The sequence below is a fragment of the Xyrauchen texanus genome, chromosome 14, assembly GCF_025860055.1.
Source record: "Xyrauchen texanus isolate HMW12.3.18 chromosome 14, RBS_HiC_50CHRs, whole genome shotgun sequence".
In the NCBI taxonomy this organism is placed as follows: domain Eukaryota; kingdom Metazoa; phylum Chordata; class Actinopteri; order Cypriniformes; family Catostomidae; genus Xyrauchen; species Xyrauchen texanus.
Genome location: NC_068289.1, coordinates 21,136,617 through 21,253,210, shown reverse-complemented (window position 1 = coordinate 21,253,210; position 116,594 = coordinate 21,136,617). Strand labels below are relative to the sequence as shown.

The window sequence follows — 116,594 nt, the reverse complement described above, 5'->3', positions numbered from 1 at the left end:
GTGAATTCCGTGGTAGATAAAAAGGTCTGCATCTAACAGTCACAAGCTCCAACAGCGATGAACAGTAACTAGAGACTAGCATAGAGTTCTTGCACCATTCCGTGTTGATGTAAACACACAAGCCACCACCGCGAGTCTTACCGCAGAGAGCTGTATTTCTGTCGGCACGAAACGAGGTGAGCCCGCCTAGCTGAATGGCGGCATCCGGAACTCTGTCGCTGAGCCACGTCTCCGTGAAAACAAAGACGCAGCAATCTCTAAACTAATGCTGCGTAGCCTGCTGGAGTCGGATATAGTCCAGTTTATTGTCCAGGGAGCAAACATTTGAGAGCAGGATAGACGGGAGAGCCGGCCGGCTAGGGTTTGTTTTTAGCCTAGCATGAACCCCCGCCCTCTTGCCGCGCTTCCGCTTTCTCGCTCACCGCTTACGACGTCCTCTCCCCCGGCCACCGGCATCAGGCGACGCCGAGGACTGGAGGCCTGGTCTCCGCAGCAAGCCGAGTACGCGTAGCGCCTCCTGCAGGTCATCATGCAGCTTGGTTTTTGCATGAGTCTTATATTTTAGTAGTGTCTGGCGATGGTAGACATGAACACCGGTTGCTCCGATGTCCATGTGCTGCAAAAGTCGGGCTTTTTTAACAAAAATAGCACCATTGTGGATCCGGAGTGGCCGCTGCGTGCTACCGCACCGCCATCTTGGATCATGTTCGATGGAATGAAAAACAAGTGAACATCAGGTACAGAAATGTGAACATTTATAAATAAAATTTAATAATTTAAATAGGGCTTTTATATTCAGTGGCAAGAAATAGTATGTGAACCCTTTGGAATTTGCTGGTTTTCTGCATTAGTTGGACATAAAATATGATTTCCTCTTCATCAAAGTCACAAGCAGTGTCGATTTCTCAGGGGCCAGCAAAGCCTTCTCTTCATCTCTGCCTAATAAATAAATGTTTTCATCCTTTCATTCCATTGACTTTTTTGCTTGTGTATTTTCAAACGCTTTCCACTCCTAATTCATCTACAAACGAATAGCAAAAAACAAAAAGATTATCCAATCAGAATTTATTCCTCGATGCTTACAAGCAATGTGTGACAACTTTTTTCACAAATTGCATGCCGAAGCCACGCTCCTTAGCCAAATCAGCACGTGAGTCTGAGCTCCATCCCATCAAGCCTTCAGAATTTCCACAGAATCCCTCAACACTGCAGTGAATAGGCATCTAAAGTCAGATTGTCAGATTCATCAGCTAATCAGATTGATTGATTTGTTCTTGTGGGTGTGTTCTTTAGGATATGTCCCAGTCCAGGCCTACTAGCTGGCCTTGTGTGACGCAATCACGTTTTAAGTGATGTCCATCCATCCATCCATCTTCAACCGCTTATCCGAAGTCGGGTCGCGGGGGCAGCTGCTCCAGCAGGGGGCTCCAAACTTCCCTATCCCGAGCCACATTAACCAACTCTGACTGGGGGACCCAGAGGCGTTCCCAGGCCAGTGTGGAGATGTAATCTCTCCACCTAGTCCTGGGTCTTCCCCGAGGCCTCCTCCCAGCTGGACGTGCCTGAAACACCTCCCTAGGGAGGCGGCCAGGGGGCATCCTTACCAGATGCCCAAACCACCTCAACTGACTCCTTTCAACGCAAAGGAGCAGCGGCTCTACTCCGAGCTCCTCACGGATGACTGAGCTCCTCACCCTGTCTCTAAGGGAGAAGCCCGCCACCCTTCTGAGGAAGCCCATTTCGGCCGCTTGTACTCGCGACCTAGTTCTTTCGGTGATGACCCAACCTTCATGACCATAGGTGAGGGTAGGAACAAAATTAACCGGTAGATCGAGAGCTTTGCCTTTCGGCTCAGCTCTCTTTTCAGTGACAACGGTGCGATAGAGCGAGTGCAATACCGCCCCGCTGCCCGATTCTCCGGCCAACCTCCCGCTCCATTGTCCCCTCACTCGTGAACAAGACCCCGAGGTACTTGAACTCCTTCACTTGGGGCAAAACCTCATTCCCTACCTGGAGTACGCACTCCATCGGTTTCCTGCTGAGAACCATGGCCTCAGATTTAGAGGTGCTAATCCTCATCCCAGCTGCTTCACACTCGACTGCCAAGCGATCCAGTGAGAGCTGAAGGTCACGGACCGATGATGACATGAAGACAACATCATCTGCAAAAAGCAGCGATGAGATCCCCAGCCCACCGAACCGCACACCTTCCCCACCCCGACTACGCCTCGATATCCTGTCCATGAATATTACAAACAGGATTGGTGACAAAGCGCAGCCTTGGCGGAGACCAACCCCCACATGGAATGAACTTCGACTTCGTGCGAGGACCCGGACACAGCTCTCGCTTTGGGCGTACAGGGATTGGATCAGCCCTAAGAAGGATCCCCCACCCCGTACTCCGCAGCACCTCCCACAGTATCTCCCGGGGGACCCGGTCATACGCCATCTCCAGATCCACAAAACACATGTAGACCGGATGGGCATACTCCCAGGCCCCCTCCAGGATCCTTGCGAGAGTAAAGATCTGGTTGGTCGTTCCACGGCCAGGACGAAAACCGCATTGTTCCTCTTCAATCCGAGGTTCGACAATCGGCCGAACCCTCCTCTCCAGCACCTTGGAGTAAACTTTACCAGGGAGGCTGAGAAGTGTGATACCCCTGTAGTTGGCACACACTCTCTGATCCCCTTTTTGAAGAGGGGAACCACCACCCCGTTCTGCCACTCCTTAGGCACTGTCCCAGATTTCCACGCAATGTTGAAGAGGCGTGTCATCCATGACACCCCCTCCACATCCAAAGCTTTCAGCATTTCTGGTCGGATCTCATCAATCCCCAGGGCTTTGCCACTGCGGAGTTGTTTGACTACCTCAATGACCTCCCCCAGGGAAATAGAATCTGATCCCCCATCATCCTCCGGCTCTGCCTCTACCATAGAGGGCGTGTTGGGATTTAGGAGTTCTTCAAAGTGTTCCTTCCACCGCCCAATAACCTCCTCAGTTGAGGTCAACAGCGTCCCATCTTTGCTGTATACAGCTTGAATGGTTCCCCGTTTCCCCCTCCTAAGGTGGTGGACGGTTTTCCAGAAGCACTTTGGTGCGGACCGAAAGTCCTTCTCCATGGCTTCTCCGAACTTTTCCCACACCCACTGCTTTGCCTCCCTCACGGCCGAGGCCGCAGCCCTTCGGGCCTGTCGGTACCTTGCAACTGCCTCCGGAGACCTCCGAGACAACAAATCCCGGAAGGCCTCTTTCTTCAGTCAGACGGCTTCCCTGACCACCAGTGTCCACCACGGTGTTCGAGGGTTACCACCCCTTGCGGCACCTAAAACCTTGAGGCCGCAGCTTTCCACCGCGGCTTCGGCAATGGAAGCTTTGAACATTGCCCACTCCGGTTCAATGTCCCCAACCTCCGCAGGGATGCCTGAAAAGCTCTGCCGGAGGTGTGAGTTGAAGATCTCGCGGACAGGGACCTCCTCCAAACGTTCTCAGTTCACCCGCACTACTCGCTTGGGCTTCCCAGGTCTGTCCAGAGTCTTTCCCCACCCCCTGACCCAACTCACCACCAGATGGTGATCGGTTGACAGCTCTGCCCCTCTCTTTACCCGAGTGTCCAAAACATATGTCCTCAGATCCGACGACACGATTACAAAATCGATCATCGACCTTCGGCCTAGGGTGCTCTGGTACCACGTACACTTATGAGTATCCTTATGTTCGAACATGGTGTTTGTTATAGATAATCCATGACTAGCACAGAAGTCTAATAACAAACATCCACTTGAGTTCAGATCAGGGAGGCCGTTCCTCCCAATCACGCCTTTCCAGGTGTCCCTGTCATTTCCCACGTGTATGTGATGTACATAATTTAAATGCAAAGAGCGCAAGATATTTCTGACGAGTCGGCTGTCATCACTGCTGTTATTGCTGTTGAGAAAGAGATCCTTATGGATTTAAAAACTTGAGAATTGATTTTTCCCTCGAGGATGGCATGCGGTCCAGGCCCCGATGTAGCAAAGTAGTCCCAAATCATGATGCTCCCTCCACCATACTTCGCCATTGGGATGATTGACAAGTGACAAGGGGTCCCATCTTAAAACGCCACGCACTGACCGTGTAATGTGAACTGTCAAGACCGGTGCAAGCAGGCTACTGCTGCACGTAGCCCTCCCCAACGCCCCCAAAGAGATGTCACATACAGACCTTAGGTTCCCCGCACCTCTGAGGGGGGAACAGGCGCTACATGACTAGCATGGGTTCAAGCCTGGCAGCCACGCCTTTTCTCTCACTATGTCTCTCACATAGGACGTGAAGCGGCTGGGGCTATATTAAAGCTATGAAACGCATCAGGGAAGGCGGTCTTTCCCAGTCCTATTCTTTCAGAAGGAAAAGACCCTGCGTAGACAACATCCTGCCCAGTCTAGGGGGAGGTAACGTGGCAAATACACCACGAGGGTTGTGAAGCCGTACATGGGAAATGGCGTGGTGGTAGGTCCAGCAAAATGAGGGGGGACTCTACAAGCACGGCGACTGGGGCAGCGGGGCTGCCCAAGGGAAACGTGGGTCCGCCGACAGGGGGACCATACCGCGGGAAATACATCACGGGGAGTTTTCTTGAAAAAGGAACTAAGCCCATGGAGCCCGACCCCAGTACAGAGCACCTGTAACTCGTAGTGGGTGAAGGCTAGGGAGGAGAACATCTAGGGAGCGGCACTTAGTGGTTAACCTGGGATAGAATGTGCACTGGATCTACTTGGTGAAGGGTGCTGTGTGCAAGCGGAACACCCAGTCTGTTGTGCCGCGTTACCGAGTTCTACCGGCTTGGACCTGACAAAACACGGGATGAGACCGACTCAACCCTGAGATTGTAAAATCTGGCAAAGGTATTGGGTGTTGCTCAGCCCTCTGCTCTGCAGATGTCTGCTATGGAGGTGCCAAGGGCCAGTGCCCACGAGGATGCCAAACTTCTCGTAGAGTGTGCTCGATCCCGCAAGGTTGAAGCTAAAGAAATAGCTTCAACGACCCAGTGAGCTAACCCCTGTTCCCTTTCCGCCGAAGCAGACAAAGAGCTGCTCAGAACATCTAGAGCTCTGCGTGTGGTCCAAATAGATACGCAAAGCATGTACCGGACACAGCAACGAGAAGGCTGGGTCTGCCTCCTCCCGGGGCAGCTTGCTTGCAGGCTCATGACCTGGTCCCTGAAGGGGGTTGTAGGAACCTTGGGCACGTAGCCCAGTCGCAGCCTCAGGATAACGTGAGAATGTGTCGGACCGAACTCCGTGTCGCTGACAGAGAACGCATGCAGGTCCCTAACCCATTGAGCATTGCTCAAGATGGCGTCGAGTATGGCTGCTGCGTCGCGGGCTCCGTCAAAACTGCAGTTTATTGTTTGTTTTGTTTACAGTTTTATGTTTTTTTGTCTTGGATGTTGTCTGCCTTATTGTGTACGACAGACAAACACTTTTGGACATTGGTTCGGCAATTACACACAGAAAACCGTACTTCAAATTCCTCAATGCCAACCCGCTGTTTACAAACACGCCACCAGAACCCTTTGTCTGGGCTGCCTGACCGCGGAAACGCAGAAGGAAAAGGGGGAAAAGAGCCAGCGTTCTCATCAGAGTAAGACGTTGCGCGAATCGACCCCCGCTACCCAGTATTCTACTTGCAAATGTTCAGTCTCTGGACAACAAACTCTGCGAGCTGAGAGCGCGGATCTCTTTCCAACGAGAGACGAGGGACTGCTACGTTATATGCCTTACAGAAACCTGGCTGGCTGCGGAGATTCCAGACTCGGCTGTCGAACCCGTGGGGTTCTCCGTGCACCGAGCGGACCGAGCGAAAGACCTCTCAGGTAAAAGCAGAGGTGGTGGTGTATGATTTATGAACAACTAATCATGGTGTGATCAGAGGAACATACATTTTATCAAGTCTTTCTGCTCTCCTGATCTGGAATATCTCATGCTACTGTGTCGACCATTCTGTCTACCGAGGGAATTCACAGCGGGCATCATCACAGCTGTGTACATCCCCCCACAAGCCGACACAGACCTGGCACTCAGGGATCTGTATGGGAGTATAAGTGAGCAGGAAACCGCGCACCCTGAGGCTGCGTTCATTGTTGCCGGGGACTTCAACAAAGCAAATTTTAAATCAGACTTTTGAACACTTGATCTATCAGGATCAATAATTAGCACATCACTTTATTCATCTATAATCTCACACTGGACTGTCAAATATATTCTACCCAATTCAACTACTGTATATATATTTTATATTCCCTCACCCTTATTTTTTATTTTTATTGTATGTGTATTCTATATTGTGTGTATTGTTTACTGTACATTGTATATTGTGTTGTGTAAGTATATGTACATTTGTTATGTAAATTGTGTTGTGTAAATATGTTGTTTATTGTAAATGGTACTGCTATGTTATTCGGAACTGCACACAAGACTTTCATCTACTGTTGCACTTGTGTACACAGTAGTGTGACAATATAGTGATTTGATTTGATTTGATTTGATTGAGCGGCACGAAGGGGGGTCTCTGAATGCCTGAAAGGACCACAGAGAGACCCCAGGAGAGGAACAGACTAGGCTGGGGAGGGTTCAGTCTCCGGACGCCTTTCAGGAACCTGATAATTAAGTCGTGCTTACCTAGGGACTTGCTATCTACTGCGTTGTGGTGGGCTGCGATAGCAGACACATACACCATCAAGGTGGAGGGGGGACAGCCTCCCCTCCAGCTTCTCGAGCAGGAATGAAAGCACTGACCAAACTGCGCACCTCTGCATGTCTTCGGCTTGAGAAGAACAAACAAATTTGCGAACATGTGCCACTTTAGGGCATAAAGTTGCCTGGTGGAGGGAGCGCTGGCTTGGTTGATTGTGTCTATGACTGCAGATGGTAGATCACTCAGATCTTCCGCATCCCATCCGGGGGACAGACGTGGAGAGGAGCTCCTGTCAGGGAGTACCAGAGTGGGCAGTGGGAGTTGTCTTGGGAGGCAAAGAGATCTATCTGTGCCTTGCCGAATTAGTCCATATCAGCTGGACCACCTGGGGGCAGAGCCTCCAATCTCCACTGGCAAAACCTGCCACGACAGCGCGTCTGCTGTCATGTTGTGGTTGCAAGGGATGTGAGTCACGGCTGACTCCAAAGGAGGAGATGGCGGCCGAGTTGTGACATATGATGTAAGTGCACGCCGCCTTACCAATTTATGTACTCTACCGTCGTGGTGCTGTCTGAACGGATCAAGACGTGCTTGCCCCGGATTAGTGGGAGAAACCTCCATAGGGCAAGAGATACAATCAACAACTCTAGGCAGTTGATGTGCCAACTCAGCCGGGGTCCTGTCTAGAGGCCAGTGGCAGCGTGCCCATTGCACACAGTGCACAACCTAGTCAAGAGGTGTCTGTGGTCACCACAACATGTCTGGACACCTGCTGCAAGGGGACTCTGGTCCGCAGAAAGCAGAGGTATGTCCAAGGGTTGAAAGTATGATGGCAAGAAGGGGTGATTGTCACACAGTGTGTGCCTTGGCGCCATGCCCATCTCGGGACTCAAGTCTGTAGCCAGTGCTGAAGCGGACTCATATGCATCAACCCGAGAGGTGCGGCTGTGGGTGAGGATGCCATATGCCCCAGGAGCCTCTGGATTTGTTTTAGAGGAACCACTGTGCAGAGCCTGTAGCATGACGTCATCACTGACCTTGAAAGTCTACAGCGCCACCGGACAGGCCGCCTTCGCCCTGCATGCCATGGATCTCCTGCAAGTTCACCAAGCCAAGGCACTCAAAGATCTGCACCTGGGTAATTCCGACCCTGATGTGCTGCAGGGACTGCGCTCTGCTACTGACCTCGCTCTCAGAGCCACGAAGGTCACAGCGCAGGCACTCGGGCAGGTGATGGCCACCCTCGTGGTCCAGGAGCGTCACCTCTAGCTGAACATGGTCGAGATGCGCAACGTTGACGAAGCACGCTTTCTAAACGCCCCTGTCTCCCAGCTTGGCCTCTTCGGCGACAACGTCGATGACTTCGCCCAGCAGTTTTCGGCTTTGAAGAAGCAGATGGCCCATCTTGCAGCGGTGCTGACAAACAAGCGTTCCGCCTGCTCGCCGAGGGCATCCCCCTGCGGCTAAACAACCGGTAGCTCCGCCTCAACCCGGGCCCAGCTCTCAGCCCCAGCGTCGAGCACCTCGCAGGCGGCTTATGGCCCCCATCTCCAGGACCCCTTCCAGGACTAGGAAAGCTCCGAAGTGCTCCTGAGACGGCGACCCGGGCAGTCCAAGACCATTCTGTCCCCCAGTGGAATGCCGGGAGGAGAATCCTTGTTTCATTTGCCGCACCGCCTTTGGGCTGCAGCACCCACATTCTCAAAAAAGAGCAATTTCCTCACTCCCTGGGTCATCCAGCTGGTGTGCGCCATTCTCATGGCACCCCGGCCCCAAAACTCTACAGTCCTGGCTTCCCGGCAGGCCAGCGCTGATGAGTTCTGAAGACGCCTCTCTAGGACCTCTTCCTCAGTCTCTAACCCACCCCCTGCAGGGTGTGCAGAGGGAGATAAGTGCTTTGAGTCTTTTCTCAGCACCCAAGCCTCGGGTCGCTCTTCTGCCTCCCGACGCACTATTACCTGCTCCCCCCACTGCGAAGCCCCGCAAAAAGCGATCGTCCCGTTAGTGCTTGGATGCGTGGCTTCCCAATCCGTTTCAGCGGAAAAAAAAACAACTTCTCGTTGTTCGCTCCACTTACGTGCGTGGCGAGAAAGCCAGCACCTTACGAGCAGAGATCACGTCCCTGCTCCTCAAGGATGCGATAGAGCCCGTCCCTCCAGCCGAGATGGAGAAGGGTTTCTACTGCCCTTACTTAATCGTACCCAAAAAAAGTGGCGGGTTGCGACCAATCTTGGACCTGCGAGTTCTCAACCGGGCCTTACACAGACTCCCGTTCAAAATGCTCACGCAGAAACAGATTCTTACCTGCGTTCAACAGCTAGAGACGTTCGTGGCAGTAGACCTGAAGGACATGTACATCTATGCCTCCATTCTGCCTCGACACCAACCCTTCTTACGGTTTTCGTTCGACGGCCAGGCGTATCAGCACAAGTTCCTCCCCTTTGGCCTGTCCCTGTCCCCTCGCTTCTTCATGAAAATCGCAGAGGCAGCTCTTGCCCCGCTAAGGGAAGTGGGCATCCACATACTCAACTACCTCGATGACTGGCTCATCCTGGCTCACTCTCGAGAGTTACTGTGCGCTCACAGGGACCAGGTGCTCAGGCACCTCAGCCCTTCTAGGGCTTCAGGTCAACTGGGAAAAGAGCAAGCTTGTCCCAGTTCAGAGTATCTATTTTCTCGGCATGGAGTTAGACTCAGTCTCAATGACAGCGCGTCTCACCAACGAGCGCGCTCAGTCACTGCTCGGGTGCCTCGCTCTCTTTGAGCCCGGCACAGTGGTTCCTCTAAAACAAATCCAGAGGCTCCTGGGGCATATGGCATCCTCACCCGCAGCCGCGCCTCTCGGGTTGATGCATATGAGTCCGCTTCAGCACTGGCTACAGACTTGAGTCCCGAGATGGGCATGGCGCCAAGGCACATACTGTGTGACAATCACCCCTTCTTGCCATCATACTTTCAACCCACTGCAAGATGGGCCATCTGCTTCTTCAAAGCCGAAAACTGCTGGGCGAAGTCGTCGACGTTGTCGCCGAAGAGGCCAAGCTGGGAGACAGGGGCGTTTAGAAAGTGTGCTTCGTCAACGTCGCGCATCTCGACCATGTTCAGCTAGAGGTGATGCTCCTGGACCACGAGGGTGGCCATCACCTGCCCGAGTGCCTGCGCTGTGACCTTCGTGGCTCTGAGAGCGAGGTCGGTAGCAGAGCACATTCCCTGCAGCACATCAGGGTCGGAATTACCCAGGTGCAGATCTTTGAGTGCCTTGGCTTGGTGAACTTGCAGGAGATCCATGGCATGCAGGGCGAAGGCGGCCTGTCCGGTGGCGCTGTAGACTTTCAAGGTCAGTGATGACGTCATGCTACAGGCTCTGGAGGGGAGTACCAGGCAGTCCTGCCAGGTGGCGGCGCCCGTGGGCCGCCCCACCATCCAGGGTAGTGAGACCGGACGAGTGGAGGGGTTGGTTCCGGGCAGTAAAAGGTGCCATGACCGCGTCAGCTCGTCATGTACTTTGGGGAAGAATGGAACTGGGGGGGTTGGCGTGGCTATGAGCGGCACCCTGACCCGAGTAACCGATTGAGTAGCCGTGAGGGGAGGACAGAGGTTTCCAGTCCAGCCTTGCGCTTACGGCGGACTGGGAAAGCATAGCGGACATCTGCTCGTGCAGACCTGAAGTTGGCAGAGCAGACGAGTTATCAGCATCAGACGCCGCTGTGACACTCTCCAATGCATTAGTGATGTCGTCATTCAATTCCGAGGGCTCAAGGGAGAATGCCGGCTGGCCGCGAGGCAAGCCGCACTCATCCCGAGCTAGGATGGAAACAAGCAAGAGTGCCGGGGGGCGGGTGGTTCGTGGGGATCTACCCAGCGAAACCGAGCCCGTCGTTATCCCCAAGTCTCCTTCATCGCCAGCTGGGTTGTCCTCAATACCATGGGAAGAAGGAACGATGCGGGGGAGGCTGAAGTGGCTTTCTCTCGTGAGAAAAGAAAGACGTAACTGCAATGTTGCCATGGCTATGTTCTCGCACTGAGAACATGAACCCTTCATAAAATGCTGCCTATGTGTGATCGCAGCCCAAGCATGCGAGGCAGCTTTTATGACTGTCAGAAGTGGAGAGAAATCAACTGCATCCAGGAACCACACAGAGGCGGAAAGACATCTTTAAAAAGACACGTCCTGAAAAGGACGTTCAATGCCTCCTGTGTATTGCTCTTTTATGAGTGGGAACTCAAACTCTTTTAGAGAAAATAAACTCTTTTTTAGGAGGAGACAGCTCTTTCAGGCAATGAAAGTGCTGTCGACGCTCCAAGGGCGTCATTTGACACAACATCGAGTTAGTGACAGAAGGGTAACTCTAGACAGCAGTCATTGAAAATTATATGTGATCTAGGAGATTTCATGATAGCTTTATATAGCGAATGTTGTTCATGAGACTGTAAGTCTAACCTTCAAAGACTCGTTTTCTGTCCCATCAAAAATCAAAGATGGTGCTAATGTGAATAAGGTCTATGTTAAATAATTGCTCATATTTTGATTTTTTCACATCTTCATGTCAGCAGTGTTTACATTTATTTCCCTAAATTATTCTTGAGAAAACTTGACAAGCCCTATGCTTTGAAAAGCTCTATCAAAAACTGTTAAACACAGTAAGCCTCAAATACTTAATTAGTCACAAAGTAATCTTTTCAGTGACTTACCTTCAACATTTCATCTCGAGTTACCAGCCATACAATGTGGCATAAATATATTCTGCAGATTACTGTGATGTTATTTGTTTACTGTATTTCAATACTGTTTATGCTGCAGTTGTTGTATTTGTTGTCATTTTCGGTTATTTGTCATGTGGTGATTATTGAGAGTGCATCTCACATTTAGCATATTACTTGTGCTTATCACCGTTAATGTAGTTTGTGTGTTAAATGATGAGGTCTATGCGCATCTGTTAATTTTATAAGAACTGAGTTGGGTTGAGATGCGTCTTAGAGAGCGGAGACCCATATTTGTAAGAATCAGACTGAAAGTAGTACTTCTTGTAGTACTGCTCGCTGAAGAACACAAAGTTTGAACCCTCATTGAAAGTAACAGTTTGCTTATTGATTGTGCATCTCTTCAAGACAGGATAGGCCGTTGGGAATTCTCCCAGTGCTCCTGATGGATAATCCAGGCCAACCTACGGACGAATCACAACTGCTCTGATATAACTTCTCTAAAACTTTAATCAGAATACTGACTTTGCTGATTACTTAATTGAAAAAAGAAATCACATTACTAATAACATTTAAGATATTTTCTAAAACTCTTTTCACAATTGTTTTTTTCCAGTCAACCTAAATGTCTATGTTTCCTCCCTGTTCATTGTCACAAGTCTGACAAGAATGACTTGTGATGGAGCACACACCCTTCAGAACCATACATAAGACAAACATATATTCTATATAAATTATATTTTTTAAGAAATATTTGTAATCCAAGTAATGTACTTAAAAGTAATTAAATGAAAGTCAGTAGCCATAATCTGATTACAAGAATTTAAAATGTAAAGCATTACATTTGGTACTAAAAAGTATTTAGATTACAGGTAATTACTTTACTTTGGACACTCCTCAGGGGGCGTATTCAACAAGCTGTTTAAAAACAATATACATTTTCACAATTCTGTTCAGTGGAGCAAGAGGTGTAGAAATAACACACTTCCACGTTAATACTACTGGTTTCCTCAGTTTGCACTATTGTTACTTTATTTTACACTTTTTACAATACACAATTTTTGTCATGCCAATAAAACACATTAAATTTAAAAATTTTAATTGAGAGAGAGAGAGAGATAGAGAGCTTCCAAAACATTTTGGCACTACAGAAAAAAAATGCTTTGTTTGATCAGCATTAAAGAAACATGATTTAATGTTATGCATGTCAGTCATCAAAGGATTACTCCATAAACTGGCATAATGGAGGAAGGCGTGTGTGTGGTGAGCATATGTGTGTACATGGATTATTATACAGTGGTCTCCTTGTATCAGTTTCCTCAGCCATAATTAGTAAGAGATTCCGCTGCGGTTCCAGAAGATTTGAGCCATCCGGATCTGAGCCCTCCAAAGCTACAGATCAAACACACACTGTCTCTCTCTCCATCTCGTTCTCTTCTGGTACAACCAGCTATAGTTACCCCAACCCCAAACCAGACATCACTCACCTCCTGCAATGTAGCCGCGAGTGAAGAAATGTTCAGACTCCACAGCTTGGAGCCAGACTGGCTGAGAGAGGTCATGGGGGTGTTGGAGAGAGAGTGAGTATGAACTGAGCTTCATAAAACTCTAGTCGATCAGATCCGGTGTGGACAGAGGACTTTTAAGTGTCCAGGACAGTTTGGAGGATGTGGACTGTGCTACAGGCGCTTGGATGATTCTGACAGGGGGTGTCTGTATAACGTCTGAAGAACCACAAATGACCAGCTTCTGGTATACAATAACCTGACTCCTCTGAGCTGGCAAACTTTATGTACTGTTGAGTTATGAATAGAGGGAACTAAGAGCTTGGTCACTGAAAAATAATTCACCCAAAAATAAAAATTCTGGCATCATTTACTACCTGTGTAGGGGTTTTATTGCTTTATATGCTTTATATTTTAACAGTATAGTTTATACGACTTGTGTGCTATTTTCCATAACTGTACTATAGCATTGTACGAGAAACAGATTGAAATTTGTCTTGCACACATTCAAACCTAGCACATTCACTATACATTAGAACTGTTTGTTTCTTTGACATGCTCCATGCTTGAATATGCACAGCTGTGAATGAGATTTGCGAGTTTCGGTACAGAACATAGATCTTGGTCCTTGATTACTGATTGGTCAGAGAGTATCGTCACTACCAGCGTCACTGGATTTGTGATACGGGACATCAACCTGCTAGTTTTAAAGTTAACTACAGCGATAGCAGTATCATTTGTTCATGCGACTTTTGAATTGTAAAAAGAAATGGCTGTGCATAAAACCACACCGTGGTCAATAAACAAGGTGCAGACGTTCCTCTTGTTAGCGATGAACAAAACGACGTGAAACGAAAAAGTCTTTCAGGAAGAGCTGTTGGACACACACGGCTACCATTGGATCTACCAACAGTGCAGGGAAAAGTAAAAAATAAATTAATTAAAAGTGGAAATGGTTCCACCAAATGGATGCTATGTAGACCAGAGAACAATGGGAGGGAGAGTGCCCTGGACTCAGCCATGGCTGGAGTCCACGATGGAGGATGGTACGTTAACTCTATACTCTGCTTGAAAGCTTCATTTTATTTTGTTTACCAGCTACTGGAAAGCTTGCTTATAAAACAACCAGGACAATTTAACTGATACACTTGTGTAAAATCACCATGCAACAACTGCTTTATGAAGCACAATAAGCTAGTAGCTAACAGCTAGCGGTCATGTTATTGTTTATTGTTTTGTGTTGCGTTTAAGATGATGTCTCTGTGTTGGGGACTCAATCTACTTTGTAACTGTAGCTTTCCAAGCTACAAGCTACTCATGACTTATAAAAGTGTCTTAAAGCTGCACTTTAAAAAATTTAGCTAGCTACACTACAAGCTAATAATGAAAAGTACCTAACTACATTAAGGCTATTTAAAGAAAATATTTTTGATAACAATTTATACTAGTTCTGATAGCAGAATTTTATAATATCACATTATATTTTTAATTAAAGTGACATTCCTTGCAAAAAATTAACCATGGTTCTACTATTGTAACCATAGTTTAATCATGGCATTTGTAGTAAAACCATAGGAAACACAAAATTAATCATGGTTACTACAGTCATGGTCACTAATATATAGAAAGACCATGGATACTATATAGACTATACTATATGGTTACTATAAAACCATGGTAAATTGTATCAAAACAATTGTTCCCTTTCAAATCAGTAATTTCGACACTGCGACAGTAGCTAAAGCTATGGGAACTCATGACAATGACAATCTCTGATGCCCTTTAAAATCACTCCAGTTTATTGGAAGATAGCGCTTGATGCTCCATCTCTGATATGCCCATCATCGTGAGCATAACTTGAGCACAGCGGCATTTCATTAGTATTTTACTTTCACAATAACATATCTCATGCTGTGGCCATTTCGTTGTTGTATCTGCACACTTTAACAGCAAGTGGATTACCTCTATCTCTATCTCCCTGATTGTGCTCCAACAAACAACTTATCCTTTATCACCTCCGCATTTGAAACACTATAGATATTGTGATTGTTGTGGTTTGTTTTATTGCAGTGTTAAGCACATATAAGAGCCTTTTGCTTAATAGTATCTTGTAACAAACTTAAGGCCAGGAGGGTAAGGAGAACACAGGAAACTGGTTTCTTCGTTTCACAGGTACAGCCTTTAATTAATCATCTCCAGTACTTTACAACTTCACAATAACACAATAGTTTTATATGAATAGACTCTCTCATATCATGCCAACACTAGACTGGCGTGTGTTTCTCTTCTCCCTAACTGGAGGTTCTGTGGCCAACTTTATGCCGCTCTCCCCATGCTCACTGAAATTAGAGACAGGTGTTAGACATAATTTAGCTCAGGTGCAATCGCCCTTACCGCATTCTCTCCTGGACGGGCGCTTGACCACGCCCCCGCTGCCACACATCATTTTGCAAATGTTTTTTCACCTTATGAGCATTATATCTCTCTGTCTGACGGGCATGATTGCTGCGTTATATGCCTGGGTCAAGCCCACGTGCCATCTGTGAGACTCATTAAGAACACATAAAACTCATGATGCTGTGCTCATGGCTCGCCTTTTTTCTGAAGGATGATGCCGGTCCCCCTCCCTTCCAGCACACTCCATACCACCATAGGTGCATGAGGCAAGGATGTCGAGTGCAGAGGATTTGTCAATGGCGCAAACCTCGCGTGCCTCACCGCCTCCACTACAAATGTCTTTTCTTGTTGAATTCACCAGTGATGATTTATGGCCATAAATTGGCACACATGGTGTGATCACGTTTGGCAGTTGTGATGAAGATGGAGACACTGATCTCACTTTATGTCGAAGGTGTAGTATTATACATGCAGAAGAATTGAAACAACATGATTTGAATCTAGGAAAAACCCACTCTTTTTAATCCTGGAATTCCTCAACATCATAGATTAACGGACCAAGCATCAACATCCTACTGAAGGCCTGTCTTTGGACAATAAAATGGTCAAGGCACTCAGACACGATAATTCAAAGCAAAACGGGTCATTGGTCAGCAAAGCCCCCTCAGCAAGACCTTTTGAACTTCCACACAGCGTTAAAGCAGACTTTTCCTTGAAATGTTTCCAAAAGACCATCAGATTTGCAAGATTCTAATACTAACACATTTCATCTTAATCCAGGAACATTTTACACAAAGTCACAGTACTTTACCGATTTAACCTTCTAAAATGTACAGAATGCATTTAAATCCACTATTTACACAATACCTAGTCTTGCTAGATAATTCTGACAATTGCTTTGAACTGTGGTTACTTGTATAATTGACAAATGAATGATTATAGCCTGATGTACAATACCTCATTAAAATGTGTGTAATGTTTTATCCATATTGTATAACCAAGGAATTAACCAGTATGATTTGTAAACAGGGATTTTCATGTTTTGTTTCCTACATGTATAATATTTGTGAAAGAATGTAAAATTTTGTATGCAAGCGCTTGCTTGGTCACATAGAGGAAGCTGATGACAACGAATATCATGTCTCTTGTACCATTCTCAAGATACTGTATAAAAGTTCATGATTAAATATGCACTATTTTTGAGCAGGATATGTGTAAGACTCTGAAACAAAGGACCATAAAATGAACTGTTGGAAAGGACAGCCCAGTCGACCATTTGACCCTGAAAAGTCAATTCTGATTTGTGCATGACACCTTTGGGATGCGACCAATTTCAGTTCAAATGTTTCCAGACAGGACGAACTCTCTTCTCTCTTCGCTTCTCTTCTCTTGTCTCATCCCTTATGCACTCTCTGCTCTTGCTCTTCCCTCGTGGTCTTCTCTGGATCTCTTCGGAACAGATCCATGCCATGTGAGCTCCAAGGAAGCTCGGGACTCGAAGTCCCGAGGAAGCCTCTCACTCTCTACAGTCCACACATCCAATGGGAGTCACAGAGCCTCCATGAGAAGAAGGCCTTGCTTCAAATCCAACCTCATCATTCATCTAGACAATTAGTATCCGATCATACAGAGGACCAAAACATAGACGGAACAAAATTTCAACCAAGAGCAAAGAACCAAGCAACACAAAGAACGCAAGGAAACACCACTTCATCTTAAGGCATTGTCAACAGACTCCATAAAGTTCATTTTCACTGTATAGATCATTTATTTCACATTCTGTAACTCTTCTCACCAACCTGTCTCATGTATATATGTGTTAGATTAGATTTATGTTTAGAATAGCAATAAAGTTTGTCTGTATTCAAAGATGATTTGACTGTGGTATATTTTGATAAATAATCTCATCCCTGTTTCTTAAAGATTTCGCTTCAACGCTGTATCAAATACATGTGATATTATTTTCAATAAGCCATGAGAATAATATCACTCCAATAAGTGAATTAATCATAATTCACTTATTAAAGTTAACTCCTTACAGTAGAAATTGTGCGCGGATACGAGATGTTGTATTACAATTTTAATTTTTTTTTTTTATTGTTCAGACAAATAATCTTGTTATTTGTCATATATCTAATTTATAATGGTTTCAAACACAACTAATTCCATTATATATTTCATTACATAATAATGTAGAATAAGGACAGTTTAATTTAGTTCATAGATCACATATTTCAAGACCCTAAATTCCCTTACATATAATGGTTTGGGAATGAGGGCACCTTAACGGTTCCCTTCTAAATTTAGCATACCAAATACCCTTACATTTAATGGTGTGAAAATGAGGGCACTTTAATGGTTCCCGTATAAATTCATCATTACCAAATATCCTACAAAGGTGAGAGCTGGTTTCACTCAGCCGATGAATTTGTTGGTATTTTCCCCCTCAGGGAGAAAATCCTCTGTCTCACTTACGTTCTTTCTCGGGGCAGCACCCTGTTATGCTCAGTGCCCCTGCCTCGTCAGTTCCCCAGAAAGTGGAGACTGAGCCAGCAATTTGGCCCCAGCAATCCTCCATGTCCCCACAGAGTTTTCCTCTCTCTCCCCACCTTTGACTTCCGGCATCTAGGGGATGTTGACAACACTGTTTGTACTGTTGTTGGCTCCGTGCCAAGTGTTTGTCATGTTACAATAAAGATGCCAGGCCTAGTTGCGGTTGCTCAAGGTTCAAACATAAACACGAAAATTAGCTCTTTCCTAGTTACCATTGTGAACTCCGTTGTATTGCAATACTGATCCATGGGTGTTCGTGGCATTCAAACCCCTCCTCTGGCCCACTGCATGAATGCATGGCACGGTCTTCCAGACATTGCACGTTGGGTGCTGCGCACAGTCGAACGCGCCCCTGTGCTTTAGTTTGTGAGGTGGCCACCTCACTTCTATGCCGTTCTTTCCTCCACTGTGACGATGCAGGATGTGACATTTTTGCACTCCGAGATATAAAGTCTCCTCACCAAGAGTGCTGCATGCTGCGCACAGAAATGCTTTTACAGCCATTATTTTCTGGTCATCAAAAAGGATGGTGAGCGGCAGACCATTCTGTACTTGAGACTTCTCGCAAAGTCTCCGTAAAAGATGGTCACTCAGAGGCAGATCTTGTGTCATATCCATTCTCAATACTTGTTTGTGCTGATCAACTTGATATACGCACAATTTCACATGCAAATTGCCCCTCGTCACAGGCCATTCTTTAGATTCGCAGGCTTGTTACGCACATTCATGAAATATGTCAATGATGTGTTCACTCCACTGAAACTGACCAATGATGTTTTGAATTTCCTTGATGACTGTTTGCTTTTAGCACAGTTAGAGGTGATAGTGTGGGAACATCTGGTCCTCAAATTCAATTGGGTGAAGAGTTTGTTGGTGTCCAGTAGGCAAGTTTCCTTCTTGGAGATGGAACTCGACACAGTGACCATGTTGGCACGTCTGATCGACAACCACACATATTCAATTGTCAAGTGATTGACGAGTTTCAAGCTATGGAGTGCTTTGCCACTGAAACAGTTTCAGCAGGCCCTGGGATTAATGGCTGCAGTGGCTGAAGTCACCCCATTGGACTTGTTGCATATGAGGCCTCTTCAGTGCTGGGTCAACTTGAGAGTTCTTCATCATTCATGGCGACACAGTCACTTACGTCTTGTAGTGATGCACCGCTGTCTAGATGCGCTAGTTATTTGGAAAAGCAGGCATTCTATCAGAAGAGTGTTGCACTCTGCTAGGTGGCCAGACACAAAGTTGTCACAAAGGACACATCCAACATCGGCTGAGAAGCCCTGGAACTATCTGCAGTCTTTCAAGCTAGCAGAGCTTTTCGGTCAAGCTCTCAGGGCTTTCACATACTGACCAATGCTGTTGGTTGACCCAGAGTGGCACAACTGTCCTTTCTTTGACTCTTCTGAATATGATAAGTAATGCTTTTAATGTTTGCTACCCTCTTTGTTAATGGCATTACATTAGTCTGTCAGTCACTGACTGTTCTGAACTTTTTCTCTGCCATGGTGAGGCACTGTGCACTGTAAGTCGCTTTGGATAAAAGCGTCTGCCAAATGCATAAATGTAAAATGTTAATGTACTTCCTTCACCAGTTGAGGAAGTTCAACCCACCACAGGCGCTGCTGATACAGTTCTACTCAACAGTCATTGAGTCTGTCCTTTGCACTTCTATAACTATCTGGTTTGGTTCAGCTACCAAGTCAGACATCAGAAGACTTCAAAGGATAGCTCGGAGTGCTGAGAGGATTATTGGCACTCCCCTACCCTGCTAGAACTGAACACATACAGAGTGACAAAAAGGGCTGATAAAATCGCTCTTGACCCCATTTATCTAGCACACTCCTCTTCGAACTGTTGCCCTTTGGCCAGCACTACAGAGCACTGAGCACCAGAACAGCAAGGGGCAGGAACAGTTTTTTCCCTCAGGTCATCCACCTCACAAACAGTTAAAAATGTCCCCAAATTCTTTCCTTTGGTCAAGACAACCATGTGTAACATTTAATCCATCCATTCCTACTTATATCCATATTTCATTTATATTCTTTAACATATCTTACCTCTTCTTCAATACATTACCTACACATTACTGTATATCTGTATATAAAATATTCTAACAACATTATCGCGCTATATTTCTCTTTTTCTATCTGTTAAATCTTATTTCTCTATATGTATATATGTTTAAATGTATATGTTTGTATGTATGTACTGTATATATTTTGCAGTCTCTTGCACTGTAAGCCTCTTTCACCATGACAAATTCCTTGAGCGTGTAAGCATACTTGGTAATAAAGCTCATTCTGATTCTAAATAGGGCCACTATGTCAATGCCTTTCAACTATCCTATTGGTGAGTAGGTGTTGCCTTGTGCTTGTGAGTCAGTAGCTGGCACATTGTTATTATCACGATTATCTCAGAGAAGAAGGACCCAGTTGCAGAGATGAAAAAGAAAAAGTACAAACAAAAACTCTCAATGGAGAAAAAGGTGAACTGAAAACAGAATTACTAAAATACTAGAACTGACCAGAGACTCTATAGAAAACTGACCAGCACTCACAAACACACCAAACGATTCAGCACACGACTCAACAAGAAGGGAGCTGATATGAGGAGATGTAATTGGGAGAGCAGGTGCCACGGATGATCAGCTGATTGGAGTAATGTATGTTGCCAAGGCAACTGGAGCTAGCAAACTCAACGTGGCACCTGCAAGACACAAGAAGGCATGAAAGACAAAGCAAAAAACAGGAAAAACACTCAAGACGAGACAAACAGATAGTCAGGGAGGCACAGTAAGTCCAGACTGTGACAGTACCCCTGCCCTGATGGATGCCTCGTGGACCAGCAGAGACCAGACAGACTAACATAAAAGGAACTGACCAGGGAGGGAGGGAGGAAAGAAAGACAGGATGTGGAGCATAAGGGTCAGGATCCCGACACCAGAACCAAAACCAAACCATAGAGGAGAGCCAGGATCCAGACACATGCTCCAAACATGAAACACAACACTGACAGAAGAGCGCATGGCAGGGAAAGTCCTATCAGAGGAGTGTTGCACTTGGCCAGGTGGCCAGACACAAATTTGTCACAAAGGACACATCCAACTTGGGCTGGGAAGCCCTGGAACTATCTGCTGTCTTTCAAGTTTTTAGAGGGAGGAAAGAAAGACAGGATGTGGAGCATAAGTGTCAGGATCCTGACACCAGGACTGAAACCGAACCAAAGAGGAGAGCCAGGATCCAGGCACCATGCTCCTAACATGAAACACAAAACCAACCGAAGAGCGCATGGCAGGGAACCACAAACTTAATCTGTTGATACGCACCCCGTTTTTGAGCACAAACCATGAAAATTACATACCTGAACTTATATGGTCAGTGTACTTTTTAAGAATCAGACTGAACCTGGCTTGTGTCATGGTTGGAAAAAGCTTTCCATTCTTTACTGATTCCATATAAACTTCTAACAAAAGTGGAGCCAATTCTGTAGCATAAGATCTAAAACATTCAGTGGCAAAACCATCTGGCCCTGCAGCCTTGCCTGTTGGCAAGGCCTTCATTACCTCGCCAAGCTCCTCCAATGTTATCTCAGTATCAAGAGTATTTTTTTGCTCAATCATCAATTTAGTGAGTTCTAATGGTTCCACAAAGTTACTAATGTTTTCATCAGTAGATGAAGATGTGGAACTATAGAGATCAAGATATAACTCTTTAAAAGCATTATTAATATCAATGGTAAATATTTTACCACCAGCAGATGAGGTAAAATATTCTCTTTCTTTTTTATATATCTAGCCAGAAGCTTCCCTGCATTGTCCCACGACTCAAAATATGACTGTCTTGCCCTGAATAGCCATAACTTCACCTTCTGTGACAAAATAGTATTATATCTGTATATCTATCAGGTCAATTCTCTGAGGCCATCAGACAACATTCGGCACTTCAGATCTTCCTCGGCACTTTTAATATTCCCTTCCAACTCCATGAGTTCACATACTTTGGATATTTTGATGAATGAGGCCTACTGTATGATCTGACTCCTAAGAACTGCCTTAAGTGCCTCCCAAGCCATGCCCATAGAGGATAATGAGGTCCAGTTGGTCTCCATAAAGACATTGATTTCAGCCTTTAGCATTTGTTGGAATTCAGGATTTTGCAAAAAGATAATGGCGAGAGATAATCCACTCATATTAACATTTGACATTTTGACACATTAGAAAAAATAGATTGTGTGTCAAAAACAAAAGTAGAAAACCACATTCCAACATTAGAGCAACAAACATAGCCCAAACTTTCCCCAGAACAAAACCACAGAAAAAAGAAAAACGTGTGCATTCACCTATGCACGACAGTGCCAACTGGCATCCATCCCTCTAAACTCAAACAGTCCATGTACGCCTACGAGAGCCCTCGCAACAACTTTGCCATCGGATTGCTCAAGTTCGGTACTTCTATTCAAATTTTGTGAGACAGAATTACACAATAGAAAATATTCTATTAAACAAACTCCAGCCAATATGAGTCATAAGCACAAAGAACGTGTAGATTCAACAACTTAACTTTCACGAATATGTTCCTTCACAAAACAATCCCAAGCTGCTTGCGGAACCAGCACAAAAAAACAAACAAACCAAAAAAAAGGCTATTCAGTGTTCTCAGACAGTCAAACGAATGTTCAGTGAGCCAGCCTGTTCGGCCATTACATGAGTGGAACAGATGCCCTAATCACTCTAATGATTTGCAAGAAATATTCCACAAAACAAACTCTACCCAATAGGAGGCATAAGCACAAAGAATGTGCAGATACATCCACAAATTGTCCCGAAGGAGTGTTATTCCACAAAACAAACTCCAGCCGCTAGTCGGAACCAACACAAAAAGTAATAAAGAAGGCACCCAGTTTCCTCGGAAGATCAAGTGAATGTTCAGTGAGTCAGGTCCACTCGGCTGTATCGAAAGCAGCACACAATAACTTACTCATTCCATTGACTTTATGAAGGACATCGCTTGCTGTGGTCATGTATTTTGCAGCCATCCTTAGAATCTATTCTCAATTTGGCTGGGAACATCAGTGCAAAAGTGACCTTCTGTTGATGTAAGAGTTTTTTGCCTTCCTTGATTCGATCTCTCCCGCCACACAGTCCAAACTGAGTCCCCGGTCTGCGGCCCTGTCAGGGGTGTCAGCTTGAGCATGTAAGTGTCTTTTAATGTCTCTAGAGCCCGAGGATTTTTAATTCTTTGACACATAATCTTCATTGAACAAATATGGAACAGGGTGTATCGAATCACCCTGTTCCATATTTTGGGACACAAAAAGTATTAAAAACTAGCAAAGTGTGCAGAGCTCACTGTTTACACGTTCGGTCCTTGCAGGGCGCCACACAACTCCCTCACATAAAACACACTCAAGCAATATCCATATAAGTGCTTTTGCACAATTTCTCATATACAGTGATTCAACACTCTCTGCAAATGTATCCTATCTAAAGTCCTAGACTACATGTCATTAGCTACATTTTTATGTAGATCTCATATAAATCAGTGTGTCTTCAAACAAAAATGGTGTGCTCAAGGCCTAAAATAAAACTGAGGGTCATATAGTTATTATTTTTCTAATACAATATAAATAAAAAATAAAAAAAACATTTGGCATGTTCTAATGCATCAGGAGTATGTGAATTTTGTCTATTGTACATGTGGTTTCATTTGGTTTTAAATGTTATTATAAATTTAGAATACTTTCAAGTATGAATGTATCTGTCCCTTTAAGATTTTTTTTTCTATAAACCTTTTATTTAAATTTTACTGTTCAGTTTATTTGTGTTAAGGGGACAGGCTGAATATTGACATGTTTAATGTTGAAATGTGAAAATCATTGAGTTCTGTGGAGGAAGGTGAACAGGTTGAAAGGTTTAACCTTCTATTTCCTTTCATTCCAATTCCCTCCATCCTGCAGAAGCCGGGAGAGAGAGCAGATTCACTTTGTGATACTGGGTGGGTGATTATACCTGTGGGATTTACTGAATCTACATGTGTTATAACTGTGTGTTCTACTTCTGAGAGGCATTGGTTCTCTCTCTCTCTCTCTCTCTCTCTCTCTCTCTCTCTCTCTCACAGCTGTTTTTACTGTAGGGCAGAATGCTAACGAGGCTGCACTTTGATCAAAGTCAGTCACTGCAATTACCCACCTAGAGAGGCCTGTGTGTGTGTGTGTGTGTGTGTGTATGTGTGTGTGTTTGTGTGTGTGGGGGGGGCATAAGGCAGCATCACATGTACACTCGCCAATTTAATTGTAAGGATAATCTGACTATTGCTGATGTTTTTGACAAATAAAAATATATTCAGAGACATGCAAATGTCTACTAAATAACACATTTTAAAAGATCTGTAGGCACATACGTATGTGCAACATTCCTCACATTAGGTCACCAAAACAAAAACATGAGAAACAAAATCACGATATATCATCACGGCAATATCACTGAGAGATGGAAACTAAATCGCAACTCATACAGGTGAAACTCGAAAAATTAGAATATCGTGCAAAAGTTCATTAATTTGTGAAACTAATATATTATATAGACTCATTACAAGCAAAGTAAGATATTTCAAGCCTTTATTTGATATAATTTTGATGATTATGGCTTACAGCTTATGAAAACCCCAAATTCAGAATCTCAGAAAATTTGAATATTGTGAAAAGGTTCAGTATTGTAGGCTCAAAGTGTCACACTCCAATCAGCTAAACACCTGCAAAGGGTTCCTGAGCCTTTAAATGGTCTCTCAGTCTGGTTCAGTTGAATTCACAATCATGGGGAAGACTGCTGACCTGACAGTTGTGCAGAAAACCATCATTGACACCCTCCACAAGGAGGGAAAGCCTCAAAAGGTAATTGCAAAAGAAGTTGGATGTTCTCAAAGTGCTGTATCAAAGCACATTAGTAGAAAGTTAAGTGGAAGGGAAAAGCGTGGAAGAAAAAGGTGCACAAGCAGCAGGGATGACCGTAGCCTGGAGAGGATTGTCAGGAAAAGGCCATTCAAATGTGTGGGGGAGCTTCACAAGGAGTGGACTGAGGCTGGATTACTGCATCAAGAGCCACCACACACAGACGGGTCCTGGACATGGGCTTCAAATGTCAAACGTCTTACCTGGGCTAAAGAAAAAAAGAACTGGTCTGTTGCTCAGTGGTCCACAGTCCTCTTTTCTGATGAGAGCAAATTTTGCATCTCATTTGGAAACCAAGGTCCCAGAGTCTGGAGGAAGAATGGAGAGGCACACAATCCAAGATGTTTTAAGTCCAGTGTGAAGTTTCCACAGTCTGTGTTGGTTTGGGGAGCCATGTCATCGGCTGGTGTTGGTCCACTGTGCTTTATTAAGTCCAGAGTCAACGCAGCCGTCTACCGGACATTTTAGAGCACTTCATGCTTCCTTCAGCAGACAAGCTTTATGGAGATGCTGACTTCATTTTCCAGCAGGACTTGGCACCTGCCCACACTGCCAAAAGTACCAAAACCTGGTTCAATGACCATGGTATTACTGTGCTTGATTGGCCAGCAAACTCGCCTGACCTGAACCCCATAAAGAATCTATGGGGCATTGCCAAGAGAAAGATGAGAGACATGAGACCAAACAATGCAGAAGAGCTGAAGGCCGCTATTGAAGCATCTTGGTCTTCCATAACACCTCAGCAGTGCCACAGGCTGATAGCATCCATGCCACGCCGCATTGAGGCAGTAATTAATGCAAAAGGGGCCCAAACCAAGTACTGAGTACATATGCATGATTATACTTTTCAGAGGGCCGACATTTCTGTATTTAAAATCCTTTTTTTTTTATTGATTTCATGTAATATTCAAATTTTCTGAGATTCTGAATTTGGGGTTTTCATAAGCTGTAAGCCATAATCATCAAAATTATATCAAATAAAGGCTTGAAATATCTTACTTTGCTTGTAGTGAGTCTATATAATATATTAGTTTCACCTTTTAAGTTGAATTACTGAAATTAATGAACTTTTGCACGATATTCTAATTTTTCGAGTTTCACCTGTGTATGATGTTGTGACAAAATGACACAATGTTAGACCAGTTAGGTTTCTCAATTTAACTACCATTGGCAGGTGAGGTTTCATTTCTGTTTGGATGGTGCTACCTTCACTATGTAGACAGCAAGGCAGCTCAGCTCAACACAGCAGGTTTTGGAACAGAGTTAAAGTTTCTTCCTTTTCTCTCTCATGAACACTCACATGAAACAGACCTCGCCTGAGGATCGTCACACACAATAAGGCAACAGGAAGACTTGCCCTGATAAAAGCACCTATTAAAGACTCTCAGATGTGTGTGTCTTTGTGTGTGTGTGTGTTTGTGTGTGATATTCATGCAGAGCGAGGGCGACAAGCAACTTATGCAGGAAATTGGGGATATTTTCACTCTTCAATTAGCTTTCGTAATGCTGAATTAGAAAAGAGTGTGTATCCCTGTGCTAATTCTTTTTGCGAGAAAGCCTATGTCATTTTCTCTCTAATAATCAGGTGATTATGGCATTATAGAGGATGATAGAGCCAGGAGATTAAAGCTTCTTTTAAAATCAACAACAGAACAACAGAAGACAAAAAGCTGTTGAAGGACAGAAAAATTACAAACAAGATCTCTTCAACAACTCAGTTGTTTCTCTAAGAGAGCAATGAGATAAAATTGAGAACAAATGGAGACTTTTGCTTAAAGCTACAGTGTGTAATTTTTTTCTTCATCCCAGTTTAATAAGCAGAGACAACTAAAACAAAGCCACTTGTAGGTTTATTTCCCTGAAAATAGTGAACAATATAACTCTGTGGCGCTATCAAAACATTGTTCTGCTTATTTGAGCATCCCGATCAGGGGTGCGTTTCCCACTCACTGCTTAACCACCATAGTATGATGCATTGTTGGAGAAATTAACTAGTTACTAACGACTGTTTCCCAAAACCATAACTATGTTGCACATCCATCATTTGTTGGTTCAACAATATAGAGCTGTCATTAATGACGTTACAGTGGTTGGAGTAATAACGTAAGAGGATATAAAATTATAATATCTTATTTACACGTGAAGAGCTGTAGTTCTTTGTGATGCAGTTTGCCAGTGTTTGTTGGAACTAAGGTTTCAAGAAACACCAAATCGTTGAACTTTGTTTGAAAAGATGGAACTTGCAACCATAATTTTCTAATGATGATTTTGGGAAATGCATCCAAGCACGACACAGCAACATCTGCTCAACCAATGGTGTGATTATCTGTTTGTCTGACCTTTTTCAGATGGATGAATAGTTTAGGAAACACAGGTTTGCAATTCCAAAATAACACACTTCACCTTTAAGTCTCCTGCTTCTCAGATTGTTTTACTAAGAAAAGGACACCAGTAATCTCATCATGTGTCTCATCTAGCTTTTCAAATGTGATCTAAAAAATGTCTTGAACTTTGCTCACATTTGCCAAGATAATCAAAAGTCAAAGATTTAAATATGATCTCAAACATCTTCCCTTAAACGGAAGCTCTGAAATGAACTGGACTGCAATTGTATGGACTACAAAAATGCCATGTTGATGGAATTTCATGTCATTGACGCTAAACACCATTGGTTTTTGAGTGTCTTTGACCCAACATTGTTGACGTCAATGCTGCCAAATTTCACTTGATACACTAAATTGCCAAAAGTTTGTGGACACATTAAAATTAACACTCATTTGTGCTTACTGAACATTTAATTTGGTCACACTTTATATTAGGTGTCTTAAACTACTATGTACTAACATTAAAATGCATACAATACAATGTACTTATTGTGCAACTACAACATATTCTGCAAAATTATCACAAGATTCCCATTTGCTGACACTGAGGTTGGGGTAGGTTTATAGGTAGGGGTTAGGGTTTAGGGTTGAGTAGGGATTAGAGGTTAGGTTAACAGTGTAACTACAGATGAAATTAAATTCAGGTACATTGAATGTAAGTACAATGCAACAACACGTATTTACATACTAAGCACATTGTTTTGTTGTATTGCTTAAGTACATAGTAGTTAAAGACATCTAATATAAATTGGTTCCTTTAATTTTAACACCATACAATTCTTATTCCTACTCTTTGTTACTTCCACTCTTCTGGAAAGGCTTTCCACTTGATGTTGCAATATAGCTGCATGGATTTGCTCCCATTTAGACTTTGTATCTAGCTTCTTTGTTTAACAGAAGGATGCATTCGCTGTAACAGGAATTAAAGACTATGGGTACACTTTATATTTTTGTGTACTGTATAAACGACCGAGCACTCAGCCTGTTAAAATATACACTTTTGAATGCAAGCCCGTTCATCATGGGGGTAAATCTTGTTCCTGAGGAGCTAGCTTTTTTATATCTGCCAGACTGAGAGAAACAAAAAGAGAGAGAGAGCAGTGGTGTTTGAGTGGAAGGCAAGTTTTATCTCTCCCCACTGGGAACCCCAGACTTGCTCTGAGAGACATGAGAACATTTTTTCCACACGCTTTTTACAGTCCTGTATCCTACATTATTGCTGCATTATAATGCATGTTTGCTCACAAAAAAAGTAAACAAGGCTGGACTGGAGTCCATATGCATAAAACACCCCCACTGAGCTCAGGTAACATCTCTCTCTCTCTCTCTTTCTCTCTCTCTCTCTCTCTCTCTCTCTCTCCCTTTTCCCAAATAAATCAACCCCAGCAACTGTTGTTGAAATAAACGAGCAATAATGTTAACTTTATAAGCAATAAATGCAGTCGTAATTTTTTTTTTGTTTTTATGCCCTTTATAAGTTTAATCACAAAGACTGTTCAGGTTGAGCGTGTTTAATATGTAGGATTATGAGGTGCACGTAAAATATTGTTTATGAAATCTGCTGCCCCACTTAACAGTCGTACAGGGTGTTCAGAGACTAAAGCTAAACATTTATAGATATTACACTGGAAAGTTGATAACGGAAAAAATAAACTAACATTATATTTGTAATATTTTAACTTCTTGGCCAAATGGTGGGAATGGTGTGTTATTACTTCTTATTGTTTGACTCTTGCACTGGCACTCATCCTGCTAAACCAGGGCTTGATAGAACTGGAAATGTAACCAAGGGCTTTGTGGGAGGAGATAATACATGAATCCTCTTTTTACAAACAGGGGTAACACTTTACATTAATTTTCCCTTTGTTAATGGTTTATAAATGGGTTTCTTATAACTAATAATTAATTTACTGTACAAATGCATTGTAAATAATTGTTATGCAGTTGTAACAACATAAACAAAAAGGGCAAATTTAATGCAATACTTGTCAAATAGTGAGCATTTGAACTCAAATATCATAAATGCTTAATAACACTTATTCAAAATTAGTAACCACTGAAAATGTATTTTAATGTAAAGTGAACACATGTAAAGCATTTATTAAGGAATTAGAAACAGACATTCATCAAGTTCAGTATGGTTTAATCAAGCTTTATTATAGGATATACTGTATGCTGTAAATGAGCACAAAGAGCTAAAAAGTGTTTTTGCAGAGGACTCTAGGTAACTAGGACTAGTTAAAACCAAAAGTAACAACAGTGTGAGTCAAGACACTACAGTAATGAATCTATACACAAAGTGGACTTTAGCTAACTGAAATAATCACTATTTTAATCTCACTATAATAGTCGATTTCAGCTGCATTTTGACTTAAATTATGAATAAGGGCATTTTGTGATTTTGATTAATATAAGTATGAATAAATACATTAACTAAGCAATTATAACATGTGAGGTCAATTGACTCACTATTTAGAAAGTATTGCATGAAGTTGTCCTTTTTATTCATGTTTTATAAGGAAACATTAATGTAAAGTGTAACCCAAACAGGTCAGTTGCTGCATCATACTTATTACAACCAATTAGGAATTCAGAAGGTTTATAACAGTGTAGTTACAGCCTTGCTGCATACTATTTCACATACTTTAAAAAGAAATCATAAGCAGTATACCATTTTACTATTATATTTAACCAACTTTTTTGTGAAAATTCTCAGTTATTCAGGTCACAGTATAATATTCTAGTCAACAGGACTATATGTTTTATCACTCATCCAGTGGCTTCATAATTTGTGGTAAATTGACGGTGAGTTGATCAGAATAATAAAGGTAACACTTAGAACAGTTGGGTTGAATGGACCCTTTTCTCATTTATCTGTAATGTGGCAGTAATTTAGCTGTGTAAACTTATAGAGACGAATGGAGAACAAAGCAAATGTAATTTTTGCGTTCCCCTTTGCTCTGAAAGCAAAAGGAATTATCTACTATTACATTTACATGACTTTCCACAAGAGGAAAAAACAGAGAGAAAGATGCCAAATGTATCTATTTGAAACCCAGTCACAGGAGTGTTGACTTATTTTTATGTTTGGTTGTATTTTAAAGCTACACTATGTATCCCTCTAGCAGTTGAAGCATAAAAGTGCAGTTTACTTGCGGAGAAACATTGTTTTGGTAATTATGAGTTAGTTGGGCTTCGATCTGCTCTTCTGCTCGGATGAATCTGATGGTTTGAGGAGTACCGGTGTAACCATGGTTACAGTTGATCTTCTTATCGGAGCGAATGTCACTCACGACAACAAAACTCGCCCTCTCCCATCAAAAAATAAATAAATTATTCGCAAAAAGAATAAAAAGGCAGGTATACAAAAAAAATGTTTTATGAGTAGGTAAGTAGGTCTGGATATCGTTCAAAAAATTTCGATACCGATATCTACCCGGATCCTAAACGATAGTTTTTCCGATAGCAATTTTATGAAATCCGTTTTAACAAGTAGGTAATTACAAAATTACCTCAAAAAAACTTTGGTTTTATTTTTTCAGTTTGTTGACTTTTTTTACAGACTCAAATACTCATCTCCTGAGTATTCTCTTTCTGGTCTCCTCATGCCAGGGTCGGCAGGGGCAGAGGCTGTAACATTAATGTGAAGAGGAAAAAAAAACAAAAAAGCTAAACTGTTAATTCAGCCAACCTTAAGGATAAGTACGGTTTAAAAAAAGAACTAGTTTAATGTGAGTTAAACTTGATCAGTTACTGTCAACCTTAAAGCACTTTAGCATCTATTTAGCTATCTATCTATAGCCATACATCCAAACAATATCGTCTAGGTTACTGATGTAACCTCCGTTCCCTGATGGAGGGAACGAGACGTTGTGTCGGAGAAGCGACACTAGGGGTCTCTCTTGAGCACCGAATATACCTCTGATCTATGAAAAAAGGACAATGAGAAGTTGGCAGCCAGTATTTGCATACCCCACCCCCGGACATATGGTATAAAGGCGAGGAAATACTAGAGTTCATTCAGGATTTTTTGGAGGAGCCGGAAATGGTTCTGGCTACTACAGCGGTTCGGCTCAGCGACATGGCCGGGAAGACACAACGTCTCGTTCCCTCCATCAGGGAACGGAGGTTACATCCGTAACCTAGACGTTCCCCGTCTGTCGCTCTCTTCGACGTTGTGTCGGAGAAGCGACACTAGGGGTCCAATTTAAATCCGCCATGCGCTGAGCCGTGTACGTGTTCTGCTGACACAGGAGCGGGCAGGTAATTCTCACGTGCCAAATGACCGGCTGTGTCAGACTGCATGTACCCTTCCCCAATGCCCCAAAAAAGTCATCGGAATCCTTCTGGTTATCCTAGACAGGGGAACAAGGCGACGCTTGCCAACCTGGGAACGGGCCAAGCCTGGCCGGACCTCTTTTCTCTCTATGTTTCTCGCATAGAGCAATAGACAGCTGGGGCCCTTACATGCATTGAGGGAAGGGGGTCTTACCCAATTTCCTATTCTTTCAGGGGGAAAAGACCCTGCGGAGACCACACCTACCCGGCGGGGAGGTAAAGTGGTGAATACATCACATGTGTTTTTAGGCGACACGTGGAAGTGGCGCGGTGGTAGATCCAGCCTCAGCGAGGGGGAGTTACTACAACACGGTGACCAGGGGACAGCCGAAACTTACCCAAGGAAAACGCAGGTCCGCTCGTAAGGGGACCGTATCGTGGAAAGTACACACAGGGGGAGTCCGAGTAGGAGTCCTCACCCTGCGGAGCACCTATTCCAGTACAGAGTAGACTGAGTACCCGCAGTGGATTGGGTCGGCAAGTTCCTCCACTGAACTACTGACCCATGAAGGCTAGGGAGGAATTGACCAGCGATTCAAGATATGGAATCTCCTGGGAAAATTTTTTACCTCAACCGAGGGAAAGAGCGCTATATGCAAGCGATTCAGCCGGCCAGCCCATCAGCGTGTTACCGAGTTCTACTGGCTCGGACCTGAAAAAACACGGGATGAAACTGACTCAACCCTGAGACTGTAATATCTCGTAAAGGTGTTGGGTGTTGCCCAACCCGCTGCTCTACAAATGTCTGCTAGGGAAGTACCCCTGGCCAGTGCCCATGAGGACGCAACACTCTTCGTTGAGTGAGTTCGGACCCGCAAGGGGGGGGGGTGTAATAGGCCAATGAAATGGCGTCTACTACCCAGAGGGAAAGCCTCTGTCCCCCAAAGCATACAAAGAGCTGCTCAGAACGTCTAAAGCTCTGCGTGTGGTCCAGATAGGTACGCAAAGCACGTACCGGACACAGCAACGAAGGGGCTGGGTCTGCCTCCTCCCGGGGCAGCGCTTGCAGGTTCACTACCAGGTCTCTGAAGGGCGTGGTAGGAACCGTGGGCACGTAGCCCGGTCGCGGTCTTAGGATCACATGAGTGTCTGCCAGACCGAACTCCAGGCAAGTGTCGCTGACAGAGAACGCTCGCAGGTCCTCGACCCTCTTGATGGAAGCTAGCGCGATCAGCAGGGCAGTCTTAAGAGAGAGGGCCCTGAGTCCAACTGATTCTAGCAGCTCAAAGGGAGGTCTCTGGAGGCCCGCGAGGACTACCGAGAGATCCCAGGAAGGGAACAGGCTTGGCCAGGAGGGATTTAACCTCCGGACACCTCTTAGGAACCTGATGATTAAGTCATGCTTACCAAGGGACTTGCCGTCTACTGCATTGTTGTGAGCTGCGATAGCAGCAACATACACCTTTAGGGTGGAAGGGGACAGCCTCCCCTCCAGCCTCTCTTGCAGGAATAAGAGCACTGACCTAACTGCGCACCTCTGTGGGTCTTCAGCCCAGGAAGAACACCAATCTGCAAACAAGCGCCACTTCAGGGCGTAGAGCTGCCTGGTAGAAGGGGCTCTGGCTTGGTTGATCGTGTCTACGACGGTAGGTGGTAGACCAGCTAGATCTTCCGCATCCCGTCCAGGGACCAGAAGTGAAGTTTCCAGAGGTCTGGATGCGGATGCCAGAGCATGCCCCATCCCTGAGAAAGGAGGTTCTTCCTCAGGGGAATTTGCTGGTTGGGCCAATAAGGAGCCACTAGTGTGGCTTGTTCCTCGTCCTCCCTGACCTTGCACAGCACCTGTGCAAGAAGGCTCACTGGGGGAAATGCATACTTGCGTAGCCCCGTGGGCCAGCTGTGTGCCAGTGTGTCTGCCCCAAGGGGAGCCTCTGTTCAGTCATACCAGAGCGGGCAACGGGAGGTCTCTCAGGAGGCAAGCAGGTCTACCTGGGCTCTGCCGAATCATTCCCAAATCAGCTGGACCGACTGGGGGTGAAGCCTCCACTCTCCGCTGGGCAAGCGTTGTTGTGACAGTGCATCCGCTATCACATTGAGTTTGCCGGGGATGTGAGTGGCACGCAGTGACCTGAGTCGCTGCTGGGTCCAAAGGAGGAGATGACTGGCGAGTCTTGACATGTGGCAGGAGCGTACGCCGCCTTGGCAATTTATGTACGCTACCGCAGTGGTGCTGTCTGACCTGATTAGGACATGTTTGTCTCAAATTAACGGGATACACTTCCGCAGGGCAAAGAAGACAGTCAACAACTCTAGGCAATTGATATGCCAGCACAGCGGGGCCCCTCTCCAAAGGCCCTTTGCACGCAGCTGCCCCAACCCAATCTGGAGGCGTCAGTAGTGACCAGGATGCGTCGGGACACCTGCTGCAGGGGCACACCTGCCCATAGAAAGCAGAGGTCTGTCCAGGGTTTTAGTGTTTTTCGGCAGGTGGGGGTGATTGTCACGCGGAGCGTGCCATGGCACCATGCTCGTCTCGGGACTCGAGTCTGAAGCCAGTGCTGAAGCGGTCTCATATGCATCAACCCCATCGGCGTGGTTGCGGCGGAGGATGCTATATGCCCAGGAGCCTCTGGAAGAGTTTTAGAGGGACCGTTGTGCCCGGCCTGAATTTGGCGAGGCATCTCAGCACCAACTGCGCACGCTCGTTGGTGAGACGTGCGGACATTGAGACTGAGTCTAACTCCATGCCGAGAAAGGAAATGCTCTGAACCGGGGTGAGCTTGCTCTTTGCTCGGTTGACCTGAAGCCCCAAGCCTGAGCACCTGGTCTCTGTGAGCGCATAGTAACTCTCGGGAGTGGGTCAGTATGAGCCAGTCTTCGAGGTAATTGAGTATGCGGATGACGGCTTCTCGGAGCGGGGCAAGAGCTGCCTCTGCGACTTTTGTGAAGACGCGAGGGGACAGAGACATGCCCAAGGGGAGGACTTTGTACTGGAACGCCTGGCCGTCGAACGCGAACCGTAGGAAGGGTCGGTGTCGCGGCAGAATTGAGACGTGGAAGTACGCGTCCTTTGGGTCTTCCGCTGCGAACCAATCTAGGTGCTGGACGCATGTCAAGATACACTTGTGCGTGAGCATTTTGAACGGGAGTTTGAGCGCTCGATTGAAAACTCGCAGGTCCAAGATTGGTCGTAAGACGCCGCCTTTCTTGGGTGCAATGAAGTAAGGGCTGTAGAAACCCTTCTTCATTTCGGTTGGAGGGACAGGCTCTATCGCGTCTTTGAGTAGAAGAGTAGCGATCTCCGCGCGCAGGAGTTTGGCATGTTGGCCGTGCACTGCGGTAAAGCGGACGCCCGCGAAGGCAGGCAGGGGTCTGGCAAACTTAATTGCGTAACCGAGTCGGATGGTCTGGGCCAGCCAGCGAGACGGGTTGGGAAATGAGAGCCATGCATCCAAACACCCGGTAGGGGGCGGGTTAGTGACTGAGGAGGAGGTCTTGTAATGGCGTCCTCTGGACTCGTCAGAACTGGCCAGCCGGGGAACAGCCGTGGGGCTGAAGGCAGATATGGAACCGCGTCCAGCGTGCCGGGACTGTTGAGATCTGGTGGCAGAGTGCCGTGAGAACGGCATTTGCAGGCCAGATGACCCAGAGACAAAGGAAATAGCTCTTTTATTGAGAATTTGGGTACCGCTGCCCCGGTTAAGGGGAGCGGCAAATGAAAAGTATTGTGTGTATGCGGGGGCCGCATACACACAACACCAATGTTGTTTCGTGTTTTATTCTCGGTCACTTTCTCATTTTGCTTGCAGACTCTTCTCGGTTCAAGGTTTCTTTATTTTGAAAAATGACTTTTTTAATGATCCCTGGTCAATGTTGCTAATTTTTTGCTATAAGCTTTCAGCTTCAAACTACTACCACACCTATCAACACACATATACATGCACTGTAGTAGCTGGCTCTTATTTTCTTTATTTACGGACATGATGTAAACATGCACGAACGAATGACAGAAGTATGCAATTTCCTGTCAAATTCGTCCTGACAGCTCTAAAATATAAATCATTTTTATTGGCTTACCATAGTGAGTCGGGGTAAGGCAAAAACATGTCCTTTGGACATTAATATATGTTAACACACACTGTAGTGTTTTGATTGCACATTAAATAATTTTTTTTTTTAAATAAAATAACATTTATTAGATTTAGCTTGAATAAGGCCGGAAATGCGTCATCACAGTCTGTGAAAAGGGTCCATTGTTATTAGTTAATTACATTACTACATTAATTAACATGAAAAAACAATGAACTACATTTTTTACAGCATTTATTAATGTTGGTTAATGTTTATTTATGAAAATATAAATTTTCTTTGTTTATAATCCATTGTCTAATGTTAACACAATTATTAATATATGTTGAAATATACATTAATCAAGATTTATAAAGGCTTTAAATGAATTGCTCATTGTAAGCTCATGTTAAATAATGTAGTTAAATTATGTTAATAAATACAACCTATTGTAAAGTGTAACCAACAATTTTGTCTTTTGTTTTATTTCAGACATATCAAACTTTTTTTTGTGACTTTTTTTTTGTTGCTTGAAAAGTGTCCTTGTGTTAACTTTCTTCAAAATAAACTACTTCAAAATATTTGGTAATATTTTGTCATCTATTGCAATGACAGTCCTACATTCTTAAGTGTGGCTTAAGAGTACAAATACTTTTCCAGGCCACTGTTTATCCTATAAAAAACTCACAATGTTTAGTTTACAAACTCAAAGGGATAAAATATGAATGTTTAAAACATTATGTCAGTATGAGTCACACAGTTCTTCTGTTAAGGGGATCACAGATGTGAGGATCTTGACTGACAGTTGTAGGAAGCTCTGTGTGTGTGTGTGTGTGTGTGTGTGTGTGTGTGTGTGTGTGTGTGTGTGAGCGTGTATTTATCACTTTGTGGGGACCAAATGTCCCCATAAGGATAGTAAAACCCGAAATTTTTGACCTTGTGGGGACATTTTGTCGGTCCCCATGAGGAAAACAGCTTATAAATCATACTAAATTATGTTTTTTGAAAATGTAAAAATGCAGAAAGTTTTCTGTGAGGGTTAGGTTTAGGGGTAGGGTTAGGTTTAGGGGATAGAATATAAAGTTTGTACAGTATAAAAACCATTATGTCTATGGAAAGTCCCCATAAAACATGGAAACACAACATGTGTGTGTGTGTGTGTGTGTGTGTCTGTCTGTCTGTGTGTGTGTCTGTGTGTGTGTGTGTTCTGTGAGTCTGTATTTCAATATGTGTGTTTAATAAAAACCACATCAGGTGTAGCCTGATCCTGAGCTCTGGGCCCCAGAGAGAAGGCAGGTGCTTCCGGAGAGCTGGACTATGATTCAGGCGGACTGCCTCACAATCAGCCACACCAGCTGCGGGAGATGGGGGTGGGGATGAGGTCCACTGCTGGAGTCAGTGATGCTGTCAGAACTCATCAGATACTACGAGTGCAGTGCCTCTTATCTCCACAACTCAACGTTTCAGTCACTGCAGCCAGCTCTGCTTACAAAAAACACTCTGTGTGGACAAATCCAGAGACCCTCGGACAGATACCACAGTTCTCTCATGGGATGATTTTAGAACACCTAAAGGAATATTTCACCCAAAATGAAAATTCTGTCATCATTTATTCATGCTAATGTCGCTCCAAACCTGTCTGACATTTTTTTTATTTTGTGTTAATGGGGTTTATTTGCCATATAATAAAATGTAATAGTGACTTTGGTCTGTCAAGCTCAAAAAATGGACCAATGAAGGACACAGTGGTGAGAAGTCAATCTCTTTGCCTTGTGGGAATTGAACCAGCAACTTTTTGTTTTTTATCCCAGTTGCTTAACCACAACACCAACCACCCCTATCTCAATATCTATAATGCTTGACTTGTAAGGCAATACATTTTTATGTTTGCTTTACATAACCAATTACATTTACAAGCTTGTTCAAGTGCAATCAAATAGCCCAGTAGCTCAACAGATAGAGCATTACACTTGCAGTGCAAAGAACCAGAGTACGAGTCCTGAAGACAACACTTTAGCCAAAAGTTTTATAGAAGCACCACAAAATGATGTGGTTGCTTCGGCAATTGTGTTTTTGATCTCACATTTGCTTTTTCTAACACTATCGGTTATGTTTAGGTTTAGGTTTAAGGTTTAGGGTAGGGAGGTCGGTTTTGTTGATTTAATCTCGATAGAGCATTTACCTTAAAAACCTAATATGATTGGAAGAACATTTAACTCACTTTTAGTGGCACAACTTGATATTTCATGACGTAACATCATTTTGCAAAAATTTTGCCACAGTTGCGTAATAATGAGATCTGGCGAAGACAAAGCTCTTAAGGCCGATTTAAACCTCTACGTAGCCTGACATGCACCTCTTCAAAAACTACACATCGCATTTATGAAGATCACATTGATTGGTCCACTTTGTACCAGAGACTATCTCCCAGGATGATTAAAAAAAACACCCAGTCTCATGTAAATTCATACATATTTTGCAAGTTGGCTACTTTGTATGATTTCGTACGAGTTCATTCCTATAAGTTTGTACGATATCATTGCATACAAACGCCCGGATGTGTAATGTGGAAGTAAGCGCAAGTTTTGCGCATGATGCCCTTACCCAAACTCCTTATCTAAACTTAGATGAGAACAATGTCCAGGATCGTCATTGGCTGTAGTGAAAGTCATACTAATTCAAATGAGTGCAGACCTCCGATATCATACGAATTAGCCAAATTTAGAAAAGTCATATGAATCCTTACAATTTTGTAGTGAGTCGCTAAGATTATCTCAAGATTTACAGTTCAATGTGAAAAAAAGGCCACATCTCCATTTTTTCTCAATACAATAGCATTTTGGCTGTGTACTTGTCGAATGACGCAGAATTCAGAGTTTTCTAATTGTCCAGACAAATGTGGATTGTCAAATAGTCTAACTCTCTTTTCTCAACCCATTCTCACTCCTGAGGTGTCAAATACTGCTGCTTGTGCAAGAGCCCAATGTGTCAACAGGCGGATGGCAAAAGCAGCTTTTGGCGTTATTTTCCAACACCAAGTGACGCCGAAATGTGAAGGGCATCAGATTTTTATCATTGTGAAATTATATGTTGAAATTATATACACGCCATTGGCTCTCGTGTGTCTTGAACTTGAGCTCATCGTAATTAGCCACAAGACATGCGAGAGCCAAAGGCATTTTACATCGCTGACGCCTCGTCGTTGTGGCCATTTTTGAAGGTTGTAGAACAATTCGAGGGTGTGATGTGTTACGGCAGACGCCAGGGGACCACGATTGTGAAATAAAAGCTTAAATTTTTGTGTTCTTCGCAAAACATTATTGGAAGACATGGAATACACGCAGAATGGAACAGATTGCTTCAGCAGGGCAGAATGTGTACAGAAAATAACAGATTAAATATTAACCACTCCGAACTAATACATTTTACTGCTTAAACTTTGTGAAAAAATTTGACTGATTTCAAACATAATGAAAAGCATACTCCAACATATGTCAGAATGACAAAATTTTAAAATCGAATGCCCTTTGTGTCAGTCTTTGATGCCGAATGTTACTTATTGAAAGCAAAGCGATTGCCAGATGTGTCAGAAACTGACGGCAAATGCTGCTTTTGACACCAACTGTTGACGCACTGGGCTCTCTCACAAGCAGCAGTATTTGATGCCTCTGGAGTGAGAACGGGTTGAGGATCTGAGCATAGTTTAGCCAAACCCATCTGTCACAGGACAGATTGTAGTCTTAGAGACATAATTTCAGAGAGACATAACTAAATTTTGATAAAGTGTAGTTACTTTGTTTTGCCTTTGCTGTATAGTTTTTAGTCGAAAAGTTCTTCCAAATTCCAAAACAACATGCAAAACAACAACATTTCACTCCAATTACACAGACACATGTCAATACCATAAAACATTTTTTCATTGTTTGGTCTTTCATTATCACAGAAACGCTCATCCCTAAATCACTCCAAAGGCTTTAAAGAGAGCGAAAATCTACAAGTATGTTTCTCTTTGCAAAAAATCATGTCTTTTTCCACTAATAGCAGAAAAGTAATGCTCCACATGGATAAACATTTGTTTGCTTTGTAAACTCTGAGGAAAATCTGATGCAATCACTCCTTTGTATCATTATTCGAAGAGCGATAAGACGTGTGCTTTATTTTCTCTGAGCTAAAGCTGCTTTTAACTGCTTTTATTCTACCTGTGAAAGGATCAAAGTCATTGATTCCGGCTTCTCAACAAATTTAGTACATATTCAGTCTGAATTGGATAGATCATTTTGAACTCTTTTCATAGATTCCATTGATGGATGATGAAAAAATACACAGTACAGTTTGTAAACTCTAAAGTCAGTGTTGTCCTGTCATTCTGGTGAATGGTGCCATTTAATGGCAGCTCCTTATTCTCACCACAGCACTTAAAATTTTTGAATGACTTTAGAATGAAAGGCAAAAAGGTAATTTGTGCTTTAGCACGGGCGTCACTTTGTTTTAAAAAGTGGTGGGGACGGTTGTGGGGGGTGGGGTGCAGTGACGACATGAAGTGGCGAAATAATCTTAACGTCAAATAACCTTAACTATTTTGATTTAGTGTCATTCTTTATTGGGCCTGGGTAGCTCAACGAGTAAAGATGCTGACTACCACACCTGGAGTAGTGAGTTTGAATCCATGTTGTGTTGAGTGACGGGGAGGGTAGAGTCACATGGGGTAACCTCCTCGTGGTCGCTATAATGTCTTTCTCGCTCTCGGTGGGGTGCGTGGTGAGTTGTGCGTGGATGCTGTGGAGAATAGCGTGATGCCTCCACACACGCTACGTCTCCACAGTAACGTGCTCAATAAGCCACGTGATAATATGTGCGGATTGATGGTCTCAGACGCGGAGGCAACTGAGATTCGTCCTCCACCACACGGATTGAGGTGAGTCACTATGCCACCATGAGGACCTAGAGCGCATTGGAGAGAAAAACATTTGGCATTCTTAATAACCAATTCAAGTCTGCGAAGTGCACACTGCGAAACAAAGGATAATGAATGCCGGAGAGAACGAGCCACAACAAGCACTCATGATTAAGTTTAAAATAACAACCTCCAGTGCTGGATCGGCACTTACATTAACACGCAAATGAATTGTAAACTCCTGCTAGAGAACTGGAGATGTTTCTTCTGCAACAGAAACTTACCCGATGATTTTTTAGGGAGAGGTCCCACCCGTCCCACCTTTAAATGACACCTTTGTGCTTTAGTCTTAGCTTGTTAAGGCTAAACATTCCTTGATGCTCTGAGGCAGACACATTTTCACTGCTCTGGAAATCAGCGTGTAGTTTGGACATGATATGTCGAATTATGGACAAGCGGCACCATGCAGTGATTTTTCATGACACGCCCCCGTTGTGCCTTTCTACGTTATATACCTTTAAGATGACGATACATCCTATAAAACTGTGACAGTCCTGATTTTACATCTCATATCACATGTCCCACGCCCTGACAGCGGTATAGTCGGCAGAACTTTTCTCCTGACAATCAGTCTAAGCTTAAATGTTTTATGAAACGGACATCGCTATACTTCATGCCTTTTCTGTCATGAGAAACAGCGACAGGTAATGAGAGAATTGTTCATTTCCACAGTCAGAGTCAGAAGTGCTTTCTCAAAGCAACTCCCAGTAATCAAATGGCAAAATAAAATCCATACTCTTCATGTGACCTAGGTTATAGACTTAGATTCTATAAAATAGCACACATGTACCACACCATTTTTAATTTATTTGAAAACAACTGTACAGAATTACAATTCTATCATGGAGCTGTTACTGGTTTCTACATCGCTCTCCACAAACCGTGCAGTGAAAACGGAAAAAACCCATATATTGTGTGTTCACGCTTGTAAGTTCATTCTGGGGAGCAGTTAAAGTGAATACATTAACTAATTTTAAAGCAGGAATTTTAGCCAGAAACTTATTTTAAATATCAATAGAGCTTGTGAATATATTTACCTGGAGTGAAATGACTATGTATTCTATCAAATAGTATCCTATTGTGTTTTTGCCATGGTCATCTGGTCACCCTACATACATTTTGACCTACTGTAAAAGATACTACATTTTCAAAGAAGTCAAAGAATGCTGTGTTGGTTTAATTTTGAAGCTCCAAAAGCACATATAGGCAGCATAAAAGTAATCCATACAACTCCAGTGGTTAAATCAATGTCTCCAGAAGCGATATGATAGGTGTGTGTGAGAAACAGAACAATATTTAAGTCCTCATTCACCACTTTCACTTTCGTTTTTGCATTCTTCAAGTCACAACCTTTATGCATATCATCACCTACTCAGCAGGGAGAGATTATAGTAAATTTATAGGGAGTATTAAAATATAAAATAAACGTTTTTCAAATGCCTTCCCAAATAAAAATGTGATATATGGGCATTAATATACTGTATTTATAAAACTATATTTAATATATTTGGACATATATGTAGGCTATATATTCAGATTACTCTATTATTTGGGAAAATATTTGTTCCAAGTATGAAAACAGACATTTTTGTTTTATTTTCAAAATTATGTTGTTGCATACAGCATCTGCAAGTATGCACTGTGAAAACCATACATGAACATACATATAATAGGCCATGTGTTTTACATTTTACAAAGTGAGAGAATGTTGTATACTTAGTCCAATGCGCACTTCAGTTTTGCATTCTAGATGAGACCATACAAATAGTAATTACATGTAGTTGTGTTTGCTAAGGAAAGCATCACATGCCCAAGCACCAGGTTGACTGCACGTTTAAGCACTATCACATTTTCTAGTTTCAAGTTTTTCTAGTTTCAAGTTTGGTTTATATTTATTCGGATGTTATTTGTGCTGCAGATGGCTGCTTCAGTGTGTAGCTTTTAGCGTTTTTGTTACTTTTGTTTGTTTATTATATTTTGTGTCACTCTTCCCCGATCAGTTTCACCAGGGATGACGTTGTGATGACAGTGCGTTAAATCTGTTGGGCTTTCAGCCATTCTGAGTGGATCACATCGCAGAGTTATCAACGAAATTACGTCACCGAAAGTTGGTGTACAGATGTAACAGCATTGAAGAAGATGTGCTGTCCTAATTTAGTGGTGCTATTCATCAACTGGAAGCCTTTGTACTCGCCGTGGGAGTTTTCCCACATTCATTCTGGTGAGTGTTTATGTCCCGCCACAAGCGTATGTGAACGCAGCATTGCAACAGCTGGCTGATCACATCACAAATGCAGAGCAACAACACCCAGACTCTCTTATCATTATTATGGGAGGTTTTAATAAAACTAACCTCAACCCGTGAACTGCCAAAATACAAACAACACATTACATGCCCCACCAGAGAAAGAAATATACACTGCTACATCACTGTAGAGGATGCATATCGCTCTGTCCCACATGCAGCTTTAGGACTCTCTGATCACTCTCTGGTTCACTTTCTCCCAACCTAAAGCAGAAAGTAAAATGTAAAAAAGAGATGGGCCAATGAAGCAGAGCTGGAACTACAAGCCTGCTTTGACTGCACTGATTGGAGTGTTTTTGAGGCTGCAGCCACAGACCTGGACGAGCTCACAGATACTTTGACATCATATATGTTTCTGTGAGGATATGTGCATACCCACAAAGACATTTGTATCATCATGCCAAAGAGGATGCTTAGTGGGGATAAAACATTATGCAACCAGGCCAGGAACACACTTACTAAGGAAATAAGAGAGACTAAAAGAAGCTACTCTGAAAAGTTGAAAAACCAGCCAACGGTCCTACATCTGAGTGGATAGGCCAAAAAAGCCTTACCAAGTACAAGGTATGGCTGATAAACTGAATGTGTTTTACTGCCGGTTTGAAAAGCAGAGTCTCACACCCCTCCTCTACTCTGATCTTCACTTCACACACACACCAACATCTCATGGAACCCCCTGCCTCACCATCCTGCTACTCAATCTGCACTTATGATCTGTGAGGATGTGAGCCGGGTCTTTCAGAAAGTGCACTGACCAACAGGCCCCCATCTTCACACAGATCTTCAATAGATCCCTGGAGCTGTGTGAAATTCTCTTCTGCTTCAAATGCACCCCCCACCAAAAAAACTAAATCACACAACATAATGACTACAGACCTGTCGCTCTCACGTCTGTGGTCATGAAGCTGTTTGAGAGACTAGTTTTGGCCTACCTGAAGGACATCACTGGACTCCTGCGGGACCCCCTTCAGTTTGCTTGCCAAGCAAACAGGTCTGTGGATGATGCTGTCTATATGGGACTGCATTATATCCTGCAACACCTCGACAGACCTGGGACTTATGCAAGGATCCTATATGTGGACTTCAGTTCAGCCTTCAGTACCATCATGCCTGATCTTCTTTCAACCAAATCAACTCTCTGTGCCCACCCCAATCTGTTGATGGATCACCAGCTTTCTGACAGATAGGCAGCAGCTAGTGAAACTGGGGAAACTCACATCCAGGACCCTTACTATTAGCACCGGTGCTCCTCAGGGATGCGTTCTCTCTCCACAGCTCTTCTCCTCGTCCGCGATGGTGACCAGTCTGCATATAGATGGGAGGTTGATCAGCTGGCTGCCTGGTGTGGTCACAGCATCCAGGCACAAAAACAGCTTTTAACCTCAGGTCATTTTGATCATGAACAATTAAACTGCCTCAGGACTACCCGATAGTGCATTAATGTAAATGCATATCTCATGTACATATGTAAATTCACATATTTATATTCATATGTATTTAATACAAAAAAAAATTTACATTCCCCTAACTTGCACATACATTACCACTTGCACGTTCATATGCCATTCTGTTATATGTCCTATTATTTGTATGTCTATTTATACTCCTACCTTGTTTTATATTCTGTCTCACTGTAATGTTCTGTGTGCACTTGTTTTTCCTTTCACCAAAAAAAATTAATTCCTTGTGTACATGAGAACACTTGGCAATAAAGCTCATTCTGATTCTGATTTGCATCACATATATACCTCATACCTTACATATCTAGATATGGTTTACACTTAATTTACACCTCCAACTCAAATTAATTTCTTAGCCAGATATGAATGCAAATCAAGGACTTTTAATCTTCTGGTGTCCTTTTGCAATCAAGTCACACTTATAGAGGAGACCGTGGCTAGTTGTCTCAAGGCCTATATCTAAGTAACAATAAGATTTAGAGTCAAAGGTCCAATTGGTCAAATGTGTGTTTTCTTAAGCAAAGGTTTTGTATGTTGTATGGCTACTCAGAATACTTATTTTCATATCTGGAGTGAATATCCTTAGAAGATACAGATGAGATTTTCTTTTATATATACAGTAAATATAGTCATTAAATAAGTCTTCAGCACAATAGTTCTGTGAAAGGGAGCACTTGGCATAATATCATAAGGCTCATTATACAAATATTTAATACTTATTCCCCATATACTAATTAAAAATAGATTGAAATGCAGAAATTATATATAAATTATAAAACTTATATATAATCATAGGATTATAGTGGGACCTGGCAACCTTATACTTGGTATACTACCTCGATTACAAAAAATAAATTACTGCAATATATTTTCAAAGATGGAGTGGAAGGAAATATATTATATGGGGAGATCAATAACATATAAGATTAAGAACCTAAAATTTGAACACAGGTGGGAACTGCATAAAGAAGTAGTGATACTATTAAATTATGATAAAACAGTTTAGTTTTTTTGGTAGCCAATGCTTTATGGTATGTGTTTATACATAAATTGATAGCCAAAAAATAAACATACTCTGTGAAATATTCACTGAAGTAAATTATCAGTTCATATTCATGCTGGTTACAAACACCTAGTTCAAAACGGTCTTAAATTAAAATATTAAATAAGAGAACACAATAAAACCAAATTGGAACATATTCACTGACCTTAGATACATATCTCATCTTTTATCACACATTATTTCTTGTTTGTTGCTGTTAGGGTTAGGGTGGGGTTAAGGTTAAGTTAGGTAACCCTAACCCTAAATGCTATAAGTTTTATTCTTGAATTATAATTTCAACAGTTTGATATTTTTGTTTTGTGAATTTCTTGAAATACCAATAAATATAAACCATGATGTAAAATATGGAATTTTTTAAATTTTTTATTTATGATAGTATTACAAAAAAGGATTTCCTCTTAAAACAGTGTCATAAACAGCATATTCCAATTATGACAACTTATGGGTGTGTATATATGTCCCACTATTGTTGTCTCAAAAGGAGAAAGTGTGTTCAAGGAACTGCATCTTTTACCTGGGTCAATAATGTTGGAAAGGTTCAATAGCCTTTTTGTAGTCAAGATTTTAAGGTATTTTCTATGCAGAAATAGACCCTTAAAAATAAACCTTCCTTATAAGAAAGATTCACTGGAGTAAAAAGAAAAGAAATGTGACAAGGTTTGATGTTATGAGATACAAGACAAGGGTTCATATAACATGTATTGCAAACACATATTTCACACCACACATACTCCACATTATGCTTCCAGAGAAAGCATTAATTCCAAACAATTTATTTACAGCTTCACTACATAATTGATCACAAGTTCAGCCCTGGTAAGCCCAAAGTACTTCATCATGAAACCAAGCACGTAGATTTAGCGCCAGGGTGAAATTCAGCTCTCGCTATCAGTGGCTCCTTTACACATTAAAGCAGTCTTAATTTCTGAGAGCTACTTAATTATTTCATGTGACAAGGGGGTATTAAAATCACAACTCCGTCAATTATAGATTTGATCACTTACAGGCGAGGTTAACTATGCAGTGATGTGTGTTGAGAGAGAGGCTTTTAAAATGGAACTGGGTTCAATTGAAAAGCCCCACTGTTGAGAGTAATGAACAGTGACAAGTGCCTTCAATGACTATTGCTGCTGCTAACAGTATAATTCAACAACACTTACTGAATAGTTATTTTCTTTGCTTTTATGAGTTCAGATGCACTTTTAAAAACAAATGTGTCACACCACAGGACTATTTAGGATGAACTAGTGAAAGCAAAAATTGTGTTTAAAAATTGTAAAACTTAAATCAGATTTTCAGCATCAACCATACTGGGACGCTTCAGTCCTGAAGTCTGCATCGCACGGATTGATGGATTTAACCTTATATTGATAAACACTGCCAGACCAGTTGTATGCAATGCACTTGATGTCTATTGCCTCCTGGTGGAAAGTTTCTGTGCTCTTCTGGAAGCAGAAGAACTTGTAATATATTTTCCGAAATGAACTTCGTTTTATGATGCATGTGCATTTTTGTTGTAAATCTTTCCTGATTTTGATCAATTAAAAATAACAATAATGTTTATATTGTTACTGATATTTCAAAGGAGAATTTACTGAAGCGATGCAAGCTGTGCTTGGTTAAAATTCTGTACATTATTTTATAGAAAAATCCTGTTGAAATGCATGTGTAAAATATGATAAAACAGGCTTTTGAGGTTTATCTCTCAATCAATTAATGCCAGCCACAATTAAAACAACAACAACAAACAAACAAAAAAACATAGAGCATTGAAAATACTGAAATATAACTTTTATAAGATTTAAAGTGTGAACTGATATTTGTATGCATTTTAATATATGCAGCCTGCATATATGGCCGTGGCCAAAAGTATTGGCAGTGACATAGATTATGTGGTTTGCAAAGTTTGTCACTAAATTGCTCCTGGATCGTTGGGAGAAGACGTTTTGATACCATTCTTTATTCATGGCAGTGTTTTTGGGCAGAATTGTAAGAGAGCCCACTCCCTTGGATGAAAAGCAACCCCACACATGGATAGTCTAATAAAATGTTAAAAGTATTACATTTCACCCATACCACCCTGAAAAGCACACACCTTCTATCATATTTAGCTTGCACAACTTTCTCCCCAGATGTCTCTAGCGAGTCTTCACCTAAAAATAAGCAAACCTGGAGAAATACAGGCCTTATATAGCCAGGAGACGTTCCATCACACATTTCAAGCTTTATGATGTCACAGGACCAGCTCTAAATTCCATGAGGTCATAATATACCCTTTTTGTTGGAGGGCCTGGTGTATCCCGGCAAGGGACTGGAGGACATCGGCCAACTGAGAGGGCTCCATGGGGCGTACTTGAATTTTTTGTGACCCGGGTTTCGGCACCAGTGTAACAAACTTCAGGCCCGGAGGGGAAGGAGAACACAGGAAACTGGTTTCTTCGTCTCACAGGTACAGCTTTTAATTAATAATCTCCAGCACTTTACAGCTTCAACAACACAATAGTTTTTCCAGCTCAACAACAGATCTCTGACTCTCTCATATCATGCCAACACTAGACTGGCGCGTGTTTCCCTTCTCCCTAACTGGAGGTTCTGTGGCCAACTTTATGCCACTCTCCCCATGCTCACTGAAATTAGAGACAGGCGTTAGACATAATTTAGCTCAGGTGCAAGCGCCCATACCGCTTTCTCTCCCAGACGGGCGCTTGACCACGCCCCCACTGCCACAAATATATATATATATATATTGTGGCATGGGTGGCATGGTCATGCATCGGTCTGCGGGAGAGGGAGAGCAGTAAGGCTCATCACCTGGCTCATAATTGTGTCTTAACACCTGTCTCTCATTATAGTGATGGCGGAGTGTGGACTATTTATTTATTAAAAGGACTTTACCTTGAACTTGCTTTGTTGTCTCCTGACTCCTCCATTGCCCACAGACCAAGATCCTTTTACAGTGGTACCGAAAGCCTGGGTTTGGAGGAGTATGCCGTTATGGAGTTCTCACTGCTGGGTGAAGTTTTCAAGACCCTCACCAGCATTCAGCAAACACAACACCAGGCCCTCATGGAGGTACGCCTGGAGCAGGAACGATGCTTTCAAGTCCTGCTCCAGGCACAAGCTGAGGAACGGCAGGTGCTCCGTAGCCTGATCGCCAGGGAGCGGGCTGGCACTGCGACAGGAGCCTACCCCACCTGTGGCCCTAATGAATGGGGCCAAACAATGATCCAGATGCCTTCCTCGACCTATTCGCAGAGGTTTGGAGGTGGCCTCCCGATCAGTGGGTGGCCCACCTGTTGCCCCTACTCTCCGGGGAGGCACAGCTAGCAGCACAACAACTCTATGCCACCAGCCTCCTGAACTACAGTCACCTGAAGAAAGCCATCCAGCAACGGGTTGGTCAGACCCCGGAGCAGAGTGGGCAGTTTTCCGTAAGTGGATGCTGGTGGGGGGAGGGAAGTTGTCGATCTGGTGGTACTGGAGCAGTTTGTCTCCTAACTTCCCAGAGGCATGTCCGAGTGGTTCCAGTGCCATTGCCCTGTGTCAATGGAGGAAGCCATCCGGCTGGCAGAGGACTACCTGGCGGCATTTCCAGGAGGCAGCAAAGCAGTGTTGTCTACTCTCTCTTCTCTCTCTCCACCCCCTGTCTCTTATGTTCCCTCCCCTTCTCCCCGTTCCCCTCACTCCCGCCCAGTTCTGGCTACTCAGAGATGGAGTGTCCCGCCCAAACCCAGCCACAAACAAGAGGGACCCTTCCCCTTGTCTGTCTCTCCTACCACCCCCCCCCCGTCCCCGTCTCCGTCTCCCTCTGCTATCCCCTCCAGGTTGGTGAGAACACCCCCACAAGTGCAGAAGGAAGACCTGGGCCGGTCTACTGAAGCTGCAGGGAATCCGGACACATCCAGGAGCGTTGTCCAATAATGGTGGGGACACTGGTCTGGATTCCTGACACTCCACAGGCTGTCCCCGATCGGGCAGGGCCAGAGTAAAAGGGGATACACATCAAGCTTTGGTGGATACAGGTTGTTCTCAAACCTCGCTCCACCAACGCTTGGTGCAAGGTGGGACATTTGATTAAAAAATACTGGTGAGGGTGAGGTGTGTGCATAGTGACATTCACAAGTATCCGGTGGTTACATTGAGATACGATTCTGGGAAAAAAAGGCATAGAGTCCAGGCCACGGTTAATTCCCACCTCACTCATCCACTAATTCTGGGAACCAATTGGCCCAGTTTTAAAAATCTACTGAGGATAATATGTGTGGATGGGTCCTGCAAAGTAGTGGCACGGAGAAAGAATTGGCATGGATCTTGTTGGGTCTTTAGAATGGACTGCACATGGCCATCGCTTTGTATTAGTTCATGTGGTTTATACAACGCGATATCCGGAAGCAGTGCCCCTACGTAACATCTCAGCACGTAGTGTTGCGGAGGCACTCCTCAAAATTATCTCCCGAGTGGGGATTCAAAGGAAATCCTCTCTGATCAAGGCACAACATTCATGTCACATACACTTCGCGAACTAAATGAATTATTGGGCATTAAGTCGATTCGCACCAGCGTTTATCACCCGCAAACTGACGGGTTGGTCGAATGATTTTATGAGACCTTAAAAAACATGATTCCTAAGTTTGCACATGAAGATGCAAAAAATTGGGATACGTGGCTTGAACCCCAGCTGTTTGCAGTACCAGAGGTCACGCAAGCCTCCACCGGGTTTTCCCCATTTGAGTTACTGCATGGGCGCCAACCATATGGTGTGCTTATTGTCATATGGGAAGCTTGGGAGGAAGTACCTTCGAATAGTAAAAATCTAATTCAATACGTTCTTGACCTTAGAGCAAAACTCCACACTTTGGGGCAGCTAATACTGGAGAATTTGCTCCAAGCGCAAGAACGTCAGTGCCAGCTGTATGACAGGGGCACTCGACTATGGGAATTCACACAGGGAGATAAAGTGCTTGTATTGCTGCCCATCTCGAGCTCCAAATTACTCGCCAAGTGGCTAGGACCCTTTGAGGTCTCACGACGAGAGGGGCATGTCAAACCTGGTAGTTCCGGAGAGGCCGGAGCTCGGGCCGGAGGTATCTCCTAAATCAATTTAATTCACCCCAGTCCCTTGCGGAGACCACCTCTCACTGTCGCAGCTTACAGACATAGCCCAGTTGCAAGCAGAATTCGCAGACATGTTTTCACACCTACCTGGTCGCACGAACCTCATGGAGCACCATATCGAGACCATCCCGGGTGTGGTGGGTCGTAGCCGCCCCTATCGTCTTCCTGAACACAAGAAAAAGATTGTTCAGGAAGAATTAGAGGCAATGTTCGAAATGGGCATAATACAAGAGTTGCACAGCAATTGGGCCAGCCCAGTAGTCCTGGTAACGAAGAGCGACGGCTCGGTCCGCTTATGTGTTGACTACTGGAAAGTGAAACTTTTGTCCAAATTTGATGCTTATCCAATGCCACGAATTGACGAGTTACTCGATCGGTTGGGCGCGGCTCAATTTTACGCGACGCCGGACTTAACGGAGGGTTATTGGCAGATCCCTTTAACTCCCGAGAAATTACAGATTTTTCCACACCGTTCGGATTACACCAATTTGTGAAACTTACAAATTGTATTTTGTAAGTGTCACAAACTTACACTTATATATATATATATGTATATATATATATATATATATATATATATATATATATATATACACTCACCTAAAGGATTATTAGGAACACCATACTAATACTGTGTTTGACCCCTTTCGCCTTCAGAACTGCCTTAATTCTACGTGGCATTGATTCAACAAGGTGCTGAAAACATTCTTTAGAAATGTTGGCCCATATTGATAGGATAGCATCTTGCAGTTGTTGGAGATTTGTGGGATGCACATCCAGGGCACGAAGCTCCGTTCCACCACATCCCAAAGATGCTCTATTGGGTTGAGATCTGGTGACTGTGGGGGCCATTTTAGTACAGTGAACTCATTGTCATGTTCAAGAAACCAATTTGAAATGATTCGAGCTTCGTGACATGGTGCATTATCCTGCTGGAAGTAGCCATCAGAGGATGGGTACATGGTGGCCATAAAGGGATGGACATGGTCAGAAACAATGCTCAGGTAGGCCGTGGCATTTAAACAATGCCCAATTGGCACTAAGGGGCCTAAAGTGTGCCAAGAAAACATCCCCCACACCATTACACAACCACCACCAGCCTGCGCAGTGGTAACAAGGCATGATGGATCCATGTTCTCATTCTGTTTACGCCAAATTCTGACTCTACCATCTGAATGTCTCAACAGAAATCGAGACTCATCAGACCAGGCAACATTTTTCCAGTCTTCAACTGTCCAATTTTGGTGAGCTCTTGCAAATTGTAGCCTCTTTTTCCTATTTGTAGTGGAGATGAGTGGTATCCGTTGGGGTCTTCTGCTGTTGTAGCCCATCCGCCTCAAGGTTGTGTGTGTTGTGGCTTCACAAATGCTTTGCTGCATACCTCGGTTGTAACGAGTGGTTATTTCAGGCAAAGTTGCTCTTCTATCAGCTTGAATCAGTCGGCCCATTCTCCTCTGACCTCTAGCATCAACAAGGCATTTTCGCCCACAGGACTGCCGCATACTGGATGTTTTTCCCTTTTCACACCATTCTTTGTAAACCCTAGAAATGGTTGTGCGTGAAAATCCCAGTAACTGAGTAGATTGCGAAATACTCAGACCGGCCCGTCTGGCACCAACAACCATGCCACGCTCAAAATTGCTTAAATCACCTTTCTTTCCCATTCTGACATACAGTTTGGAGTTCAGGAGATTGTCTTGACCAGGACCACACCCCTAAATGCATTGAAGCAACTGCCATGTGATTGGTTGATTAGATCATTGCATTAATGAGAAATTGAACAGGTGTTCCTAATAATCCTTTAGGTGAAAGTGTATATATATATATATATATATATATATATATATATATATATATATATATATATATATATATATATATATAAAGTATTTATATCACAAAATGATGGAAACAGTTGTGGGACTTTTGTGTTACTGGTGGTATGACATCACAAAGCTCCATGGCCCAATCTTGTTTGTGTAACATGTTATTTTCTATACAGTAATGGACTTCTTTTTAACGTGTAACAGTTATTTTTTCCAATCATTTATGTAGAATGCTCTTACCCTGGCTAGGAGTATCCGTCCCAGACAACTGATAAAACACCATGACGTGGCAATGAGGATGTTCATGTACAACCAACTCAAGCAAAATGCAAGCACTCCTGTTGTAATGTTCAATTCCAGTGTTAGTGTGTGGAAAAACAAGTACTCAAATGTATTGTCTTTTGTAGTTACATGCATGACAACCTGTTTATTGTAACCAAAAAAATCATACCTTTTAGCCAACAGACTTCTTTAAAACCTATTTACATCAAAATGTCTTGATAGAACTCAATAAAAGATTTGTCAACTAAATGACAACAAATATTTTGTCAAATGAGATGAGTCATCATTTATACTCATTTTCATGTTGTTCCAAATAATGTAAATTATAAGGTGGGACAAATTAGAGATTACCACAATTCACATTCCATTTACCACTCCCCACTATATCAGGAGCAGAAGTGTGGGATTTCCCAGAGATCCACCTCACAGGTCACACATCAGTCAACATGTTTTACTCTTATATGGTTCAGCAGACATGTAAGTGACCAGAGGTCAGAAAAGTGCCTTCAGTAAGCCACTAATCCAGTACTGTTAAGGAATCAACTTGGATATTATGGACACAAGCAGTTTGAGCAGATTGTCCGGCACAGCTCAGAATCACTGTGGCGGGGATAATGACACAGTATTTCCCAGGGTCAGTCTGCACAGCTATTCCCTCCTTCACTCTTTGAGTAAACTGACATAATGGTGCTTCATAAAGGTCCAATTTAGTGTTTGACAAGTCTCTCTCTCTCTCTCTTTCTCTCTCTCAGAGGTATTTTATGATACCAAAATTTTGGTCAGATTAGACAGACTTGCCTGGTTATTTATTGTATTTGAATGTGTCTATTTTCATTTTTAATGTTTGCTGCTTCTTCACTACAATATGCAAAGTTTTTATCTAGTGATTACCTTGTCATCAAAACATTTGTCATCGTCCCTTGTTTATTTAAAGTTGAGCAAAACATGCAGTTACAGTGAGGCACTTACAGTGCAATGGAAGTGAATGGGGCTAGTCCATAAACATTAAAATACTCACTGCTTCAAAAATGTAGCCACCAAAGGTAAACACTCTATGTGTTAACATGATATTTGTGTGATAAAATCACTTACTAAACTTCAATCTTTGGAAAGTTATATCCTATTACAACTTTGCTGTCATAATGGCAAAATAGCTGTAAACCCTGTTACCCATGTGGTAAATGCCATAATGCAGGTAAATCCCTGATTTCATCACACTAACATGATATGTATACTTTTGAAACAGTATTTTAACGTTTATGGATTGGCTCCATTCAACTAACTATACATGCTATATACTAACTAATTATATACAAACGAATTTCAATTAATATATCAATATTAAATAATAATAATAATAATAATAATAATAATAATAATAATAATAATAATAATAATAATAATAATATATATGTATATATAATTATTTTCATCGATTTACCCATATTATTAGGATTATTAGAAATTATGATTATTACATTATTTTACAATACATTATTTTACAAAATCACACTGGCGAGACGGCTGGGATGAGAAAATTTATGCGGATTGTCTTCCAATGGCGTTAGAGAGCGGAAGCACGTGGGTAAACAGGAAGTAGTTTTTGCATTTGGCGGGTTGAGCGGTGAAGACGCGCAGAAATGGCGGGTGAGTGTGAAAACCATCTATTAAAGTGGTCCTGTGTCATTACTGCTACACTCATGATGAATGTGTGTGATGTTAGAGCTGGGAATGTGCTGTGTCTGGAAGTCTGCGAGCAGGTAGTTTAGAGAAACACTTAGTTTTAGCTGCGGCTAAATGCTAATTCATAGATGCATGCAGCTGCACACTTGATTGTTTACATCATTCTGTGTTTATTAGTTATATCGTTGGTACTAACACACATCCACGCACAGTATATCACAATCAGAACATCATATCAGAATAGTCAGACGAGAGGCAGCTGTATACAGTCAGTCATCATTACCTGAGTGTTCAGTTAACTGTCAGTGGAAAACATGAGATTTAGATCTGATACTACACCACATGATGGATCGATAGATGGATTTATGAAAACAAAAATATATATATAGGCCAATAACTATATTTTGGCTTTTATTCAACCTATGCTGTTATTATATCACTATTTTGCAGATAATTTATAAAAAAATTAAAAAGTGCAGAGAGGTACAAATGTTAGGTCTTTTTTATTTTTCTAACAATATATCATTTCAATTGAACATAGATTGGATCTGTCGAAAACATGACAGGCAAGAATTAGCCTATAATTCTGTGCTCAATACAAGTTAAGCTCAGTCAACAGCATTTGTGGCATAATGTTGATTGCCTCAAAAAGTATTTCGACCTGTCCCTACTTCCTTATATATATATATATATATATATATATATATATATATATATATATATATATATATATATATATATATATATATAAGCAAATATCGAGGTTACATTACAATGATGTTACAAAGGAACATACAATGAAATTGAAGGGGGCCACATTTTGGAGGGGTTAAAAGGCAGAAATGTTAAGCTTGTAATTTTATAAAAGCACCTAAATTAATTCTTCTTTTAAAACTCATGTAATATTTGAGCTATAAAGCTGTTTAAATCATTGCTTTTTTACAACCATTTTAGGGTTTTAGTGTGTTTACAATAAGTCATCATGTTAACGAAGATGCAAAATTGGCTAGAATTTTACACAGAAGAGGTTAGTAAGCGATTCTATCACACTTAAATCATGTTCACATACATATTGTTTTGGACTTTTGGCTATAATTTTGAAACCTTGAGCATTTTAATGTTTACAAATTGGCACCATTAACTTCCATTTCAATTCCTTTAATGGAACCAATATTTGTTTTTTCTTTTCTATTTTTTTAAAGAGGGACATGTAAAAATTAGAGCTGTCAGAATTAACACATTAACATGTGTGATTAATTTAAATCATGTTAATCACACAGTATAAACACTTGTGTGAAGGGCGGAACATTTGTAATGTGTCAGTCATTACAGTGATGCACACACAACAGCGCCAGAGTGCTTCTACCAAGCCTAAAGCTTAACATAAAACATCATAATGCTGCGGTCCTATTGACATTCTATGTGCGGAACTGTCTTAACACACTAAAATTGACCATTATGCTCTCTCTCATGATAGAACCAGTGATGTTGTTATCTCAGTAAATTTAAGAATCTCTGACAGCACTTTCCTGTCAGTGATAAAATGAAGGAGAAAGGAGCTCTTAGCTCAGGGGCTCTCTGCAGGATAGAGGCCCTCCAGGACAGGGTTCCCCACCCATGTCTTAGCGCAAAACAAGCCCAGATGGGACTTGTGACAGAAATCAAGTATTTTTCCACCTATGTGAGGCGCATGGTGAGTTCAATGTGGCGCTCAACAGTGGTGTTACTCCCCTGATAAGAATCATGAATGCAGCTTCAAGATCGCTGTAGCAAAGCGAAAAGCCACAGTCTACCTGCAGATTCATTGTGTGGATGATGAGAGTTTAAGAGATTTAATGTCCATTTCAATGAATATGCAACCTATATGGGGACTAGTTCTTTTAATTAGTCAAACTCACACTTAGACTTTGGAAAGTGTTTAATGTTACTTGAATTGGTGATATTTTAGTGCATTTCTGTCTTTTTATTGTGGAAGACTTTGTTTGGAAAATGTTAATAAAGCATTAAATTGCAAAATATTGTTTTGTTTTCTTTCCTAAGATGGAAATAATTCAATTTTGACAAGAAAAGAGTGATATATAATGTCAAATTTCAGCACTTTTAAAATCTGCGATTAATAGCTATTAACTACCATAAAATATGCAATTTAAAATTTGAATTGTCTGACCGCACTAGTCAAAATAAATGTTTGTGTTAATCAACATTGTCACACATGCTGTCAATTGATATTTAGGGCTGCAACTAACTATTATTTTGATTATCGATTAATCTAACGATTATTCGACTGTTCAGCTATTATTGCAGATTATTTATTAAATCTCAACCGATTATTCAGCTTGTGTCCCGACTTAAAATGTTGTATTAAACGTGCTTACTAACAATAAAGATGAAAACAATTATCTTTTAAAAATAGCTCTAAATGACATTCACTGAATTAAAGGGAAAAAATACTTTTTATTAAGTTTAATTCAGTAAAGAAATTCACTGCAAAATATCCATTTGTTATCAAGTGTTTTTGTCTTGTTTTTCTTTTAAAATTGTCTAAAAATCCTTAAAACATATAAGATATTTTGACTTACATTAAGAGAATGTATCTTTATAAGTGTATTTTGTATATAAGTGTATTTTATTTCACTTGGTGAGTGCATTAAAGACAAAATATACTTATATACAAGATCTATTCTCTTAAAGCAAGTCTAAATATCTAATATGCTGCATCTCAGGTGAATTAATCTTTTTTTAAAGGACATTTATATATTTTGAAATGTCTGTGTTTTTTATATTAAATTCAACATTCTCAGACAAAAATGTTTTATCCTGCAGTATACAGTAGCTGCAAAAGACAATGTACATTGTTTTAAAGGAGTTTTAGATATTTATATTGGAAAACAAGCCAAAAATGTATTTTGTTGCAGTGTATAATGGGGCAATGACTACCCTCTCTCACATTTCTCTTCACTTTAATCCATCTTTAACTCACACAAAAACAAACTCTCTCTTATTAATAAAGCTGCGTTTTGCCAATTTTCTTCACGATATGAAATGCACAGTGACATATATTATGATTCAATAAGTCGCGAGCATCATGTTATAATCTAGCTGCATTAAGCGTCCATGCTTGAATGATGAGCATCCCCACGACTGGATGTGCCTTAGCCGTGTGCAGTTTCAATGTCTCCCCCTTAGATCAGGACACTTCGCACAACTCATAGAAAAATGCCAGTTTCGTAGTTTGTAGTTATTTACATGATCTGCTTCCATATTATTTGAATTTTATAAAGATATAACTGCATTTAAGATGTTTCCTTTAAAGAGCTCCATCTCCACTTATTCCACAGCGTGAATGCGTCTGTATGTACTTATTTTTTTTTTTTTTTGCATTATAATTCCCTTGTACTTGCCACCTACATCACCTGAAACTGTTTGTAAAGTTTAGAGTCCATCTGGACTGTGAGTTTTGTAATTCTTCATGACTTCAGCGGAACACAACAAAAATATTTTGAGGGAGATATTATGTGAATGTACACTGGTGGCCAAAAGTTTGGAATAATATACGGATTTTGCTTTTATGGAAAGAAATTGATACTTTTATTCACCAAAGTGGCATTCAACTGATCACAATGTATAGTCAGGACATTAATAATGTGAAAATGTACTATTACAATTAAATTGAAAAAACTTAAACTATTTCAAAGTGTTCTCACCAAAAAATCCTCCATGTGCAGCAGTGACAGCTTTGCAGATCCTTGACATTATAGATGTCAGTTTGTCCAGATACTCAGGTGACATTTCACCCCACACTTCCTGTCTTGTCGGGCACTTCTCACGCACCTTACAGTCTAGCTGATATCAAAAAAGCTCAATGGGTTTAAGATCCATAACACTCTTTTCCAGTTATCTGTTGTCCAATGTCTGTGTTTCTTTGCCCACTCTAACCTTTTCTTTTTGTTTTTCTGTTTCAAAAGTGGCTTTTTCTTAACAATTCTTCCCATAAGTCCTGCACCCCTGAGTCTTCTCTTAACTGTTGTACATGAAACTGGTGTTGAGCGGGTAGACTTAAATGAAGCTGTCAACTGAGGACATGTGAGGCATTTATTTCTCAAACTAGAGAATCTGATGTACTTATCCTCTTGATTAGTTGTACATCTGGCCTTACACATCTCTTTCTGTCCTTGTTAGAGCCAGTTGTCCTTTGTCTTTGAAGACTGTAGTGTACGCCTTTGTATGAGATCTTCAGTTTATTGGCAATTTCAAGCATTGAAGCCTTCATTCCTCAAAACAAATATTGACTGAGTTTCTAGAGAAAGCTGTTTCTTTTTTGCCATATTTGACCTAATATTGTCCTTAAGACATGCCAGTCTATTGCATACTGTGTGCAACTCAAAAACAAACACAAAGACAATGTTAAGCTTCATTTATTGAACGAAATAGCTTTCAGCAGTATTTGATATAATGGAAAGTGATTTTCTAGCACCAAATTAGCAATTTAGCATGATTACTCAAGGATAAGGTGTTGGAGTGATGGCTAATGGAAATGAGGCCTGTCTAAATTTAATCAAAATGACTTTTTTCAAATAGTGATGGTGCTGTTCATTACATCAGTAATGTCCTGACTATCCTTTTGATCAGTTGAATGCCATTTTAGTGAATTAAAGTACCAATTTCCTTCAGAAACAGCAAAATCTGTACATTATTCCACACTTTTAGTCACCAGTGTATCCATACAACCCAAGTCTCCAAAAAGAACAAAAAGGCAGCATAAAAGTAATGAATACAATTTAAGTGGTTTATTCCATGTTTCTGAAGTGATCAGTTTTAGGTGGGAACAGACTTGAGTTGCGCAGGATACCGGTACTAAAGAAATATCGTGATACCAACATTTTCTAAATGGTTCGATATCATTTTGTTGTTAATTTCGGTACCATATTAAAGTATGCTGCCATTATCAAAATGTAGTGTAATGTGAGAGTTTTGAGATGAAATCAAAGACCTGGATGCTAGAAGGATGTAATTTAATGAAATAATATAGTCACATGTGCTGCATGCCACAGTATGAATAAGAGGTGCCTCTCTGTTTTGTCATCTCCTCCACACACACACACACACACACACAACACATAGGCACGCACACAAATGCAACACACACTACTAATGCTTGATTTTCATGCAGTGTCCAATAGGATCCATCTGCAGAGCCACAGATCAGTGTGTTGTGTGTATAAAACGGCTGTGAACTTTCAAATGAACTTTTCTCCATTGCAGCTCGTGAGTCGTGGGAAGTTTGATATAACGAACACTTCACAAACAGGATCTTTCAAAATAAAAGTCCTGCTGATATGAGAGCTCTGTTCAACTGATTGCTTGTAATTGGAGACATTACGACAGAAAAAATATTATGACTATATAAGTGTTATATTCAAAGCAGTCGCAATAATACTCATAGTAACAATAATATAATATTAAATTGTTAGTATTATATCACAAATATCAATATCACAAAAGCAAATGTACTGAATTTCAGCATGTTGTGATTCAGCCATGGCAGCCTTTTCCCTTAGGAAATCAAATTGTTTTCATTTAATATTTTCATTTATACTGTAAAGCACTTTTTTACCAAAAAATAATATACATATAAATTGTTGAAATGTTTTTTATTTTCATTTGATTTAAGCTGTACAGTATGTATTTGATTAAACACAATTTATTATATTTATTATATAAATTATAACATTTAATTAAAATATTTAACATGGAATCCAGAAAAATTAAAACAGAAATGGCATAATTTGTTTCTATAAGACTTTATGCAGTTCTTTTATACAAGTAATTTTCTGTGTAATTTCATAAAAAATGTTAGGTTTTTTATTTGTTATTGCGTTAGTATCGATACTGAGGTACCAGGGCTGGTATCGTACCAAAGACAAAGTTTTGGTTTTGGAGCAACCCTACAAGGGACCAAAATATAGGCCTAATTTAATTTACACTATAAATGTTGTGATCTGCAGTCTCTATTGTGCGATAAGGGTTTGAAGCTGGATTATACTTCCTCATTCTTAACGCATGCACAGAGCGCTGTACCTTTATTAAGGATGCACTGATCTGATACCTGGTCGTTACAACAATCTCGAGAATTGTATAAAAGCACCAAATAAGTAGTCCATATGACTCGTCCATTTTATTTTAAGTCTCTTGAAAACATAAGCTTTGTGAATCTTAAAAGGCTGCATTTAAAAAAATAAATATAAAGTCTTTATGAGCAGCACGCTTCAGTAATAGCAGTGCTCTGTTGTGTCACACACACACACACGTGGCACACATGGGCTGATGATAGATCTCAGAGCGGCACACAATATGTGAACGCTACACATGAACTACACCTCAGATGTAGATGCTTGATAGTTTGGTTTGCTTATTACTTGCATTGAGATCAAAACGATCAATTAATCAGATTTTGAGTGAAAAGTATATTAAACTAGTGTGAACTACACATACACAGACACGTTAAGATCACTGGGTTTTAAAGTTAAGAAATTAGGACTGAAATACATATACATATTAATCTATAATAAAATTAAAATATGTATTATTATTAAAAATATTATTAACAATGACAACAATTATTATGAATTTATATTAAATTACAATAATATTTAACTTGACTGGGTTCCAGAAAAATAACCGTGTGATTAAAAAGTGGACTGATATCTGATTACAACTAAAGTAAACAAAAAGAGATTTGAATCTGTTTAAATTCATATACAAGTTGAAAAATTGTGTAAAGAGAACATTGTTTCTGCGTCTTTTACGGAAATTACTGTTAATTATAATTAGTTAAATATTCTACTAGACTATTTAAAAATAATGTTCTTCTTAATTGGCTACACATTTTTTATATATTTGTTTTTTATTTCTTCTCTCTTTTATAATGAATTAATGTGTAGTTAGATGTTTTTTTTTCTTTAGGTTTCCCCCATTCAGTTCCATGCAGTGAGGTATAGATATTCTTTTGGATTGAATATTCGTTACATTTTATATAAATGCACATTCAAATGTTAAAACTGTGTATTCGAATTTTGGATTTATGCCAAGCGATCGCATTCTTGCGATTTTTACAGAAAGCAGGTGTCTCAAAATGTTTTAAAGACCATTATAATAATACACATCATCTAAAAAACAATACTCCTGCATGAGATGCTGAATAAACAAAAACAAAGGGAAACAATGATGTTCGTGTAGCATGCATTTACACAGAAAAAGAAATGGACGGTTTCAAAAGCGTTCGGTGTGAACAGCCCCTTTCAGTTGGTGGAGGTCTTTGGCCATTGTGTCTTGCTCTCTTAGAAATGTTTCTCAGATTAACCAATGAGTTGTTTAAATGCTTTGTCAGGAAAGATGTTCAACTTGGAAATGTGTGTCTCGAGATTCTTGCGTTTGGTTCCAGTCTGTTGTTTTCCGTTTGAACAGCCAGACAGTTCACATGGTGTTACACTTGCACTGATTCCTACGACTCCAGACACAATATTCATAATAACAGCGAAATACCTCATTGTTTTTTATTCAGTACAGTTGTATGTAGAGTAGCAATATTCACAGATAGCAGTGGTATTCGGTTAAACTCTGTGGTGAAGTTTGCTGTTCAAACGGAACACCACAGACTGGAACAGAACGTGATGTTAAACTCTTTTCCTGACAAAGAATTTAAAAAACGAATTGCTTAATCTGAGAGCTTATAAGAGAGCAAGACACAATGGCCAAGGACCTCCACCTACTGAACGCTTTTGCAACTATCCATTTGTTTTTCGATGTAAATGCTGAGCTGTTGGAAAAAAAAATCTTTAAGCGATGCATCACGATTCATACTCATATGATTCTGAATCGATTCTCAAAAGAATCTGAATCGATTCTGATTTCAGTTTAAATCATGGCAGAGCAGTGGTGCGTGCTAAAGACAGATGTGGAAACACAGACGTGTGTTAAGTGCATACACTAAAGTCAAGTGCACAAACACGATATGTTGCAGACCAGCTGTATCAAACACATGACCGAATGAAACTACGATCCTGAAATTCTTTCACAATCCCACGCAGGAGAGTTTATTTGTGATAAGAAGCCAACAAACAACATGAAAGACGAGCTTGCACCCATCATTTTTGCACTGATTTGCTTACAACGGGGGAAAACAGAAGAAAATAATGACGAGGCAGCGGTTCGGGAGATATTGTTGATGCTTTCATTTAGCATCAAACGATTCTCCCCCAAACGATTCTCTCGATTCTGAGGGAAAAAATGCTAATGTGATTTACAAAACCTGGACATAAGGGTACTAAACAAAGTAACGTAATGTACTAGAGGTTCTGACAAAACGTTCTCTGCTTCAATCTATGCAAAAATGCAAAAAAGTTGCAAATCAAATATATACATTTAAAATGTCTTAAGTCCACAATAGGGTGCAACGAATACATTATAAATCAAACAGCACTTTGTGATTATTGCAATAAATAAATAAAATCCTGTTAAAAAACTGCATAATAAATAATATAAAAAAGATTTAATCTGTAAAAAGTAAAAAGCAAAATGAGCAGGAAAAAGCTTAATTAACAGTTCTATGTCAACTTAGTTTTGCAAATATGCAATAAAACTATTATTTTACAAAAGTTTTTTTTTTTAAATAAATATTAATTATTATAAATATTATTTAAATTAAAACAATGAGGCCTTAAGTGTCTCTTGTAAAAATTGCTTTAAGATTTTAAAGGAATTACTCAATACCCATTAATTAATTAAAGAACAGAGTAAATGGTGCTTTAAGTTTTTCAGCAACAGTAATTAAACATAAAATCTTTTAAGTAATTTAATGAAAAATGAAACTATAACAGACATCATGCAGCTTATATACATTTAGACATCGCACAGATCTAACATTTTGAAGAATTTGTCCCATCTGCTTAATGGCTGTGTTTGCTTTAATATCTCATCAAGACGGTGCAGATTTAATCCTGTTGGTTTACACTGGTATTTCATTAACAGCTGTGTTTACATTAATATCACAAAAGTGGGGTATTTTGATTAAAAACTGCAGCGTTTCGTACAGGAGCGCACAAGCAGACACGCATGTGAGAGTTGGAGAGCAACCCGCTGTAATCAAACAGCACACAGGAAGTGAATTTAGTCAGATTTTGGTAATCCTGTTATTTTTAGCATCGGTGGCTATTAAAATATTGAACTGAGCAGAGATTCTGTCACACTTCGGACTAATTGTGTCTACACCCTGCAGTGTGTAAACCACTGTGCTGGACAAACATCTTTGGCTGCTGCATTTTAGTTTGTTCAGCATCTTCTGCAGGAGCGCTGTGTTTTGTAGATGCCATATAAAATGTATCAAAATATAAAAATTTATCTTGAAGTGAATTTCTAATTTAATTTTGACCGCCTTACAAAGGTACGCCACTGGAACGTTAATATACATTGCAGAATCATTGTGATTTAGAAATGAGATCGCGTGGGTGTATGAATCGAGATTGCAATCTTTTAACGATTAATCGTGCAGCTCTATGTTGACGCTATGAGTAGCATGTTATGACTTAAATACTCTCTTTCTTTTCTTACAGCAATGAATGACATGGAGAAGAAACTTGCTGAGTTTAAATGCGACACTAACGAAGCTATCTGTTTGAAATTAGGTAAATCGATACCCAGCATTATAAATAAAGCAGTAGACATGGCATGTTTGGTATTCACCATACATACAATTTTGTTTTAGTGCTGTCTCTTTATGTAAGTTTAAGTGTTTTGTTTGATGCAGTGCGCTTCCCAGAGGACATAGATGATGAAAGCACAACATTTCACCCTGAGTACAGTCATCAGCTGTATGGAGATGAGTATGTATCATCCAGCATTGCATTTCATGCACATAATAGTTTTATTCTTTTCCCTTTTGATGCTAAGATTTTTTTTTTTGGTATGCTGTGAATTTTGTTAATCAATGCTAGGCTGTCAAATTAAAAATGGAAAATTTTATATTTATCAAATTTAAGTTAAAAATGCACATTCGAATGTTAAAAAGTGCATTTGAATTTTGGATGTGTGCCAAGCACTGATGATGAATAATTCTTGGGCAATAGCAGACACAGTGAATCGAATAAAACAGAACTCGAGTTTCTCGAGACACGATTTAAAGGTTGAATTTCCTTTTAAATTGACACACCGTCTAAAATGCTTCATTACTGCACGAGACGTTGAAGAAACAGCGAGACAAAATGCAACCGTTGAAGATGTCCATCTAGTGTTTGGAGCGAATGGCCCCTTTGGTGGTGGTCTTTGCCGGTTGTGTTTTGACAATGCCTTGCTCTGTTATCAGCGTCTCGCTGCACAAGCATTAGTCACATACATACAACTGTATTTAAGGAAAAACACGGTAGTATTGCGGTATTATGAAGCTTGTGTCTTGGTAGAACTATGGTACCGGTATAGTCTACTTTGCAACATTAAGTTGACATAGAACTCGTTTTACTTTTTTACTTAAGAATATGAACTGGCTAAATCTTTTTACTTTTTCATTTTATGCACATTTGTCAATAGCCAGACATGTTCTTTGCAATAAACAATAGCTGTAACATGGTGCTGATTGGTTTATATTGATTTGTTGTGCCCTCTTGGGGACATAAGAGACATCATCTATTTAAAAATCAGGTAGATTGTAGATTTTTCTCCACATCTGAAATAATGTAATTTTAAAATTTGAAAATGTAATTTGAATATTTGTAATATTTTATTGAAACATTAATTTAGCTTCTCAGCCCTCTTGACAGCCCTACTACAATGTATTCCCTTATTGTTCCTTGGCACCACTACTCTAACACGTTTGTCAAATGCTTGTGTTTTGTACAGTGAAGTTGCGTTTGGCTACAAAGGTCTTCAGATACAGCTGTACTACAGCGCGGGGAACCTGAGCACTCTGTTTAAAGTCAAATACAGCGCAAAGGTCACAGAGAAGTTTGACTGTGTGAAGGTACAGCTTCCCAAACCACTCCTTTGTCATATGCAAGTGGACCTCAATAACTGTCTCCCAGTTTACACCTGATATTAAGATCTGTCTCGGGTGATCCGATCATGTGGTCAGACGAGACACAACATTTGCATCTGTTTACTCAAATGCATCTCCTGTGACCACTTGTGTTCGGATTTATTCAGCGGATGATTGACAGGCGAGTGGGTGTTGTTTAGCTGCTGTTCGGGATGCATCAGGACGGATTAGTATTTACATCTCATGCGATGTGGTCACATGTGTTTTTAATGATCTGATCACAAAATATTTTGGACCCTGTTTACACCTGTATTTAGGGCTGACCACTTGTGATTGCTTTGCTCAAAAATGCGTCTTAATACCTGGTGTAAACGTGGCCTGTTTCATAGAAATTCAATACAGATTCTGAATTTACTGTCTATATGTACCATAACCTCTGCTATCCAAAAGAAGTACTGGTTTACATGTACCTCACCATTACATTAGAGAAAGTGACTGCTGACTAAAGAAGTTAGTAGTCTAACATATCAATAAATGTGCCAAGATAGCTTCCTCACTAAGTCCTTTGTAAATCTTTAAGCCCATTCCTCCTCCAATAACTAGAAAGTTGTCCTGCGCTGATCTATGCATGTACACAAGGTATTTTTGAATCCTATTGCAAAAGATTATCTTGGCAGTTATTCTTTGGTTTAATAGATCTAAACAACCTTTTTCAATCAGAAATGTCAGGTCGAGTCTGTATTCACTGGAAGCATTAAAGCTGCATGTCATCAGTGTGTTTATTAACTGTTAACCAATCAGCTGTGTGCTTGAGGCTACAATTCAGCAACAATAAAATGAAAATAAAATCTGTTGAAAATTAAACTTTATTTTAAGAAATCAGGTATTTACTTATTTAATTTACTTTATATGTTGTTGTTTTAATAGGGAACTTTTCGGCTTAACTTATTTCATATTGCTAAAGGCCGGTTTATACCTCTGCAAGTTGGTGGCCAACACAGTGATTTGCATTTACAGTTTTGCGTTGGTGTGTCTACGTCATTCTGTGAGTACATTGTCAAATTGCCAATGTATTGAAAGAAAGCCCTTTTATTTCAGAGAGAAAATAAATCAGGCATATACTGTATGATTGCTCTTGAGTCGCTTATATAATGAAAAAATATTACTTTGATGCTCCGAGCTGAAATAAAAAAAACCGTCAAATTAATAAATAACTACCCGCTTGACCAACACAAATGGGTGTCTTTTTAAAGCTTTAAAGTTGGACTTTTCAGTGTACATATATAGGCAATATGACCAACTCTTAACAGGTGCTTTTTCATTTGCTTGCGAATTATTAGTTCTGTTTTCATAACTTATGAAATATAATTATTGACTGTACACCATACCATACTGTCCAACACACAGTAAAAGTAGGCCAAGAGTAGAATACATGAAATATTGTTTCACTTACTGACAAAATAGCAAATATGTATCGAGGAAAAGCCCTGAGAAAAAAAGCACAGAGTTGATATGTTGTTTAAAAGTCATTTTGTCACGTTTTAACTTCATGAACAATAATCAGAATATAAAAACAACAGATGCTACCAATTAACAAGCCCAAATACAATGTGATATAATGCATGGATCTTAAAAAACATCTTTGAGAAATGCAACGTTGCCTCAAGTATCCTTTTTATCATCCTGAGGGATGGTCTACAGTCACAAAGCAGACCAAGCACATCTGAAGCGTTGTTATCCTAAAAAATCTGCACGGAAACTTGATGAATCAGGATTGCTGTGTGAAAATGTTTGCACAAGTTTTACGTGTGTGCGTTTGGTTTGTGAATGAGACCCGATGTTTGTATTTCTGCAACTGTGTGTGTGTGTATATATATGTACACCCTAACCGTGCATTCAGACCAGAGGCGTCGAGAGCGTCAAATCGACCGGAAGTCATTCATTTTCTATGACAGCCAGCATCTCTCGGCGGCGAGAAGCAGCGCGGCGAGTCTTGGGCGGTGTAGGCATCAGAGGAAAGTTCAAGTGCAGGGCATAACAAATGCAATGATTTTTCCTCATCTGAATTAAATGGAGGAGGGGAGAAGGCCTGAAGATGAACCACCTGCGCTTTGAAGGGTGTGGTCAGGACCTTGGGTAAATAGCCTTTCCTGGGTTTGACAGTGGCTCTTAAAAGACCAGGCCAAACTCCAGACATGAATTGTCGACTGATAATGCATGTAGGTCAACGACCCGTTTTTCTGAGTCCAGAGCCAGCAGTAGTGTGATCTTAATAGAGAGCATACGCAAATCAACAGAGTCCAAGCATTTAGGACTAAAGTTAAATCCCAAGTCGGGACTGTAGCCTGCCGAGATGGGTTTAATCGTCTTGCTCCTTTAAGGAACTTTATGATTAAATCATACTTGCCTATAGAGGCGCGGTTTCATGTGCGTGATACATGCAGATCTAGTTGCCACATACACTTTGAGCTTTGACGGGGTGAGTCCTGCGTCTAATCGCTCTTGAAGAAATATTACAATTTCATGTATGGGGTAGTTTACCGGGTCCTTGCTGTGTGAGAGACACCAATCAGCGAACACCTTCCATTTTAGTGCATAGAGGCGTCTAGTGGACGGTGCTCTGGCTTGCAAAATGGTGTTTATGACTGAACACGTCAGTTCTGGTGCATTTAGTATGCTCCTTTCAGGAGCCACACATGCAGGTTCCACAGCTGGGGCTGGGGATGCCAAATTGTGTGCCTGAGAGAGGAGATCCCTCCTCAGTGGTATTTCCTATGGTGAGCTGTACAGCATCTCCATCATTTCCAGAAACCATGGCTGGTTGGCCATTTCGGTGCAACTAATAGAACGTTTCCTTGTCCTCTCAGACTTTGCATATGGCAGAGTGGATCAGGTATACTAGAGGAAACGCATATTTGTTTTTCACTGGCGATTTTTGTGCCATTGCATCCCTTCCCAGCAGGGCTTGGGACTTCGAAGAACAGAGGGGATAGTGGGCATTCTCCACTAAGGCAAATAGATTGATTTCTGCTTTGCTGAATATTTCCCAAATCCTCAGTATAGTTTGAGGATGAAGTCTCCATTCGCCCGGTATCGCCCCTTAGCGTAACAGTAGACGTGCACAGTAATTCAGGCAGCCTGGGACATATGTCACTCTCAGGGAGAGATGATGCTCGCTCCATAGGAGGGGGTGACGCGTCATTCTCGACAGTGGCGGTGAATGAATTCCGCCTTGGCTGTTTGTATATACCACAACTGTCATGTTGACTGAGCAAACCAGGACATGACAGCTCACTATTTCAGGCTGAAAGCCTTCAAGGCTAGAATTACAGCCAATAGCTCTAAGCGGTTGATGTGCCACGCCCTACTCACACCTGTCCAGGTGCCAAAAGTTGGGTGTCCATTGCACACCGCCCCCCAACCTGTGTTGGAAGCATCTGTGGTCACCTCTTTTCGCCTGACAACTTGGGACTTCGAGTACCAGAGGGGACAGTGAGTATTCTCCACTGAGGCAAATAGATAGATTTCTGCTTTGCCAGATATTTCCCAAATCCTCAATACAGTTTGAGGGTGAAGTCTCCTGAATTCTGCCTTGGCGGTTTATATATGCCACAACTGTCATGTTGTCTGAGCTAACCAGGACATGACAGTTTGATATTTCTGACTGAAAGCCTTTAAGGCTAGGAATACAGCCGATGGCTTTGGGCACCGCGTGACACTTGCCCCAGCGCGACACCTCGCTGGTAAAATGCAAGAGGATCTGTCTGTGGTGCTGAACAGAGGGTGGATGTAGTGATGCGCATGCGTCATCGGCGCTAAGCACGTCGCGCCACACGGCGCTTCAGCCAGCACTCAAGAGGTCTCATGTGTAAGAGAACTAATGGAATGACGGCGGATGCCGCCACCACAAATCCCAGTGCTTTCTGAAACAAGTTTCAGTGGAAATGTTCTCCCCAGTATTTTCTTTAAGATGGACACTGTAAAATGGCTGAAGCAGTAAAACTGTGCTGGCATAAAAAAACCTCTGATTGTGGCAGTAACAGCCAATTGTCGAGGTAGTTTAGGATGTGCATGCCGCTCAGTCTCAGAGGGGCGACAACGGCATCAATGCACTTTGTGAATGTGCGAGGAGCCAAAGACTGACCGAAGGGCAGCACTATGAATTGATACGCTGTTCCCTCGAACGCGAATCTCAAAAACATCCTGTGATGTCGTACAATTTGGATATGATAGTACGCATCCTTCAGATCTATCAACGCAAACCAATCATGTGGGCGTACATGCGATAAGATCCTTTTCTGAATAATCATTTTGAATAGGCGCTTACAAATGCGCGATTAAAATGTCTCAGATGCAGGATTGGCCGAAGCCCGCCGTCTTTCTTTGGAACAGTAACGGCTGTAAAACCATCTCGATCGCATTTTTCACGATGAGAGGTGTATTTCGGCTCGTAACACTGGCGCGTCATCGGACGAAACCGTGGAAGACAGAACGCCGTTGAAACGGGGTGGCCGGTGTGCAAATAAGGATCGTATATCCTTGTTCGATCGTTTTTGCACCCATTCTGAAATACCCGTTAGGGATCGCCACGCATCCGCATAGTGGGACAGAGGGCAGTTTGGTTTGCTCACTGTATGATATGATGCGACGCTCACTCTAGGGAAGCGGTTGTGCATAATGCTTTGAAGAGGAAAAGGGGGCTCTTTATTGAGAATGTGTGAGCATCTCGTGCATTTGCAACGAATGCTGTATTCTTTTTTGCACTTATTGCATTTTTATTTTTGCATTTATTTGAGTGCAAGACACAGAAACAACATTTTGAATAACAATATCCCTTTCCCGACCAACAGAAGTGGGGAGATGGGTAACAGTGTTTTGTGTCTCTCCAGTCGAGCCTTTTTTGGAGCAGACCCGGAGGGAATCGCGGACTCTGCTTTCCGCTTCAAATGCTATTGCCCGTCAGGAGCGCTTTGCTGCGCGTAATGATACGCAGGTGCCTGTGAGTCTTTTAGTCGCGTGCTGACTCGAAACAGAGCGAGGGCGAACCGGCTGTGATATACTCCATGTGGGCATAAAGTGTCTCATAACCTGTGACTGCTGCTGAATTGCGACATAACGCTCAGCAAACTTATTCATAGAGCCGCCAAAAAGGCCGGCTGGAGACACAAGAGCATCTAAAAGAGTGGCTTTTTCTTTATCACTCATTTCTGCCCTTGAGCGCCGGCATTGTGTGGAGTGCTGATCCAGCTTGTTCTGCTGCTGAGTAAGCTTTTCCCGCCAGTGCGGACGTTTGTCGACACGGTTTGGAAGGATGTACATGTTACTCGCTGGGCAGAGGTGTGCCGCTACCGCCTCCTCCACAGGGGGTAATTGGGCATATAACCGTTTTCTTTCCCATAGAAATTATCCACATTAAAGAGGATGGCGTCACTGCGCGAGCGCGTCATATAAGGTCGCGCGCCAGGACTTGAATAGTTTTCATTATGAACTTCGGGAAAAAATGTGCGGGATGCTGCCGTTTAACGGCGCCCGCACTGCTGGAACCATTCAAAAACCGGTTCCTCTGAGGGAGACCAGTCAGGGTGAAGCTCTTCGACTGCCCTTGTAAGGACGCGGAGCATCTCCCTGTCAGTGGCGCGTGCACGTTCCTCGCCCTCGCTGGGGGAGGGGCGGCAGCATTATCCACTGACCATTTGCCTGATGTGGCGAGAGACATGACATCGTCATCATCCCCAGCGTCAGATCCACCAAATGAGTCGATGCTGCACGCACATCAGAGGGCCGGAGCTCGTCTCGCACATAGCGTATGGGGATATATGCGCTTCGTGGAGATTGAGGGGCTCGTGGGGCGTGTGCCGGCATGAAATCCACCTCAAGTTCGTCCTGCTCGGCCTCGCAGCCACGCCGTGCCTCCTCATGTGAACCCTCGGGAATCACAGAAGAGGCTGGTGGGAGGGCGCGAGAGGCTGAATCGTCCCTCAGAACGAGGGCGATTCGTGAGCGAAGCGACTTGAGACTCATGTCCTCACAGTGAGGACAGTCTGTCTCCATGAGAGCTGACTCTGCGTGGGCGCGGCCCAGACAGAAAACGCAGCTCTCATGCTTGTCTGACGGCGGGATGTGTCTCTCGGAGTGATGTTTGCCGGAGCACTGCAAGGGAGCGGAGAGTCTTCTCGCTGCCGTGAAGATTCCGTCCGCTGACTGTTGTGAATCGACGGCGAAGGTAGAGGGCTTCGAGACAAGAGGTAATCGCTGTCTTGAAGGAAGAAATTCTGAGGAAATGGTGTCTGTGCACCTGTTTTATAGCGGTCAGTTCGCGCCGAAACGAGCGGTCAGTTTCGCGCCAAAACAGGCTGGCTCAAACGCCATAGCCAATATTACAATATTGCCGTTATTGTAGAGAGGTTTCAAATAGGTCGTGTATGAAGGCACTCCCATATGCGTTAGTAATGCAATGTCGAGTGGACTGAAGTCGTAAGGGAACTAGAGATGCACAGATGTATCAGCCAATCATCAGCAAATAAAAGCAATTTTCTGCATATTTGTGAAGCTTTATTAGAAGAGCATGGGTCTAACAACGACATGGTCATGGGTTTGATTCCCAGGGAACACGCATTCTGATAAAACATATTCCTTAGATGCATTGCAAGTTGCTTTGGATGAAATTAATAAATTTATATAAGATTCATTTTAAACCTAAGTAAATACTGTTTGCTGATGTGAAATTATCATAAGACGAACATGTGATGTGCCGTCTCTACCTGCTTTTGTCTCTTTTTTGAGCCTAGCGTGTAATTACAGTCACTAAATGTACTTAAGATGTTTGTTGTTTATTGTAGTGCTGTGTAAAAGAATAGTGTATTATTTCTTCTACAGGACTCAACAGTTGCTCATATTGGGTTCCTTTTTCATCTCTTTTTCCTCGTTGATAAAGATGTCTTTGATTTAGAGGTTTTTTTTTCTCCCAGTATAAGTGGATTTAATGCCGTTGTTGAACCCCATCTTATAAAGATGTATTCTGAAAATGAACCTCAAGTCTCTGAAGAGTCTTGTATCCTTAAGCGCCGTTAGTTAATATGGAAACTCTACAATACCAAGCTTTTATTCATGTGATTGAGCAATTTGCGGGAGAACAATCTAATGTCTGAAACTGTCTATTTTTACAATTTTCTGTCCGTTCCCTTCTTGTCTTCAGCAGGACAATAGTGAGTGTTACTGAGCTGCAGGTGCACCGCTCGCCTTCTGATATTAGCTGATGTCTGAATGAGCAGGAATTAGCAGTGTGTTGCATTAGCCTTTTGTCATGTGTTTTGTGGCTGTCGTGAATGAAGAGTCCCGCGACACAAGCGGAGCCCATCACGTGGCCTGATGCGGCCAAAGGGCCCTGCTTAGCGACTTAATGCAAAGTGTTCTCATGTCAGCCCTGCTGGAAATGGATAGAATGAAAACACGGGTGCGCATTCTGCTGGGTAAAAAAATCCCAGAGTGGGCTGGGGAGGGGGGCGGTGCTATTGTCCAGCCCGGGAGCCCATGAATGGAGAGGGCAAACTCGTTTGATTGAGTTCGCTCGCCAGCCTCAGAACACAGGGGCTTATTATACGTGTCCGGGGCTTTTTTGTTAAGTCGAGATCAATTCATTAAATTTTATTGCCCAGTGAGAAGCTAGGACACATTATTGTTTGGGGAACTTCATCTGATATTCATGGTTTAAGATAAGTAGTTAAAGTATTCAATTAAGGGGTCTTTCAGAGGAGGCACAGAAAAGAGGGGGGGGGAGGGGTGAGGGGGGGCTCCTCAGCTGACATTGCTAATTGCCTAATGGGTCTCCTTTTTGTGCCACAAAAATATGTATGTTTTTCCTTTAATTCCATTTTACGCTGTGTCAATCATGGCTGAAGTATAGCTTAATGACAGAACAATAGGGAATTACACTGTTAGGGCTCTTTTGTGATTATACAGTATGTAAGGCCGAGCTCCAGGGGAATAGATGCATAAATCATAAATGTGCCACTTCAGTTTATATGATTAAATTCAGCTGCTCACACTGTATACTAGACACAGCTGAGTTAACCGTTTGCACACACACACTCTCTCTCACTCTCTCTCTCTCTCTTTCTCTCTCTCTCTATCTCTCTTCGGGAGTTTAGGATATGCTTTAGATTTTGTGAAATGTGTGGTATCACTATGGAAATGCGCAGATTTTGTGCTAGTCTTTACATTTAAAAGGATCGTTCACCCAAAAATTACAATTTGATCATCTACTCGCATTCAACGCTACTAAATTTTTCAGTAGCGTGGCAAAAGCTCAGCTATTTTCACAGGTAACCCCCGCCCTCCCAATAGTTATACCATGATCAATGAAAACATGTAAATGCTTCACATTGCAACTCCCCTTCAAAGTTCAAGCCAAATCTACGCCCTTGATCATGGTGCATCAACTGATCCTGTCCATGTAAATCCTAAACTTAAATACTGCTCATTAGGGTTGCTGCGGTATACCGATTTCACGGTATACCACGTTTGAAAATTGACGGTTATCATACCATGTACATTTGCTTATCTTCGGTATTGAGAATTTTTTATCCGTACGGAGATTCTCACATGCGCATCTCCTTTCCTTCTCTACTGTCTGTCAGACTCGTCAGCTTGCGCCACACACACACAAACATGCAGCAGATGTCAGAGAGAAGCGAGGCGAGGGGGTCTGACTTGAGTGTGTGAGTTAAAGCTGTGTTTCTCAACTGGTCTATTCGGACTGGGTCGTGGACAGCAGGGAAATAACAATGCCATGGTAACTTCTCCCATTGAAGATATTTCGGCGGCTGCCCGAGTGATCGACTATTTAGGACTGCCGAGGCAGATTGAATGATAATCTCGCAAACAGCTAAAGACTTCTCATCTGCACTTTCGCGAGTGTAACGAGCTTGCGCTAATGATCTGCTCTTCTCTCTGGTGCGCACGTTCAACAACTGGGCTTCCCTCAATATTGCCGAGTGCAGACATCAAAATTGATGTGACCAATTTCAATTCTAGTGAGTTTTCTAGTTTAAAGTGTTACGGAGATTGTCAATTCGAACCTCTCAAACAGTAGCATCCCTGACATGCCAAACAGCACTGTGCTATGCGGCAAAAAAAAATTACAAATTACACACCGTCACCTTAACAAATTTACATGAGTAAAAGTAACTGTTATATTTTAACAAAATGTTATAGTTTCATATGAAATAATCTAAAGGTAGAATCTATTAGACCTCATTGTATATGAACAGTGGCAGTTGTAGTTAAAGTTTCAAGATGTTTCAGCTAGTATTTATTTTTCATAAATACATTAATTTATTATTATTACTATTATTTAAGACTTGCACACTGACCTAACCATGGTAACGAGGAGCATTTCCTTCTGTGTAATATGTGTATAAATATGTAATATTAGGGAACAAATGGGATAATAATGGGCTCCTGTAAGTAAATATGTTCTTAAATTTTTAAAAGGGGTTGAGAAAACTTCCTGTAGATTTTGTAGTTGACATCAACAACAAAAATAATGACACTTGATGCATGTCCTTGTACTGGAAAACCATGAACAAAACTATGCAACATAAAAGGAAATGCAACCCAGGATACATTAAATACAGGTTATGTTTAATCTATGGCAGGTCGACACTTGATTTCCAATGTAAAATCTGTATTTTATATTCAAAAGGGAGACTTTTTTTTTTTTTACACATCAATAAAATAAATGGTTTCAAGTTTCAATTATAATAAAGTGTTTGCTCAAAAATAAATAGATAAAATAACCCTTCTGTTTTCACTGATAATACTAATTGTGTAATACCGTATACCTTGATACCGTGAAACCGTGATATTTTCTGAGAGGGTTATCATACCGTGAAAATCTCATACCGTTGCAACCCTACTGCTCATCTTATCGTCGTCTTCGACCTGTGAAACTGAAGGATTTGAATTTGGTGGTCTCCGAAACCGCTCCATTGTAATTACAGATTAATATGTCACATATGCTTTATTGGCGGGCTTCACAAATATCAGAAAATCTTGACAAGCTTCTTGATAAATATTTATATGTATTTATTTGCCTATTATTTTAAAAACTGTTTAAATAATGTTTTAAATATAATATAATAGTTAAACTTCGATATATATATATATATATATATATATATATATATATATATATTATTTAATAAAACATTTTACCACTCTCCGCACCTCCCCTGACATGCTCTAGCGTCCCCACACTTTGAAAACCCCTGCACTAGGGAAAGCTCAAATGGAGCATTTGAAAAAGTCCAGTTTGGAAGGCGTGTATCACAGAGAGATGCGGCCACGGACGGAGATGGCTTTAAAAAAATATATCTTAATGATAATGTAGCAGTAAACATTGAAACTGTTCTTCAGGCTCCCTCTCCACTAGTAATATATTTTTATGATGTCAGAGAAAGTTAATAGAGAACAGGGAATAAATACCCTGCATGTTTTATTTTGTTCGCCATGTTGCTGTTTTTTTCTTCGATTTCACAGCGCAGCTAGTCCTGCCTCTCCGAGATTCCCATTGGTCAACGGATGCCTACACCAGAGTGCATTGCAGTAGAAGTTCAATAAAAAATAATAGCTCGATTTAAATTTAGTTTTTGCTTAAATATTACACTTGTTTTGCGCATAAAATGCCTGGAAATGTCCTGGAAAATTGTGGCTTGAAATGAGTGGGAACCCTGTGCATGCTGTCAGTAGATGCTTGTGCCAAACTCGTGAAAATTTAAACAGACAATTATAAACTGTGGTAGTGAATGCAAGCGCTCCGGTATCACTTTGAATGATCATGTAACGCAAATGTTCCTGATTCATATACACACAGTTGACACAGAGGAGACGCACGCTTACTCTATATCTGTGATTAAAGGTTTTGCTTCATGACAAATTAGGGCTCATGGGTTTAATCAGAGCATTAAAATAAAGCATAAAATAAGCATTAAAAAATACAATGAAGAAATTAGGACAAATATTTTACTATTGCATAATATAATAAAATATTCTATAAAGTAAAATATATATTAAAATATTTTTTTATAAAAATGTCAAATTCACAAATACGTACACTGTAAACAATAATTTTGTAATTTTAACGGTAAAAGACGGTAAAAATGTAAATTGGTTAACGGGTAGTTACCTTAAAATATACGGTAAAAAACTGTAATGTATTTAAAAAGACAATACATCATCTATTTTTACGATAATATTTTGTAAAAAATTAAAAATAATAATAATGTAAAGTATGGTTTTCTCTATAATTAACAGTAAAAATGTATACTATGTTTAATAAGAGGGTACATGTACTTTTTACAGTAAATTATTGTTACATTTACGGTAAAAAACATTAAACTTGTGTTCCCAGAATTCCCTATGTGAACCAGTTCCCCATGATTAAACCCATTCAAAATATACAGGCATCAAAATTACATCCCGTAAAGCCTGGAACGTGGTTACCTTTTATTTATTTATTTTTTTATGGTGAATTTCTGGAATTTTCTTAGTGTATCATTTTGTCACTTTTGCCAGCTGCACTGCCATAAACAAAGCCATGTTACGTACATTCTCTGTTCATATGCTGTCATCTCTGCTTTGCTGTGGCGAAATAGTTTAATTATCAGTATAGTGCAAAATAAGATTTCTTTATTTATTTATTTATTTGATGGCTGTGGTTTTAACTACATTTGAGTTGTAAACTTTAGATTACGTCAATTGTCGGAACGCTGCTAATTAAGGTGGAAACGCATCATCACAGTTTGTGAAAAGTGATTTATATATAATATCTATAAATATGTAATCTTCGTGTGCTGCACACTTCTAAATGAACGTGTAAAGCCTGCAGCCCAACATTGTGATCATCAGAGCACCCTGAAGCGTGCAACACATAGACTATATTTATTTAATTAAATCTCTACTTTTTGGTGTTTAATAATGACACTGGTCCATGTAGCGAAATGCTTATCCAGATGTGAGAAACTACCATAAAAAAAAACCAGTAAAACCAAAATAAAAGCTTGATTAAAGTGAACTGGGAGGGAAGACAAAAATATTTGACTACTATATAGCAATGTAATGTTTACTCTAATTAGAAATAATAATGTATACATATTATTATGATATATATAATAATGTAGAAATATCTCACACCTGTAATGCTCTGTTGTGAAACACAAAAATATCTCCAATGTTGTTTAACATTTTTTGGTGAGGATTTTTTAAAAGTACTTATAAACTCAGCAAAAAAGAAAGGTCTTGTGCCCATGATGTCTGTTAAGGACCTACCTTACAACAGGTCTACAAACCCTCAGTCCAGCCTCTCTCAGCCTATTGCGGACAGTCTGAGCACTGATGGAGAGATTGTGCGTTCCTGGTGTAACTCGGGTAGTTGTTGTTGCCATCCTGTACCTGTCCCGCAGACCACGTGTAACAACACCTGCACAGGATACCGATCCTGTGCAGGTGTTGTTACACATGGTCTGCCACTGCGAGGATGATCAGCTGTCTTTCCTGTAGCACTGTTTTAGGTTTTTCGCAGTACGGACATTGCAATTTATTGCCCTGGCCACATCTGCAGTCCTCATGCCTCCATGCAGCATGCTTAAGGCACGTTCACGCAGATGAGCAGGGACCCTGGGCATCTTTCTTTTGGTGTTTCTTTTGGTGTCAGTAGAAAGGTCTCTTTAGTGTCCCAAGTTTTTATAACTGTGATCTTAATTGCCTACCGTCTGTAAGCTGTTAGTTTTTTAATGACCATTCCACAGGTGCATGTTCATTCATTGTTTATGGTTCATTGAACAATCATGGAAAACATTGTTTAAACCCTTTACAATAAAGATCTGTGAAGTTATTTGGATTTTTACAAAATTATCTTTTCAAGGACAGTTTCCTGAAAAAGGCACATTTCTTTTTTTAAACTCTGCAGAGTTTATAATGTTATATAATGCAATGTTATGTTAAAAATAAATGAATTTAGGTGATTATATTTCATTTGAATAAAGTTTTAATGAATTAGTTTAATTAGAAATAATTTTTATGTTAAACTTGAATAAAGCTGTTTAATGCAGAAAAAAAAAACATCCAATAACCTCTACATGGTACATCATAACCCCTTGTGTGTTTTTGCTTAAATATTACACCTGTTGAGCACATAAAATGTCCTGGAAATCTGTGCCTTGAAAGAGTGGGAACCCTGTTTAAACCACTTCATCTTATTTACATGCCATCAATTTCAATGTGAAACATAAAAAAAAAAAATTTAAAAAAAGGTTTTTCATTTTTATTTAGGTTTCAATTTTGCCTTTTTCTTCCTTTGTTGTTTTAATTCTAATACAGAATTCCCTCTTAAATCCATACTGTTGTATGTCAGAAATATGGTTAGCTCTTATTTAAACTTTTTTTCTCTCTGTATGTTTGTCTTAAGCCGGATGATGTCGAGAGTAAAATCAGAGAGATCATTCCTGCTGGTTTCTGCTGTAACACAGACGACTTCATCTCTCTCCTGGAGAAAGAGGCCAAATTCAAACCCTTCGGCAGCCTACAGCACACCTACAAAGTTCACAACGAGGAGGCAGGAGAGGACCTCACCTACCAGATACACAAGGTAATATAGCACATAGAGGCCCTGTCTCAAATGGCCAACAGCACTCACGTTCTTTCTTTGCTGCATGGTGTGTTAGGTAACAGTCCACTAAACTTTTCTAAACTAAAATTCACTTTTAATTTTTGTTCTATTTTTTTATGATTATCTCTGTCGTTTTGCTTTATTGTTTGGGCACTGAAAGCTTTGGTCACCAAGACAATTTTTTTGTATGTGTAAGCACATTTGGCAATAAAGCTCATTCTGATTCTAAACAGTCCACTACGAACCTTAAGTGGCAAACGACCCACACACTTGTGGACTCCACTGATGAGCATGTGTAAAAGCCATTTGGGATGGGCCCAGAGTCACTGCTTTGACTGCTGGTGACATTAACAAGACTTTGTATTAGGCCATAGTTTTCAATTCAAAATAAGCACTTGTATTTTAGTCAATGTACCGGTAACAGGTTGGGTAGTTTCAAAGACAACATAACATAAAAGGCATTTGCAATGCATTGAATGTCCATGTGACAAAAAAATTACAAATATTCAGAGAATATTCAGTGAGAAAAAGTGGCTTGTGGGATTCAGTCTAATTAAACGTGTTAGCCTACGATTATATTGCTTATTATTATTTCTAAAGCCACATGGACTTTAGTTACGTTGTTTCAGAGCGGAAAGTTTCTATTTTACTACTTTATATATCAATGCATATTATAAGCATATTGTGAGCCAAAATGTAACTATTTATACAGTATTTGTGTGTATTTGATAAGATTATGAGTGTTTTCTAAAGATGTCTTTTTTTGCAGTGGGGGAGCCCCTGCTGAGCAATATTTATTAGTTTAAAAACAAACAAATAAATAAATGCTGTATTTGATATTTTTTAACTATGCAATGTCAAAAGAACAACCTATCAATAAAGATACTGATTTAAGTTTCACAAATCTTAACAATACAAAACAGCTCTTGCTGCATTTCGGAATGAAATTCTTAGTTCAGTAAGTGAGCCAAATGTTGTTTCAGAACTGCTCTTAAGTAATTTGTGTGACAATTTAGTCAGAATTCTTCAAATTTGTAAGCTTGAGTCTTTTAAACTATTCAATTTCTTGTAAAAGAACCAGCTCAAAACAGTAATTTGCTTGTGAATCGAAATAACCTGGTCAAGCTGTGTTTTTGCGGGCTGCCAGCGATTGAAACTCAATAGAAAGCTGCGTTTTCATGCCATTATTTTGGTATACACATTTTATTAAAACATTTTTAAATCTCTATTTGCATACAAACTGGGATTCTGTTAGCCGGTAATTACAGTTGTTTGACTGTTCAAACGTCCCAATGTCCAACAAATTAAAAAATTGGCAGACAGAATGTCCGGTAAAAATATTAGCTCGAAGCGTAAGCAACCCCTTTAGTTGATGCCACAAGTGTAGAGACACCACCTCAATGATGACAGCACATTGCTGCCATGGAGGTTAAACTTTCTTGACTTGCGAAGTCCTAATCATCGACTACAGCAGGTTGTATCCCGCACACTGGCTAAAGCAGGCTGCGTTATTCCCATCTCTCATGCCCACAGTGCGAAGCTTCTCACTTTAGAATCACATTAAAACAGCCTTGTGTTGCCGTCTTCTGGAGGAGAAGGGCACCAGGCTTAGTTGAATCTCAAGTTACAGAGAAACACTGGACTCATTTGTCTTCACATTGGCAGCTTCTGTGCTATGAGGAAAATAGTCATAAAAATAGAAAAGAATTAGCCAAGGTGAGTAAGTATGACAATTATATGACAATATAAAGATTTTTGATATTTTAATATTTCTTTGTTAACTTAAAGATATGTGGCAAATAGCAGTTTAGCTTTTTGGTTTGTTTTGTTTTGAATGTTTGTTTTTTTTTAATGCTTTTTATGGTATTTAATCATGATCAAACATTTATTGTTAGTTTGACTTGATTGTGTCATTATTATATCGCATATTATGCATAGTTCATCGTGTAGCAGTGCAAAATAAACACATAAATTAGATGACCGGATTTTTTCCAATTTGTCCGGTAACTTTATAATTCCCAGACATGTTGGCAGGCACAAAAATTGGTTATCGGAGACTCTTATTCAGACTATATTTAGACTGCAAGATCTTATCTGGGGTAAAATGTCTTTACAATGTAATTTATTTTGCTGTGGGTTCAGTAGTGGTGGAGTGCCACTGCAGGAAAGTGGAAACGCTGGATTATTAAACCCCTGAACAGAGTTTTTCTTTTAATTAAAAATATAATACTTTAGGAAATCCATCTTGGAAATAAAAAAAAGAAAACTTTTTTTGACACCACATTATCCATAACAGTTATGATGAAACTTTTTTAAATGAACTTCTGATAAAGTTGATGCTGTTAATAGAATTAATTTGGTCTTTACTCATTTCAGGTGGATATCTCGTGTTCAGGATTCAGCGAGTATCATGAGCGCTTGCAGACGTTCCTCATGTGGTTTATTGAGACGGCCAGTTTCATTGATGTGGATGACAATCACTGGGATTTCTTCCTTGTGTGAGTGACTCAACAGAAAACCAGATTACTTCTTATTTAAATATTAACATATTTAAGATTACAACATATTATGGGCTCCTTGCCTGTTCAACACAAGCTATGGACTTCCGTTGTAATTTCTTTACAGTAAACACTGTTTACTGAGGAATGAGGGTAATTGACAGTATGCTGATGTTAGAAATATGCTCTAAGATACTTCTTATTTTACATTTATTTACATTATTAAAGACATTTATGGAATTAGATAATCTATAGTATGATTTTAATGTTAAAGCGTGTATCTTAAATGTAAAGGGTGTATCTTGTGTTGTTGATAACTTTACAAATCAAGTGCTCGTACAAAGCCAGCGAGTGCCGATAAGAACGTTGTTGTCAATTAAAAGTGAAGATCACATTGACAGTAACTTTCTTAACAATCATTTGCACACACACTAACGTTCAAACGTTCCCAGTGATGTCTCTCCTGCCTTTGTAAGACCTGTGGGGCCAATTATCAGGCCGCTTTAATTATATTTTCTCCTGCATTGAGGCAAATTGTTGATCTGGCAAGAGTTTCCTTTGTGTTATTTGTCTCTATTTCTTTTCTCTTGTGTTTCTTTCTCTCTTCAGTCAGGCCAAGAGGCTGAATTGAATGTTGTTGTCTTTTGAAATGCTGAATGAAGTCTCCAGCAGTAGTGAAGGGGACTCTGCTTGTGTTTTCTTTACTTTGGCACCTATTAAAACAGACAATTGGCAAATGGACTGGAGTGATGTGAAGAGGCTAGATGTCTGCCTCTCTGCTCTAAGTTGCAGTGCACCAATTAAGTGCATAATGCATTCAGCGTCTGCAGCAGGTGCAGTAGCGGCCACTGGCAATCCGCAGCTTGCTCGCACTGACAATGGGCCACGGGGGGGTCCGGTGCATGGGAGCGTGCCTACGATTGACCTGTCCGCCTTTGTCATATCTCTCTCTCTCTCTCTCTATCTCTCTCTTTCTTTCCTGCAGATTTGAGAAGTACAATAAGGATGGAGAGACCCTCTACGCAACCGTTGGCTACATGACAGTGTATAATTACTACGTGTACCCAGACAAAACCAGACCACGTGTCAGGTAATTACTAAGGAAGCACGTGCCCACTATCTGCTTCATTCTACAGAAAGAAAATTACATATCTCTCTCTTTCTTGTCCCCAAATCTCCTAAATTAGTGTCTCTTGTCTCTTGTGTGCCAGCCCCTCTCTTGGTATTATAAGAACCACACATTCAGTATCATCCACCCAAAAGCCCATTTTGAAAATGAATCTAATGTATTGATTGGCACTACATGGGAACATTCATTACATTGGCCACTGAATGAACAGCCTTCACCTTTCTGAGACCGATGAAATCATTGGAAACTATTTAAGCATGTTTTCAGCTGCGAAAAGAGGTAGATATAGAAATTGTGATGGTCTAAAACAGTGTTTCTCCACTGGTGTGCCACAACCAATAAGTTAGTCGCAGACAGCGGAGAATATCAGGAAATTTTTAAATTGTGTTTTCCAAGCCTGGAAAATTTGTGGGAGTTGATGACATTTAAAATTTCATGGAAAACTCAGTGGATTTTGTTAATGAAACACAAATACAGTATATAAGCCTGGCCGATATTTGGCCATTTTGCGATTAACTTTTGATTGCTGTGAAGTGTTTTATTTTCCTTGTGTCAGTTCCGAAATCTACCAAAAGATTTGTCAGTGGTGTCAACACTTTCTGTTTTCAATCTTTTATCTTTTCAAGTTTATGCAAATATTTGAGAAAATATTGCATAACATTTGTGTTTGTTTCACTTTAGAAATGTTGTTTACATCTGATTTGCTGTTGTTAAATTGTATCATGTTTATCGGCATTTATATTGGCGATTAAAAAAAACCCATATCGGCTAGATATTGCTCATAAGCCATAGTGATGTCTGATTTGTGAGTGAATCATACTTTTGAGTCTTTTTGACGAACAGGTTAAACGGGTTTACAAATCTGTCTGAATTATTCTTTGTAGGGGTGTGATGATTCACTCTAACAACGATTAGATTACGATTCTTTACCTACTGATTACAATACATTGTGAAATCTGAAATTTGATCATGATTAGATTGTTTTGGAACGATCTAATGATTTCAGAATCATTATTTTCCAAAAATATGCCAAAAAAAGATCCTAAGTTTTTACTGAACAATCTTCATTTAGAGAGCACAGAAATACACCAGACTTGAGCACTATCGAGTCACAGATGAATTTAAGACCAAGGAAGTTGCATACATTAACAAAAATGCATTACATGATATGCACATTAGTTATTATGAATATGTTACATTTAGAATGTGGTACATATAGCTATGTTATATGCATAATAGATATCCTATAGTAATAAAGAATTATATAGTGTCTGATGGAACATTATGACTTGGTGCACACACACAAACAGAAGGTAAACCCTTAAGTAAGCATGATAGATTTGCATATCATGTAACTTTAAGATATTGCACCATTAATTAAAGATGAAATGTCATGTGCAGGCAGATACGTTTCATGTTTAAATCGAGTAGGGTCATTTAAAGGGCTGCACGATTATAGAAAAAAATCATAACTGTCAATTATTGCTCTTGATATTGATATTAATTTCTATTAAAATATTAAAATACCATGAAGTCACAAAGTAAGCAACCGTGTTGGTTCTTCAGAGTAGCAGATTTCAATGGTGGATATGAGCTGCGCTCCAGTTTCTTTTAAGCATTTTATTGTATTGTATTTTTTTATTGTAATTAGGGCTGTTGATTTAATGCGTTAATTCAGTGCGATAAATAAAATAAAAAAATAACGCATTAGAAAAATTAACACAATGAATCGCATGCCCCCGGACCATAATAAGGAAGATTCCTGAGAAATGCAAGCTTGTAGTACCACGTGTTTAAGGGCAGTAAGTGAAACTTCAGCTGTTTGAAAATGCGCAGTTTATACAGTGAAGAAAACACTTCAGTAGACAGTACAACACAAACATGCGTTACGTTCTTGGGTTCAAAACACTTGGAGCACAAATCCGAACTAAGGGATCTCAAGATGTTTTTAAAGATGGAGTATTAAACTACAGTGAGGAAAATAAGTATTTGAACACCCTGCTATTTTGCAAGTTCTCCCACTTAGAAATCATGGAGGGGTCTGAAATTGTCATCGTAGGTGCATGTCCACTGTGAGAAACATAATCTAAAAAAAAAATCCAGAAATCACAATGTATGATTTTTTAACTATTTATTTGTATGATACAGCTGCAAATAAGTATTTGAACACCTGAGAAAATCAATGTTAATATTTGGTACAGTAGCCTTTGTTTGCAATTAAACGTTTCCTGTAGTTTTTCACCAGGTTTGGACACACTGCAGGAGGGATTTTGGCCCACTCCTCCACACAGATCTTCTCTAGATCAGTAAGGTTTCTGGGCTGTCGCTGAGAAACACGGAGTTTGAGCTCCCTCCAAAGATTCTCTATTGGGTTTAGGTCTGGAGACTGGCTAGGCCACGTCAGAACCTTGATATGCTTCTTACAGAGCCACTCCTTGGTTATCCTGGCTGTGTGCTTCGGGTCATTGTCATGTTGGAAGACCCAGCCTCGACCCATCTTCAATGCTCTAACTGAGGGAAGGAGGTTGTTCCCCAAAATCTCGCAATACATGGCCCCGGTCATCCTCTCCTTAATGCAGTGCAGTCGCCCTGTCCCATGTGCAGAAAAACACCCCCAAAGCATGATGCTACCACCCCCATGCTTCACAGTAGGGATGGTGTTCTTGGGATGGTACTCATCATTCTTTTTCCTCCAAACACGGTTAGTGGAATTATGACCAAAAGGTCTCATCTGACCACATGACTTTCTCCCATGACTCCTCTGGATCATCCAAATGGTCATTGGCAAACTTAAGACGGGCCTTGACATGTGCTGGTTTAAGCAGGGGAACCTTCCGTGCCATGCATGATTTCAAACCATGACGTCTTAGTGTATTACCAACAGTAACCTTGGAAACGGTGGTCCCAGCTCTTTTCAGGTCATTGACCAGCTCCTCCCGTGTAGTTCTGGGCTGATTTTTCACCTTTCTTAGGATCATTGAGACCCCACAAGGTGAGATCTTGCACGGAGCCCCAGTCCGAGGGAGATTGACAGTCATGTTTAGCTTCTTCCATTTTCTAATGATTGCTCCAACAGTGGACCTTTTTTCACCAAGCTGCTTGGCAATTTCCCTGTAGCCCTTTCCAGCCTTGTGGAGGTGTACAATTTTGTCTCTAGTGTCTTTGGACAGCTCTTTGGTCTTGGCCATGTTAGTAGTTGGATTCTTACTGATTGTATGGGGTGGACAGGTGTCTGTATGCAGCTAACGACCTCAAACAGGTGCATCTAATTTAGGATAATAAATGGAGTGGAGGTGGACATTTTAAAGGCAGACTAACAGGTCTTTGAGGGTCAGAATTCTAGCTGATAGACAGGTGTTCAAATACTTATTTGCAGCTGTATCATACAAATAAATAGTTAAAGAATCATACATTGTGATTTCTGGATTTTTTTTTTAGATTATGTTTCTCACAGTGGACATGCACCTACGATGACAATTTCAGACCCCTCCATGATTTCTAAGTGGGAGAACTTGCAAAATAGCAGGGTATTCAAATACTTATTTTCCTCACTGTATATTTAACTTGACACAGTGACCTAAACATTTTATGTTTATGACACAACGCACCCGAGACGCTACACAAGCATATCTGATGCAGTTGTAAATTGACTGGTCCTTAAACAAGCCCTCATAATAAATCTCCAGCTGATTGACAAATTAACTTGTGAAATGGATTGCTGTGAACTAGGGCTACACGATTTGGGGAAAATGTAATATTGCGATCATTGAGGTTAATATTGCGATATGCGATTTGTGATATAATAAACAATTCGTATCATGTGTCAACTTGCTTGGTTATCAAGGAACATGCACAAATAGATTACTGATAATGCTGAAATGTGTATTTTTCAACTCAAACATACAAACTAGCAACAACTATAAAAGCACATTGTTTTCAAATTAAAATATTTGTACAAAATTCAATAATCTCTTTGCATTACGGCAAACTTGTTATTTTCTCAATATTACACCTAAATAAAATAGAACAATAAATAAGAACATGTACATTTTCACAAAAATAAGATTGTCCAAACAAACAGGGACATTTAAGCAGGATGTAACATGTACTTTGAGTGAACCACACTTTTGTATCCAGTTTCCTTTTTAAAAGATTTTCTACAATCAAACCTCTAAAACTGTTGTTGTTGTTGTTGTGTGTGTGTATATATATATATATTACACACACACATTTCATTGTTGTTGTAATTGTAATGTTATTTTTCACATAAGATTGATCTTATGATGATCTGATCAATGATGCTACACGTTGCAAGCTGCAGACAGCGGGAATGAGAGACGAGCATCTCTGTGTTAGTGTGCATTAGCTTCTTCCTGTCTCGACTCCCGCTCAGATTGGGTCTCTTCCGTGACTGGTTGAAGCGGCTCTGACCGCACAGAGAATGACAGTTTTGGAGTTTTTGTTTATTTACATGGCACGTTCCCGTATTATATTAACTTTAATTATTGATTAAATAAAGACATATCGCAAAGCTGTGATATGTGTTTCTATCAGACACTCGAGCTGCAGACAGCGGAGGTGAGAGACGAGCGTCACGTGTTAGTGTGCGCATCAGCCGGCGGAACTTAAAATCTCTCCTGTTCTCGACTCCCGCTCAGATTGGGTGTCTTCCGCGACTGGTTGAAACAGATCTGACCGCACAGAGAATGACAGTTTTAAAGTTTATGCTTATTTACATGTCACGCACCCGTATTCTATTAACTTTAATTATTGATTATATAAAGAAATATCGGCAAGCCGTGATCTGTGTTTCTGTGTTATTTTTTCTGGCCACCAGTTCAGTGTCGGTCTGTTCGGCATCTAACGGTATCTTCACCTGATTTCCACGCTGAACACCGGAAACTCACATGACATGACCACACGTGCCAAGATGACTGGTCATCTTTATTAGCGATGTAAAAAATGGGCAAACAGCTCTCAGAGAGAATGGGCTGTTACGTCCACACATCACATGCACTTTTTGTTTAATAAAATCGCAGCATTTGCCGTCACATAATCGCACAGGCTGACATCGCGATTGTGATATGATTAATCGTACAGCACTACTGTGAACTGTATGCCAATGATTGGCTTATGTTCAATAATATGGTAGTAAACAATACATTGTATTCTAAAGCCGCTTTTTGTAACGCATTGTAATTATCTGAATATTTTTTTATTTTATATATATATATATAAGTAATTGTTAAATATTTAAAGATAACTATGTATAATTATATATTGATATAAATATGTATAATCAATATATATTGAATTATTGTTATATGATGGGCTTTCTCAGCAATTATTTGTATATGCGATTAATTAATCGGGACACCATGTAATTAATCCGATTAGAAATATTAATCGATTGACAGCCCTAATTGTAATAATGTTTGTTAAGGTAAGGCAAATACAAATTATTTTAAATTGATATCTATGGTATAGAATAAATTGAATTATTGCTAAATTACTGCTAAAATTATTACGTCACGTACAGTAAATAATATGGCATATTCAATATTCAAACTTATTAACAGCTTTAAATAGACCAAGACCTTTGGTGACGAGACAGGGGACCATTCATCCTGTTAGATCTTCAATGGTGATCTTGTTCATGTAAGATCATCATCGTTAGATAATTTTTGGCCTCAGTGTTTGCACTTTGGAAATTAAAAATAGTAATTTGCGATCAGAGATTGTGCGATTCGTGAAAATGTTAAATCTACCAATACCAGCTGCATGGCAAATGGGTATTATTAGAGCAGATGCAATAACCATGACGGTGATTCCTGAAATATGCTATTCATGCCATTATAATTTATGTTGACTACACCTCCAAAACACACTTAGAACAGTTAAGCTGAATTATTTTATTGCTATTTTGTTAGCAATAATATTCACATTGGCCTACTTTGTTAACATGACAAAACAAATCTGTTATTACATTTTTTATAAATTGTACACAGAAATTGAGCAACGCGACAAACTCTCCCATTACAATGACTACTGTCGCTCACTACAGGTTTACACTGTTTGAGATCTGCATTTCGACGCAAGCTCAGTGACGCTCTGCTCAATGTTCTGCACTCTCTTGAACAACAGAGCTGTCTAATCAGCATAATAAATCAATTATTTACACCGCGCCTGTGCCTTGATTAGAACGGGATCATTTCAGTTTCGTCGTGTTGCTCATTTGCAGTGTATTTAACATCTATGTTCATGTGGTGCAATATGCAATGAATCCCAAATAATTACAAAGTGTTTTCGCTCTTGTTCTACAGCTTCTTTTCAAGTGTCAGGTGATGTTTCTTCAGTATTAATTTTCATGTGCTGCGCGAACAGAGCTAAAACATCAAGCAAGCATCTGGGCATTCAGATGGTTTAAAACTTGCGCATTAGGATCAGTTGTCATATCAGATAGGACAGAGGACTAATCTAAGCGGCTCTGATAGGCCATTGCCGCTTCATTGCTCAACGGACATGTTAGTGATTAGTTAGAATACTCAACTGCTGCAAAAACACGTTGTAAATAGAAACCATTGGCGCAACAGGAGCAGACTTAAATTGAACGCTGTAATCGTCCATTTTCACCATTACATAATCGTGGCAGCCGTAATCGTAATCCCGTTTAGTGTATCATCATCATGTCAAGTTTTTAATGTGATTTAAGAGACATTTTCTTTACTTTTGTATGATAATGGATTTTTGTCAAATGTTGGGTCCTGGGTCTAGTGTCAGTTTCAGTAGATACTGTAAAGTCTGTAGTGTGCATCTGATGAGTGCTGGAGGTGTAACACTGCTCCATGTTTGCAGAACTGTTGCTCAAAGACTTCAGAGCTCTAACCTTAAATTGTCTTTGTGGTAAAGCCTTGTGCTTTTGTGCGCTGGGTTACTGAAGCTTTTGTGTTTGTGTGCAGTCAGATGCTGATCTTACCGCCATTCCAGGGAGAAGGCCATGGGGCTCAGCTCTTAGAAACAGTCCACCGATACTACTGCAGTTCACCTAGAGTACAGGACATCACAGGTATTAGTGGACACAGTTCTAGTCATTTTTTTTTCCTTCTGATTTTTTTAAAGTTAGTTGTGTTTGCTAAAGCAAGCATCTCTGTTACTTTGGCTTATAAGCTATAGGGTTGCTCTGAGATTAGTGTTGGGGAGGTGAATGGATGTTATGTGAATTGCAGGCAGTTTGCTGTTGAAATGTGCTGGCCACATGCTGCCACTCACTCACCCCCTCACAAAGACACAATTATTCACAGAGAGAGAGACAGAGAACAACACCTCACTCTACCAGAGGAGATCTCTATCCGCCACGTACAACTTTCCCATGTCTATCTGTCTCTCTGTGTACATGCATATATCTGTCTTTTCCCCTCTCTTTATTTCATCTCTTTGAAAGTAGTCTGTGTTTCCTCTGATATCTAACAACACACCTTACCAAAGTGAACATGCATTTACCTGAATTTCCATCACTAATTTATTCAATATTTAATTCAAAATTAAAGTAATAATTTGCCCAGAAATGAAAATCCTCTCTCCATTTACCCTCCAGGGCTCCAGACTAACATTTGAGAGCAGTGGCACTGATGCCGTAAAGTTCTACAGATGGTTGCACCAACACCTGATTTGGTTGTTTCTGTCCTTAATTTAAAAATAAAAAAGGACCGAAACAAATAATACCTAGTGATAAATTGTATTGCAGAAATAAGTGCAATTACCATTATTGCACGTTTTGCCGCTATGAAATGCACATTCAACAGTAAAACATAGGTTTTGATTAGGGAAGCACATGAAAACTTGCTGATACTAAGAACAGTGACACCTGTAAAAACATCTGTGAAAATTGATATACACCAAATTTATATAGGGCTAAATTGATGTATTCTGACTGGGATTAAGTTGGGAATTTAACTGATTAAGTAAAGTTATCTGTTGAAATACAGATAACTCTGACCCCAGCTTAATTGGGATATGCGAAAACAACTGCATTTCATTGGCTCTCTACCTGTACCTGCACAATGACAATAAAGTTTAATCTTAATCTAAGGTTATCTCTTAGAATCTCTGAAGGCAAACCAAGTCAGTTACATAACCTTTTTTTTATACTGTCAAAGGAACATTAGATTTTAGATACAAGAAAAACTGATAGGTTGATCCATAATAATTCGGAAGATTTACATTAGTTTTTTCAAATTATCTATTGTTTTAACAGTGGCATTTGTAATTAGGCCAGTGTAACCATGTGGTAAACTTCGTTAGTAACCATATTTGTTAAGAAAATAATTACATTTTGAAATAATAAATACAAAATATAAACATTTTGAATTTGCCGTAATTGTAACAAAAGCAGTCCATCACTCCCATAATTGTAATATTTAATAGAACTATATAAATTATATAATAATATTCAGTATGAATATGTACCACATTTCTGCTAACAATAGCATAGAACATTACAGTTAGTGCTGCTAAATCAATGGTAAATTGATGTAAGGGTGATGATGTGTAGATTGAAAAGCCTTCTAATGTACAGTTTATCTGTGTATGGCACAGTGTTTTCTCCTTGTCAATGATGTTTAGAGTGGCATGCTGTAAAATAATGTTTTAAACTAGTTCAATCACCAGAACATTTACTGTTTTCATAGGGGTTTTGCGACTGAGATTCTTTACCGAATTCAAATGGTTCTGCTTTTCGTTCCGTGCTTCTCACTGGTTTTCGCATGTTTCGAGACCGAACCATGTGTAAACGCACGCACCTGCTCTTTAGGTCTGTGCTCACGCTACTCGGTCTTTCATGCCGTGCTTATAATTGATCCGGGTTAGGTTTGATCTGATACCAAATTTTGGCTTTGGTACCAGCCCTGGAAACAGAAAATTACTTAATTAAAAGAACTACATAATGTCTTACAGATTCAAGTTATGTATTTTCCATAAAACCTTTTCTGGATTCCATGCTAAAGGTTTTAATAAAATGTTACGATCAAATGGTGTTTAATCAAATTGATACATACACCTTTAATCAAATAAAAATTAAATAATTTCTTTACTATAATTTACTTTATTTTTATTACATTTCTTTTTTCTTTTTTTTTTTTCAAAACATTTATTTTTGGTCAAAATGCTGCAGAACAGAGCTTCACAGTATTAATGAAAATCAAAACATGCTAATAATACACTTGCGTTTGTGATATTGCTTAATGATGATAATAATAATTCAACCATTTAATATTAGATCATTGTTATTATAATTATTATTGCTAATTTTTGAATATTTTTATACAGTAGTTATATTTTTCTGTCTTCAATTTCACGCATCCGGTTGAACAGAGCGTTCATTTAAGCGGGACTTTTATTTTGACCTGTTTTTGACGGTTTAGTTATATCTAGCTTCCCATTAATGCTGGGATAATCCCATCACGACTCTCAAGCTGAAATCTCAGAGCTGCACCAGAGGAGTTAATTTAAGTGTTAACAGCCATTTATACACTAAACACACGGCATGAAAATCAAGCACCAAAAGGGTGTGTTGAGTTTGTTTGAGTGTGTGAGTATGCGTGCGACTTTCAGTGAAGCAGATGACAGAGCAGAGTGGCACCTCTTCATTCTGTAGCATGAAGCGTATGTGACTGTATAATATTTAATTAAACATCCTTCAGTTGTTTAATGATCACACTTGGCCATATCCAGAGGTTTTTTATTTTATTTTCAAATTGTCATTGATTTCATCTAAAAACTGTCACATCTTATATAATTTTGCTAATGACAGCATACTATAATATGGTACTACGAAATTAGCAACAAGATGATATTGTACTGTTTAAATTTGGTATCGTGCTACCTCGTTAGTACGGTAAACAGGGCAATCCTAATCCGGGTTAGTGGATAACAGTGTTTCTTTCCAGTTTTAGGCCTTTTTGTTGTTTGATGTTTCTTATACGCAACAGAAAACGGATGCACATAATCAAAGGTTTGGCCAAAATTGTAGTCACACCAGTGCAACCTCTTAAAAATGTATCCGCAGTCTAGAGCACTTATATCATTTCAGACTTTTTAGAAGTTTTGAAGAATGTTCACACTACTACAGTCAAAGCAAAAAGCACCATAAAGGCCCTTTTACACCGGATTGGATGTGAAAAACTAGATAGATTGCTGACAAATGGCCCTGTCACACCAAAAGTGATGCAAGAACTCGCTATTAGCACATTCAAGCCTTTATAATATGTGGCGCTGATCAACAGTGAGTTTTACTCCGGTACAGTAAGTACCGCAAAGCAACTTTTAGCTGCTCCACAATTTACTTATCACAGATGCAAAGAACTACTTAAAAAGCTTACAAAACAACCAAGGAGTCACAGTACGAGAGACAAGCTAGCATGTTTTCTAGCAAGCTGATCGAAAAAAGAAAATCAAGCAATATTTTCATGTTAAGAGAACCCATATGAGAAATATTTGTTTTTGTTTTTGAGACATTTGGTGGAAATTAAATATACATCCTTACTTACGGTTCGGGATTAGTTTCTTGTGTTACTAAAATGTTTAATGTCGGTGGGCGAAACAGCTTTCTGTGCTTTAGCAACACCAATTGCATTGGCTCCTGACTTATGATGAAATTCCCTTACAAATAAAATGTGTGCTTTGGATCACAAGGCGAGGAAATTAAATCGACACACTCACCGTGAAATAAAAATCTTATGTCAGCGGGTAAATGTTTACTTCCATTGTAAAAAGCTCCATAGGTATCCATTGATTCTATTCAAAAACATTGTGTTTGGTGTGAAAGGGACTTAAAGTTACTATAAAAGTAGTCCAAATGATTAATGTGCTATATTCCAACATATACACATTTTTGTTCTTGCCTTCAAATCTAATCTGTTTCTATGCACAATCAAATTTTACTCAACAATATCAAGATGCATGAAAACCAATGGCATCTGGCATCATTGATATGCCAAGTTTGAATATAACAGAATTTTCATTTGTGGGTGAACTGTTCCTTTATTGAAGGTTGGTTTGTGCTTGTCTGATCTCTGTTATCAGCATCTTTGAAATGCTCAAACACATCTTTCAGCACTATCGCCATTTGACTGTTTGTAACTTTACACAGCGGAAAATCCATCTGAGAACTACGTGAAGCTGAGGGATTTTGTGCTGGTGAAGCTGTGTTTGGCTTTGCCCTCGTTCTCTTGTGAGAAACTCTCTAGTGGCTTCAATGAAGAGATGGTGTCTGAGGCCAGAGACAAACTCAAGATCAACAAGGTAACATCTGACACTTTATTGCTTCATTAATCATTATTTTTGGGCTTTTTATTGCACTTTTTATTCATAAACCTAGTTTATTGAAATTATAAGGAGAAGATGTGGGAATGTTATTTTTTTAATGTTACAAGCTAGATTAAAATGCACCTTCAGTGTGAGCAGTGCGTCTCAATGTGTCATGTGAGAAATATTTAGAGATCATAGAGATTTTTAACCAACACTTTAATGATCTAAAGGTAAGACGTTGATGAATACACATCCTTGTATTTTTAACACACCTCTAAATAACAATATGTATTTACTGCTTAGATTATTAACCCCCATTCAGTAAATAATAATAATATTTTACTTCATTATCATATTCCATGTTCATACTTTATAACAGCCATTAAACAATAGTTTTTACTGCATTTAAAGTAAATGCAAAGACATAATTTTAGCAGTATGGCAATATATGCATATCCTTTCCAAAGAGTAGCAATGCGCTGGGAAGGAAGACAGGGTCCCATTCTTCTCATTAGACCTTCCATGTGTTTTGTCCATCTAAGATCATTGTTAGATCATATTTGACCTTATATCTGTCACAGTGATTGCACTTTGAAAATTATAAACAGCCATTTGCGATCTGAGTTGGTGTGATTTCTTTGTGAAAATTGCAGCTCTTTTCTGCCCCTTGCTCCCATACATTTCTGACCCTGCTACAATGGCTGTTTGGTTGAAAATAAGGTAAATTTTTGTGACAAAAATCACTCTTAATTTTAGAGCAATTACATAAATAGTGAGGTATCTAGAAATGTCTTAAAGCATTTTAGATGGTAAAACAAAACCAGTGAATTGCATTATCAACTCTCTCAGAGTCTGAGCATTTATATACAGACCTAATGGCTTTAATCCTGATGGCTTTTTCTGAAATTGGATTGCCACTAAAGGCAAAGAGTGCGCATTCGTTTGCACTGAGGGCTGCTGGTCATTAGCAGGTAGTGAGTGGGAGTGGGCCTAACAGTGACCCCTGTGGTACTCCTCTCCCTCTTGCCACTCCGCTCTCTCTAACTGCTCCAATTATAACCCAGCGTCCGCTTTCATGGCCCACAATCCCCTCTGCTCGTGTTGTTTGTGAGTGATTATCTCAGGGTGGTGCCTTTGGCATGGCCAGGCAAAATGCTTGGCTCTTTATACTACCCTAGTGGGAACTACGTGAGGTTTGGGCGACCCCTCAGAGTCATGGCTACAGACTTTTGGCCCTCCACGCAGCACAGGAATCCCAGGGCAAGGTGCTTTTAACCCAAAGAAAATGGGCAGGGTTAAACATTCAGCCTGTAATTGCTTCAGCTAGGACATTTATAGTTGTGCTGCAGTGTTTCCTGGACCGCTTCTTAATCTGCAGTGCCAAATTGTAAGTTGAGGTATAGCTTGCGAATTGTATGCGATGAGAGAGAAAGACTAGGTGCCTCAAAATAATACATTGACAATGAATAGTCAACACAACTTTCAGTTATGTTGTTCTCACTGACTGCACTGAAAAACGAACATGTAGCGCAACATGCTGTCCAAATTGCAAACAAATTACTCAGTTGGTTTAGTTCAGTATTTTAGATTTAAGCCTCATTTAACATTTCAATTAATCAGTTCTTAACTGTTCTCAAACTGTTTGTCAATGAATCAGTACAATGATTTGTTTGCTTCAACACCCAAAAATTGCATATTACATGCTTTGGGACAAATATGAGTCGGTAAAAATAGCTTTTTTTTATTACTATTTTAATTAACTTGCATTACTGTGTTGGTGCGTACAAATTATTAAATATTCTTCCTCATGTTAATTTAGTGATAAACTGTGGAAGACATGAATTTATTTATTTTTATTTAACTTATTGCGCTGCCAACATTTTAGTTTAGTTGTAGCTTGTGAATTGCATGCAAACTAGGCTCTGAAAAAATATATATATTTACAATAAATTGTTGTAAAGGGGCTTCACAGCAGGAGGACACAGGAGAGCGGTTTCTTTACAAGTAACGCCCGTTTCACACATACTCCGTTTGCGGTGCGTATGCATTGCGTATGCGGTACAGGAGCAGCACGTGCTATAGTGCTTTCACATATGCTGCGTTTGCAGTGCACTACTGATCCGCAGTTTCTGTGTGCCACAAAATCAAAAATGTATTAGTAATTTTGATTTTAAATCCAAACGTTAACTTTGACATTAAGGCATTGAAACAGTATGAAAATTAATTTTAATCATTGTGATTCTTTGTTTTACATGTAGTTCGAGTTGTTGACAGAAGAAAAACTATCACGCTATATCTTTTGCTAAGAAGGAGAAGAACGAGATGCATTTGGGTTCACTCAGTCAAACGAGGCAGGAGACAGTTTGGTGCTTGTCTCAGAACTTCGACTTTACAGTGACCGGCACCTAAAGTACTTTCGGATGAGTGCCGAACAGATGGATAATGTTCTTTCTCTGGTTGGAGCAGACATCACAAGGCAAACCACAACGTATCGTGCGTCCATCGAATCATATATGATGCCATTTTGCAACTTTTGGGACTATAATCATACTTTATTGTTTTTCTTGACCCTGTAATTTAGTAACTGTAGAACACATTAACTGAAATTATGCGTATATGATGAAATTATTACAGTTTCTTGACAATATATGTCTATTTTAATGTGAACAATGCACTGTCACTTTAATTCACTGCGGTGCATCACAGCAAAAATAGACTCGGTCCGTAAACGATCGCTGCACTGCTGTATACGCACCGCAACTGGAACGGATCGACGGACTGCATCCGCGTGCAGTGTACAAGCTCTAACCTGTTAACATGGGAACGGAAAAAAATACACACCGCATACGCACTGCATACGCGCTGCAAACGGAGTATGTGTGAAACGGGCATAAGGTTTTAATTAATATACTGCAGCGCTTTACAGCTTCTCAATAACTAATCAGCTTCACAACAATAACTCATCAGCTTCACAATAATGTCACTAGTCCCTGACTCTCTCTCTGCTTCTTGTCGGTGGTGTGGTCCTTTTATACCGCTCTCCTCAAGCTCACTGCCATTAGAAACAGGTTTTAATCGTAATCTGGCTCAGGTGTATGCACCCTTACTGCTTGCTCTTTCTCTGAGCGGACGCTCGACCACGCCCCCACTGCCACAATAGTCAACACAACTAAGTTGTCCTCAATGACTGTACACAAAAACGAACATACATTGCAAACCTTTTTCCACTTTGCAAACAAATTGCTTGATTGGTGTGATTTTTAATTAATAATTTGAACCGAATGTCTCTTAATGAACAGAAATGAACTGAGAACTGTTAAAGTGTAGTGTGTACTTTTTGAAATGTTGAAAAGTAAAACTTAAAATCAGTTTAATTACTGGCTCTTTGTTCAGATGACAACGTGTAGTTAAAGATGCACATTCACAGTTTCAATTTTGTTGTAATAAATTATTAAAAAAAATCGAAATATGTTGGAGAAATACAACATGGTTATTGTTTAACAAGTTGGTAGGTCCAGGTCTAGGTCCATAACAGAAATAAAATGATTAAAACCTGCATCAAGCAGATCTGGGTCACATTCTTCGCTTTACCCTCCTGTTTCTTGCAGCCCGAAAGTTCTTGTGTGTGTCTGTAAAAAGCAGTCGGAATGGATTTTATGCACTGCATTGTCACAGTTATTCCATTCCACAATGCTTTAACCCCAGAAAAGGTATATATGCCAAATTCCATTTTTGGCTGTAGGCCTAATTTATTATAAGACGTCCTTGAATAGTGGTTTTATTTAATTATTGTTTGTCTGTCGGTCTTCACCGACTTAACTTCAAGGTTACTCTTCTTCCACCAGTTGATTTTGATTTAAAAATGAAATATATTGGTAACACTTTACAATAAGGTTTGATTTGTTTTCATTAGTTAACGCTGAGAGAATCTAGTCAGGCTTTCTAAGCAACCAAATTGGCCTGGTTGCAAGGGAGGGTAGAGTCACATGGGGTAAACTCCTCGTGGTCGCTATAATGTGGTTATCTCTGTCGGTGTGGCACGTGGCGAGTTATGCGTGGATGCCACGGAGAATAGCGTGAAGCCTCCACTCAAGCTATGTCTCTGCGGTAACGTGCTCTACAAGCCACATGATAAGATGCACGAATTGACGGTCTCAGATGTGGAGACAACTGAGATTCATCCTCCGCCACCCGGATTGAGGCGAGTCACTACGCCACCATGAGGATTAGTGCATTGGGAATTGGGAAGGAAAAAAAAACTTCAATTAACAATATTTGTTAACATAAAATAACAATGAACAATAATTGTTAAGCATGTATTAATCTTAGTTAATGTTAACTCCAACATATAGTAATACAGTTTTAAAATGAAAAGTTGTAATGCACTAGTTAATGCACTATGAACTAACAATGAACAATTCTATTTTTATTAACATTTAACAAAGATTAATAAATTATGTAATAAATATATTGTTCGTCATTAGTTCATAATACCTAACTAATGTTAACTTATGTTAACCAATAGAACCTTATTGTAAAGTGTTACCGATTAATTTATTGAAACATGAAAACTTAAACCAAAGATTTGTCATTTCAAATTTTTCTCATATCTAAATTCAAATCACTTCAAACTTCCTTCACCGGCCCAATTTGCCATTATGCAAGTATCCATCTATGACAGCAGGTGGGGAATTACCAATACAAATTAAGATCATAAATGCAATTATTAATGTAAACATGATAATAATAATAATTAAACCATTACCTTTAGAAAGTTCAGTACAATCCACATAATTTTTACTTTCATAAAACGGTGACAACAGGTTGTTTACTTCACTTAGTGTGTGCTTAAACAAATAGAAAGCATCATTTTTCCTATAAGGTGTAAGCCTTTTAAATTACCTTGTGTTCCCCAATTAATGCTGCCTGATAATTTCCACTGTTCTTATTGAAATTGTGTTTGTATTGCATTTCGTTAATACAGTTAATGCTGCCTAAAGAAAATGAAATCAAACAAAATTTTAGGATCAAGTTGAACGTGCTGTTGTATTATTTAAATTCCTTTCATCTTTGTTTTTTAAACTTCATTCACTAACCAAATCATAAGGTTGTTATAATTGGGCCTATGCACAACAAAAACTTTAGTTTAATTCCATGCCTACAAATTACAAACTTTTCTTAATGGAGTGGGTGATGGATACAAGTTGATGTCACAAAGCAATGTGCTTTGAATAAAAGATTTTCATAAAGACATATGATTCGTCACTTATTATTTTCGCTTGAATTGTTTTTCCCTACAGGCTGTATTTCCTTAATAATGACTTTTCTAATTTATGTGCTATTTTTATCAAGTTGGTAAGCCATAGCGTATTTGTTACAAGTATAGAGAGCATGTTATAACAGCTATGGTAAATGTTCCATGTTGTTCAGAGAACATGTCTACTGTGAAATGGTAGAGGTGTGTTTTAAGTGTGTGACAAAAGCATTATAAAGAAAATACAAGATACATAAAAAAATCTATGTTCAACCAATTAATTGCAAGTCAGTGCAATAATGGGCACAAGCCCATCTTGGTGTGGTTGATACACCTAGTTTGCTACAAACAAAATGTATTACATTCAAAGTAATGTATTACAAATAATGCCTAGCAGGTAAGTGGGCAGCACTGTGAATAAATGTTTAAAATATGCTATTATCATCACACTATTGTCAAAGCGTAACAGTAATACTTAAACATTACACTTGTTAGCACAGATTTACAAAACTTGTCTGTGCAAATTTACATCCAATATTTCAACACTTGTTATGACCAGCAGGGCAATTAAGACAATTTTTACAGATAAAATAACAAACATTTTACAGATAAACTGATTGATTAATTAATTGAACTTAAGTACAAGCTTCAAATTTCTGCCTATTTAAACTGTCGTGCATTTTTGCCTGCTAGGCGTTCATTGAAAGTATCCTAATGTAAACACATTTTCTATTTGTTTAAACACACTTAGGGACGACACAAAACAATTGTCTGTTTTAAGAAATAGTATGCCTTGGACAGTGTCTGTAGACATTAGGTTGAAAACATCCCATAATATTAATAAAAGGAAAAAACTTTTATAACATAGGATCTCTTTTGTCCTTTGTCTCTTTTTCAGAAACATGCACGACGTGTCTATGAAATTCTGCGTCTCAGAAACACAGACATGAGCAATGAAGAGAAAGCAAGAGAATTTCGTTTGGAGGTGAAGAAAAGACTCTATGGACCATACAGAGTAAGTTTGTGTGTGTGTGTGTGTGTGTGTGTGTGTGAGGTGTTGCACAGACTTGTCGATTAATCGACTACAACTAACTAGTCAACACCGTCTGCCTTAAAATGACTAGTCGCTCACCACATGGTTTATAAAACGCGTCTTTAAGAAATACAGCGGGTGTAAAGCCTGGTGGCTCTTCACCGTAAATGCGCATTGACTCAAATATAGTCTGTGATAGTGTGGTCAAAAATACCGGTACTCCGGTACAAAGTCTGTACTGAAACAAAAAATTTTTTACGATACCAGAATATGATATCCGAGTACCGGGTCTACCCGGTACCCATGCAGAGTCGGGAACTTTTGAACGCTCACAACAAGCAAAAGATGGCGACAAGCAAAGCTGCTGCGGATTCTCAACTGAATGTTGTCGAAAAGAAAAGTGGAAAAAGCCAGGTTTGGAAATTCTTTGTATTTGAGGCTGATGAAAAGGGAAACATCATAGATCAGCAAAAACCTATTTGTAAACGGTGCTTTCGCAATTTTCTGACGAAATGAGGAAACACATCAAACTTAATAAAGCATCTAAAAGACAAGACACCCTGATTAATTCAAGCAACCAAAGCAGGTTAGTTTAAAAGCATATTATCATTTGCATTAGGGCTGAAACGATTAGTCGACATTATCGACAATGTCGAAAATAAAAAAATTACGAGAAAAATTTTCATTGTCGAATAGTTTTTTGATCTCATTTAACGTAACATGAAATCATATGAAACTAATGACACGCGAGAGCAGCGCCACAGTTTGCGCCTGACTGAGGAGAGGAATAATTACACAGATCACTGTCCAGATGCACTCTAAACTTTCACAGATTCATTTTATGTAGATCCCAAAGTATTAGGGAATTCTAAAAAAAAATTTAAAAAGTAAATTCAGAAGTAGTCTCGTTGTGGAATAAGCTGAGCCGGAGCTCTTTAAAGGAAACATCCCGGTGTTTCATCTTAAATGCAGTTATATTTAATGTGTTATAGCTTTATTAAAGTTCAAATAATACAGAAGCAGGTCATGTTAATAATTTTAAACTTAAGAAACTGGCATTTCTCTGTGTGGTAAGCGCCTCTTCAATGAGTTGTGCGAATGTCCCGATCTAAGGGGGAGAGATTGAAACAGCACCCGGCTGAGAGAGACTCTGCCTCGTGGACGCTCATCCCTCGACCGATGACACTTAATGCAGCTAGATTAGAACGCGATGGCTTGTGACTTATTTAATCATAATATATGTCATTGTGCATTTCTTATCGTAAAGAAAAATGGCAATATGCTGCTTTATTAATACAAGAGCACTTTGCGCATGAGTTTGAAAAATTGTTTTTTATACATTATATTGTATGCTTGTTTTAGGTTTTTTTTTGTACTTGGTAAAAACTTAAAGTAAAAGTTGCAAAAGTTTAAGCAAATACTATATAAGTGTTCAAAAATACTTTAAGCATACATTGTGCAGTTTTGTTATTATTCAAAAATAATATTTTTAAATTAAAGTGTTGCTCAATGGCATATTTCTGTTCTTAGTTATGCTGATAACGTTTTTTTTTTACTTTGTTAATAAAAGAGTGTTGTTTAGTAACCTGTTTTTGCTTTGGTACTGAAAATGGTATCGAGTACAGTGAAATTTCAATGGTATTGGTACCGACTACTGAAATTTTGGTACCGTGACAACAGTCTGCGATGTTCAGAACTGGTGTTTGTTTACGGTGTCGCTCTGCTTAACAACACAACGCATCAACGTGTAAACAAAAATCGCATGCATTCTCCGTATTTGTATTGCACATGCACATAGCATTGTATTAACTCTGATAATGTTCAGAACATGCCATTGGCTACTGTGATAAAGATGTCACACATGCTACAGTAATCTCCAAATGTGCAAATTGGCTGAAATATTGCTGAAATACTAGATTTATGCTAGCCTGGATGCTTTTCGCTCCTTCGAGAACAAGATTAATTGACAGTTAGAAAAGCACTTCAAGCTGGAGTCCAAAGACCTGACTGAATAGACCCCGATTGTCAACATTTTGTGTTGGGACATCTGACTTGGATGCTGTATACTCTTTCAAGAGCGCATTTCGGAGACAGTTTAGAAAAGCACATCAAGTTAGAGTCCCCTGAATGAATGCATCCCAATGGTCTTCTGCACGCTAAATCCCGTGGCGCCTGAAACCATCCAAATAAGCAGCTGCAAGAGGATGGGCAACCACCTGCAGCTACAAGTAGTCCAGGCTAAGCTAAATCTGTTCAGACACTTATGTTAACTTTAAGCTACGTTTCAGCTTGTAGTATGCCTACCTGTTGTGGCACACTTTTAACAAAAAGGTGCTTACGTTGAGATTATTAGTTGATGTTTATTTCATCCAATCCGATCTATTTACATACAAAAAATGCTCAGAACATCACTCATTATTTTCCCCTCATACTATGCATGTTGCCAAGGCACCTAAAGGACCCCAGGCTTAGTCTAGCTGGCTATATAATGTCTGACGACATTTGGCGAATTATATCACGACTAGTCAAATTCGACTCAAATAATGGGCTTATGTAGTCCCTGTTGACTCCAAAGGTTTTGTTTTCATTTTAAAAATGCAAATAGTTTCTTGGGGTAGGGTGTGCGATGGGGTTAGTCTATAGTACTTATAATTAGTAATATAAAAACAATAGAAGTCCATGGTGTCCCTGTTTAGGTCCATCCCTACCTGTGTATGTTGATGAACTGCTTTGAAGCTTCAACATTTTTGCTGACTGCACACTGAGTACATTAGTCATTAGGAGTAACTGCTGCAACACCCATGCAATGATTAATCAGTCATAAATTACAGAGAAGGCAACCTGAACTCCGAGGATTTACAAGGATTTCAAGAAACAACAGAATGAGTGAAGTTGTGCCAAAACAAACCCCAATGTTTCCCCCGCTGCAACTGCCAAGACCGGCATGCTTGTGTAACAATCTCATAACTGCACCATTCCAAACTACAACATGTGAAATTAAGCATTTCTCCTCTACAAAGAGAGCTGGGTTCTTTAGCACATTTCTAGGCAGAGTTACATTAGTATGCCAAGCCTCAACAATAAGGATATGCTGGGGCCAGTCTGAGGGAGTTTGGGCCCTGTAGGGCCAGTGCTGCATTGTCACACAGTATTTTAAGTTTAGCATGATCTCATGAAAATAACAAAACTGATATTTTTGGGAAATTACATTGTGGTTCATAACACGTGTTATGAGGTGAAATGTCTACTGTATGGCACTAAGCGTGAGTTAAATGTTCTCCCAGGTTTTTAAGGTTAATCCCTACCCTAAGCCTAACCGTTAGTGTCAAAAAAGCAAATGTGAGATGAAAACATAATAACTGAAGGAATCACATAATTGTTTGCTGTTTCTATGACAGGCTCTTCAGGACTCGTACCCCGAAATGCAATGCTTTATCAACTTAAATGTGCTCAAAAGGGCTTGTAATTTTAGCTATTTAATGCAAATGTGTGAGGAACAGTGTGAAAATGCTTTTGAGTGATTTGTGTGGAAATTAATTATGAAAATGTTTATTTGTTTGTGTCTGTGAAACAGAAGACATTTTCATGAGAAATTTTCATTTGTGTTAGTATTATTATTTTAAATAGTTGAATGGTAAAATAAAATTATTTTTGTTGTCAGGCCAGTGAATTTCTAGTGATTCTTGCTCTCTTTTTATAAAAAGATCAAACCAAAAAATGTTCTCTGCGTTTGTTCTGATATTCTGCAGTCTTTGTCTGAGGTAATTTATTCATTGAGCGGTGTGAATAATTTTTGTCGTTTCCTGTGTAATCCTCTCACGCGGTGTTAAGAGTGAGAGGGACCTGAGGCCTCGCTCTAGGTTTGTTTGAGGGTATAATGGCTCACACCGGGCGGCCGCCGCAGTCTCCACACCCACACCACAAGCTCCATTCACAACAAGTGTCATTATTACAGATTTGCATGTGATTTAAGCGGAGCCATTTAGCAGGGAGAATACAGCACCCAGTCACCTGCACACAGACTCGCTCTCTAATCCTCTCTGCATGAAGACACTGTGGTGTTGTATCTAAAGATTGAGTCGAGTCGAGCATCAAAAGTAAAACCACTAAATTCTTTTGACCTCATGAATAGTAATGCATTTTTGTCCTGCAGGCTAGTGTAAAATGTTATGGTTAAAATTTGTAGATGTTTGACAGTATTTTAATGTCTTAAGAAGTTAACCTTAGCCACATACGAAATCTATCCACTTTTTTGTATTTTCTGCACTGACTGTGGGGGAAAATCAGCAGAATGACTCTAAATATAGCAAATAGTGTTTGCCAATGGCAAGATAATGCAGTTGTTTCTCAGTAGCTGGCCAAGTTAGCTAATATTTGGGTGAAATTAGAGGTGCAGTATGTAAGATACAGAAACCCTTGTTATTAATGACACCTGTGGCTGTTAAGTGAACCGCAGCCATCTACCTGTTGCTCGTGCACACTCTCCATAGGGACGCCAGCAAGCGAGCATTGGCCAAAACAACGACGTAAAGTACAAAGAGACTGAACGTGATTCACCGGCATCATGCTGACAGATGAGGTAGCATAATTCAAATTACACCGTTATGATGGTTTTACTCTGAACTTTGAGGCTAAACTAAAACTACTTATCAGCTAACAGCATACTGATACACACATACAGCTACATACAACTGAACTATACCAGACAGTTTACTGTTGCACTATTGTATGTTTTGTATCTCGTGTTGTACTACAATCAAGAAACCAATGTATTTGCTTACATTTATCCTGTATACCTGACTCTTAATATAAAGGGAAGATCGCTGAAATTATTTGAAAGTTACGAGGCAAGGTAGCTTGCAATTTGTCAGCATTAGCAGGCAAGATCAATTTAGCTAAAATGACACCGATCAATCCTTATGGCACTATATTTCACATGCTATGCAATTATGTAAGCTTACCTGTCCAAATAAGAAGAATGCCAATTCAGGGTCTGTTTTGATCCCCAAAACCGAGCAAAGGTCGGAGATTGAAAGAATCTGGTCAATGTATACTTTCATTGAATGAGTTTACATGCACACTATACACCGATAGCTACCAAAAATCAGCTTATTCAAAAAGTCGGACAACACAATATAACCATGTTTACATGAAATCTGATTATTCCCTGCACATTTGAAAAGCCAGTAAAAGGGGGGGGTAATGGGTAACAATTTACATGTGGTGTTATGACATTACCCTGATAAAGGAAATCCACTTAAGGTGTTTACATGACCACACACATTGTCAGATTTTTAAGCATAATCAGTGTAAGATTGCACATGTAGATGTGCTTATTGTATGGAAAAGAAAAGTGTGAACATCTGCCAAAAATCTCCTTGTGTTCAACAGAAGACAGTTTTGCAAAATTGGACAGGCATGAGGGTCTGTAAATGATGACATTTTGGGTGAACTATACCTTTAATAACTGAATCTGTGAAGGAGGATGTTCCAAATAGAACTTTCTAATTCTGCTGCGCTTTCAACGACATTCTGTGCAGGCCTAGTCATCCTTGAAAAAGTGCTCTTTAACTTTTCATCGTATTTCATGACTTTTATTTTCACTGTGTGTGTATTGGTTCTCCATAGAGGTTGTGATAATATAATTTGATATGTAGCTGATAATGCTTGTGTAACAGTTAAAGGATGGGCAAGGAGGACGTGGGAACCGGCTGAACAGTCAACATAAAGTTTGATATGTGTAGGTATAAATGAACTTAAAACAATATAAAACATAAATGAACACAGACACACATGCAACGGCCACGTGTGTCTCTCTCTCTCGAACTGGCGCATCCGGATCCACTTTATCACACTCTCCCGCTGATCATTTGATTGAGTGCCAGCTGTGCACTGCCACGCCCTCCTTCTTGTCACAGTTAGTAATATGAGATGTTACTGGTACTGAAGCTCCAGCGGTATTAATGTTCTGGATCAGAAGCGCTCTCTTCATGAAACTGTCCAGAACAGCAAACTGTGATGGCAGTAAAACTACATATACCCCAGACAAAAGAGCCAGAGCCAAAGACTGAGGGAAAAACATGAGACTGGAGAGGATCTGCAGACCATATGTATCTCTAATTCTCTCTCTCTCTCGCTCTCTCTATTAGTTTTCTGGAGGTTCCTTTACTCTGAATGTGTTGCAGGTTGCGCATATATACGAATGTGAGGGACCGTTTATATTTTATACTGGTGTGTATAAATGAGTACAGTTTATAGTGTATATGCTTTTTTCACTGTACTGCTAGAAATGTTGAATTCTTTCTGCTGTGTTGACTTGTTGTTGCTACATCCTTTGATGTTCACAAACATGCGCACTCCTCAAAAATCTGTTAGAACCTCGCTTATGTGTTTACATGACCACATAGACGCATTCTCCGGGAGAAACCCAGGTGTGTTAAACCTCTTTCTCTTAATCCCCTAAGAAAAACGGCTTACATGACGTTTCAGAATGCTGCTTTCTGCAAAACCCCTGGAATAAACCGTTTTCTGGAATAAACGCATGGAAACGTGGTCACTGATGACTGTACAGTGTAAACTATTTACTCTAAGTGAAATGGTAGGCATTTTTACAAATAGTTATCTACTTGAAAATTGAAATGATGTACACTAAATACACAAAAATATTTTGCTTAAAAAAAAAAAAAACACTAAATATTTCGCTTTAAAAAGAAGGCTCTTTGAATCACTTTAAAGCTGCGAGGAGCGCAAGTGAATCATTTATGTAAACTAGTTAATTTATAATACTGTCCGAATGAATCGATTCACTTAAATGATTTGGTTTTCCACATGTAGCATTTTGTGACGCTAGAACAAACTGGAATCATGTGTAACAGTCTTATGTAGTCCTCTTTGCACTCTGAACTTCTTCAGAACAGAATATTTGTGACACTATTTTAATTAAGTACTGTTGACTACAATATACTGTGAAAAATAATACGGCAATATATTAACTATCCACTAACAGTTTTCTTTTAAAATTAACATTATTTATTTATAGGAAAGAAAATGTAGAAAGAATTTAATAAAATAATCCTGTCACAGTATGTTGTGGATTTCCTCGCTTGAGCTGCGTGAGTTAAGACCTTTTCTAACAGGTTAATTACCTCACTCAAACACATCCTATATATGTGGCATTAGACATCAGACATATCCACAACATAAAGTAATATGATAACTTGCATCTCCACAGACAATGAAGCCAATAAACAGGTGAACTTGAACTAAGTTACGTGCTAGTCAGAATGTGTAAATTGCGTTGTGAATAAGCCATTTCTTTTAAATACACGCTAAGCATTATGTAATATCCTAAACTGTCTTAACGTGAGGAATTCACAATAGATTTAAGAAGTAGCTTATACTCCAGTATATTGATTATATTCTAATATTTCATAAGCTCAGGTTTTCAGGACAGTTTTTTCATGTTGTTAAATCTTACACATTAAACATATTCATCTTTAAAATATTTTCTACATGTTTAAATTTTTGGAAACGGTCTGTACAATTTTGTTATAATTTGGTCTGTTACAGTTGTATACATTTTTTGTAACTGCACATAATCGTAAACAAAAAATTTCACAACTACAATTATATGGCATTTTAGATTAGTATGAGTAAAACTGACTAAAATGAAAAAATATATGACATTCTGAAATATTGACTAAACCTTAAAGGACATTTTCATCAAAAGACAAAAATTATATTATGAAATAAATTTGCACTCTGCATCCAGTGCCTGTTTACAGAGATTTTTTTTTTTTAAAACAGGACAAACACACACAGCACAACAACCTGTAACTGAGAGCACGTCTGTGAATCAAGTTCAAGTACAATTAAAATATTATATATTAAATAAAGGTAACCCGTATTACATTAAATATATATTATTAAAATATTTATAGTTAGTTTTTCATGAATTTCAACCCCAAAATAATTCTTGAAAAACTGATGACGAATCCAAAACCCATAGGTTTGTCAGGTCTCATTGGTCTCGGGTCGGGTAGCAGACCTCTAGTATTGTTCACGTTTTGGCAAATGTAGCTGATCATTCTATGCATACAGAAAAGTTGCATAAAGTGCAGAGTTGTAAGTATTATATACTGTAGTAATAGTTAGAATAGTTTTTAGTATGCAATTCTGAACACAGCCTGTGTTATACTGTGTTTTAATGTACTGTATGTTTTGTGAATCTTGGTTCATTGGCAAAGCCTCTCAGCAACCTTACAGACTGTTCTACTCTCTTCCAGATTTTTTTTAATGCACAGTGAATTTTAACTGTGATGTAATCGGGTTTGCCCTGGGATTTTGTTTGATGTTAGTTTTTGGATGGTTTGGGTAAGCTGGTTTGCATCTGATTTGCTCCTGTTCTATACTGACAGCTGTGTATTTTCTCCCAATGCTTTTTCCCTGTGTAGAAAAACCAGCGACAGCTGACGAAAATGCAGAAATGTTTGAAGCCAGAGGAGTTGGCGTCCCACATCAGCCAGATCGACATGTCACTGCAACACGAGGAGCTGGAGAAAAGCTACCAGGATTTGCTGGTGGAATATCACAGAGTCCTGGAGCGATTGGCTCAGGCATAAACAAACAAACACGCATTAGGAAGAGTTCTGTGAAGTCCAAAAAACTGGCCGAGACATCGACACACACACTGTTTGGTTCTCTTGTTCCCAGCATTTATAAGGGTTTAAACATGATACAGCTGCATTTGTCATGTATGTGTTACAGACATGATGGGAAATTATATAATCAGAGATGAGTGCATCAGTCTACCGTGGAGCAGAACTCTGAAAATATTTGAGTTGATATTGTCATTGTTTCTTCCATCAAATGTTTTACCAAAAATGTAAAAATGTAGATTTTGAAGCACTTCCTTTGAAAAACAAATAAATGTTTTGTATATTGCTCAAATATGTGGTTTGGCATCTCTTTGATGATATATCCAAAATTGAAAAAAATCTAAATTTTTGAGGACTTTAAGGAATGTTGAAGCCGTATAGTGTTTGATTTCATGATTTCAATTCTTGAGAATTTGTGTTTTCATTGTTATTTTGATGCATTAATAAATCTAATGCAAACTAAATCCTGCAAACAGTCCTCAGTCAGGTAGCACTAGCTGGTCACATTTAACAACCTCTTAACTAGAGCTGGGTATCTGTACAGAATTCCCATTTGATTTGATTCTAATTGAAGCTTTCGATTCAATTTCAGTTTTGATAGGATTTTCTGCTTCAAAATATTCAGTTCAATAGCTGTTCATTCAACAGATGTACTAATCAACACAATCCAAACTGAAGTCAACTTTAAAGTAAAAGATTTTAAGGTTGGACAATATTGGGATCATTCAAGTGAAGATTACGATTAATCTGAAAATATATTTATTTACCCAGCCCTACTCTTAACTGGCCATAATGATTAACATCTAACATTCATCAACGTCACAAGTATAGACAAACACATTGTGCTTAAGCTAACAACACACAATCAATTATAATCTTTCATGTCTATTAAACACATCCCATTAAACAAAGTGAAACCTAGGATTTAATAACTGGTCGATCCTCCTTCGGCAGCAATAACATCAACCAAGAGTTTCCATTAGCTGTAGATTAGACCTGCACAACATTCAGAAGGTATTTTGGACAATTCTTCCTAACAAAACTGCTTCAGCTCAGCCATGTTCTTAGGATGTCTGGTGTGAACGGCTCTCTTGAGGTCATTCCACAGCATCTCTATTGGGTTAAAGTCTGGGCTCTGACTGGGACACCACAAAGAAGGATTTTGTTTTTGTTCTGTTGTGGATTTACTTTGATGTTTAGGGTCATTGTCCTGCTGCATCACCCAACTTCTACTGATCTTCAGCAGGTGCACAACCACCCTGACATTATCCTGTAGGATATCTTGATAAACTTGGAAATAATTTTATTCCTCGATGATGGCAAGAAGTGAAGGCCCTGAAGCAACAAAGCAGCCCCAAATCATGATGCTCCCTCCACCGTACTTCACCGTTGGGATGATGTTTTGATGTGGTGCCCTTTTTATGCCATATGTTGTGCTGCGTGTTCTTCCCAAACAATTCAACCTTAGCTTCATCAGTCCACAAAACATTTACCAGTAGCGTTGTGGAATGTCAAGGTGGTCTTTGGCAAACTTGAGGCACATAGCAGTATTTTTGTTGGAAAGCAGTGGCTTCCTTCATGGACACCATGCCTGTTTAATGTTTTCCATATAGTAGACTCATGCACAGAGATGTTAACCAGTTCCAATGATTCCTTCAATTCTTTAGCTGTCACTCTAGGGTTCTTTTTCACCTCATTGAGCATTCTGCAATTTGCCATTTCAGTCATCTTGACTAGATGGCCACTTCTAGGGAGAGTAGCCAAAGTACTAAATCATCTCCATTTATAAACAATTTTTCTAACTGGACTGGTGAATATTTAAGCGCTTTGAGATACATTTTTAACCCTTTCCAGCTTTATGCAAAGCATCAATTCTTGATTGTAGGTCTTCTGAGATCTTTGTTGTGAGACATGGTCCACGTCAACAGCTGCTTCTTGTTAATAGCAAACTCAAAATGTGTGAGTACCTTTTATGAGTCAAAATAGCTTTAACTCACACCTCCAATCTCGTTTCTTTAATTGGATGCCATTTTTGTGAACTACTGACTCTAATTAGCTTTTGTTGATGTAATTAGCCTACAAGTTCACAAACTTTCCAACCTACACTGAATGTTTGAATCATGTATTCAATATATACAAGAACAATACAATAATGTGTGTTATTAGTTAAAACAGATTGTGTTTGTTTATTATTGTAATTTAGATGAAGATAAAACCAGATTTTTAGAGAAATTTATACATAAATCCAGGTCATTATAAAGGTTCATATTATTTTTCTTGCCACTGTAATTTCTATAAAATTCAAAGAATCGTGAAGAAGAAAAAAATTATGAAATACAATTTCTCAGTTGGAAGGAAAATCAAGGTTCAAATATTTTTTAAATGTGACATTTTTGCTATTATTAATGAGTTTGACTGTATAAGGTGAGCTAGTATAACCAAAAAATACCTCAAATCTTGGCAAATAATCTACAAATGTGTTCTTAAAAAATAATGACACTGCAAAAAAAATATTAACATGTAGATCTTGGTTAAAGTAATATTAGCCTTTGAAACAAGTTACCTTAAATCACCTGAATTCACGCAGAACAGAATTAAACCTTAATAGCTTCAAAGTATGATGGAATTGAACATTTAATGAACTTCATGAATCCCATGAATTCAATATCAGCATTTATACTGTAAATCTGTAAATTACTAAAGTTGTCCATGCATAAAATTAACGTTTTAGATGCTGTCAATACTAGAAGAACCACACTTTATGTAAGAATACATATAAATACTCATGAGATCGATCTGCAGTGAAGAAACTATCTTTCAATCTCTTGCGCTTACTTTGGTGTGTCTCTCAAGCTCCCAAGAGCACTGTTAAAGACTATCTGAAGAGTGGATGAAACACTAGAAACAGTTTTAAATGATTTAATTGGGAATTGAAACAGAAGTTAAATTTGTGATCATTCACTCATTTCAAATCAAATCAATTTACAAGCAGAAATCTGCTGTACAATTTGCTCCCTCCCTCTTAGAGGTAATGCATCTTCTGATTGCATTTAGTGCTGCCTGCTTCACTAATGACTGTTACGCTAAAGCCCTTCCTGTCGCCATGCTGGCCACTCATGCTGATTCCATGGATGAATTACCCTCCATTCCCTTTTACTCCACGCAGTTAAAAAATGAAGGTCTTTAGGTTCATTTTCAGTTCTCTTTACATGTGAGAAGTTGAGCCCAGAACTCTTGACCATATCAGATATTAATTTGATCCTCTCATGTTCCTCTGGCCTATGTTCATATCAAGGCCTCTTGTCTAAATCCAAATAGAGAGGAATAATTAATGTCACTGGAGGATCTAGCACGCAGTCAAAAGAGGATTTATTGGACAGGATGAAGAATTTGACAGCTGATGCTTGTGGTGAAACTCATAAGCATAATACTCTTATGGGTTAGACAAGGAGTAGCAGAAGAAATGACTCTTGCATCTTTTTGTTACATATACAAATTTGGAGAGTGCCCAATTTAGTAAATGGCTATTGTGTCTGTCATGACTGTAATGATCTCTCACATGAAATTAGTCTTTGAAATGTAGTTTCAGGGAATTACCTTTACAGCACTTGGCAATGCAACCTTGTTATTTCAGCTAGTGTGTTGTTCAAAAAAAAGAAAAGTACTGTCATCATTTATTCACCCTTACGTTGTTCCAAATATTTATGACTTTCTTTCTTCCTTGAATCACAATAGATGTTTTGCAGAATACAACTAAGTACAACTACTGCCCTATATCTTCCTGAGACCCCACGTCCACATGTGTGGACATTACGTTTTGGCTCTGCTATAGGCTATGCATTATTTCATTTCATTTAAACTGATTGATCTCAGTTCAGGAGTCTCTAGGCTGTCATTAATGGGTTAAACTTTCGACGCACACAATCTTGTGACTAAACAACATGTCGCCTATCACAGCGGAGTTTATCTATGGGAGAAACACAACAAAACTACATTTGGTAAGAAACCTCATTATGTTTTTACATTAAAACCTGTTTGTGTCAAAAGATTCTCTAGTTTCATCCGATATACCATTTAAAAAAAATCGTAATTTTATTGCAGAATGGCACACTGTTAAACACAATGACCATGTACGTGGACTCTATGTTCATTTTCATATAAAATATCCAATCAGAGAATCAATGTATTCATCCAAAAGCTGGAAAATGTTTCTTTCAGAGGATTTATAAGGAGTTGGGATAAAAATTAGGTGCATTTCAAACTGTTCTGAGACCAGTGAAGACAGACAGTACACTGGATTCAGTCCCTAAATAGGGAGCAAGGGAGCATCTTACTGTATAGCTTTCCATGCAGTTAATTCACTCCTAACATCCGATGAAAAGTTCAGTTTCAGGCTGTAGATGATGTTTGGATCACTCAACATGTTTGGCAAACATGGGACAATGATAATCAGTATATAGATTCAGAATTTTATAATGCTACATGATTGGCTGTAATTGGATGATGCTGGACATTACTTTGAATAATAATCATGTTAATGTCTGATTTTATGTCTTTAGTTTCATGTCTCAAAATAACCAATAACTTAAACAGAAACAAACATTTTGATAAAAATAAAAAAAAAGATGCCAAAAATGTGCATAGTTGTAATTCATCAAGAATGGTTATTTGTACTAATATCAATGTTAATTCTAGATATATCTAAAGTTATTGTTACTAGTCAGGAAGTTTTAATGAAACCGGCTCATCTGCAAACAACTGAGCAATTTAAAAGTTAGACAAAGAGAGAGTGCAAGTTGGCTTACAGATTGGTTGACAAAGGACCTATCAGCTTGTCCCATGTAGCGTAATGACAAAACTTAAAATTGTTTTTCCTGCAACAATAACCAACTTAATCTTAACCAACTTGTGACAATTACAGATTGTCCTAAAACCAGTCACAATCATCTTGGCTTGGGCTATTTTCAAATAAAAACAGGGCTGTATTTTGGATCCACAGAAAATTTTAATTTCTTTTACAGAAAGTTCTTACTAACCTTTTAACTAGTCTTTATTTAAAACCACAGCCCTTTTCTTCTGCTAGTCTGTCATCTTTCATGTCTGTGTTCTAAAACACATCACTAAAATTCTTATATTAACGGTACACAAAGCTCACAGGTGAAACTTCTTAAAGCAGCGGACTGTGTATGTGTGTTTTGGAGAAAATAACTGTATTTTTGAAAGCATCACTCTGAGAGCTGTGTAAACTGTAATATGTATGCTTGTATTGCAGGGTTTCCCCAACTGCAGTCAATCAAACTGCTAAGAGCCGAGCACAGACAGCAGAGAGAATTCTGTTCAGCTAACACAAACTACAGACAGAGCCTTTTGTGTTTTATTCCAGAGAATCCATCATCATCATCACTAAATCGCAGTCAGTTAGTCATCTTGAGTTCAGTGCTGGCTGTAGAAAAGGTTCGATTACAGGAATCCGACTGTCTGCGCCTCTTTTTCTATGATTAGCAGGGTTTAGCTTTTGTGATCCCAGCTTACCTGAACTAGATGCCTGTAAATGTCATTCCTCATTAGGAAAATGTGCAATAGTTTGATTGGGGAATTTTTTTTTCAACATATCCTGAAGTTTGTAAAAATGAATAAAAATGCATCTAGCATCACGTATAAATGTTTAACCATGTATTGAAAGTTTAACATACCACAAAGGTGAAGTGTGTAATCCCTGCGCCACTAGTGTCACACAGTTTACAGTGTTTACACTTTAAAGGGGAATGGACCCTTAAATGGCTTACTCATTTAGCTGAGATAGAAGTATTTTAACAAAAACAAAAAATTACACACTTCACCTTTTAAAATGACATGTTATTATAAGGCTGGTGTGATAGGATAAATTCAGAATTACCATACTATTACTATTTCTTCTATACATGGATGAGACAGAAATTGTAAGAGTAGTATGCGTTTCCAAATTCCTAATCCATAGAATTATTCACAAGACTATAATAATAATATGCTAAATAACATCTTTCCAGCCTGAAATAAAAACACAATTGCTGAAGCAACCATGTCATTTTGTGGTGCTTTAAGTTCACGAGTGTTTATGAATTGCTAATCTGCCATTTTACTCGTGTTTTGTTTGAAAGGGAGTCAAAGTCATTTTTGTTGTTGCGCATCTAGTGTTTATTTAACCAGAAAACTGCCGCAATACATACAATGAGCCATGTTAAAATCATTTAGCAAATTTGAAGGTATAGTTATGTCTGTCAGACGAGGTTGACTCTTTCAACTCATGTCATGAGCAGCTAAAATAGTAAAGCCGAATTTTGTGAGGACCCCAGGAAATAACATTTCAGAGATGTGATGTAGATATTCGTAAAGCACTGTTTACATGAAGAAAACTCCACCCATAAGAATTATGTTAATACAAAACCATACGTTTCTCCACCTAGACAAGTAGTCCCACCTCAAAGTGACGAATTACAACTTTATAGCTCACAGAACAAAAATATTTCACTTAACAATTCCAGTGCATTAACAAAAATGTGAGCTTCACATTTCTGCTTTTAAGCCCTCTGGAACGCTTGCTGCTAAGCTTCCATTGTACGTACATTACTGTAAACATGTTTTTTGCTCTTTTCTATATAAATCTGAATGTATAAACCCTTTAAGCAAGGTGTTCTATATAGAGCAGGGTTCTGGAGATGTATGTGTGGACTAGGATATTCCAGTGACAGACAACAATGTTGCCCTCTCTAATAATGACAGACTGGAACTTTCATTCTGGAGGTTTGAATCTCTGGTTACCCTTTTTGGAACGGCAACTCTGCACGTCTCGTTACCTGGCGGCGCCTCCGTATCCCTGGCCTGAGACGGCGCGGAGCAATTGGAACTCATCCCACCCGTCCACAGCAACCCTTTCAAACCCGATACCTCTCCTTCAGAATCCCGGCATCTCAGTCATAGAATTCCCATGGGGTGGGAGAGACAGACACACTGTATCCCCTAGTCCTTATCATGTTCCCAGACTATTGTCTCCCTGTAAGTCCTCTCATGCCTGAGGGACAGCGGTCCTCCTTAAACTCACTTTTCCAGACCTCTCTTTTTCTCTCTTAATTGAGACCTTCTTTAGATATCCTTTGACATGCTGACAAGCCGAACCTAATCACTGTTAAAGAAACCAGGTTTGACATCTTTTAATTGCGTGTGCCAGCAGAAGACTGATTACAGGGGGAGAGGGGGGATCAGGTGGACAGGTGGGGCTGTAAACCTGAGCACTCAGATGTGTGTGTATGCGTGTGTGTGTTTGTGTGTGTTTGTGTGTTTGTGTGTGTGTGTGTGTGTGTGTGTGTGTGTGTGTGTGTGTGTGTGTGTGTGTGTGTGTGTGTTTGTGTGTGTGCATGTAATAGAGATCTCTAGGGACTTGTGGCAAAGCATCATGCAATGTAAACACACACTTCACTGTACCTGATACAGGTGTTTCTCCTGTTTGAGGTTCAGTTTAGATTTAAACACCTGATGGTGTTTATTACAGAAAGAAAGAAAGTCCCTATCCTCTCTTATATACAGAATTAAATGTCATGGTTTTTGTCAAAATATTTCCATTGGAATCAAGTTTCTTACATTTAAAGTAAGTAAATATTTTATTCATATTGATATAATCTTATTGTAAATATGTAGCAGTTTTTAGATTATTAGTGGTGTTTGTTCAGATAAGCTCATATGAATTGGTTTATCATCCAGCACATCATCCAGCACTGTTTATGTTACAGACATGAATGATACTTCAAGAAAAAAAAAAAGGAAGATACTTAGAGAAAGCACTAAAATAAGCACTTTATAGC

At 39.9% G+C, this 116,594-nt stretch overlaps 1 protein-coding gene across 1 annotated transcript; it reads left to right on the top strand.

Moving 5' to 3' along the window:
* The first annotated feature begins 54,111 nt into the window (after positions 1 to 54,111).
* Positions 54,112 to 109,042, top strand: LOC127655182 (histone acetyltransferase type B catalytic subunit-like). Its single transcript, XM_052142829.1, has 11 exons — positions 54,112 to 54,159; positions 63,804 to 63,875; positions 63,998 to 64,073; positions 65,083 to 65,203; positions 78,684 to 78,863; positions 81,261 to 81,382; positions 82,368 to 82,472; positions 89,471 to 89,577; positions 93,658 to 93,809; positions 99,968 to 100,084; positions 108,556 to 109,042. Exons 1-11 carry the CDS (start codon positions 54,153 to 54,155, stop codon positions 108,721 to 108,723), a joined length of 1,227 nt encoding a protein of 408 aa, XP_051998789.1. The 5' UTR covers positions 54,112 to 54,152; the 3' UTR covers positions 108,724 to 109,042.
* The last annotated feature ends 7,552 nt before the right edge of the window (positions 109,043 to 116,594 follow it).

Coding starts and splice junctions, on each gene's coding strand:
- LOC127655182 (XM_052142829.1), top strand. Junction 89,578..93,657: donor TAGAGTACAGGACATCACAG/GTATTAGTGGAC, acceptor AACTTTACACAG/CGGAAAATCCATCTGAGAAC. Junction 93,810..99,967: donor ACAAACTCAAGATCAACAAG/GTAACATCTGAC, acceptor TCTCTTTTTCAG/AAACATGCACGACGTGTCTA.